Source organism: Lepidochelys kempii, chromosome 2 (assembly GCF_965140285.1).
Source record: "Lepidochelys kempii isolate rLepKem1 chromosome 2, rLepKem1.hap1, whole genome shotgun sequence".
In the NCBI taxonomy this organism is placed as follows: Eukaryota; Metazoa; Chordata; order Testudines; family Cheloniidae; genus Lepidochelys; species Lepidochelys kempii.
Genome location: NC_136381.1, coordinates 25,112,600 through 25,256,778, shown reverse-complemented (window position 1 = coordinate 25,256,778; position 144,179 = coordinate 25,112,600). Strand labels below are relative to the sequence as shown.

The 144,179-nt window shown below is 41.1% G+C and overlaps 2 protein-coding genes across 5 annotated transcripts; both read right to left on the bottom strand.

The window, feature by feature from the left end:
- Positions 1-30,054: 30,054 nt before the first annotated feature.
- LOC140905850 (uncharacterized) lies at positions 30,055-32,559 on the bottom strand. The gene is made up of 3 exons (XM_073329344.2): positions 32,310-32,559; positions 31,312-31,880; positions 30,055-30,646 (listed from the first exon to the last, which is right to left on the bottom strand). Exons 2-3 carry the CDS (start codon positions 31,508-31,510, stop codon positions 30,099-30,101), a joined length of 747 nt encoding a protein of 248 aa, XP_073185445.1. The 5' UTR covers positions 31,511-31,880; positions 32,310-32,559; the 3' UTR covers positions 30,055-30,098.
- A 102-nt stretch (positions 32,560-32,661) lies between these two features.
- Positions 32,662-139,918, bottom strand: ENPP2 (ectonucleotide pyrophosphatase/phosphodiesterase 2). 4 transcript variants are annotated; one of them, XM_073330258.2, is made up of 26 exons: positions 99,957-100,129; positions 99,554-99,656; positions 93,095-93,250; positions 90,820-90,945; positions 88,001-88,061; positions 86,268-86,365; positions 85,322-85,401; positions 84,159-84,278; positions 74,290-74,345; positions 68,668-68,733; positions 67,951-68,023; positions 62,798-62,950; positions 58,882-58,990; positions 56,945-57,070; positions 54,776-54,807; positions 53,839-53,966; positions 50,291-50,378; positions 50,063-50,150; positions 47,728-47,900; positions 47,376-47,424; positions 45,013-45,149; positions 44,352-44,487; positions 42,570-42,647; positions 39,228-39,360; positions 37,420-37,576; positions 32,662-33,245 (listed from the first exon to the last, which is right to left on the bottom strand). In XM_073330258.2, the coding sequence occupies exons 1-26, from the start codon at positions 99,987-99,989 to the stop codon at positions 33,075-33,077; spliced, it is 2,730 nt and encodes a 909-aa protein (XP_073186359.1). In that variant the 5' UTR covers positions 99,990-100,129; the 3' UTR covers positions 32,662-33,074. The 4 variants fall into 4 exon arrangements, with proteins under 4 accessions (XP_073186359.1, XP_073186357.1, XP_073186356.1 ...); XM_073330256.2 differs by lacking the exons at positions 62,798-62,950; positions 99,957-100,129 and adding an exon at positions 139,764-139,918; XM_073330255.2 differs by lacking the exon at positions 62,798-62,950 and having other exon boundaries at positions 99,957-100,125.
- Positions 139,919-144,179: the final 4,261 nt, after the last annotated feature.

The following is a 144,179-nucleotide window of genomic DNA, read 5'->3' as shown; positions in this document are numbered from 1 at the left end:
GTTGATTCCAAATTCACGAGTACTGCCCTATAGAAGTGCAGTCTGTATCCTAGTCCTTGTCACTGTATATTAAGTTCTTTCCCCACCCCGCTCACTGTTTTGCATTGTTCTTTGAAGTTCTGTGATGCCTTAAAAGTTCCAGGTCAAAGGGCTCGTCTAATCAGAGAGTTAGTGGGTAGCAAACGGGGGTGAAAATCTACAGCACTCTAGTATGCTGCCCACTAACTAGCCATGTGGACCGTGCTACTATACACTAAAAGGTTTCAGAGTAACAGCCATGTTAGTCTGTATTCGCAAAAAGAAAAGGAGTACTTGTGGCACCTTAGAGACTAACCAATCTATTTGAGCATAAGCTTTCCTGAGCTACAGCTCACTTCATCGGATGCATTTTCCACTGAATGCATCCAATGAAGTGAGCTGTAGCTCACGAAAGCTCATGCTCAAATAGATTGGTTACTCTCTAAGGTGCCACAAGTACTCCTTTTCTTTATACACTAAAAGTCGCCCAGTCTGCTTTGACCTACTGCTATTTAAAAACTGCAGTACACAAAGCACATGGCGGCAGGTGTGACACAGCCAGTTGGTACACACAGCAGGCTAAAATACTGTAGATTCACAACCTGTCTTGCCTCACATTCGCTCTACATAGACAAGCCCTAAAAGTCAATTGTATAGACATGGAACTTTTTCATAGACAAGGCTATGTTAGCATTATAATGGCAGCAAGGAGAACAAAACTCTGATCTCTTTAAATAAAAGCAGGGTTTAAAAATTAACTTATTTTAAGCTATATCAGTGGGCCTTCATTTTGGCTCAATCTTACAGCATTTAACAGACAGTGAAATGTAATTGTCATGTAATTGAAATTAGCAAGGAGCCCAAAACTTAGATTATAGTTCTGAACATTTCTGAACTGAGGAGAAGTTTGGAACTGGATTCAGTTCCAAATTTTGTGGTTTGGGCCATTTCTAGCAAAAGTCGTGTCAGATGATGCATATAAAATAAGCACCGACCTGGAATTCTGCCTGAAAGATTAATAACTTTTGGATAATACATACTTGAAAGTCTTTGAACAAACTTCCTAGAGCTGTATATCTTATACTGGCATTGTAAGCTCTTCAGAGCAAGAACCAGGTCTTTCTTATATGTTTGTGTACTGCCTATCATGATGGGGCTTGTGCTTCTAGCATCACTGCAATAGAGAGAATAAATAATATAGTTAATTATAAATAAACTAATAATAAAAATCAAATCTGATAAACGTTTTCACTCAAATACATGGAAAAACTCCGGTAATGGAGGAAAGGGGAATGTGTGGCACACTTTAGATGAGTCAAGGGTTACTGAAACTATCATGCTAGTTTTTTATCCAGAGTTTTAGGAATTTGGAAGATACAAAGCAATCCTAGAACACCTTGATCAATCAGTCCATCAGCCCTCCCAGAGAGAGCACCAATCACAACACATTATTCATGTTGTTCTAGCCAGTCCTTCAGCCACCAGCTGGACAGACTGCCAGTGGCACCGGACACCCAATCGGCATAGCGCACTGCAGTCCAGAACTCCTGAGTGATTTGCCAGCCTCAGCCTCCCAAGTAGCTGGGATTACAGGCACGCACCACCATGCCCAAGCAAGCCTAGATACTTTAACAAAAATATTTTGATTTCACCAACACCTATCCATCAGCTAACCAATGTAAATTCTAGTTTGGGCCAGTTTAAAGCTCGCCATGGTTCTGCACACAAAGATACTGTCCAGACCATACAAATGAAGAGTTACTACACTTCTAGAAGCCTGCTCCGATCTGCTGTCTGAAATAACATAATGGTCACGGCACATCACTCTTCTGGAACATCAGGAGAGTCTGACGTCAAGGTACGCGTAGTGCTTCTGGGCCTTTAATCAGAGAGCTGCTGGAATGCAGAGCTCTTCTGCTCATTTGATGATTGTTTACCTCATGACACAAGTCTGGGCTCTGTGTCATATCTGTCCTACAACTAACTAATGCAATGCATCCTCATATGGATTTCCACATAAGAATGTGGTTCCGAAGGACTGGACCACTCCCAGGCACTCTGTTATGGTACCCAGGAGAATTTATTCCTAGAAAAAGCTGTAGAAGAGGACAAAAATGCTCTTCTCATATGATGCACCCTATCTTTGGGTTTTATACTGCCAATCACTGTAATTTCAAAGCGCCTTGCATGTAAAAATCAATAGCAATAGTTAAGGCCCTAGTGAGCTTCATGGAGTCTCTGACTCTTCTCCCATTCTGAGGTAAACATACACTTTGGAATACATTTTTTTGGTCTGTGCTGTTGGTTGATTTGTTTATTAAAGGGTTTTTTATTGTTTGTTTTGTTTTTAACCTTTAACCCAAGTTTATACAAAACAAATGCACTTTAACATTCATACTCTTTAGCCTGCCTTACCCAAGAAGTCCTCCTCTTTAAGATAATTTCCCTAGCATAGTATTTACCTTAACTATACTCAAGAGAACAATTCAGTTTCCCAAAGACAACAGAGTTAATCTTACTTCTTTAGTCTTGACCCTTTTCAATCTAATTTCCCTCTTTCCTATGCTGCAGTAATTGTCACTCCAGCACGGGCTCTGAGAGAGCCCTGACTCAGATCACCTTTGTTGCACCACCTCATCCCCTACTCTCTAGTCTTGCAGGCCTGTCCAGTTACCATTTCATAAAGATGGATAGAGAAAATATTCTCCTCTAAGCTCCCTTCAGCTTGTGTTAGGAGCTCTCCTTTTGATTACCCTCTTTACAAGCTGAAAAGACAGGCCCCTAACCCCTGAGTAGTATTTGCTATTATTCTGTTATATTTTTATTTTTTAAATTCACAGGTAGAGGGAATTGTGGTAACTCAAGTAAAGCAACATGCTAAATACATTGGCTGTCCAGAAAAATGACGCTGTGGTTACAACTTTCAGTAAATCTCAGAACAAAACAGAACAGGCCCAGCAAAATCCACATTTAGTAAAAAGGGTCATATTGAAAATAAGGCAAATATTAATTGTGCTTTAGACTGGTTTCCACCATTCCAATTATATCCTTATTCTTAAGACACCAGCAGCCTTTGATGGAAGCATGTGGGGTATGTCTACACTGCAGCAGGAAGGTGAGATTCCTAGCACAGTTAGGCAGCCTTGCACTCAGGCTGTTTGAACAAGTGCACTACAAAATAGCAGTATGGACGTTGCGCATGGGCAGTGATTCATGCTACCTACCCACACTCACACCCAGGGGATTGGGTAGACTTGGACTTGGGTGACTAGCTTGAGCTGTGCCAGGGCATAACATCCACACTGCTATTTTTAACATTCTAGCTTGAGCACTACTAGTGTGAGTCTGCCTACCCATGCAAGGAATCACACCTCCCAGCTGCAGTGTAGACATACCTGTTACCCTGAGAGCCCCCAGTGCCCACTGGCAGAGGGCCCACTGTACAGTAACTTGTTTCAGGCCTACCACATTCACTGTCCCCAACACACTTTTGTCATAATATGTATCCAAAAAGTATCTTATAAGGTATTGTATGTAAACTGGTGATTTGCTGGTCAGGAATAGGTGTGATGTATGTGTGAGCTGCATATAAAGGGTTATGTATGAATACAGGAAATATGTTCTTTACGTGTATTTGGGAGGCAGAGCATAAATCAAGCCTGCCCTAGACAAAGGAATGTGTATTTACCTGTCTGCCTGGCTTGATTGCAGGCAGAGGACAATGAAAGTATATTTACATATAAGGTAAACAAAGCCATCAAGCTAACAAGTGATGGAGGAAACAGCTTAGTGAGCTCACCGGGGGACAGATCTACATTCCCCAGGAAGTCTTCCTGGATCCAGAGGCAAAGACAATGGGCTTTGGGAAATATAAGGGGAGCAAAAAGACATTCTAGTTATCCATCACTGGGGACGAAGGAAGGGCTTAGAATCATAGGAAAAAAATCATAGACTCTCAGGGTTGGAAGGGACCTCAGAAGGTCATCTAGTCCCTCTGCTCAAAGCAGGACCAATCCCCAATTTTTTCCCCAGATCCCTAAATGGCCCCCTCAAGGATTGAGCTCACAACTTTGGGTTTAGCAGGGCAATGCTCAAATCACTGAGCTATCCCTCCCCGCCCAGATTCTGTAAGTGAGAAAACTGTTTAGGCAAAGATAGAGCTTGCTAGAATTAAGTTAAGTTTTAGGCACTAGAAAGTATGTTATTTTTGTTTTGTTTGTAATCATCCCGGTCTCTTTTTCTCTTGCTTAGTATCACTTAAATCTCTGGTTTTTATTAACAAATTTGTTCTTAGTTTTACAATACTATCTTAGTTCATATTGAAGTAAATAGGGAATCATCTGCTAACCTAACAGGCTGGTGTGTGCACTGTCTCTTTATAGGCAGCAAACTTAATTTCTGTGAGTGTCACAGCAAGATGGACTGGACACTGCAAAGAGACATCTTTGGGGAACTCGGATTCACTGATTGTTACCCTGAAGGCAAGGTTTAGATTGGTAGAGGCTCTAAGCGTTTGCTGGTGAGGTGGACAGACTGGCGTGGCAGGGAGCTGGCACACAGTTTAAGCCCTAGCAAAGCACTCCCTTGCTGAGGCAGAGCAGTAACACAGTGGCTTACAGTTTTGGGTGTTCTCAGGAAAGCATCACAATACCCATGGATTAATGATGGGAGAGAAGGAATGTTGCACAGTGGTTAAAGCCTGGGACTGATAGTCAGTATCCTGAGTTATATTTCCAGGCCTGCTAATGAACCTGTGTGTGATGGTTGCTTAACTTCTCCGTGCCTTAATTTCCCCATCAAAGTGATAATTACCTACCTCTCAGTGGACTTGTAAAGCTAAATAAACATTTTAGGCTGAAATTTTCAAAGGAGCCTAAGCGAGCATCTTCTTTGAAAGTGTCAACCTCAAATGAAAGACACTGTACAAATGTTAATATTATGTCAGCGAACTAGAAGAGAGATCCTGGCAACAAAGTCAAAAAACAAACAAACAAAAAACACTGATTAAATTTGCCAAGGAGAAATGCACTGTTGACACCTAGCAGTACAAATAACATGTTTATGTACACAGCAGTGTCTTATCTCACTGCACTGCTTTTCCCTGATTCCAAACAAACTGGACTGCAGGGTAGTGCCCAGAATGGCAATGTAGTGCTAACGGATGTCTGTATCACAGCATTCTATCCTGTGAGGCATGACAGGGGTTAAATATATCCAGTGTAAAATCTGATGGTGGCTATTTAAGTGATCTCAGTGCACTGACATATTTAGGGGACTCCCTTAACATGCAATGAGAATAACACCCCCTCACTTATTTTAGGGCACGATAGGTCTGTGTTATTGACCAAGTGACTCAAGACCTTGGATGTGCCAGATAAACCAAGAATAGCAAATGAACAAATGTTTCTTACAAAGACATTACAAATAGCTAACCATACAAGTACAGAGCTCTCCGTACCACAATGGAGCTTTTCATGTGGGATTGTGATTCCAGCTCCTGATTGTCTTGCTCATACCTCCCATACAGTGTATTTTCCTTCAACATGTCTTGGGACTTGTTTACATATGAGCTTTCTGCTATGGCCAGTAACTAAAATTAAGACACAATTATATCTTGTAGCGCAGTGAGGAAATGCTGGGGGGTTAGTAGTAAATTTCACAATCAGTGATTCTCCTAGTTCTAATAAAATACTTCCACTGGGCTTCTTCATTTTGCCTGCTACTTTAACTAGTTATGGCTCTGAGCTGCTTCTCCAAAGTTCAGGGCTGTTGTGGATCCATGGTTTTGGCTCAGGTCCATTTCTCCTGCTAACACAAAAAGGGTGGAGCAGTGCAACCCAGAGATCTTTATCCACCAATAACTATGTTGAGTGGTGTCCTCTTCATTTCTTTTACACCTTTTGGAATCACTTGAATTCTCAGATTATGCTTTCAGTCTATCCACCTATTAAAAGATATGAGTCTTTGTATAACAGATAATTTTTTAAACCTGCTGTAATATACTTAACGGGTGCATGCGCACCCACATACAAACACTGAGTACCCTGGAAGCAGAACTCCTCAACTAAGTGTCATCTGTCCTTTACTGCCAGCAGATTCTCCTTCAACTTCAGTGGATCCTTTGGAGCTGGATAATCTAAGGTTTAGCCCACTGCCATTGTGAAGTTGTAAATAAGCATGGTGTGCAGCATAGTTACAACTATGAAGTGCCTAAGTGTCCATGCATTTATTACAATATGATCAGTGCAAGTAGACACATAGAAAGAACTGGAAGCGATTAAAAGGGATGAATGAACCTGTTCAGATAATGCAAAAACCACTCATCTCTGTCCTTAATACGCGTAGCCCAAAAGGAACGTATTTAAGGGTTAAACAATAAATACATTTTATATGACATTTAATTTTCACATTGTTTGACACTTCCTGAGTTGGGCTTAGTAGTGCTTTTCTTTGAGTATTTCTTTCCCTTTTGGAAGTGATAACTCTTTTACCAACATGCACATGGAACAATTAAGTGACTTGCCCAAGGGTCATGCAGTGAATCAGTGGCATAGCCAGAAACAGAATTTACAAGTCCACGTCCTTTCCTCCACACACCAGGCTCTACTCCTTGTACGTGTAGTATACTCTCTCACATATACCCACAGAGAAGAGGGAGCATAAAAAAGGAAAGAGAAAAATATCTGGAAAAAAAGATTACAGAAAGGAAGACATTGCATATCACTTACTAAAAGTCATTGGTTAAAGACAGACTACAGAAATTGTCCCCAGCCAAGTGCATGGAGACAAATTCATCCCTTATGCAGCTCCAATAGAGTCAATAAATTGAGTTCCTTGAGGGATGGTCTTGACCCACTAAATCCGATCCATTTTTGTCTGGTTTTAATGGAATCTTGCCTTATTATGGTCTATTTCTGTCCTATTTTGAGCATTACAACATTTCTGAAAGGACACTAGGGGAGAGGGAAGAGAGCTAGTAAGTATTCACATGAGACGGAGGAGTCATAGAAGTTTATTTTTTATACAAACTAATCCTCCCTGAGTTATGTAAACTTCCTTGACTTACACAAACACTCTGAAAGGCAAAGGTTTTCTGTCCTCAGTGAACTACTGACGTTAACACTTGTCTTTGCCCATACTGCCTGCTAACACTGTTACATGCTGCTCTCATACCATTAGTACAGGATCTCGTTCTCCATGATGGAGAAATGAATTTAAGGAAAGGTGACTAGTGAATAAACACATGGAAGGGCTGCACTTTTACAAGGTGAGAAATTGGGCTAAATTGAACCTTGTCCTGAAAAATTAATAGGATGGTCACCTAGGACTGTGACAGAATACACCCCTGTATTCACATCCAACACACTATTATAATAATCTATGCATAAGGTATGCCTTGTAAGGAAGGCATCATTTGAAAACTCAAAATTAGCTGGTCAGTATTGTCCTGTTAAAATATATATGGCAACATTGTATGTGAAGTTATAAGATTTCCCTGCATGATGTTATTAACACATGTTCCAAACCCCACAGCCCTGCCCGAGCAGAAGTTGGAAAACAGGTCTGTCCTAAACAAAGAAATGTGTGCTTGCCCGGCAAGTATCTCATGGCATCCGGGCTCCGCAGGCAAGGGCCGGATCCGGAGTGCTGCACCAACCAGTGCCTGGCTCTTTTGGACGAGAGACAAGAGCGCATCGGGGCACAGCTTGGACCTGTACCGAGCACCCAGTCATGCAGAGGCAGCCCTGCTTGGGGAGCAGGGCAGGGAGGGCTGCCAGGCAGCCAGCCAATGCCCCAGCTCCTACAGCATGGAGAGCCAGCGGCCTGAGCAGCTGCCACCAGTTTCAGATCCAGCGGCTCCTGGCAGGAGGTGACAGTTTTCAAACTGTGAGGTGCATTTTCCCTCTGTGCTAATTGGAAGGCAGAAATCTGAGGGAGGGGCACACGTGAACCCCCGCCGTGCACCGCTTGCTTGCCCCGGTCACTAAAATAACTAGTAATGGCTCTGAACATAAAGTTCTGTCTCCTACTGTCTCTCTCTTCCTGTTAATTTCTTTCTGAAGTTCTGACAATCCTTCATTTGCATTCAGCTCAGACTGGTGATAGGAAGCCCATTGTGAACAAGACAATGCTCAGTAAACAAACAGCTGGATAAACATCTCTCATCTGATAGAAAACGCTGGAAGACGAGGGGCTCTGCCCAGCGCTGGGGTAGACCAGCATTTGGGGAGGCCGGCAGCTCTGCCTTGTCCAGTGTTCAGGAAGGCCAGCAGCTCAGCCCGACTCTGGGTGCGGGGGCTGTCAGGGGTAAGGGGGGCCGGCCACTCATCCTGGTGCTCAGGGTGGCCCGCACCAGTGGCTCCGCCTGATGTGGCTGGGGTGGGCGGGCTGGGGCTCCTCCAGTCTCGGGGCCCCTCAGAGTCAGGGCTTCTCCTTTTACAGGGTGGGAGTGGGGTTTCAAGGCTCTGAGATATGGGGGGGGGGGGAGAAGGGGCGGGCCCAGCAGGCTAGCCTCCCCAAAGTGCACGTACATCCCTATTTATTTGAACTCTTGGATATACCTATATGTTGAATTGTTCAAAAATTAAAGCTAAGCTTTAATTCCATATTGTTCGTGAAATGTGCATTTTCTTCTACTTAGTATAACTTGAAGCATGATTTGAGAAAAGAAAAAGGAGTACTTGTGGCACCTTAGAGACTAACCAATTTATTTGAGCATGAGCTTTCGTGAGCTACAGCTCACATTGATGAAGTGAGCTGTAGCTCACGAAAGCTCATGCTCAAATAAATTGGTTAGTCTCTAAGGTGCCACAAGTACTCCTTTTCTTTTTGCAAAGACAGACTAACACGGCTGTTACTCTGAAACCTGTCATGATTTGAGAAAATATCTCTCGAGCTGTAGATACAGATAGGAAGCAATTGATACGGTTGTTTTCATCTTCTCTGCCATGTACATTATCAGTGGACACCTATGTAATTAGTCTTTTCATGTTATGAAGCGGTGTTCCAATGTATTTAATGGGCTTATCTGAACTCTCAGTATTAATGCATTGAAATATCATATGCGTGCAAGTTAAGGCCTCTATAGCATAATCACAGAATGCTTGGAGTTTCTACTGCTGAAATATGAATTATTGAAATATGAACATATGCTGATTTTACCAGAGAACTGATTCTTACACAGTTTTGCTGCATCTATTTGCACACAAGAGATCACAAAATGGGCTTTCAGTGCTAGTAGCAATGGTCCCTGGAATGCATCTTCCTTAATTCTGGTATCTAATGGCAACTTCTGGGGAAGAGGAAGGCGAACTGGTCAGAAAATGAGAATGTTTCAAAAATACTTATGTGAAAAATGTATTCCTTTTTCCCCTATCACAATATTTCAATTTATTTTTTTATCATATTGCCTCAGAGGTGGAGAGAGTGGAGGTGGGGGCACAAGTGAGTGGGACACCACATGCTTCCCTCCATACATTTTTAGGAAAAAATCATTTTGGGATAATCAGAATATTCCATTTCAATAAAATCCAAATGTTTCATTCTGATTTTGCCTTTGTTTTATAATGTAAAATATAAACATTAGATAAGAGTCCAGGATTGCCCTGAAAAAAAAAAGAAAAAGAAAAAGAAAAAAAAAAGAAAGCCCTGGCTGGGATGATTTAACTGGGAATTGGTCCTGCTTTGAGCAGGGGGTTGGACTAGATGACCTTCTGGGGTCCCTTCCAACCCTGATATTCTATGATTGTCACCGTCTGTCACTCCAAAGCCTATAAAGGCTCTTGAGTCAGTATAAAGCAGTGGTGAGCAACCTGCAGCCCATCAGGGTAATCGGCTGGCAGACCATGAGACAGTTTGTTCACACAGGGACATGCTGCCTGCCACTTCCCGCAGCTCCCGAAGGAACCCAAAAACTTCACACGTGTATACACACAGCACAACTGAAAGAGCGGTCTCTGGAGACAAGGGTGGGAACTAGGTAAGGCATGGCATAGGAGGTTGGCAAGGGAAAATGTTGGCCAAAAGCATTGGGGCAAATGCCTACCCTTATGAAAAATGACAACTGTCAACAAACAATGTAATTTTCAAACAGCAGCAACCTTTGGTCAATCCCTGCTAGAGTTGTATGCAATCCAGTGACTTAGGGCTGGTTTATGCTGGGGATGTAAATCACAGTTAATGGAAGCTTTGCCCATCTACACTAGGGGTTTGCACTGGTGGCTGGGTAACAAAGGCTGAAACTAGATAAAATCCACAGCGTAGACAAGAGCTTAGATGTGAAATTTGCTAGTTCCGTAGGCCATCCAAACCCCTTTTTGTTATTAACTTTATGATTCCACTTGGCTTATCTCACCCATCCATTGAGCAGCTACCAATTCTAGATGTACTTCAACAAATATTGAAGGCTTTCAAGTTAGCATTCTCTAATTTTTATTTCTATAACCTTATTTATCTTGCCTACATACTAACCTATAATCTCTCACATTCTCTCGCACACACAAACGCACGTGCACACACACACAGCTCCCAGTCTTCTGCTGTTTGTGATTTCAGACAGTTTTATTTATTGGAACAGGTTCAATGTGTTTCAGATAAACTATTTCAGCATATATATATATATATATATAATTAGAGCTAGCCAAGCCTAGCAAACCGAGCTGGGTGAAAATTTCTGGAGGTAACTTGTTTTCTTTGATGAACTATGATTTTGTTTGTTTGTTTGGTGACTGAAACAAAAGCACCAACAAACCAAAAAGGTCCAGCCATAAAGGAAGTTGAAGATTTGATGCTTGGCTGTTTTAGGTGTTTGTGTATTATCTCTGTAGGGGAAAACATTCAAATAGTTAAAGATATTTTACTCAAACTTTCTAAATCTCATTTAAATCTTGGGCTGAGACCAAGTATAAAAAATGTCAGCTTCAAAGGAGAATTTACCCAGGAAGTTGTGAGTCAGAACAAGAGTTATAAAAAAGGTTGGCAAGCAACTGTTACTACAATGAACTCTACTAAACAATGCTTATAAAGTCCAAATTCAGCATTGCAACGTAGGATAAATGGCTTTAGCAGCAGTGCTTCTATGGACATTGTGGACTTCTTACACCAGCAAACTGAAACTTTCATTGTAGGTTTTGAAAAAAAAAAATATCTAATCCCCAGGGATTACTAACGATTGTTAAACAAAGCAAAGCTAGTGCTTTTTGGAAGAAACAAACAGCAGTGCTTGAGATTTGTTGTGGTGACTCAAGCACTGATACTGATCAATGACATCCTCGAGGAGGAAAAATTAGAGTGCAAAATTACACACACCATTCAGTTTAGATTAACAGAACCCTATGCAAAAAGAAGAGAATATGCTTATGATGTTTTAAAAAGCTCTTTTATACACTTGCTGAGTTGGTTGTAAGGAGACCCACCTGATCTGGCTACTTTGGTGATTCAGCAAAGTAGCTCCACACCCTCTCACAAAATCCTTGAGCCTGATAACTGATGTATCAAACTATAATTGCTATGTGTGTGAAGTTATAAATAACTTTTGCTTAATTATAATCCATTTTTAGGTTGTGCTCTATAGACTGCTACAAATTTTCAAGGAGAGTTAAGTTTGAAGGCATGGTAGCTATCTGTTAGTTAGCTAGGGGGGAACCAAAAGACATAAGTCAAAATTTCAAATCAGTGAAATATTTAAAATGACCTATAACAAAACCAGTTTCACTAATTTTCTTCAAACTGCGCAGAAACATTTTCCTTGGCTTTCAGAATAAAATTAAGCAAGCTTCAGGTCATTCTGAAATTACAGGGTTTCACTGACCACTGCTCCACAGTCTACAATATCAAACATCCCTTATCAGTTGCTAAAATGCTCTGTTTTATCAGAATGGGAAGATAATATTTATGAAAAGCCCTTTAGCTGATGTTCAATTTGCGACTAGTTTCAGAGTAACAGCCGTGTTAGTCTGTATTCGCAAAAAGAAAAGGAGTACTTGTGGCACCTTAGAGATTAACCAATTTATTTGAGCATAAGCTTTCGTGAGCTACAGCTCAGTTCATCGGATGCATACTTTCCACAGTATGCATGCGTTGAAGTGAGCTGTAGCTCACGAAAGCTTATGCTCAAATATATTGGTTAGTCTCTAAGGTGCCACAAGTACTCCTTTTCAATTTGGGACTAATCATTCCATATTCACTGCTATTTTTCAGACCCGCTCACAAGTCCATAATTATTATTCCATTTCCTTCTGTACATTTTTCTTTTTCTTTTGTACTTTCAATAAATACAAAGCTCTACCACCAGACAATTAGACAAGAACAAAAAACCAAACAAAACATGCAGCATGGTACAAGGCCAAACCCACAAACACACAATTACTTTTCCAGCATGCAGAAATTATGTACAGAAACACAAAAGACAAATAATGTATGTATATTGTGTAGCTGACAGAAATAAAACCTATTTATAAAGATCAAAGGTTGTTTTCAACGGTATATTACTATTTCTGGAAAACCAATCTACATTATTTTTAGTACAGGTTAGGAACTGTGAGCAATGATTGAATTATTTGCCAAGAACATGGTTAGACAGAGAGACTTGGAAAACTGGAAACTGTGATTTCTTTCCAAAGGAAAAGTATATCATAGTCACAGCTGGCATCACTATATGGAGGACTTTGGGCTTCTAATACATTTTATGAGAAATAACACGTTTTAATATAGAGCAGCCTATTATTATCAGGTTAACAGGAGTTATTCTTTAATAGAGATTATCCAGGTCTATCTGAAATTTTAAGACACTGAGTTGCCTCTGAAATCCTAAAATTATTCTGAAAAATATTTATACTACAGCCTGTAAAACAGAATGCGCACACATTTTGAGGATACCTGCCTAATTATATCAATAGCCACCTCTGAACTGGGTGAAACTTTTTAGTGAATAGCCCAAAAATGCAGTTTTGGTCAGCCCAAAACTATTTTCTCAAATCTGATGCAAAGTCACTGAAAAGTTTCCACCAAAACCCTTTTTTTAATTAATTTTTTGGGCGGGGGAGGGAGGGTGTCATTCCTAAACCAGCTACTGGAGGAAGCAATGGTGCCCCCCCCCCCCCAATGTACAGCACAGAGCTGAACTTCAGTTTCCCACACTGCAGTTCAAATCCCTGCTCTACAGGAGGTAGAGGGGGAGGCCGGCGAACTGAACTCAGGTGCCTCACATCAAATCGGAGTACCCTAACCACTGGGCTATGGGATATCCTACCTGAAGTCTCTCAGTCTCTTCTGTTGAAACTGTTCCACTTTATATAAAATATTTGAATAGTCATTAGGCTTTGAAAGAGAAAGCAAAGAACAACTCTCCTCTCTAGACAGGTGGTTAAAGCATTTCACTGGCACAGAGGTGACTAGTTCACATATGTGCTCCAATGTCTATTTAAATTACTTATCTGCAGCGTAACATGATTATTACATTGATGGGTTTACTAGATTTGGACAGATTACATAACCAGGACGAACCCAACTCTTGCTGCTTTTGGGGCCCAAGGTAAGACCAATCTTGCTGTTCCCTCAATTCTATGGTTTCTCAATGACCTGGCAATGTTTCTCTGAAAAAGAAAGGACAAGCAGAGGGTCAAGGTTTAAGGGTGCAGTGTAAAACAAGGGGTGGAGGGAAAGAAAAGATTATAGTCCTTTCAAAAAAGAAATATTGCTTTTCATATTGGTGCCTAGGTATGCATAGGTAGATAAGATAATACAAAGAGAGGTATAACTCAAATGCCTAATACACAGCTAGGAGAAAAAGATTTTTCACTTAAAGATCCCCTAGTTTAACCCCTTCCACTAAGTGATATAAAAGCTCTTACTCAAGTTCTTTTGATCCACATCTCTAGAAAAATTCAGGAAAACAAGTATTGATATTTTAAAAGATGAAAAGCAAGCAGAAAATAGATGTTGGGACAAAAGGGGTTGGTTAGGTTTGAGCCAGGGGTTATAATTGGGAGTAACTGGATGAAAATGAGCAAAGGAAAATTTTGGGTGTATGGCAGGAAAAAAAATTCCTGACAATGAAATCTTTTAGGATGTGGAATGAGATTGCCAATGGGAATGGTGAAGCCCACCACTTGTTTCCTTTAAAATTAAGAAAATACTGTAAGGAATGTTAGCTGAGGAAGGGACAAGAATGACCTAATTAGTATATTCCATCAATAATTTCTGGTACTATGAAATAGACTGAAACTGTACGATGCCAAACTCACTTCTCTTTCCTGTGCTTTGTTGTGGTCTTCCAGAATAATACTTTATATTCCAAATATATGCAAAAAAACAACCTGGTCTATAGCTGCTATAAGTATAAAACATAGCATATATCTTTTCTTTTGCATCATTTGTTGACCACTGTTGAGTCAACAAAATGCTCTGAATCTGCTTGAAGGAAAGTATCTTTCATCCTTCACTGAAAAGGTCTATTGCTATAGCAGGTGGCAGCCAAAGGTGGCACTAGTTACTGATTAACTGGACTATAAGGTGGATAGAAAGCTGGCTAGATTGTCGGGCTCAACGGGTAGTGATCAATGGCTCCATGTCTAGTTGGAAGCTGGTATCAAGTGGAGTGCCCCAAGGGTCAGTCCTGGGGCTGGTTTTGTTCAATATCTTCATTAATGATCTGGAGGATGGTGTGGATTGCACCCTCAGCAAGTTTGCAGATGACACTAAACTGGGAGGAGAGGTAGGTACGCTGGAGGGTAGGGATAGGATACAGAGGGCCCTAGACAAATTGGAGGATTGGGCCAAAAGAAATCTGATGAGCTTCAACAAGGACAAGTGCAGAGTCCTGCACTTAGGACGGAAGAATCCCATGCACCGCTACAGACTAGGGACCGAATGGCTTGGCACCAGTTCTGCAGAAAAGGACCTAGGGGTTACAGTGGACGAGAAGCTGGATATGAGTCAACAGTGTGCCCTTGTTGCCAAGAAGGCCAATGGCATTTTGAGATAAGTAGGGGCATAGCGAGCAGATCGAGGGACGTGATCATTCCCCTCTATTCGACATTGGTGAGGCCTCATCTGGAGTACTGTGTCCAGTTTTGGGCCCCACACTACAAGAAGGATGTGGAAAAATTGGAAAGAGTCCAGCGGAGGGCAACAAAAATGATTAGGGGACTGGAACATATGAGTTATGAGGAGAGGCTGAGGGAACTGGGGATGTTTAGTCTACAGAAGAGAAGAATGGGGGGGGGATTTGATAGCTGCTTTCAACTACCTGAAAGGGGGTTCCAAAGAGGATGGCTCTAGACTGTTCTCAGTAATAGCAGATGACAGAACAAGGAGTAATGGTCTCAAGTTGCAGTGGGGGAGATTTAGGTTGGATATTAGGAAAAACTTTTTCACTAGGAGGGTGGTGAAACACTGGAATGCGTTACATGGGGAGGTGGTGGAATCTCCTTCCTTTGAGGTTTTAAGGTCAGGCTTGACAAAGCCCTGACTGGGATGATTTAATTGGGGATCGGTCCTGCTTTGAGCAGGGGGTTGGACTTTATGACCTCCTGAGGTCCCTTTCAACCCTGATATTCTATGATGGTAGCAACAGTGGCATCTCTATGGTCAAATATTCAAACTGATGACGTTAGGTGCCTAAATCCGTATGTAGCAAAGCACTTAAATACATTCTTAAATGCAAACACATTCTCAAGTCCCATTTAAGTCAGTAGCAATTAAACATGGTCCTAAAGTTAAGCATAAGCTTAAGTTAACTGTGATTTATCAATAGCCCTAACTCATGCAATTAACTCAAAAAAATTAATTGCAATTAAAAAAATTAATCCCGATTCATTGCAGTTTAAAGTTGCACTGTTAAACAATAGACTACCAATTGAAATGTATTAAATATTTTTGGATTTTTTTCCTACATTTTCAAATACTGTATATTGATTTCAATTATAACACAAAATACAAAGTTTAAAGTGCTCATTTTATATTTTATTGCAAATATTTGCACCGTAAAAAAACAAAACACAGTATTTTTTCAGTTCACCTCATACAAGTACTGTAGTGTAATCGCTATCATAAAAGCGCAACTTACAAATGTAGATTTTTTTTGTTACGTGACTGCACTCAAAAACAAAACAAAGTCCACTCAGTCCTACTTCTTGTTCAGCCAATCACTCAGACAAACAAGTTTGTTTACATTTTCCGGAGATAATGCTGCCCGCTTCTTATTTTCAATGTCATCTGAAAGGGAGATCAGACGTTCACATGGCACTTTTGTAGCTGGCATTGCAAGGCATTTACATGCCACATCTGCTAAAAAAAATTAATTTGCCCCTTCATGCTTTGACCACCATTCCAGAGGACATGCTTCCATGCTGATGATGCTTGTTAATTTTTTTTTTAAAGTGTTAATTATATTTGTGACTGAACCCCTTAGGGGAGAGTTGTATGTCTCCTGCTCAGTGTTTTACCTGCATCCCACCATACATTTCATGTTATAGAAGTCTCGGATGATGACCCAGCATGTTGTTCTTTTTAAGAACACCTTCACTGCAGATTTGACAAAATGCAAAGAAGGTACCAGTGTGAGATTCCTAAAGATAGCTACAACATTTGACCCAAGATTTAAGAATCTGAAGTGCCTTCCAAAATCTGATAGGGATAGGGTGTGGAGCATGCTTTCATAAGTCTTAAAAGAGCAACACTCAGATGTGGAAACTACAGAACCTGAACCACCAAAAAAGAAAATCAACCTTCTACTGGTGGCATCTGACTCAGATGATGAAAATAAACATGCGCTGGTCTGCACTGATTTGGATCATTATTGAGCAGAACCGATGCATGTCCTCTGGAATGGTTGTTGAAGCTTGAAGGGACATATGAATCTTTAACTTATTGGCACATAAATATCCTGCGACGCCGGCTACAATAGTGCCATGAGAATGCCTGTTCTCACTTTCAGGTGACATTGTAAATAAGAAGCGGGCAGCATTAACTCCTGCAAATGTAAGCAAACTTGTTTGTCTGAGTGACTGGCTGAACAAGAAGTAGGACTGAGTGGACTTGTAGGCTCTAAAGTTTTACATTGTTTTGTTTTTAAATGCCTTTTTTTGTACATAATTCTCCATTTGTAAGTTCAAATTTCATGATAAAGAGATTGCACTGCAGTACTTGTATTCAGTGAATTGAAAAATACTATATTTTTACAATGCAAATATTTATAATAAAAAATAAATATAAAGTGAGCACTGTACACTTTCTGTTCTGTGTTGTAATTGAAATCAATATATTTGAAAATGTGGAAAACATCCAAAAATGTGTATAAATAGTATTCTATTTTCTTTAACAGCACGATTAATCTCATGATTAAAAAAATTAATCACAATTAATCACTTGACAGCCCTAGCTTAAATGCTTTGCCTACTAGTGGACTGCTGCACTGGGGCCTAGATTTTCAGAGTTGCTAAGCAACAAACAAATCTCCTTGAAGTCAGTGAGAGCTGCATGTGTTCAGCACCCAAGTTTTAAAGTTATGACCTTATTGTAGACAAGGTGCTGTTTTTTTCACCATTGTGTTGTCTAGAGCTCCTCTGGGCACTTAGGTGACACGATGGTAAGAAAAGTAGACTGCCTTAGGAAAGAATTTACCCTGACATATTTGGGGATGGAGTAGCTGCTAGAGGGATGTAATTTTTTTTTTTTATTCCCGCTTTATTTGCTGTTTTTTTTTTTAATAGAATGGGAAATACAGGCTAATGTATGACACCTTTCTTTATAACTAGATTTATGGAAAGGTGCCCAGAGCATAAAACAGGCCTATTCATAAATCCAAATACATAACAAATACAGAAATAAAAAGCTTCAATTGTTTTCTGGGAATAAATTTGCAAAATTTTCTTTTTGTGATTTGAATCAATTTGCAAATGTTTTTAGGGTGAAATTCACACCAGGGCCAGGCAAGACCTACCTTCCTGCATATCACCTAGGGAACAAACAAGGCTCTACCATCCCTGTCTAGCCTGGACTGCTCTTTCCAAGAGCTAGGCAACATTTAATTGACATTCAAACTTATTTTGAGAGCTTAAGTGGTACCTAGCTCTCGTACTTACCCTCTGCAGAGCAAACATACATTTATATTGCGGTAACACCTCAAGATCACAGCCAAGTTCGAACCCATTGCGCTAGGTGCTGTACAGTCATATAATACAGCCCCTGAATAACTCACAAAATATTCAAGCAGGATTGCACATAGCCACAGAGTCCTAAGGTGCTTTCAAAAGTTAAAGGGGCAGGAGCACCCCAGCCAGCTCCATGAAAAGAAGACTGCATTGAGTGAGGTGGAAAGGTGCAGAAATGGTGAAAGATGGCTAGACAACCCCCAGACTATAAGATGACAAAATGGGAAAGGAAAGCTATAGTTAGGAGAAGAAAATCAGATGGGGTCATCTCCAAACCTTCACAAAAACTGCCAAAACATGTGGCTCTTTTTCTGGGCTGATTGAACCTCTCCTTAATTAATAGTATATGGGTAGATTTAAAACTAGATTAAAACTCCAGCTCTGCTGCTCTTGTGCACTCAAATCTCCCACTGACTTCAGTCAGTTTAGGTTGGGTTTTCTCTACACGTTTAGGCTAGACACAGGACTTGGGGTAACAGCTACAGGAATAAAGAAAAGGAGTACTTGTGGCACCTTAGAGACTAACCAATTTATTTGAGCATGAGCTTTCGTGAGCTACAGCAACATCTGATGAAGTGAGCTGTAGCTCACGAAAGCTCATGCTCAAATAAATTGGTTAGTCTCTAAGGTGCCACAAGTACTCCTTTTCTTTTTGCGAATACAGACTAACACGGCTGTTCCTCTGAAACCAGCTACAGGAATGTTTAATAATTATTTTGTCCACAGGAGGGCTCCCATGTTTCATGAATGCACCTAGAAATCCATTGAAAATAGTGAGAATAATTTATGGCAAAGGAAAGACTAGGGTGATAGAGTTGAAACAAAGTGCATCCTTTAGTTCAGGCTGAAGTCTCCATGCAGCCAAGAAGTTACATAAATTGGAAACATTATATATAAACACTTTTTCTTCTTCAACAAAACACCAAGAAAGAAAAGAACAAAGGTTTCCCTGGTTTCAGAGTAACAGCCATGTTAGTCTGTATTCGCAAAAAGAAAAGGAGTACTTGTGGCACCTTAGAGACTAACCAATTTATTTGAGCCTAAGCTTTCGTGAGCTACAGCTCACTTATGTCTCCATAAAAGGGGCACCTACTGAAATGTGTGATGTTAGCTTGTATGTTCTCCTGGGGGACCACCACTTCTTGACACACGCCCTCAGAGGACGTAAGAGCTCCATAGGCTTTTTGTTAGCTCATTCTCCAGGGGTGAATTTTAGATGTCCAACTCAGCTCCCATTGAAGTCAATGGAAAGACTCCCCCAGCCTCAATGAAAGTTGCATTGGGTCCAAGTTTCAGTATTTGAGAGGAAGGCTGGCTTCCCCTATCAATTCCAGTCCTGTATAAATAGAAGTGATCATGCTCTTTTTCTTACTTGGCTTTGAGTCACAGGGGAGGCAATACTCAATTTATTCTATTGAGGAGTTATGTTAAATCTGTATTTACCCAAGAGTTTGTATTAACCTGGTCTAACAGGTCAAGGCCTGCACTGAGAATTTCCATTTCATACTATAGATCATTGACCTAATAGACTTGATGACTTTAAGTGGTTCCAGGCAGACACCACCCACATGAAGTAGATTTAAACATCTTACAGACTCTTATGAAATTTTTCATTTACAAAAACTGGTCCTGTGTTCCTGGGGTGGAAATCAAAATTGTGTCTTTTTTTTTAAATGTCTTAATAAATTACAATTTACAAAAAGTAGTTTGTTGGAAGGCACCAAAAACCAGATTAGAGTTCATGAGTAACACTCTGAGAAAAGCTAGCATTAGATTCAGTATTTGCACAAAGAAAAGGAGGACTTGTGGCACCTTAGAGACTAAAATTTATTTGAGCATAAGCTTTCGTGAGCTTATGCTCAAATAAATTTGTTAGTCTCTAAGGTGCCACAAGTCCTCCTTTTCTTTGTGCGAATACTGACTAACATGGCTGCTACTCTGAAACCAGTATTTGCACAGTATCATTCTAAAACAAGCCAAAACAGACAACTTCTAAATTTTAAAAAGGTCTTAAAGCCACGAGGTACAGGAGAGCCCTGAAACTTGATTTTTGGTAGTATTATTTTGTTATTCCTTTGTAGCTATTCCTGGGTCGATCATCATAGAGCACTTCACAGCTATCAGTGATTTAAACCCCACAACACCCCCGTGAGTTAGCTCAGTATTATCCTCCCCATTTCTACACACGGAGAAACAAAGGCACAGAGCTATTTACTTGACATGCGCAAGGTCACCTAGGAAGACTGAGTTAGAGTGGAGAAAAGAACCAAGATCTCCTAAGTCCCAGTCCTGTGCCCTAATTATAAGGTCATAGTTCTGAGAGGTTGAAGGGCAGGACTTTTAATGGAAATTGAGGCAGATTCTCATTTGAGGTGGGTCAATAGGCATAGTTATTCACTGTTGGGAGTTTTACGCTACCCAGTGTAAATGCTGAAGTATATTACAATTTTAATTTGGGTTATCTTTCACACACATGGCTTCCCCACACACTTTGTAAAGTTTGATTACAGCTGAGCCACAATAGTGACATTACACTGTAGTTAAGGTTGGAACTAGCTGTCTCTTACAGGACCAATGGGAACTCCTTCCTGTCTCCCCACCCTCTTCAGTTGAAACCTTTCCAGAAAGCTGTTTCCTACCTAAATTTCATATGTAATTCTCTAACAAGGCTGTTACTCTGAAATCTGGTTAGTCTGTATTCGCAAAAAGAAAAGGAGTACTTGTGGCACCTTAGAGACTAACCAATTTATTTGAGCATGAGCTTTCGTGAGCTACAGCTCACTTCATCGGATGCATACCGTGGAAACTGCAGCAGACTTTATATACACACAGGGAATATGAAACAATACCTCCTCCCACCCCACTGTCCTGCTGGTAATAGCTTATCTAAAGTGATCATCAAGTTGGGCCATTTCCAGCACAAATGGAAATGCTGGAAGTGCTGGAAATGGCCCAACTTGATGATCACTTTAGATAAGCTATTACCAGCAGGACAGTGGGGTGGGAGGAGGTATTGTTTCATATTCCCTGTGTGTATATAAAGTCTGCTGCAGTTTCCACGGTATGCATCCGATGAAGTGAGCTGTAGCTCACGAAAGCTCATGCTCAAATAAATTGGTTAGTCTCTAAGGTGCCACAAGTACTCCTTTTCTCTAACCAGAGAAGAGGGCTTTTTTGGTATGGAAAGTCTGAGGTTAACCAGATCAGATGTCAAGGGTTTGACAGCTGAGAGCTCTCTCACCTTGCTGACATCATCTCTCAGAGCATGGTCTATGGTAGACAGTCTACTCCAAGAATTTGGTTTGGAGGATCTTATTGTTACATTGCCCTCAGTAACTACTGTACGATCATCCTCTCTAAACCAGTGCAATACAACTGTTTGTTATAGGACACTGAACCCTTGACTTCTCCATCAGAGCTTACAGTCTCAGGGCCAAATTCCGCTCTCACTTACTCCCATGTAATTGTGGTGTAACCCCATGTAACCCAGTGGAGTTATTCCTGATACATTACTGCAAGGAGTACCAGGATCAGGCCCTTAGACGGTGAACCCTGTTTTACTGTTTATGGTCATCTATATTTTTATTTTTAAACCCATGTCGAGTTCTTTAGAGTACAACCATATCCTTAAAAATATAAACAGAGAGCTCACTGGAGTGAAAAATGCTCATTAAGATGTTTCCTAAGAAGTCATGGACCTCTCTCGCTGGCTGCCCAAATGCCTCTCTCATATTTCTGCAGCTGACGCAAACCCCATCTCCCCCTAGCTGCCATCTTACAATGAGCTAGAGTCTAATGTACTTCCTCCACCCTGCACAGAAGTATTAAGAACCTCTACTGAATATATGGCTCTGTTCCTTCCTCACTCCAGAAACAGGCTTGATTTGCCCCTTTACCTCATTAATGCCACACAAAATAGCAAAGAGGCCAGGCTACCACATTGAAACATGCAGTGGCATGAAAGGAGCATGCATTGCATTGTCATTTATTGTTGATACAGTGAAAAGCTCCAGTAATTGGTGCAGTCTTTACAACACACCAATGAAGCCCATTATATGGGCAAAAGAAGGGACAGAGCTAAGGCTGCTTGCAAAATCTTAACTCTCAGTTTCCTGACTTTTACACTTGTCTTTACAGCTACATGTTTCTCATCACTTTTACACATTTAAAACCTTAGGGGTTCTCAGGACAAATTATTTGGTGGCCTCAGAGTGCGGCCACCAACTCTTGCTGGTGGCAGCTCTCTCACTTTTTCCTAAAACACTTTATTAGCTTTAGGAAAAACAAAAATATGCACATATACATGTCCAAATCATAGTAATTTATTGCTAGCTAGTAAGTCTGTTGTGAAAAGCGATATTTACAAACATACAGGTATCACATTTCACAGCAGACTTACTCAGCTGTGGTAAGCCTGGGGACAAATTAAGCCCCAGGATGGGGGTGGCGGGGGTCAGGGGAGGCAGTGGATAGCTGGGGGAGGTAGCAAGGAGCCAGAACCTGAAGCCCTGTAGCCAGGGCCCAGGGACGGAGCGCAAAGCTGCATGGGTGGACTCTGAGGCTGGAGCCTGAAGCCCCACAGCCAGAGCCTCCTGGCATGGCAGGGCCCCACCATCCCTGGGAAGGCAGAGAACTCACTGGCTGCCTGGTCCTCCCACATTGTGCCCCAGATGTCTCCAGAGCGGGGCAGGGCAACCAGGAGCAACAGGAAGCGGGGGGCACTGTTTTGCCCCCCATCACAGCCCAGGAGGCTGTGGCCACAAGAAGAGCCTCTGGTGGCTGCATGTGGCCATGGTGTCCGCATTTGAGAAACGCTATGAGTAGGCCAATTGTTAACCCTAATTTCACTTTTCAAATGTGGGTAGTTTCTAGACAAAATATGTTCTCCCCTGGAAAAAAATTTAAAGTTTTTTTTGTAAACCTGAGTTTCTCTTTCTCCCCTAAGTGGCCATGATCCTGGCTGCATAGCCCTGTCCTAGGAGTCAGATCTCTTTGGTAGAAAGTGGGGGCTAGCAATCTATCAGGGGAGGGCTCAAGCAGGCTAAGGTGGAAGGGGCGGGACCTGGGGCTAGTCTTCCCGAATGTGGGGGTTCACACACCGCCCGTGTCTCTCCTCTCCCTTTCATTCCAATTTTCTCCCCTCCACCTACCCTGTCAATCAAATCAGTCAGAACTAGATTCTCTCTCTTGTGCAGCAAACAGAACTGTTCATTAAATTTTACAGCTGTCCCAAAAACATAAGAATGGCCATATTGGATCAGACCAAAGCTTCATCTAGCCCAGTAGCCTGTCTTCCAACAGTGACCAATGCCAGGCACTGAAGAGGGAATGAACAGAACAGGTCACCATCAAGTGATCCATTCCCTGTCGCCCATTCCCAGCTTCTGACAAACCGTTCCAAGGTAAATTCTCATGAAGAACATTCCCCATTTTGGTCAACGCTTCCAACATTCTCTAGCAAGTTCCATGTGCAGGGTCAATCAATTACATCTTGAAAATTGACTATTAATATTAGTCCGATTTCTTCACCTGCTAAATTCCCTATGGCGAAATGTGCACAACAAATCCCAATGGCCTTTTGGCCAGCAGATTCAGAAAACAACGATAATGATGTTATGCTTCAAAATAACTAGGGCTGTCAATTAATCACAGTTAACGCCTGGGATTAAACTGAAAAAAAATTAATGTGGTAATTTTAATGCATTAATCACATACCTCTGGGCAGGGAGGGAGGCATCGGCGGTGGGGGGCAGGGCGGGGCAGGGGAGGTGCGCTGAAGCCTCAAAAGGGGAGAGCGGCTGAAGCCCCCAGCCCCGCACCCCAACTGGGGCTGAAGTCTGGAGCCCCTAGCCCCAAGCCTATATTTGAAAATCTGGAAAACCACCAGAATTTTTAAATAAATGGTATTCTACTATGTAACAGTGCAATTAAAACGGCGATTAATTTTTTTAATCTCACAATTAACCACGATTAATTTTTTTAAATCGCTTGACAGCCCTAAAAATAACTAATGCATGCACTACATTATGCAAGAGGAAAACTTTAAAAAGAGACTGTTCTTTGTGCACTGAGATTCAGTAAAATATTTAAACCGTTTACATCTCATTGGTTAAAACTTTTGACTTGTAAATGCAAAGAAACAAGTGGTTTTGTTTACCGCAGTTTACTGTGGTGGTGCTGCTTTTTATGTCAATATACATTTGGTAAATGTTAGCTTGTACTCTGTAGTGATGAGCTGTTTGCAGTAACCTTGGGAATACTGTCCTTATCTTGTATTTACACAACAAGTGCAAAGAAGAAACTAGATTAGGTTTTTTCCAGTGTTTAAAATACCTTTTCTCCTGTCTTGAATGAGGGCTGAACTTTACACACACCAAACACATATGGCCCCACTTTGAAGCTGCCAAGTTAATAGATCATCATCCATTTGCTGGAAGCTTTATTCTCACAATATATACTTTTCTTATCAGCACATATTCCATACATCAGAATGGGTGCATTAGCTGCATGGCATTCCATCCAGGGACAGACCAAAGTAAAATCCATGGATCTCGGCTAGGCTGGAGGCTACAGATTCACAGAGTTTGCATATAAAGATACCCAGAGGACCCCCACCACTACAAAATGCTGGCATCCAAACTGGAGCCTGGAGAGAGCATTGGCAGGGAGCAAGGATTGCCACTAACGCTTTGATTTGTTGTTTGGTTGGATTGGATACGGGCCCTACTGAGGCTTAATCCAGCACTAATTTACTGTACTCAATGTACTAAGCTTTTGCCTCTGGAATCCTGCATTTCAATTTAAGTCACATGAGGAATCTATTTTCCACTCTCAGCTTTCCACTTTGTAGAATTATACTACAGGATTTTCTCCACCTTGGCAACTCTGCCCTGGAGAGGTTTAGGATTGTGATGATCTGGGCATGAAAACAGGAGAGTGGTATTCTAGCCTCCTGCATAGAGCTATTCACAGCTCACTGCTGCTGTGTTGAATGCACAACCGTGAACAAATGACAGCCTCTTTGTGCCTCAGTTTCCCCATATGTACAACAGAGAATAGCTACCTTGCAGGAATAGGGTGAAAATTAATTCATGACTGTAAAAGCAACACAAGACCCCTAGATGAAATACGCTTTTCTAAGTGAAAACATTACCAGACTTTTGTAGATCAGAGGTACTTTAGCAGATGCAGTACCTGCCACAAACTACTTCTAGGTGCATTAAAATTCTCTAGTAGTCGCCCAAAATGTAGGAAAATGTGCAGCAGCTCAACTCTCTAGGAATGGGTACAATAGACGGGGTCTATGCAAAGTTCTTCAAGAAAGAGAAAGGGGGTTTCCCATTCAGTCTTGGAGTTGTGAGCAATATATCCAGGACCAAAGTAGCATCCTCCAACAGAGAATGGTCCACCTGAGCTGGGTGGTTTCTTCAGAGAAGATGGCAGTGCTTTCTTAAAAAGGTGAATTCAAAGCTAATTTAAAATTTAACAGTTCAAAGTGACATAATACAGGTGCACACCAACACCACAAATCCAGCTGTTCTAAACCAAGATCACTCACGAGTCAGGCCTTCCTCCCCTTTCCTTACAGTACAGATCCTGCCAACTCCTGAATTCAAGAGTCTGTGCTTATCCTGAAACAGCTGATGGCTGCAGGATATGAAATCAAGTGCTTTTTGAAGGATTTTACATGTCAAAAGCTGCATTCCATCTAAAGATACGCTGGCCCATTCCTTTGTAAATACATCATTGAGAGGTTGGGGACTATAAGGGGCTTGTTCTGTAATTGCCTGCAGCCATACAAGGAGGTTGATCTTGCAAACATTTATGCATGCAACTTCACTCTTGGGAATAGACCCATTATATGGTGTGGAGCTACTGATAACATTTCAATAGTCCCTTTCTCCCATATGGAGCCCAAAGCACTTTAGAATCTGCATATAATAGAGGTTTCAGAGTAACAGCCGTGTTAGTCTGTATTTGCAAAAAGAAAAGGAGTACTTGTGGCACCTTAGAGACTAACCAATTTATTTGAGCATAAGCTTTTGTGAGCTACTGTGAGCTGTAGCTCACGAAAGCTTATGCTCAAATAAATAGGTTAGTCTCTAAGGTGCCATAAGTACTCCTTTTTTCATATAATATAGGAAACTGTTCTCCCATTACTGAAATATGGGCAACACTGGGGTGAAATGCAGGACCAGTTTAGCAGTTTCCCAGGAAAATACTGACTGAAAATTTCACCGGGGGGTGGGGGGGATCAGAACATGTCATTTCATTAAGATAAAATGTTTTGTACTAACTTTACCACTTTGATTTATATTATACGAGTCCAACTGAAATGACTCAAAATTTTAAAGTCAAAGCAAAACAGTTTAACTTAACGAAGCAACACATTTTGACCATCCCAAACTGAAATCTCAGAATTTTCATTTTGCAGGAAATTTTGGCTTTGGCATGGAAAAATATGAGAATTTCTTGCAGAACTGACCAGCTCTACCACCACACAGGACATTTTATGCACCTGGATGGCAAACTCAGTGTTCATTTTCCTGATAGTGACCACTCTGTACACAACAAAAGCCATGGTAGTATCAGAAGTTTGGAAGTAACAACTTTGCATTTGTGGTGGAAAGGGAAGCGCAAGACACACAAGGTATTTTATGCATGTTTTCAAAATGGCCCAAAGGGAGTGGAAAGCAGGAGGGCTTTCCACTGGGTAGTAATAAATTGGCTGCTTTTCTTAAAAGAAGCAATAGGGAAATTAAAAGTTAGCTTTAAAATGTTTAGTCTTCCTCCAGCAGGATTCTGTTACCTTAGAGAGTTCTGTACTAAAAGTCTTATATTCACATAGCACAGTTCTCAAACTTTTGTACTGGTGACCCCTTTCACTTAGCAAGCCTGAGTGCAACCCCCCTTATTAATTAAAACCACTTAAATATATTTAACACCATTATAAATGCTGGATGCAAAGCGGGGTTTGGGGTGGAGGCTGACAACTCGCATGTAATAACCCCCGCATGTAATAACCTCCTGACCCCCTGAGGGGTCCCGACTCCCAGTTTGAGAACCCCTGACATAGAACCTTTCATCACAAAAGGAGTATTTTATATTCAGAAGTCACCACACCCATTACTCAAATGCAGCCAACATTTAACAGTTATACAACAGTTTAGGCAAGGTGTGAATATCCTTTCCTGCTGTCGACACAATGGAAGCTAAAGCACTGCATACTTTGACAATATGAAATGAGTTAAATTTCACATTTCTCTACACACTGATCTTTAAGCCACCATTGTTCAATGAAATTAAAATACAAGAGCAGGGACGCAGACAGTCATTTCTTTAACCGGTGCCTAAAGCAGAGTGTTTTTTAAGAGATCTAATACTCCATGGTTATATCTCAGTGTATTTTTCATTTGGAGGAAATGGAGAGAGATTAAGTCATTAAAAATTGACCTGAAGATCAAAACACACAGTACTGGTGGTCTTAGATTCAGTTTATATGAGTTCACAGGGACATTTTAACTGGAAACAGTTTTCAATCTAAAGGAAATACCCTTTGTAGGATGTGTAAGAAATTAAAGTTTGTGGTGGCAGAAAGCCCTGCCTGCAGCCTACAGAAAAATAAAATACTTCCAATGTTACCAGACAACCACAAGAGACAACTTTTATGTTGCAAGACTAGAACATTTCTCAAACAAAGCTATGTGAACTTATTTCTGTTCAATCATTAGAACTTCATCTGAAAGTCTCTCCTATTAAAATGCTAATGTTGTGTTCATTGATAAATTAAGCGGACTTTGGCATTTGTATTAGAATACCAAACCTGACTGTTGGATTATTCAAAAGTACTGAAAGTATTATCTTCATTTTAAAAAAAATAAATAAATGGAAATATTAACCGTAGGTTGTTTGAAAAAGAACAGTTTTGGTTTATCCCCACACTTGTATCCCAAGGTGCAGATTGCTACAATGAGGTCATAAAAAACCGGATTACCACCAAGAGAAATATGGCAAACCTCCATCGAGCCTGAAGTCCCACTCTGCCCTGAAGAACAACTTTCTAAGAACGGCAGCATAAGGTTCAGTCTGCATTGTTTATCATTAATCTCCAGATCAACTTTGCTCAAGCCACCCCCTTGTGGGCATGGCTACACTTGCAGACGTAGAGTGCTGTGAGTTAAACCCGCCTTCGGAGAGCGCAGTAGGGAAAGCGCTGCGGTCTGTCCACACTACCAGCTGCAAACGCACTGGCGTGGCCACATTTGCAGCGGCTTTGGGAGCGGTGCATTGTGGGCAGCTATCCCACAGAGCTCCTCTTCCCGTTCTGGCACTGTGGCTTGTGAGAAGGGGGCAGGGAGTGCGGGGCATTCTGGGTCCTGTCCCAACGCCTCATGCTGCATCGGTTTGCATCCCAGCATTCCCTTCACTTTTGTCCACATTTGGCGCCATCTTTCAACATTTTTTGTACTGTGTGCTCTGTCTTCTCTTTCGGTCTGCGGGAATGGAGCCCAGACTGCTGAGGAATATGCTGACGAGTCTCGCCAGCGCATCACGTTTGGCAGTCAAGTTATTCCTTAAGATCCAAAGTGACAGTGAGGACTCAGACGATGATATGGACTCGAGTAACGCAAACAACATGAGTTTGCTCGTGGCGTACACGGACATGCTCACCACCGTGGAAAGCCACTTCTGGGCTCGGGAAACAAGCACTGAGTGGTGGGATCACAGCGTCATGCAAGTCTGGGATGACTAGCAGTGGCTGCAGAACTTTCGGATGAGAAAAGCCACTTTCATGGGACTGTGTGAGGAGCTCGCCCCCAACCTGTGGTGCAAGGACACGAGATTAAGAGCTGCCCTGAGGGTGGAGAAGTGGGTGGCTATTGCAATCTGGAAGCTGGCAACTCCAGACAGCTACTGATTGGTCGCTAACCAGTTTGGAGTGGGGAAGTGGACCGTTGGAATCATGCTGATGCAAGTTTGCAGGGCCATTAATAGCATCCCGCTCAGAAGAATTGTGACTCCGGATAACGTGCATGACATTGTGGATGGCTTTGCACAAATGGGATTCCCTAACTGCAGAGGGGCGATAGATGGCACACATATTCCAATTCTGGCACCAGCCCACCTAGCCTCCAAGTATGTTAACTGGAAGAGGTATTTCTCTATGGGTCACCAGGTGCTTGTGGATCACCGTGGGTGTTTCATTGACATTAACGCAGGCTGGGCCAGAAAGGTACATGACACATGCATCTTTCGGAACGCTGGCCTGTTCAGAAAGCTGCAAGTCGGGACTTTTTTCCCCAGACCAGACCACCACCGTAGGGGAAGTCGAAATGCCCATTGTGATCCTTGGAAACCCCGCTTACCCTCTGGTGCCGTGGCTCATGAAACCCTACACAGGGAGCCTTGACAGCAGCAAGGAGCAGTTCAACAACAGGCTGAGCCGGTGCAGAATGACTGTGGAGTGCACTTTTGGACGTTCAAAGGGTTGCTGGCACTCTCTGTATGGGAAGCTGGACCTGGCTGATAACAGCATCCCCACAGTTATATCCGTGTGCTGTACCCTCCATAACATTTGTGAAGGGAAGGGTGAAAAATTCACTCAGGCATGGAACTCAGAAGTTCAACACCTGGAGGTTGAATTTGAACAGCCAGAGACCAGGGCTATTAGAGGGATGCCTTGAGGGAGCAATTTGAAGCTGAAAGCCAACAGTAATGTCTGGTGTGGTGCCCTGCACGGGAGTGAAGTGTGGTAGGAATCTGTGTTCGCTACGTATGATACACGGACTTGCAGGGCCTGTTGCTTTCCTGGGCTACGGTTATGCTATAAGAATGTTTTCAAAGCCAATAAATAAATTTATTGAAAAGAAACAACACAATTGCTTGGGAAACACAAAGGGCAAGGGGATGGGGTGGGGAACAGTACAATCACAGATTTGCGTATGTCCTGTCTGGAGTGCAGTGCAATGAGTGCTGCACTTCAGGATGGCTATACTGCATGGCGATGGGGGTTGAGTGCAGTGGGTAAGGGTTGTAGTTTTCAGGGCTGGGTGGTGAAGCTACAGGTGTTGGAGGCAGCTGGTGGCGGTAAGAACCCGGATGTTGGGGAAAGTGGGTTGGAGGTGACATGGGGGCACAAGAGTTTTGGGACAAGGGCTGCAGCAGGGGGCGGGCATGGTAGTGCTCTGCCTGCATGGCTACGAGCGCCTGGATCGAGTCCGCTTGGTGCTCCATGATTCTTATCAGCCGATCCGTGCTTTGCTGCCGGAGCACCGCGCTTTTGTGCCGGCGCTCCTCATTCCGCTGACGGATCCTCCTTTCGCTGTCCTGCCACTCCTGCACTTTTTGATTTTCATTAGCTGAATGCTCCATTACTTCATGCAGCACGTCCGCTTTGCTTTTACGTGGCCTCTCCCTGATTCTTTGCAGCCTCTTGGCCGTTGATAACCCAAACGGCTGAGATCTCAAGGTTGCATCTGTAAAGGCAAAATACAACACTTAACAGCGGCAGCATTGTTCACACCAGACAGAGCAATGACTCCGCCATAATCAAGGGAGAGCACAGTCTACACAATAGCATAATTTGCCCGTCCCAAAGCGAGCGCACATAATCCACGGGAGCCCCAAATGGTGAGTCAGCACAGGGTCAAGCGTGACTGATTGTTTCATGGCTGTACTGTCCTCTGGGTTTCTGTGCCTTGGGGAGAGCCAACAGCAGGAGGGGGCCCCATACTGAACACTGTCCCCACATATTCCACAGGAGTTCGTCCTAGAAATTATCTCACTGCTGAGGGTGACCAGGGAAGCAAAGGAGGGTCTTCTACTGCAATGCGGCTTCTGCCCTGGTCCATATGCAGCTTGCCTGTGTGCAGCAATGGTCCCCCCGCCCCTCACGGCACAGTGGCGCGGACAAGTTCGCCTTACTGGGATGAGGACAAAAGTGGCTCTCCCGAAAAGCCTACGCAAGCGCATTGCCCAAGTTCTGGATGAGGCCTTTGAAGAGATCACTGAGGCCAATTACCACGATGTGAGAGCGCACATCAACACCCTATTCCGCATCTAGGCATGCATGCAGCCCCAACCCTCCTCGGCCCAAGAGCCAGCACCAAATAACTTTCTTCCCAAAATAAAAGCCCCTTACCGGGAACCTCCTCTGGTGTTTGTCCTTCCCCAAGCACCGGCCACCACGACTGGCTACCTTCCTCCTGGCTTGAGAACAGCTCCTGGCTGCATGCATCTAGGGATTCCGGGGTGTCTTCCTCTGCCGGAGCACCCTCGCTCCCGCTTTGCTGCTGCTGCTCCTCCTTCTGCCTTGTTGAGCTGGGCTCTGAAGTGTCCATGGTGGTACTTGGAGTGGAGGTGGGGTTGCCCCCAAGTATCCCATCCAGCTCTTTGTAAAAATGGCAGGTAGCGGGGGCAGCACCGGAGCAGCTGTTTGCCTCTCAGGCTTTGCGGTAGGCATTCTGCAGCTCCTTCACTTTAACCCTGCACTGCAGAGCATCCTGGTCATGGCCCCTTTCCAGCATGGCCCTTGAGATCTGCCAGAAGATATCGTAATTCCTGCAGCTGGAATGCAGCTGGGACTGGACAGATTCCTCCCCCCAAACACTGATGAGGTCCAGCACCTTGCCATTGCTCCATACTAGGGATCACCTGGCACGTGGAGGCATGGTCACCTGGAAAGATTCACTGAGAGCATTCCACGCCTGGCTGAGCAAACAGAAAGGGGATTTTCAAAATTCCCAGAGAATTTAAAGGGCGGGTCTGACAGTTGGTCACCTGAGGGCAGGGCAGTAGAGTTCAAAGTGATGACCAGAGTGGCTAGAACAAGCATTGTCGGACACTTCTGGAGGCCAATCAGAGCACACTAACAGACCAGGACGTCCACACTGGCACCGTGGCACTCAAGTGGGAGCGCATCAAACGTTATTCCACTTGCCGAGGTGTGGTACCAGGAACGCTCTAGCCACAGAGTCAGAAATGCTTACTGGCCAGTATCGATTGCCTGGCCTACTACATATTCTGTCCTATGCACGTAGGCCTGGTCTACACTGGCAGGGGACAGGGGTGGGGTTTAAATTACGCAACTTCAGCTACGTTATTCATGTAGCTGAAGTCGACGTACTTAGATCTACTTACCATGGAGTCTTCACAGTGGTAGGTTGACTGCTGATGCTCCCCCGTCGACTCCACCTATTCTTCTTGCTCCAGTGGATTACTGGAGTCAATGGGAGAGCGCTCGGCAGTAAAGACACAATAAATCGACCCCCGCTGGATCGATTGCTCTGGAGGGAAGTGTAAACATGCCCTTAGAATCAGAAAGGGGCCCTAGATTCATAGTAACTTCAGACAGCAGAACCACACTTGCAAGCATGACAAATTGGCTCAAGCTCTGTCAGTAAGAAAGCCTAAAGCATTCAGCTTCCAGTGACTCAAATATCCTCTGAAAGGAAAGCAAAGACAGACATTAAAAAACTGAATGTGTGGTTTATTATATTTAAGATTCTTTTTGTCTAAAGGGTTTAAATACTTCTGTCACATAGTTAATAGTAAATTAATGTAATTTTACATGTTCAGTATTTTGATATACAGTACAGGACTACAAACGTGGCAAAGGAGCACTGGAAAATTAATATTTCCTCAATGCAAGTATCGATTCTACAGCACCACTTAAACACTGTGACTAAGAATGCAAGCTGCAGTATTACAAGCACCCTAAAAACCCCATACCTACATTAAACATTAGAGAAACAAAACAACTGACACAAGGGCTTAATATTTAAGATTTGATACAGGATTAAAATACTAATATTTTTAATGTCCCGGTTTCAAATTAATAAATATAAAAACAATATAAAAATATACACCAGTTGATAGAAGGATGCACTGAGTAAAATCAGAAAGTTAAATTTCGCTTTCAAATGTATGCAGGTATGTCTTTAGGGAGAGAATTTCTGTGTAGCTTCGGCTGGTCTTTCGGAAGAAGTCCAAGCTCGTAATTTGTTCAATGTCACGCACTCGTGCGGTGTGCATCTTCAGGAGATCTTCAACCCACTTGGATTCGTCCTCTGAGCTCTGAAATGAAAACAACTGGATTTAGTTTTAGCGCAGAATCTGTCCTACCTTTGAAAGTTACCTTTCCTAATTAGTTAGCTCCAATCAGACACATGATCTTCACATGCTCTTCCATTCAAAGTCAATTCATGGTAAATAAAGAATGCATGGAGGTATAGTTTTGGGTCAGGTCTTAATTTTAGGATTTGGATTCAAACGTTGCCAAACTTCAAAAAGAGTTGAAGTTACCTGAGAATGGCCCAATACATCAGGAGTCTTGCAAGAATAGTTGTAGATCTCCTGGTGGGACCAAATGATGGTGCTATTGGAAAATCTGTTGCTCACTCAATATTTCTGCCATTTTGTATCAAAATCTCACAAAAAGCAGCTTGCAACTTTGGCATAATATTATGTAAACGAGTTCTAGCCCTAGTTAGGCTTTAAACCTTTATCTCAAACTTTAGCCACAGCCTCATTCTGACCTGACCAGCATGTCCTTGCCTCATCTAATCACAATGCCTCACTACTATTTTAATCTTCCATAGATCCTCACTGTAAGAAGAATAGTGACAGCCATTCAGCAGCATCATCCTTGCACGTGACTAGCCCAACTTGCCCAAGACCAAGTTCTACACAAAAGTTTTTAGCTTCTGGTTTTGGTCCTGAGACTAATCTCTTCCTCATTAACTTGACAAAGTCCCCAAGTAAAAACAAACCTATGCCATTAAAAACTAATGTCTACTCTCCCCAGGAAACAGAGTTAGACGTGACCAAAAAAAAAAAAAATATCACAGATGCAATAGGTGAGGTTTGTGGGTCACTCTGTGAGAGCCAGTAAGTGAGGGAAGTGATTGTTTGCACAGCGTGGGAGTAAAGCACTCAATAATAAGTTAGAGTGTGATCTAAAGTACATCTCTGTGACCCAGTGCCAGTCTGTTTTGATCGGCTATATTTCTCAGAGACAAAACTATATCACCTTTAGCTCTATATGCCAATAGGAAACTAGCCAAAACAAGAAGTCTGCAAGACAAATCAAGATTTAGGGCCTTGGGGGACGGGGTGGAGTGGGGGCAGGGCCTGGGACAGAGCCAGGGGTCAAGCATCCCCTGGCACTTTGGAAAGTCAGCGCCTGTGTCTGCCTCTCAGTTTCTCCATTGGTGAAATGGAAATTCTACTACTGTATTATACATGGCTGCTGTGAGATTTAATTCATTACATTTTTGCAAGTCCCATCTAGAACCCAGGAACACAGAGATGTGAAAAAAGGAACGAGCAATGAAAAAAAGCGCTATTTTTTAAATCTCAGAAAAAAGTTTTGTAGAGGTTAAGGATAGTTCTTTTACCCCACACAGTTCACCCATCCCTACAGACGTGGAGGTTAGACACAGCCAGACACTCATTTGAATCAGATGGAATACCATGGTGCAAGAACAGAGCTGATATGGTGATCTCAGGATCAGCGCCATTTTGTCCAATTACATTTTTCTCTAGTTTATCAAGTGTTTTTTGGCCACGTGAAGATGGCAAATAGTCATAATTTACATAATGTTGTGCATGCACACAACTGTAAATATACACAGCACTGTAAGCATAGGGAGTGAATGGTGCACAGCAGATATCAAGGCTGATGAATTTATACTTTAAAGGCGTATGAAGATATATAAAATAAACTCAGCATCGTAAGTTTATACCTACTCCAAAAAGCGCACAGCATTTAAATATTGATAAGACACATTCCCATCCCAAAAAGTTTACAGTCTAAAAATAAAGCAATAAGTTCAAGAGAGAGAACACGGGAATTAGTGATAGGGAGAAGACTGCTCAGAGATTTGGGGTTTCAAGGAAGGAATTGAAGGAGTAGAGAAAAGGTGCTTGATGGATAACAGGAGGAACAGTGTTCCAGGCGTATTGTGGGTAGACTTGGAAAGTTTACTCCTACTTGTAGCTGGACCAGGAGCTCTGGCTTTGTGCACCAAGACAACATAAACACAACATGGCTCTGTGGATGAGGGGAAACCAGTGGACAAGATATACCTTGACTTTAGCAAAGCTTTTGATTTGGTCTCCTACAGTATTCTTGCCAGAAAGTTAAAAAAGTATGGATTGACTGAATGGACTATAAGGTGGATAGAAAGCGGTCTAGATCGTTGGGCTCAACGGGTAGTGATCAATGGCTCGATGTCTAGTTGGCAGCCGGTATCAAGTAGAGGGCCCCAGGGGTCGGTCCTGGGTCCGGTTTTGTTCAACATCTTCATTAATGATCTGGATGGTGGGATGGATTGCACTCTCAGCAAGTTCACGGATGACACTAAACTGGGGTGGGGGGGAAGAGGTGTATATGCTGGAGGGTAGGGACAGGTTCCAAAGTGACCTAGACAAATTGGAGGATTGGGCCAAAAGAAATCTGATGAGGTTCAACAAGGACAAGTGCAGAGTCCTGCATTTAGGACGGAAGAATCCCATGTACTGCCACAGGCTGGGGACCAACTGGCTAAGTGGCAGTTCTGCTGAAAAGGACCTGGGGATTATGGTGGACGAGAAGCTGGATATGAGTCAGCAGTTTGCCCTTGTTACCAAGAAGACTAACGGCATATTGGGCTGCATTAGTAGGAACGTTGCCAGCAGACTGAGGACAGTAATTATTCCCCTCTATCTGGCACCGTTGGGGCCACATCTGGAGTACTGCATACAGTTTTGGGTCCCGCACTACTGAAAGGATGTGGACAAATTGGCAGAGTCCAGCGGAAGGCAACAAAAATTATTACGGGGCTGGGGCACGTGACTTATGAGGAGAGGCTGAAGGAACTGAGCTTATTTAGTCTGCAGAAGAGTGAGGGGGGATTTGATAGCAGCCTTCAACTACCTGAAGGGGGGGTTCCAAAGAGGATGGAGCTCGGCTGTTCTCAGTGGTGGCAGACGACAGAACAAAAAGTAATGGTCTCAAGTTGCAGTGGGAGAGGTCTAGATTGGATATTAGGAAACACTATTTCACAAGGAGGGTGGTGAAGCACTGGAATGGGTTACCTAGGGAGGTGGCGGAAACTCCATCTTAGAAGTTTTTAAGGCCCGGCTTGACAAAGCCTTGGCTAGGATGATTTGGTGAGGTTGGTCCTGCTTTGAGCAGGGGGTTGGACTAGATGACTTCCTGAGGTCTCTTCCAACCCTAGTCTTCTATGATTCTATAAACATTCTGATTCAGGAAACAGACTCCTGACAACCTATAGAGAATAGCCCACGAGGAAAGATTTCTCAGAGACAGAGGAAGTTCAGGCAGAAGTCCAAAAACAGTTGTCTAGGTTACTTGCAGGTCACACAGAATGCAGTATTCCATTGCTTTGTTTTATGCACTCGCTCACCTGATGTTTGGAGCATGTATAAACATTCAGACGTTAAAATTTAAAAGCCCTATATGAACTGGGTCCATTGTACTTTACCAAACTTCTGCAACTATGAACAGTCTTACCACAGATCTAAAAGAGCAAGAGTCTTTTGGCCCCAAGAAAATGCAGGAACAGAACAGGTAGAGCACCTCTTTGCTTCTGCAATCCCAGATAAACACAAAACCCCCAAATGGTGTTCTATTTTTAAGTTGTATGAGGCATCTAGAGCGCCATGGCAGGCAGACACTGTAAAGATTCAGCTCTAGCTGCATCTCACAATGGATTCCCCCCCACCCACCACCACGAAAACATTCAGTTGTCTGCCACCACGTAACACATTCTGGCCTGTATATTGAACTTTTCCTGCTGCACAGCTCCAAGGTGACCTCATTAGGAGTTCTGCCATGTATTATGACCCTAGAAGTTATTTGCTCTGCTGCAAAATCATTGCATCTCCATACTCCATGTAACCATTTTCACATGTTTAAACACAAAACATATTTTAGGGGTTATTTTTTCTTAAAGATAGTGAGCGGTAATAGTTCCGCACCTTCTTTTGTTATGTCATGGGGGAGGATCAATATAGCCCAATGATTAGCATAGGGGTCTCAGACTAGAAGCAGGAATCCTGAGTTCTGTTCCAGCTCTGCCACCAATTCCGTGTTTGACTACAGGCAAGACATTCTGGTTTAAGTTCTCAAAAGTGTTCAATAATCATTTTTTTTTTAAAAAGTCACTGAATGGGATTTTACCCATGGCTATGTCTATACATACTAGTTATGGAAACTAATGTAGCAGAGCCTATTTGAACTTACATTACAGCTCTCATCATTGTCAGGCCGGTGCGGAAGTATGTATGAAAGGACGGATAGTGGCCCATCGCATTTATCAGCAGGCTGAGTGAAATCTAAACAGCTAGTTATGATACTGTAGTAATGAGTTGGAACTGGAACTGAACTGCCTTCCACATACCTAGGAAGAAAATGCAAACAAACATTTAGCAAAATCTGCCAGATGAACTCCTAAATAAGATATTCCTTGTGAAGTGCTATTTGTACGTAGTGTTGTCAGAGTACTCATATCCACCTTCACAGACAGGTGTCCTCTTCAGTTAGAATGTGAGTAAATGTAGGTATAGAGGTCACTAGGAGGCTCCAAGTTGAAACATTCTAAAATTAATTCCTACTTGTTGCCCACCAACCCTATTTAAAGGGCTTCATTACAGACCAGAAACCAAGCAAAGAACATTGGGGTCCAGAGTCTGGATTCTTGCATCAGCCAGGAGAATTCATTCAGCATACAGGAAATCTTCAAGTCAGCATAGCAGCTCTACGTCCATTTCCCCTTCTTTTCTCAGGCCCTGGGATGACGGGTGTGGCTAGAATGCCTCTGCACTCTGGAATGGACCCCAAATGGTTGTTCCTGGAATGGCCCCACTGGAGTTGTCAGCCATTGATAAGTTATTCATACATTTTATTGCCAGAAGTGGTTGTGACATGGCCCACAGAGAGGTTTCATCTCTGCCATTCAATCAATTTAGAGCTATTGTTTCTGGCTATCTGCAGACTCAGGAAAGCAGACAGGCTACACATTTACAAGATTTTCTTTGCAACCTTGAGGGCTCTACAAACTTTTTTAAAATGAATGCTGAGATTCTAGTGTAATAACATGACTCCAGGAGCTGGGGCTTTAGACATGGGCCTATAATGGCTATGTCTTACTCTACCCCTGCTTCTACATAACAGACCATAAAATTTCACTCATTAATTCCCATATGAATTCCAATGGTATCTGACTGAATTAGATTATCCCTCTTAGAAAAATATCCAAGTCTTTAGGTTGCTCTAATTTACAGTGGGAACTGGAGTGGTCCACAGAAGGTCCCAAAAACCTAAGGTCTACAAAGATGGCAAAACAGCCCACTTTAACTTTCTCTCTTTCTTCACCCTAAACTATAGTAAGTGCAGCTCAGACTGTGGCTCTAGAAGCTTTCTTGATGTAGTCACCATCATAAAATGAACTAAGTAGTTAGTTACTGTATAGTTAAAGCACCACAGATATGACAAGCAGATGTAAAGATTCTAGAATATACCTTCTGATGTGGTATTTCAAGATTATTGGTAGGAAAGCATTGTTCAACATGAATTAACAAAAGACTTGAGTATTTAAATCCATAGCCCTATTGTCCTTAGCACTGCATTGCAAGCTATGTAAGCAGAATGTGCCCCACACTTACAAGTAAAAGTATTGGAAAATACTGCAGTTAGTGAGGTTCCCATCAAAGGAAGGATGAATGAACACTACAAGGTCAAGGTAGGGAATTCTCTGGTGATCGGTAGTTCCATTGTTGTTCTCTAGAACGGAACAAATTGCTTTTTTTATCCCCACCCATAAGGGCATTTAGTCCTGAGAATACTTCCTTTAACAAGATATGCGAGAGTCAAGAAACTTATGCTTACCAGATCATAAACTAACCAGCAGTTTTATTGACTTCAAAGAACTTGATTCTTGGCTTTACAAGTTAGCACCTTGTACCTCGAGCCCAAATACCAGCTAATTGGGAAATACTGTATTTTTAGATAGTCATTAAGAACAGTTAATGCATTTAAATATAAACTCTTACTGTTTTATCTTTTCTGGTGTGTCATGTAAACCATCATAGTCATAATCGAAGATTGGTCCACTTATGACATTTACTCCATTTCGTTCAGTTGCATACCTCTTCACCAAAACCCTTTGAAAATAATTCCATACCTCTGTGCAAAGACACAAGATTACCTTTAGTGACCAAAACAATGCTTAGATAGGAGTTTCTAGATATGCTTTATGTGCAAGGATAAAAATCCAAACAGTTCATTCATATTATGCATGCAGCTATCCGAGGCATTATTGTAGTATCATAGAATCATAGGACTGGAAGAGACCTTGAGAGGTCATATAGTCCTGTCCCCTGCACATGTGGCAGAACCAAGTATTATTTAGATCAGGGGTAGTCAATAGGTGGACTGGAGCCAAATCCAAACCACCAGATGCTTTTAAATGGACCCCAAAATCTTTTTATTTACTTCGTATCATCATTATCGTTAGTTTATTATTATTTTCTCAGAAGTCTGGACCTTGACTATACCTTGACCAAAAAATTTGGACTTTGACCACCCTTCCTGCAGTTTAAGCCATTGCTTCTTGTTCTATCCTCAGAGGTTAAGGAGAACAATTTCCCCCCCTCCTACTTGTGACATTTTATGTACTTGAAAACTGTTATGTCCCCTCTCAATCTTCTCTTCTCCAGACTAAACAAACCCATTTTTTCCAATCTTCCCTCATAGGTCATGTTTTCTAGACCTTTAATCATTTTTTTCCCCTCTTCTCTGGACTTTCTCCAATTTGTCCACATCTTTCCTGAAATGCCCAGAACTGGATGCAATACTTTAGTTGAGGCCTAATCAGTGTGGAGTAGAGTGGAAGAATTACGTCTCATGTCTTACTTACAACATTCCTGCTAATACATCCCAGAATGAAGTTTGCTTTTTTTGCAATGGTGTTACACTGTTCACACATATTTAGCTTGTGATCCACTATGACCCCCAGATCCCTTTCCGCAGTACTCCTTCCTCGGCAGTCACTTCCCATTTTGTATGTGTGCAACTGAGTTTTTCCTTCCTTTGTGGAGTATTTTGCATTTGTCCCTATTGAATTTCATCCTATTTACTTCAGACCATTTCTCCAGTTTGTGCAAATCATTTTGAATTTTAATCCTTATTCTCCCAAGCACTTGGAGCCCCTCCCAGCTTGGTATCGTCTGCAGACTCTATAAGTGTATTCCTTATGTCATTATCTAAATCATTGATGAAAATATTGAACAGAACCAGACCCAGAACTGATCCCTGCAGGACCCCACTTGATATGCCCCGCTTCCCGCTTGACTGTGAACCACCAATAACTATTCTCTTGGAACAGTTTTCCAACCAGTTATGCACCCACCTTATAGTAGCTCCATCTAGGTTTCATTTCCCTAGTTTGTTTATCAGAAAGTCATGCAAGACAGTTTTAGAAGTCTTACTACAGATTTATTGTAGCTTCACTGAGGCTTTGTCTACACCACACAGCTTTTAGCTACATGGCTGGGTCACCACAGCCATGCCACTAAAAGTCATGCTGGGTAGCTGCTGGTTGTCAGCTCTCCTGCTGACAAAAAACTTCCACCCCCAACGAGCGGCATTTGTGTTGTTGGCAGGAAAGCGCTCCTGCCGACAATGCGTTCTTTACACTGGCACTTGTCGTGGCAAAACTTTTATCTCTTGGGGTCGGGGGCGGATTAACACCTCTGAAAGATGAAAATTTTTGTTGTTCAATTGCCAGTGTAGACATAGCCTCAGTTTCGCTAGATCAGTGATACTCAGACTGAGGCTCGCGAGCTGCAAGTGGATATTTAATGTGTCTCCTGCAGCTCTTTGCAGCACATGATATTACAACACTGTGTGATTTAACTAGTAACCAATCTAAGTTATTAACCAATCAGGCTGCTTTCACCATGTTGTTAACCAACTGTTGATAAAAACAACGCGGTGGCTCTTTTGGGTAACGCTGATCACTAATTTGGCTCCCGAACCACTGAGTCTGAGTATCACTGCTCTAGATGAAGCCTACTAGATTTCTCTGTGCTTTATTAATCTTTTTCTAATGAGTGATAAAGGAAATGCACAGTATCATTCTAAGGCTGACATTGCAAAAGATCTTCTACAGAGAGCTTGCTGTTTCTTCTCTAGCAGTAGAACTGAGTATTCACATACACACTTTCAATGTCCTTGGCTCTTCATAAGCACAAAGTCTCAGTGCTGCTATGATTAATTGAATAGCAAAACCTCTAATCTCTAAAGAAGGTCAAATCTAAAACAGCATGAAAAGCACATTCCTTTCAGTGAGATTCCCTCAGATATTAATTGTCTAATTTCTGGAACTAGGTGGACTCTGCAATGACTTAGTTATATTGTAACATATTATGGAACAGCTGTGTCTTCTGAAGGATGTAGATAGATTGTCATATCGGACAAGATATCAATACACTTCCTCCTTTAACCTATAAGCATCTTCATTTATAAAAGATGGGACACGCACAGAGCTCCTCAAACATCCTCCACTTTCCCATTACACATTTTAAAATCCTCTGTATGGGGACCTTCTCCCTCTGTACCGCACGTGCATACTTCAAATACTACAGAAATCATGACTACCATCAACCCCTCCACTGGCGAACCCTGTGAGTTGTTGGGGACTCCAACACCAAGTTAAAATAAAAAAAGACCACCACAATATGAGCAATTTATGGTTGTTTGGTCCTATGATTATGTTCCTGGAAATAGCATTTTTATAAATCATGACTTCAGAGTGAGTAATCAGTAATGATTTTCCACTGTTTGGTCAGGTAACTCATTCTGCCACCTTTGCTCAAGCTCCTTATGTAGATCACCACTTGTTTCTACCCACAGGCTTGCTAAATCCCTCCTTTGGTTTGAAAACCATCCCAGAGTTTTGAGGTTTAGCCAAACCTCTCTGGTCTAGAATTTGGATTGGAAATCTCACAAGAGCTGCTTCTTGAGCCTCTTCCAAGACTTTCTGCTTCCAGCCAAGCCAGAAATGCCACCAGAATAGTCTGATAGTTTGCTGCCTCCCACCAAAACTAGGAAGCAAAGCGGCACACAAACAAAAGAAAAGTTAATGGGTTTCAGTTAGATTTAGGTCAGTTCACTTTTTGTTTAGATGCATTTAGCCCCATCTGTGATAAATCCATTTGGTCCACCTGTATTCCTATACATGTATTCAGAGAAGCCAGGTGAAAGTTATTCACTAAACCTCTAAATCAGTTCATTCCATAGTTCAGCAGCAAAACCATTTTTGAAAGATATCTATACCACTTAGCTAAGTGGTGTGTGGAATCAGCTGTAACCCACAAGAGTGTTATACTTACTTTTGAAGGCAGGATACATTGGAATGATATTTGTTATTAGAAAGGCATCATATTTAGCTTCTGCAGAGGAACTTAGTTCTGAAAGTCATAGAACAAGAGGTGTTAACATGAAAGTTCCTAGTGAAAATCTCAGAGACTCAAGAAAAATAAATTAAACAATTGCAGGCAGTAATCAAAAGAAAGATGATCTTCTAAATGAGACTCTGGATTAAATTAAAACAAAATTTCTTATTACTTTGCATGACAGATGGACTCAGAACAGAGGGGTTTTGTCCATGTTTCAATCTTCCACCAGCTAAATTTGTTTCTATTTTTGTACATTCTCATGTGGTGTGATAATTGTGCTGTATTGTTTTGCAACTTTTTTTTTTTTTTTTTTTTTTAAAAGGCTCACACTTCAAGGCGGAATAGAGTCTGTTCAGAAAAATCAAGAAATGATCCATCTCCCTACTGCCTTTAGTTCTGTTACATACATACTCCTTTTAAAAACCATTTCAACCCTTCCTTTAATAAGTCAGAGGGGAGGAAGTCATCCCCCAAGGCTGCAACCGTCTGCTCAGACATTAATTCCAAATGGCATAGCCATCCATTCCCCAGAGACTGAAGAGGTGGAAAGCAAGTCAGCCAGCAGAGCCTAAGATAATCATTTGTACAATATGCATGAAAAATTCTTGATCTCTCTTTACAGACAGAGAAATCCATTCTCATTAAGTTTTCAGACTAAACAATTTTGGTTGTGACATGTAGTAATAGTTTGTTAAAGATTATGACAAAGAAATTCAGACACTAGGTGTGTTTCTCTAGGATTTTGAATTGAATACTGCTGGCCAGATGCTCTGCTGGTGTATATTGGCATAGGTACATTGACTTAAAGAGGAGTGAAGCCAAATTTTGCCAGCTGAGGCTCTCTGCCTTCATCATTACTGCATACACAATAAATACCAGGTTTCAAACTATTCAACCAGTATTTGATGGCACAAAATGGCTCTTTTGTGATCATCTTATTTCATATCCATGGATTTTAAGTCCAGAAGGGATCACTGATCTATGGCCTGGGTTAGGCATAAGATCAGCTTATAGAATTCCAGCCTGTAATTTCTACATCAAGCTCAGTTTCTAAGAAATGCTGTAGCTTATATAAAAGTAAGACATCCAGACTTGACTTGAAGATTGAAAAAGATGGAAAAATCTACCATATTGGTAAGCTGTTCTAATGGTTAATTACTCTCATTGTTAAATATTTATATCTTATTTCCAGTTTTGAATTGGTCAAGTTTCAAATTTAACTTTCAATCACTGAGGTCTTGTTTTGTCTTTGTTTGCTAGACAAAAGAGCACTTCTCTATTTCCAGATATCTTCTTCCCATGCAAGTAGTTCTGGACTGATCAAATCACCTCTTATCCTTCTTTTTGATAATAAAGAGATTGATTGACAGCTGAATGGATATTTGAGTTACTGAACTTTTCAGAAGCAGAGAGAGAACTGAAATTCATACAGTAGTCAAAATCATGTACAATTAAAATGGAGTTACATTTAGCTGATAACAGTTCCATTGGGTTACTACGATCTCTCCACAAGAAATAATTGTTAATACTGAGGCTATCAAATATCTGTTCTGTGACACCTAAAACCCCTCAACCCCTACAGATCTTGTGCCTTCTTTTTCCTAGGAAAAAGTTTCCCTAACTGATAAGAAGAAGCTCAAAAATCTCTATGGAACCAAAAGTAACTGCATACAGAATATCTCCTTTATATTCTACAGACATCCTATTTAAACTTACGAGGAGGAAAAAGAAATCCATAAGTCATTTGTTTATCTGCTCTGTAGGCTGAACAGCTCTGACTGTTTCCTGGAGAAATGCGCAGATCAAGCCTCACGCAGTTAGAGAGATGCTCAGGGACACCAGATACCTCTGCCTGCATTGAAAGGCATACATGGAATCAACTGTAAATATCATTCCAGGAAAAGTAGTCAGAAACAAGAGAGTGTGACTTGTTTAGGCCTAACATCAATAAAGAACGTTATGTGAAGCATAATGATTTCAAATAGTCAACAGGTAAGATGAAGGATCCTCTAGAATATAAAATATATCCATCAACCTTTATAGTAAAAACCTGTTCCATGAGACAGTCTACTTCAGCAATCTATTAGTAGGAATTCCCATTGGAAACAACTTGATAAACTAGAGGATTAAACTAGACATTCTGTTGCAGAAAAACAAATCCTGGGTTAAGTGTTGGGGTTTTTTTTAAACTAATAAGCAAAGCAGCATATGGTCCTTAAAATTCCATTTTTCATGGAGAGTGGAAGTGCTCTTTATAATGGAAATCTATGTTATTCCAAGTAGGAAATTCCCTGAAGGAAAGGGAATTTTAAGACTCCAGGAAAACAGGTAGTAGTAATCTTGTATGTCATTTTTCAAAAACAAAGATAAATCTGACCTGTTTTGAAATCGTGTATGATGTCCAGAGAGGCATCAGGAATGTTTCACTGTAACCACTTTCAAAGTCTTGGTGATGTAAGATATTGTATTTGGTACGATAAAGTACTGCAGGACGTCCGTACAGGAGGTGTTTCTCTAGAAATTGAAAGAAGTTACATTAACTTATATGTAACACCTAAGAAGAAAAAACCCAGCCAGAATCAATGTGTCCAACACATGTCCATTTAAAAGGCAAATCCCCTGTGTAGCACCCAGTCTAAATAACTGAGCTGACTGCTACAGAAATACAGTAGTTTAGACTTAAAAGGATAAAAAGAGAAATTCTTCCCATCTCATCCCATCCATCCCCCAAACACAGAACAGCAGAACTGCTCAGATTCAGAATAGCCGTGGGGTGAGTGCCTCAGCAGAGGAACTACCAGACCTGCAGCTCCATTCTGGTCTGCTCACATGCAAGTAGCCTCCAAGAAGCTGGTCTCCCCTGTGTAGAAAACCATGCCCCCTCTAAACAGCAGTGGTGAAACTTGACAAGAATGTCAATTTTAGCCAGCAGCTATGAGTCCAGGGAGCCTATTTCTTTTTGGAAACAACCTGTGCCAGTGTTTCTGAAGTGATTTTTTAAAGAAGAGGGAAGTGGATTTGCAGTTTGAGAGAAATGCATCCGATGAAGTGAGCTGTAGCTCACGAAAGCTTATGCTCAAATAAATTGGTTAGTCTCTAAGGTGCCACAAGTACTCCTTTTCTTTTTGAGGATACAGACAACTTAAATCTGATGACTGAAATTGACACAGGTGCTACAGTAGCTAAATTTCTGAAGACATGTACAAGAATAAATGTATTCATAGTTTACTAAGAAAAACTGATAAAATGTTGAAAAAAGTTATAATCAAAACAAGATCAAGGTTTCAGGATGCCTGCAAGTACAGTGGTACTTGTTTGCTGTTACCATTAATTGGTACAAAATGAAGTATTCCTTCAGTAATTAGCAGAAATTGGTTTAAGACAAAGTTGTAGTAGCATGCCTCCCATGCTCTATTGTTAGATTCCATAGTGAAAAGAAAAATTTAATTCTGTTTTTGATGTGGACATTGGTTTAGTGATAGGTATAACAGCAGAATTATAGGTAGTTAAAAATGCCAGACCAAAATTTCATCAGGTGCTTTATGATGATAACCTGTAGAAAAGCAATTAAACTTGCAGAAGCAAGGAATAATTTTACCCGTTTGTATTACTAGAATTAAGGAAACGGAAACATCTATGAAAGCTACACACACACACACACACACACACACACCCAAAAAAATCACCGTAAATGCCTGACTAGAAGTAGCTCAGGATCCAATTCCAAAAAACTACAAGATTTGCTAAAGTAGCAGGGAGAATTTACGAAGTTTGGTCCAGCTCAAGCTAACACACACACGGCTAATGGAATTTAGCAAGATTCTAAAAGGAAATTGGACATTTATATTGATAAGAATATTCAGAGCTATTATAGGTTAATGTTAAAACAAGTTTTGGCAAGGAATACAAAACAACAGGCTTCAAATTGAGCCAATCTATATTAAGGATTAGGATGCCATTATCCTACATCTGTCTAACATGGAGTTTCTTGCATCTTCTTCTGACCACTATCAGAAACAGAATGCTGGACTAATGGACTTTAGGTCTGATTTAGGAACTGCCAGACTATGCTTCTAAAATCTACACAGACACTACAAGTGCATGAGTTTACTGTATTTTATAAATTCCCATTAGCTACATAGGGCCAGATTCTCTCACCCTCCTTCACACTGACTAGTACCTTACTCCTCAAGAATCCCCACTTAAACATTTGTAAGCGTGACGCCTTGATCCAGCAAAGCACGTGCTTAAGTTTAAACATGCAAATAGGCCCATGGGATCCTTATATAAGGTCAGGGTTTATGTTAGCAAACTTGGTACAGAGGGAGGTTGCAATGGCAAAGAGTAGCCGCAGTCTCCTTCCCAGAGGAACAGAACAGTCCAAAGGGTGGATGTGACCAAGGATGCATTGGGCAGGTAAAGCTGCCTTGTCCTGGTAGAAATGCTAAGGGAAAAATCAGATGGCAGCCACCCACTTTGCCCCTGCACCATCAAGAGTGAATCTAGCCCACAGGCTTACATCTTAGGTAAACTCATGTGCTATTTGGTAGAGTTGTACGAAAAGTTGGTTTACTGTCCAATGTAGTGTAATTAAACCAAAATATTATTTTTCCATTAAAGCACCAATACAAATATAAAGAAAAACATTCATATATTTAGTTTGAATGTTGATTTTAAATTTAGTAAACAGTCACTGAAAATGAAGAAAAATAAATGTTTTATTAACCACCATGTCCTTACCTTCTGTTCCTCTGACATGAAATCGCTTATTGAGTTCGTCCAACTTGTTCTTTATAAAAAAAAATTTAAATGAAAAAAAGATTAGCAGCTGAACCGTAAGAGCATTCTCTGACAGCTCATGTTAATTATTTATTTAGCAAAGTAATACTAACACTCTAACACCCTGACTGTGAAGGACACATTACACTAAACATTCCAAAGGGTATGAAAGATCCTTAACGGCAAGAAGGATCAAAGGGATACTTAAACATTAGAGCCTTCTCTTAAAGTGAGAAGATGCAATATATCCCTAAGCTGCAGTACAAGACAATTATCCTTAATGACACCAGTATGAATAAATCCATGAGTCTACCTTGTCATCGCATGTACAGCCCAAATCAAATTCAGATGCAGAAAATGCAGCTACAGGATAGAGCGGCCTTGCAACTTCATCTGGCATGGTCGGTTTATATGCATTGTTCCTCAGCAAGTGATTTAAACTTCCATGGGTTCCATTGTTAGGAGCAGGCTTTAATCCAAGCAGATCTGACAAGACATCAAACACAGAACCAGGGTTCTAAAACTGTAAAGGTACTCCAGTGTATACATCAGTACACAGTGCCCATTTCCTACATGGCTAGAAACAAGACACCAACTACTTTACACCCATGAAGTAGAGAGAGTTACTTTTAACTTAACCAAAGAACAATACTAAGCCTTGGTCCACATCAGAGAAGCCTGCTTTGCTATTAGTGTTGAAAATTCCCATGATAGGAACAATAAGGTTTAGTCTCGTAGCTAGGTGGAGAAACTACTACTACACCACATTACCACCACCGTAACTCCTAGGGTACGTTTACACGGGGGGCAGGGAAAACACCTGCAGCAGCGAGTCTCGGAGCCCAGGTCAACGGGGCCCACACTAAGGGGCTAAGAACACTCACCTGGGGAGGTGGGAGGGGTCAGAGCCCAAGCAGGAAAAGCTACATTGCTATATTTAGCCCTATAGCGCCAGCCCTGCAAGCGGATCCGAGCTCTGAGACGTGCTGCCGTTGGGTATTGCAGGTTGCATAGTAGATGTACCCCCAGAGGCTCCAATCAGGATCAATGCCTCAGAGGGCAAACCTGCAGCATACTTGGTTAAAACCGGATGGTGCTATCAGTCTTAAAATACTGTGATGCAGCAAGGCCAGAGGGCAACAGGAGGGTGACAGAGGAGATATGCAAGCCCCAGGATGATGAGAGCCTTATTCCCTGTAGAGGGAAGAGAGGTTGCTATAGATTCATTAGAGCACCTGAAGCCAATTAGCGCACCTGATAAAACCCCCCTGCCTCAATCAGACAGTTGAAGCAGAGTGGTTTGGTGTTGGAGCAGAGAGCAGTGTGGAGGGAAGCAGAGGAGAGTTTGGAGAAGTGCTGTGGCAGGCCAGAAGACCAAGACCCTAGGTAAAGGGAGACAAGCTTGTGCAGAGCAGAGGGACTCCACAGACAAGGGGTTGGGAGAAATCTGGCCCAAGCAGAGAGGGAGGGCAGGAAGCCCCACAAGCTGAAGGGCTGGAGAGGGAAGTAGCCCAGGGGAAGGAATTGCTAATTCAAGTGGCTTGCCGCTATCCCGAGGGCTGCTGGGCTGGGACCCGGAGTAGAGGGCAGGCGGGCCCAGGTCCCTCCCTCTCCACTCCTTCTCTGGGATACTAGTGGGACAGTTAATACTCCAATTCAGGGGTGAGAAACGGCGCCCTGAACTCCCCCCACCCAAGAAGAGAAAATGCGGGACTCATCATAGGAGTGCCAGCAATTTGCCACAGTACTAAAAATCAAACTGATATAGAGCATTTAACAACCCCAGGAAAACTTTTTTTTTTTAAATCTTTCATCCAGAATTTCCTGGTACTGTACAAACATTAAACAAGCCACATAATACCACTGACAGACAGGAAAGTTCAATACTGCACACATTTGGAGAAGAGCGAACAGACACAATGTTATTGTGATTTGCACAAAGGCACATGGTGTTAATGATGGTAGTTCTGTTCCAGTGTGATCTTTAGACTGGTTCAGATCTGAAAGGAAGCATGGTCTACTGGTTAAAGCAGGAGACAAAGTAAAAAATTATCTTGGGTCATTTCCACCTCTGCTATTGACTTCTGAGACCTCAAGACCAATTACTTAAGGGAGACACATTAGCCTCCCCATCTATAAATGGGAATAATTATATATTAACACAGGTGTGTTTCATGTTTATAAATGAATATGTGCATATCATAAAAATTATATTCATGCATGGCCATATCTAGCTTCTCTACTTCATTGCTGCAGTAAGAGTTCTGAAAACAAATATCACCAACAAAAGGCACAGTAGTGGCAAAATAATGTCTGAGCTGCCACACATGAGATGCGGGGGCAGAAGCTCTCTCTGGACACAAGTCTCGCTCCCAGGGCTAATAGAGAATGGACAGACTAGATTGTAGCCCTCTATATTTGATATCCGAGGAGCTGCCAGCAGAAATATACGTGAATGCACTTTACTGGCCAACTGTTGGAGACGAACAAAGATAGGCCTCTGTGCAGTCTGTCCTTCCATCCAAAGGGCAAGTGACAGTGCAGTGCTAGGGGAGAAGGTAGTGGCCCAGAACACAAGCATAAACTGTGCCTACACCAACCTCTGAAAACTTTGTTGGCAAAAGTAGTTTAGAAATGGAGTAGCTTACCACACATAATGTTGTAAAGTTCAATATTTTCAAATGGAGGTACTTTGGTCTTGTGTTTGAATGAGGGACCATAGCCTACAAAGACAGTCTTCAAAGAAGAGAGAAACATGGTAAAAGAATAAGTTTGCTTTAACTCTTAAAAAAAATTTCCAAGACTTCAAGTTTCTCCCTCCAACACACACACACACCCAATTACCCTCCCAAAAAGGATTAGTTTGCTGCTTATACCTGCATACTATTGATCTTGTTGTCATATCCATGATCACCATGGAAGAAGCATTTTCCTGATAGTTTCTTATAAACATCCATGGATTTCCTACATTGAAATGTAAAATCATAAGAATTATTGCTGACCTGACAATGTGGTTTCAGAAGATTAAAATTTAGGCTGCGATTTTCAAAAGGAGTTGCAGGGAGGTAGAGCTTAACTCCCTTTGAATGTCATGGGGATTTGGGCACCTAACTTCTACAGGTTCCTTTGAAAATTCCAGTCTTAAAAACACAAAAACAGCGACGTCGTCTCTCAATTATACAGAAACTTTGCCCTAAACGATCCTAGAGCAGTTCACAACCCTACACCAGAGTGAATGCGCCACTCTGATGCACCAGCAGCACGCACTACTTGGGACAAGAAGTGAATACCATACCCAAATGAAACTCTAGGGGGAAGTTAGGTAGGCAGTTCTCCAAAGGGGCAAAAGGGGTTATAATTTTGAAATGTATTAAAATCTTAAATGGGAGTTCATTTCTCTCTTTCCCAGTGATGCTCCATCAGCATTAAATATATTCTACCAAGGAAGCGATGGATTTGGACAAGCACATGGGTCCTGCCATTACTCTCAAAGTCTTAAAACTGAATTTTGCTCAGTATTTTAATAGATGTATTGTGACATCAGTTCTTTTCAGAAATCCCCATTGACAACTATAAGCGTTTCTGCTTAAACGGATGGCGCAATACAACTTAATGCTATGCCATTATTTAAGAGATTGAAAAACTTGAGACATTACCTGCCTGAGATGTACTTGAAAAGACACCAATGCATATGGAATAACTAGCACCATCTATTGTGAGCCTTTGGATAACTTGCCATTCCCAGGTAGAAGCCCTTCCCCACTGGGGACTCCCATAGATTGAAGCTGTTTAGGATCATGTTGCCCTAAATCAGTAGCATTCTAACAGATGCTTCTTAGAAAGTCAGAAAGCACCTTTGTAATAAATTACAATGCTATTGAGTCCTTTTCACCTTCTTGCCTACCACAAGATGAAAGAGTAAAGGAGAAACAGACCTGGAGAGAAAATGGGAGAAACTCAGAAGGAACAGAAACATACAAAGAAAATAAGTGGTAATCAGAAATATAATGACTAGCTTTGTTACACACTAAGGTTTATCAGCATCATCACAGGGGCTGCCTAGCAGTCCAGTGGGCTGCCATCCTAAAAGTCAGTTTGTACACCCGTTAGAGGATATTCTCTCAGAGATTTGGCTTTTGTCCTCAAAACTGGAAGTGACGTAATCAGACCTGTAACTATTACAGAAAGAGTCTTTTCCTGGCCATGACTATAACATGAATTACAGTTACATTAACAGAAGAGGGGATGCACTCATTAAAAAGGTAGCTCTTAAGAGCAGTAGCAAATAATGCTGCCAAAAGGAAGTTTGAACTGAGATAGAAGGGGAAAAAATCTTGAGTAAAATATTCCTTTTACCTCTCCTCCCCATCCTATATCTAGAGCTGTTTCGGAATCTTGCAACTATTTTTGGCGGGGGGGGGGGGGGGGGGGGGGCGGGGGAGGAATGTCAGAATATGATGATTGGTATAAACCAAAAATTTTTGTGCGAACATACCAGTTTTGACAAACAACTTTTGTTGGGAAAGGTTTCACAGGTCAAAATCAGAGAGACACATTGACCGCAGAATAGCCAAGAGCCTAGTGGTTATGGCACTCAACTGGGACGTGGAAGACCCTGGTTCAAGTCCCTAGTCTGAATTATAAAAAACCTGGTAAGGAGGTCATGGGTTCATCCTAATGTGGAATAAGAAAAATTCTATACTCCAAGTTTCACAGAACACGAAAACTGCTTCCTGTCTAATTATGTTGGATCATATTAAAGAAGTTCTGCATTAAAATCACAAATGAGTTTGATTCCCCATAGTTTAAATTTTAGGGTATTACTAATTAAGAGGTCTCTTGGTTTTTGGTACTGTTTCTCTCCCTCTACGTGTGAAACTTGCAAGCTGCTAATTGTGTTAGTACATTCTAAGACAGAGTCTGTTCTCAAAGCAATTCTTTGTAACAACAACTACTCACAGAGAGAGAGACTCAAAGCAATATTCTGTAACAACAGAAACAGCACCCAGAGACTCCCTGCCCTTTTGTTGTATTCATCTCGCTTCGTTAACAATTGTGATTAAAATAGAGATAAAGGATGTATGTGGATGGATGCTTGGTGTGGATAATAACTGAATGATCAGGGAGCTGCCAGCCTAAGAATGCAGTGTCCATCGGCTGAAGAAGGCGTCAAGTGGAAATAATCAGAGGATCCCCAGAGGGCAGACTGGAATCCACCCAACAGCCTCAAGAATGGGAGAACCAAAGAACAAGATAACATCTGGCAGCACGGAGCCGTCAGGAATGTGCCATCTGCTAATTGATTCAGCAACAGCATGATGAAGCAATTCCCATAGACTGGCATAGGAAGAAATTCCTATAAAAATGGACTCTGGAAAGTGAGAACTTTGGGGTCTGATTCTGCAAACCAACTTCCAGAAGCATCAGATGAGCATCTGACGAGGCCCTGCTCCCTCCTCATGTCCAGGCCACCTGGCCAGTGGCTTGGCATGAGCAACTCTAAGGCTGGTAACTATGATAAACAACCTTGCAGAACCTGTGTGTGTGTGTTTGTATGAATGAATGTGTGAATAAATATGAGATTGAATGGAATGTTATAGCTATAACTAACTGCTTACTATGATTCTTTCTGTATTCACAATAAATGTGATATTTTGCCTTTTCCCCTTTAATAAGGTCCTGCTGGTTTTTATTTTATTGGTATAAAAGCTCTACATGTATCAATAAAAACTGTTAAGATGGTAGGTTTAAAACCAGAATTTAATTCTTTGAAATTTGAGAACCATCATCAGAAATTGTAGAAAGAACACTTGTGACCTTGCCTACTGGAGTTACATCCACTCTGAAAAAGCAGTTGGAATTTCCCATTCAATGATTTAGTAGAAAGATCTTTGCATAAATACAGGAAGATAAGCACAAGTGTCAAAGACACTTATTAGACAGTCACGGTGGGTATCCTGGGACAGACACAGCCGCAACTATACTGCAAGCAAAGACACTTATGACACACTGTTTGACTGGCAGCAACATAGTCAAAAGAGCACTACCAATTCTTAAAGACCCTCACAAGAGGTGGCAAGAATATAAATCTGTCCTGTTCTCTACCAAAAATACACTGACTCAGCTTTATGAATAAAGGACTGGCTGTACTCGATTGAATATATCATTTTATCAACAGATCAAAAGGAAAAAACAAGATATTTTAAACACAAAAGGATGTTAACACTAGAAAAAGATTCCTCCTTTTCTATTGTCTTTAAAAGCAAAGTAATGGTATAAACTGCCTGCCTCTCTAAATAGGATTAATTTTTTGCCTGGCTAATTGCTAAATATCTTAAGAATATTCAAAACTGCCAGTAACTAAGCTAGAGAAGGCAGAAGAGACCAAAAAAGCACCGCACTCCACACACACACTACAATTTACCTTGCCACATGCCATCTTCTGTCCACCAATAAGTGAATATCCTCAATTCTTCTGTTGTAAGCATAGTGCAAACGCTTGGGAAGGTGTTGTTTCAAATAAGGTTTAAAGTGCTGGTCTGGCTTTCTACACTGAAACACAATTGTAAGAAGCTATGTTGTTTCAAGTCATCATCACTAGTGTGGCTTCAACCATAAGATCTGCTTGATTTCAGGAGTTCAAGGTTATGTATAGTAGACATATATCCCAGATCTTGCACAACACACTACAGGACCATATTTGTATAAATAGTGCACTGATACACTTCCCTACAGACAAGTGAGTTTTGAATTATGTTCTATGCACATCTGACATCTTTGTTCTCGCTACAGAGTGTTCTTCAAAGCAGTTTGCGAAACTCCACCACATTTTCCTCAGTGATATGCAAAAGGGTTCATATCTGACCAAAGCTTAATTTCAGAAGACTCCTGAATAGATAGCCTTTCCAGAAATATATGTAAAGCAGTTTGGCTTCTACATTTGATAAATCAGTATATATTTAATGGGAATTTCATAAAAACAAGGTTAAGGTTAAGGAATATCAAATGGATTTTTTCTGCATCTTCCAAGTACTACTAAAATGTTTACTCATAAAAAGGTTACTTTCCATTTCTGAAGGAAGGAATAAATCGGCTCAATTCAGGGACTCAAGACCATCAGGAAGATTCTGGCTGTGTACTACCCAAAAGGGTTATAAAAGCTACTACAGCAGCAAACAGGGGATCTCATGACAAACATTAATCCCTACACATGAAGGGCCTTATTTACCACTCTATCTTCAGCCTAATGCTGGTTTTCTGACTAAAGAGTGAGCACAAAATGATGAATAAAGCCCCAAATTAACATGTGAAATGAACAATATACTGTAGACAGATATAATATGCCAGTGCTAAATACTCACTGTGAGGTTGGCAACAATTACTTTAGGGTCATCTGTTAAAAGAGAGACACAAAGACATAAAACAGTCATCTGTTTATTGGAGTTACAAAGTAAGCACTCTTTTCAGGAGTCCAGGCTCCTTTTAAAAAGCTATCCTCTCTTAGCAAAAATGTGTTAGATAATGTGCAATATAGTACACCTTTAATGTGTTTTTCCTTAATTACCCAAATTTTTTATAGCAGCATTAATCAGTGTTTTACACTTTGGACCTGAAACTAAATACTCATAGAAAAAAATTTTAAACTAACATCTTGAAAAGCATCTATCTAATCTAACAAGTAGGTAGTCATATCTGAGAATTTGCAAAAAGCTTTCTGTAAGAGTATTTAAGTGCAAGAATAAGCATCTTTATAAGCAATAATTAATAAGAAAGCTGTGGTTCTTTTGGCTGCTTTAGCATTACACACAGCTGAATAAGTGACTAAATGAAGTAACTGAAAAAACATTCTGGGCAAGCCGTGGGACTTTACTCTATGCAAGCTGCACTACCACTTGGACAACCCACATTAAATTCTCAGTCTCACTTCTTACAGGGCCAGCTAACAGAATTTCTCAGCCCCTGGAGTAGAAAACAGAGTTGGAAGAAAATGAAGTACCTTGTCTCTCAACCATATTATTTTGGCTGCTTAAGGCATGATATTGATTGGCTTTGAAATGAGTCACATTCAGTCTCAGGTACAATTCACAGACACATACATTTCAAAGATGTAAGAATGAAGGTAGTGTTAAGGCATGAAATAGTGGAGGAGGGAGAAAGTAGTTAGGTAATTTGCCATTTAATGTTCTGTTCCAAATCCCGAGAATGCGTCTATTTATTTTGTGTTTGAATTGTCCATTTATAAGCAATTACAAACATTCGGGGAGAAGAGGATAGAAAGAGACCCATAGAGGAGATGAATGAATGCAAATGGAGGTGAAAAACAAAACAAAACCCAGAGGCACTGTGCCAGGGATTAGAGAGGACAACTTCTCTTTGGAAGTTCTGACCATGCCCCAATCAAAGGAAAAGAACTTGCTTAACATCAGGGAAACTGAAAGAATGATTTTTCCCATGCTATTTCACTTCTCTTTGCATAAGAGTAAAATATAGTGCATCTAATTATCTGTAGAACTTTAATATGGTAGTGCCTGATCCTACTCTGACTGAAAACTGCAGCAAAATTCACTGGAGTTAACAAAAAGGACAATGGAGGCTTTTTTAAAAGTTCTCAGTGGAAGATACACAAATATATTCACTCATCTAGGAGATAATAGGCATTGGAAGATCTTTTAAAAAAATTATAACTGGAAGTTTACTAATAGTTTTGGTAGACTCTGCAAAGAAAGAATTTAGTCTTTATGATAGCCCACCAAAATCACAACATAGTACATTCAAAAATAAAATGGTGAAATACTTTTAGCCTATGACGTGAATAAATTCATTGTTATGCTCTGAAAAACTTAAGATACACATCAGTGAAACACTGGTATTTGAAAACAGATCTTTACCCATGTCCCTTAGACAAACATCAGAATACATCTGTTCCTAGTTAAACCTTTAATCTAGGTATGGATTTTAACACGTACCCATTGTCTCTGATGTCCTTTTGTATTTTGTGATCTTGAAATATCTCAATCTGGTCTTTGCACAACCAGATACATCTTCAAGCAAATTTTCCCCAGACTGTTTCAAATGGTCTCATGTAGGGCTAACTTAGAACTCCAAGCAACTTCTTAAAAGCATGTTGCAAAAAACCCAGATTTTTCATATACTATCACTGAGCCCCATTTGCTCAAATTCACACTTCACCGTTTTCTCTTACCCACACTCTGCCTTAGCTGTACATGGCTGCCAAATATCTAAATATCTATCAGTTTTTTGGCCACAAAAATGGGAAAATGAATGGATTCATAATTAAGACTACCACTTGACCAGTCAATAGGCCCTAGTCAGTAGGCTATATTTAATAATTTTTTTTTTTAAAAACAACATTCTCACTTAGCATCCAATTCTGCAAGGTGATGAACTCCTTCAAGTCTCACTATCATTGATAATGGGACAACTTGTCTGGATGTGGTGTTCTACCTGAGTTAGAGTTGCAGAATCTTGGCCTCAGTATAGTATTTACGATACTTGTAAAATCAACTTACATTTCAGATTATTATTAGATCGAGGGCGAATGCGTCCTAAAGACCCAGGCACCAATACGATATCTTCTACATTAGTCAGATAGTTACTCAAAAATTCAGTTCTTTCACAAGTGGTGTCCTCCATTCCTGTGGAAGGGAAATAAGCCTCCTTTAGAAAAGCACTGTATCTTGAAACAAGCTTATTTCCTAAAACAGAGGAATCAATCTCTGGCTTCAGAGCAACGGTTCAAAAACAAATATTCCTTCTTCATATACCCATCCTATTCCTCTCTTCCTAGCAGGTAACCTACCTCAAGTTTATGGAAAGACTACACTGTCACGAATTAGTCATCAAGAGTGGTCACTGGAACTATTCCACCTGCCAAGGAACTGTCAGACACATGGACACCTTTGTTTGTTTTCAGCTTTCACCAACATCAAGTTCTTTTAGCTAATGTCTTCTCGATGGCAGCACTGATAATCACCAACATTAGATATTGTTTAATAACAGAATTATGGCTGGTGCTTGCACCTATGTGCACAACAGAAATGCCAGTGTCAGAGCAGCAATGCCAATCACTACATCCAGGGAGCGTACACTTGTTATACATCCTGTTTTAACTCCCAGAAGCACTAAGATCAGCTCCTAGTTTCAAAGTTATTTTTAAAATACAATTTAAAGAGAGGAGACAAACACACAAAGGTATTGTATCTTGGTGGTGTATTCTAAACCAACTGTAGGTAGAGTGAACAAAGTTGTTACCATCAGAGTTATTTTGTGGCCAATGAGAAGTGTATTGGTGGTCTCAATCTAATTCGTAGTGAGTAAAACTCAGAAGCCTGTAGACAAGGAGTAACTATGTTTGCAAAATAAACTCTCCCCAGAACCCCAGCAGTCATCCCCTCCACATCAGGGAGGAGACATAACTGGTAGAGAAACCTGTAGCACAGTGCTGTACCTGTTTTGTGGACAGAGAGTGAACTTTACTGTCCAGGCCTGTTAATCTGGCACTTCACTCACACACAAAAATCTTATCTGAATAGCATGGTATCCCATAGCAAATCATGACTCATTTAGTGTACTATTACTCTAATTAAAGACCTTTAGTAACCTCTCTGAAATGTTATGCCAAGAACAGTTCTACCTCAAAAACATACCCAAATTTGATCTCAATTTTCCTTCTTTCGCCTATAGTATTTTCACTGGAGTTTCTCTCTTTACTAGGAATTCTTACAGTGAAGTTTTCCCTAATTTCCAGGTGACAGAGACCTTTCAAGTCATGATTTTCCATTTTTTTTATCATTCTGCCCATTTTTGCCACTTATTCTCTCCCCGATCCAATATCTCTTGTGGGCATTTCTCCTTCCTCCATAACTCTTCAAAGCTGGGCCCAGTCCCTCATAACTATCCCAACTTTGTTCCTCTGTATGTGACCAGCTGCACTCCTAATTGCCATGGAAACTTACTGTTCCAAAATTCTACTCCTACAGTCATTAAAAAGGGGATGAGGCTTCTACACCATTTCTTTTCCAGTTAACCTACTTTTAATAAATAAAAACAAAACGAGAGACATGGGGACAGACTGCAGCTGTTCACACTTGCTAGGGAGCAGGTAGGAGATATTGTACATTATTTGTGTGTTACACCCCAAAATACAAACAGGCTTAATTCTGAATGAATGTGCAAATAGTTAACCAAATAGTTAAAATAAGAAGGAATTCCTCCACAAGGTAATCATCAGGCAAATTAAAAGTTGGGCTTACATTGTCAGTGTCCTGTGAATAAATATTTTTCCTTTTAAAAAGAATTTTTAAAAATAGGATGTTCATTTAGGCTCCGATCCAGTAAAGTATTTGTGGTGTGTATAACTTTAAGCACAGTGAAGCTCTGGAAATTGCTCAATCATCAGTTTCTATCCATATTTACATACTAAGAAAGGACAAGTAAGAGTTTTTACCATGGTCTCCAACAAAGATAACATTGACACATCGATGTAGTTTCAGCTGCTTCAGTCCATCCATTAATTGTCCTAAAGTCTTGTCAATATCCCTTAGGGGATTTATCATCTATACAAAGTTTGCAGAAAGAAAGGAAGTTAATCACCATTGCAATGCTCTCTCTTTCACTATAGGTGGAGCTTCCTCAGCAAAATTCTTGTAGGTTAACTTTCCAGATCAAAAGGCAGATCCTTGGCTGAGTAGTTATCACCCTGACCTAATCGTCATCTCCTTTCCTATGAGCTTGATTTGATTTCCTCGAGGGAAAGATACAAAAAAAGTCTTCTATTGGGATGTTGTTGGATGACTGCAAGAAATCATTGATCCTATTCCTACCCCTCCAACAGAACCCCTAAACATATGGTAAATGCAAAGATTTACTAAATTAGAAAAATGCATATGATTGGGGGAGATGCGGGGGGAGAGAACTCATTTAAATGCTGTTCTTCCAATGGACTTTAGCTTTTCAGTTTTTCCGAACACCAACTACGTAGTCGTGGTACATAGCTTCAATCTCAGTGTTCATATGAAAATCCCAAGCCATTGCGAAGGGTGCTCCAGGAGGTATCTGGTGCTAGAATGGCTGCCCTTAGCCTTCCATTATAAGTAGCAGGAAGAAAAGGCAGCTTCAGCTGAATATCCAAGGTCTCTAAAGGATCAAGTGACAATTCTGGCAAGATTTTGAAAAAGGATGCCCAGAGCTAAAATGGTATAAATATATTATTTTTTATTTTATAAAAAGGCAAAATTATGACAACATGCAGACAAGTTACAATTCTGAGCAGGAACAGAAGCGAATGCACTTTTTTCTTTTTTATTAGAAGATAAATACTTGGAATTTCCATACATTTTAGATAAAGGACAGTTTATTAAAAAGAGAGAGACAGACAACATTTCTGTTTGTCACAATATGCTCAATTTCTCATATGTGCATATTTAACTGGATCAGTTAAAACATTTGGAACAAAAAAACAATTCTCCTATAGGAAAACAGAATTTTGTCAAAATCTTGACTCGGAAAGGTAGATTTCAACCGTTTCCCAAGGGAAATTTCTGCTTACAAAAGTCAACCTGACCCTAATCTAAATGTTTTGCAAGCTCCCCTTCTGCCCAAACTGTCACCCACCTTGTGGAGTTGTAGATTCTGAAAATAATCAAGGTAAGACAGGAAATTACAACTCATACAAGGCACAATGGCGACTCTGCCACAGGGAGAAACAGCTGTGAATCACAGGAGATAGAATCCAGCTGGGGAGCAGGAAGAACCCAGAACTACAATTCCCATGAGACATTGTAGCAGCTCAGGCAGAGAGAAAAGATTCGGAAACTAAAAGCTCCTATTCAGGAAAATATGAACATTTAGTTTCAGTCAAAAATGATGAAACATTCTGAATGAACATTTTACAGAACTTTTCGTTCCATGAAAAATTGCACTATTTTGACTTTTTGTCCCAAACTGCGACAAAAGCCCACTGTTAAAAATCTCAGATTTTCCCCATGGATTGGAAAGTCCGTTTTTCAGTCAGCTCTAATTGTATCTCATGCATCACATAAGGAAATTAAGACTTTTCTTTCAGCCTCTAAATGGTAACTCTGCAGTTAGGAAAGCTGGGAACTGCAAATCCTCCTGGATTTCACATGAGGATTTTCTTGTGCAACAGGTTTATGCTGTTCTTAAAATAGAGCAATAGTATTTCCATATGTGATAAGGAACCACAAATCACAGTACTTTTCTAAAGTTCTATATCCACCAAATTTCAGCTGGGGATTTGCAAAGATGTTTTTGATACCATGAAAACAAACTAATTGAGTTTTAAACAAAAATAAAACAAAGCAAAACACACCACCCTTCTCTTCTCCCCCTCACACACACACACCCACCACAAAAAAACCCCACACTATTTCACATGATCAGAGCCAGAGAACCTCAATTTAGCTCCTTCACCCCCATTATTCTCACTGGGTTCTCATTTAAAAAGTTCTGTTTATTTCTGAAATGGAGTAAGGTCGATACTGAATGTCATTAATACGTTTACGTGAGGATACTCTACGTGGATGTGGGACTGCCCTGAGACCCATGTTCTTGTCCAGATGTAACCTCCAAGGAGTTATCAGTGAAATAATAAGTCTCATGTGTACCTTTGCTCAGATCACATGCTGATCTCCACTACCTCAGATCTTTGTCAAGTTGTATGGAAAGCTTTATTTTCCAAGACAGGTGTGGATATCTGAGATGCCACCGAAAGAAACAACTGACATTATTATAAGAGGATCAAGTATGAAACTGAGAAATGCAGACCAGTGTTACTAGATAGGTTTTAGCATGAGTTTTCCTTCTGAAGAAGAACTATTGTAACCTGATGCTGACGTATGAAGAGAAGAAAGGATTTAACTCCTAGTCTTGTGGTGCATCCCATTGCGGTCAATGGGCATAAACAAATACTGGCACTAAAGGGTTAATTTGCACTGGATGTGGATGATAATTTGTGCTAGAATAATCTGAGATTTTTGAAGGTTTAGTGAGAAATCCACAACTGGGTTTCCATGGAGATTTGCATGGATGGAAAAGCTTTGGATGAAATATTCATCCAGAGAAGAGAAGCCCCCCGGGTGGGTGGGGGGGGTGAGAGAAAGGGAGATGGATACATGTACTCTCACTATTAGCCCACCTAGAACATATTTTATGCCAAAAACAGTAGGACCTTGAATTAGCAAACTACTCTGAAAGGGGAACTCCTGTATAGTTTGTTTCATTCATGTAAACAGATAATCAGCCTTCCTCTTGAGTAGACTATCAATGCTCAAGGTATCGTGCGAAATGGCAGTTTTACTCTTGATGACTGATTCCTCCTCCCCCCCCCCCGCCCATTCCAGGAGGAGTCTCAGAATGCCTGATTAATTTCAGAACTATATTTTTTTTTTAAATCAAGAATTGAAAGCTACTGGGAAGAGTTTCTATTGCTCTTCTTTGAAAATACACTGTCAAGATTTTTGCTTGGATCCCACAGGAGATATTTTTAGGCCCCATGAACTGGGTTACAATTACTTTAAAATCCCTGAATGGAAGGGATGCTGAAGTGATCCACAGCCCTTCCCAAGTTGTCAATTAGTGGCAGGTGGAGAGATTTCATTTATTAAGGATCATCTTTCTCCTCTCTCTAAATCTTTTCCTGGGGAAGCAACCTCCAACTTTGACCTTTTTGAAGACAGAGACTTAAGTACCATCATAAGGCATTATCGCCAGACCCAAAATCATGGGTTCAAAAAAATCATGATTTACATGCCCTTCCTCCCGTCTCACCTCCCCCCAAAAGTCTCAAGATTTTTTAGCCAATGAGATATTTGTGTGTGCGCCATCTGGCTTTTGACCCTTCAGATTACACTCAGGTCAATTTTCAACTTTTCTCCAGTGCCATGAAGACTAGAAACTTGGTTTTATTTGAAAAGAAAAAAAAAAGAGAAAAGAAAAGAAAAAGAAAAAGATTCTCACATAATCACTTGATACCAGGAAATGGGGCTTAAAGAAGGACACCCAATGTTGTGAGACTCATGATGAAGTCTTATGGCTTGGTGTCGCTGATAAGATCTTCCCAGAGATTTGTTTCATGCTCCCTTCGTTTGATGGATTTTTAAAAGGTCCTAAAGAGGCTTTCCCTACAGTGAACAGAGTATAAAATAGGAAGAACATAGTTCCCAAAAGACTCAATATATCCTGGCTGCTTTGCCAGCAGTGATCTTTCAGTACAGTTATAGAAAGTCTGTCTCGGAATTCCCAAACTGAAATATGGAAGGGAGTCCAAGTTGCAAAAATTAAGCTACATAAGAGCCTCAAACTGACACTTCTGTCACAAAGTTTTGGAACACAGGTAAACTTACTTTGTTCCGACGGGATTCCGCAGAATACTGATCCACTCTATGTACTTTTCTTCTTTTCTTTGGAGATGCAACTCGTCTTTCCTGTCTCCTCTTAGGAGTAATTTTTCTCTTAGGTCTCTTAGGCGGAGTAAGAGGTGAGCCATAACTACTCTCCTGTACTGGCGGAGAGAGATGTCTGGACTCAGAGAAATCCTGACTCAGCTAGCATCAGATACTACAGTGACCTGCATCATCAAATTGAGGAGCATGAAGATCAATGCTTCTTCAATAATATAGGAGTTAGAAAGGGACAATTTAGAGGTCTCTCTACAGAGGAACTCACTAAATTGTACTTGAAAGTGGGATAGCAGTTACTCAAGCAACTAACATAAGAGCAAATGAAATTGGTATTTCAGGAGACGGTCAATCAGGCCAATTTTTATGAATACGTACTGTAGTGTTATGAGTATTTCTCTCCAAGTGTAATTCAATTCACAAAATATACAAATAAATACACAAAATATGTAACAGTATCAGCTTCACATTTCTAGTGGTGTAATTTTTTTTTTTTTGCAAATTCTTGTGTTTGGGGAATCTTAATGAAACATGGAACATTTGACTTGCCGGTTACCACTTCTGCTGGAAGCATCTGTGCACTACAAAGCCACCACACTGACAATCTTGGAAAAAGAGTGCAGGGTTGAACCAACATGGAGACTGCACCTTCTGAATAATCTAATAATTTGTTAAGGGCAGTGAGAGAGAAAATGGCATTGTTGCTGACTGCCCTGTACTAGTTGTATGGATAAATTGAGGACATCAGTCTCCAGAGCTGTCAATATGGCACCTTTTGTGAGCAATACATTATCTATTAAAATAAGTCACTTGAAATGGGTTTATTCGTTTTTGTGTATGAATGATACAGAAGAAGGGACTGGAAGGGCCCAGTGTTCCTTTTTCCAATAAGCCCCACTTTAAAGATACGCAGGGTTGCCAAGCACAGCTCTCAATTTTGGCCTGTTCTGCACCTGAGAGGTGCTAAGCACCAACACCTTCCATTAATTTTCATGGGAGTTGTGGATTCTCAGCACCGCTTAGGACCATCTGTGAACAGTGTGAGAGGACACCTACAGGGAGATAATACAGCTAAGTCAGCAGGTAGGAGAAAATGGAACCTGCTATATGGGCTTGAGGAAAGTCAGTGATTTATAATCATATTTACTTCTGTCTACTTAGCCAGTTTCTCTGTTGTTCAGTCACAGAGCTGTATGAATGGAGGGGAAAGAAAAAACAAACAAACAAAAAAGTGTTACCATCTGCCATGCTGTTTCATTGCTTCCAAGGCAAGCAGCTGGAAAGGAGATTCTAGTCCAGTCTCATTCGTCTCTCTCCAGAAAGGCATTTTAATAAAGCAGCACCAGAGTTTTCTTTTTAAAATGTTTCAAGCTTTGTGCAATCCTGATGAGAGGAGCAGCAGGGAAAGGAAGGATTCTCATTTTACACTGTCCCTGAATAAACTCAGCCAGAGCTTGACAGTGCCAGACACACACTGGCCAGTGCAAGAAACCTAGATATTTTGAACACTTAGAAGAGCTGTCTCAAGACAGCATGTTAGAGGAGCAGCAGGAACAGAGTTTAGGCATGACAGGTTTTGATCTATTTAGAGCACTTACAGCAGTATGTATATTTATATACTTTTTAAATATATTTTTTTTCTTTCAAAGTTAGCCAGAAATAAAAGCCAAGTTCTTGTTAACCAGCCAAACCTTAGCCTCACTTGAAAAGATTCAGAATAGGGTTATTTCTCTTTTGGGGAGTAAGGGGCCCCTCAGGAAGGAGATGAACAAATCCATCCCCCCTTTCTAGACATAACAAAAGGTGGGAACTAGCCAGCCAAAGCTCTGCCTCTCGACCCAGAAGGACAACCCATCAGTGTCACTGCAGAAGCACAGAAGGGAAAAGAAAAAACAGAATTGCGGAAATAACCAAGGGCAGGCACACATTTTAAATTTCCCATCAATACATTCCGAAAATAAAGTGAAGCTTTATAACCATCTTCCTAGTTCAAAAGAGCTGTTTGTGAAGGTCTCATTAAAAACAACGTTACACTGAAACACCTAATAAATAAAACATACTGCAAGTTATTGTAGTCAACTTATTGGGCGAAATCCTGGTTCTGTTGGCTTCAATCAGTGGAACCAAAATTTCACCCATAAATTTTGAGTACTTCTCCTTTTTATTCCTAAATTTTAATGTACTGTGCCCTCAATGTATAGAGCATTGAGCACTTCCTGCAAGGTTTGAGCATCAACTGAAGTCCCTGGGAGTTAAAAATGAGCAGCACCAGGCAGGATCAAGTCTTTTTAAAATAAAAGACATCATAATTTTATAGCTAGTGAGTTAGTAAATTATGCTAAACATCCACTCGACATTGCAAGAGGTGTGTTGAATTCCCCACCCCCTCTCTCCATCTAGAGAAGTCAGCAGTGAAGCTGCTCCTGAACTTAGGGAGTATGAGGCAAGAAGAGTTTAATATAAGGAGATTTTCACTTAAAAAAAAAACAACACACCTCTTAAATATACTACACAATTTTCAAGAGCTTGCTTACAAGCTCCAGTGTGTTGCTCAGCTGCCACAGAGGAATAACTGGTCATAACCATTCCAAGTGTCTAAGTGCTGCCAGTCCTGTACAAAGAAAAATGATGTCCAGCTCCCATTACTAAGGAAGCAGCTTAGAGAGGTCCCACTGAGGGCTTCCTTCCCAGATGATTTATGAGATGTTCATAGCTCCCAGAAACTGGGGGGGGGGGGGGAGGCCGGAGGGGAAAGAGCATCAAGATAAACATAATACTTTCTAGCTCCTCCCTCCTGAAATCATGACCCTAGCAAGTCTTAGACAGCTGCACGTTTGTTTTTAAATCCACATTTACAAAATCATGTCTTCTTTGTAAATTTGGGAACAGAAATATGTTCATCCATTAAACAGCCTGTTCTCCATTCAATGAAAGTCAATTTGGTGTGAAGTTATTTAAAGCAGGGTGATTTAAGAGAGGTTTTTTCGTTAGTCGTATAATTCCAGGCTAGACTTTAGATAGCTATCCAGAAGAATTCTAAGATTATTTTTTTCCCATTTTCTAAAAAGACCCAATTAATGTCCTACATTGCATAGAGTAAGGGTTAGCTAGAAACTTGACCTCTGGGAAACATCTTAATCCCACAAGGTACTGAAAATCTCAACTCCCAGTGACTGAGCTAAGCACCTCATAGCATTAGACCCCAAGAGAACTTGTCCAAAGAGCCTATTTAGAGCTCATATTTGAAGAACATATGCAATTTCATCCTCAAATTTCACTTTACCTCAGTGAAAAGATACGAGAAAGTGTCTCTGTTCTGTAGAAAGCTACACTCTAAAGTTACTGTTTTCTTTTAGTTTGATGCACTATATTCAGTCCTATATTGTGTGTAATTACATAATTTGTTATAGGCAAAGGTACTATAAAACATCAATGGCAGTTCACCTGTATAAGAACCAGGCTTGAATTATTTCAGAACCTGCCAAGACTTAGTCCTAGTATTTCAAATAGCATAGCTACGTCACTTGACTGGAGGTCAGACTCCCATTCGCCCATTAATGCCAACCATGAGAAGACACAGACAGACAGTCAAACAGAACTCTTCCCTTTTTAGCAAGTATTTGACTTATAGATTTTAGACGGTAAGTTATTTGGACCAGAGAATCTTTATTCTACCTGGCACAGCACTGATGACAATGCTGGTGCATAGTGATTTATTAATAATGGCTCACTTTTAATCACATGCATATATTATTTCTTATGAATCTGTATCCAACTGTTCCAGCAGAGATATTGCCTTCATCTAAAGGCATGACTGATATTAGGGAAGGGAACACAGAGAGAAATTTTTCAGAGTTTAGAGATTTTTATGGAAAATTACTGAAGGAATAAATGAGAAGAGGTTAACACTTAAGTTGAAATGGAACCCTGGACATTCTAAAGTGTTTTAAAGGATAGTTTCCGAGTGCTCCCATCTCTAACAGGAATAGATACAAGGATTTTATGCAAACAGGTTGAGAGATTATACTGGACATATGCACCCCTTGAGTGCATTGTGAGACATAAGTTGCTGAAAGCACTTTGTTGGTAGCCACAAGAAGTGCAGGTACCTGAAATAGCTCCAAAATTTTAAGTGCTGTTGCTTTTATAAATGTTTCCTTTAAAAAGGAAGTGTATACGTTTAGTCTTAATTTTAAGAGTTTGATCTTTGCTTCCACAATTTGCACTGAATTCAGTGAGAGTTTTGCCTGAGTAAAGTGTCCAAGATGAACTGCCAAGTGTTTAAATATTTAGGTGTAGAATAAATATTGCCTCTCCACATCCCCAAGATAACACGCTCCTGTACAAGCTTTTGGGTGTTCTTGAAAGATGTAGTAATTTGGTAAGTAACCAGTGCAATTCATGTGAGTTCTGAACACTTTGTCACCACTCCTGAGCCCACACTGGTGGACAAAACAGAGGAGGGTGCTTTAAGCACCTCTGGGAAGTGATGGATTTTAAACTCCCTATCTCATGCTGTTAGGACTCCTACGTCCATTTCTGAGGGAACAGTACTGGCAGGGCTAACCAAACCGCTTGTTCATAGACCGAATATTGAAAACCACGGTTTTCCAACTCTAGAACAGACTATTATCCAGGCTCCTTCAGATTGTCAACTTTGAAAAAAAAATATTCACCCTCTCCTTTCCCCCAAGGAAACATACCAGAGAAACAAATATCCTTTTCTGCCTCTCTCATATAGGGTATATTTTTTTAAGAAGGGTAAATTGATTAAGGAGCACTAAATTGTCCTGTTATACCAGCTAATTTCACATCTGAAACCTTTGCCAGGCACATACCTACATCCATAATGTGAACTTTATACATATCACACAGAGGGCTTCTAGACCACAGGTACAGTTCTCTTAACGTCAGATGACCCTTGGTCATAAGTTCTTGTTTATTTTAGCCAATTGTCTTCCCTTTCTGACAGATAGGAAGAGCACTTCGAGATAAGAAAGCCGCCTCAGCTCAGGAGTAAAGTGTTAGCAAATATTCCATAGATGTCATGGTTGATCCTTGAGATGTGTAACTTTTACACAGGAAAAAGCTATACTAACCTCAGAGCCAAAAGGACCATATCTGTGACCAGCAGCATCTGGTTGTTCAGAGTAGAAAGCATAAACATAAGGCCTGAAAGAAAGATTTTGTTCAGAATAGTCTGCTTTCAACCACAAAAGAAGAAGAAATTGCCAGGTCATGCTAAGTCAGCCTTTCAAATATTGTTTGCCGTATGTAAAAAAAATTGTTGCTCAGTCAGATGTTTTCCAAAGTGTGATCAAGCAATTAGTTGCTCCAGAACTTCATTAGATAACAGAGCACACAGTCTGAGGACGCTCACTCTCCCTTCGTTCTGTATGAAGGAGAGATCATGATATCAGCTCACATGGGCTATGCAGCCTGCAGCATGTGAGAACTTGTGTAATAAAAAACACAATTAAGATCTTAACATTTTCCCAAGCTTCAGAGTGCAGCTTCTGCATTTACCACTGCCTAGAAGTTTATTAAGCCACATTAGATTAAGTAGCGTAAAACGGCCAACATTAATCCATGTAATTAAATGTTCCCCAATAATTAAAGGACATTTGCATCAGAGGTTTTTTGAGGAGGGTTGAAACACTGCTGGTTAAAAGCTAAGAGCATCAACGAATAGTGATACTGAATGCTGGCAAGAATAATTTTTAATACAAATATTCCAGCTGTTTCTGCATCTCCAGCTACTTTTAAAGAGAAGGCAAGTTGGAAGTTTACAAAAAAAGGAACACTACATGAATTACCTTTCATTGTCTGGTAGGGTTAGCCACTGCAGTATTGTTAATATTCTGCGTTCATGGGGGATGACACTAGACCACAAAAGAAAAATAGGTTTAGTTATTGTTGTATACAGAGAAGATAATCATTAGGTATCCTATGATCTGGACCTATCATGGACAAGCCAATCTTCTTTTTTTTGCTCATTAGAGTTCAAATTTCATTCCCATTTTGCAGCTCAAGTTATTGCTCATCTTCTGCAACCATGTATTATACTGAAAAGATAGTCTGATTAATCTCTCTCTCTCACATTTGAGCCACCACTCTCAAGGAAACAGTTCATTTTTCTACTATCCTATGTAGCAGTGGATAAGGACCCATTCCTGTAAACTTTTATTCATGTGAGCAGTCCTTGCTCATAACAATAGTTCTGCTGAAGTCAACAGTACTGCCAGCCTAAGTAAGGACTACTCACATTAGTAGCATTTACATGATCTGCTCCCACTACTACTGGGACTTTTCAGCTTGGAAAAGAGATGACTAAGGGGATATTATAAAATCATGACTGGTGTGGAGAAAGTAAACAAGGAAGTGTTATTTACTTCTTCTCAGAACACAAGAACTAGGGGTCACCAAATGAAATTAATAGGCAGCAGGTTTAAAAAAAAACAAACAAACAGAAGTATTTCTTCATACAACGCACAGTCAACCTATGGAACTCCTTGCCAGAGGATGTTGCGAAGGCCAAGACTATAACAGGGTTCAAAAAAGAACTAGATAAGTTCATGGAGGATAGGTCCATTAATGGCGATTAGCCAGGATGGGGAGGGATAGTATCCCTAGCCTCTGTTTGCCAGAAGCTGGGAATGGGCGACAGGGGATGGATCTCTTAGTGATTACCTGTTCTAGTCATTCCCTCTGGGGCACCTGGCATTGGCCACTGTTGGAAGACTGGATACTGGGCTAGATAGACCTTTGGTCTGACCCAGAGTGGCCACTCTTATGAAGTTATTAGAAAGGCTCACATTGACTTTGGTAGGAACTGAATCAGGTCTTAAATTGGTATAAACCAGTTTCTCTCACACAGATATGTAACCCCCTTGGGGTTCAGAGAGCATGGCCCTTTAAATCTTTTTCCTAAGGGGGAAGTGCTGATTGTTCCAGAAGGAGGAAGTGCTGTTGGGGGCAGGAGGAGCAGAGAGAGAGGGGAGTGTCAGTGTGTGGCTCTGGACAGAAAGGCTGCAGCAAGCAGGCCGTCACAGAGGGAAGCAGCCAAGAACCTGCATGAAGCCTGGGAAGAACAGAGCGGCCCATCGGGGACACCCCAGGACCGGAGCCAGGAGGAGCACGGTGCTGGGGAGGAATCAGCCGAGAAGGACAAACTGGAGCTGGACCCAGTATCACTGCTGCCCAGAGCTGCATGAGGCTGTGAGTACTGGGGCTTGTGACCTTGCATTGGGAATAAAGAGGGAGGCTGTTAGCTAGTTAAGTGGGGAGGTTGTCGCTCTGTGTGGCTTTGTAGAGAGCTCGGAGTGGTTTGTTGGGGAAAGTTTACTGGTGTTGAATATGACCAAGAGCACCCAAGACTCACCACTGGACTGGAACTTTGCCCAAGACTCTTGAACTCTGCGTGCAAACACATTGCTCGGTGTCTGCCCTTCCAGATTGTGGTACCACTGGGCCTATGGGGCCTTGTATTGAATGCAACCCTGTTTTATTGCTCCCCATATAATTCCCCCTGTTTCCCCCTGCCATCCCTCTGTGAATAAACATTTCCCTTTCCTATATTCATTGTACTCTTCTGGTGGGTGTGTGCGTTCACTCTGGGGGGTTTGGAACAGGTGCCCCTGGGGTGGAAAGGACTTTCCCTGCTGCATTCCTGCGCATGCCTTCTCTTGGCCAGAGTTGCCTGCAGAGCAGACTCCATCTTGGCCACGAGGGCGCTAAAATTACATATACATTTAGAATGCCAGTCATTCAATCAGCATCATGACGCTCAATTTTGAAACTCTTATTCTGCTAAAACCTCCTTAAGAATACTGAGACTTCCCAGTTGGGTGGTGAGACTAATATCTACAAGAAACAGAAGAAGAAGAAGAAGAATTTTTAAACAGAGTTGTTAATCTTTAAAAATGTCATCTTTCTGTGTTCAAGACAAAAAGCTATATGAAACTGGAGTTAAGACTGAGAACATACATTGGTAATTTAAGGGTATAAATTACATCCCTCCAATGTTTATCACAAAAACAAGCATTACAAATCTTAACTCTGAATTTCCTGGATTAAGTTTAAAAGAAATTCCAACATTCTAAAGTATGGAAATGCACAAGTCAGACACCCAAACAGCCTTAACTGTGCATGGTGTCACTACAGGACAATGATCACCCAACTATGGCTAGCGCATAATAGTTTAACTTAATCTGGAACCAGACACTAACTGTTAAAGCAGCATCTCTCTTTTTGGCTCATGGTTTCACTACATGGCTGTCCCCCTATGCTGTCAAAGTCCACCATAGGTGATGGAAGCCACTTTGAAAGTGGGCAGTTAATCATGGAATTCTCTGTAGTAAAATATTCACCAGCTTCTCCTGTACAAGTAAATTCCATTTACGAAGAATGGAGAGGGAAAAAAATTACCATTCATCCTAAAAAAATTATTCCTCAAAACATAGTGAGTTTAACTATATGGTAAGTTCGAAGAGTCTACATCACTCCATTATGTAAGTCATTTGGGAATAATAAAGGGTTTGCTAAATTTCTTAAGGGACATCTTACAAATTCTCAAACAACAACATTAATTCTGGGCCCAAAGTGCACGTGCTATAATTCTGGGGAGTATACACACTCTTCAGACATACAGTGGCTGAATCCCTACTTCCAGAATTATTTCAAGTTCGCATTTAACTATGAAACCACATAATAGATTCTAAATAATGTGAATTACTTAAAACCATTAGTCACCATGCCCAGCATGACTATGTAGTGGTAGCATATTTTCTTAACAGACAAGGAAAGTAAGTGAGGTCCCTTGCTCCTAAACCAGCAAGTTAGAACTCATGCAGATTAGGGGTGGGGGTATGGCAGTGGGAGCTTCTGTCTATCACAGACATTTTCATAGCGGTCACAGATCCACAGGATCTGTGATACACCCTAGCTTTTACACAGCCTCTTGAACCAAGGGGTCTCATTCTTTCTTAAGAGTAGGCTCTGCAGCCTCATCACCTCAGAGACTGAATCTCTAAGCTTCATGACTCCTGCTTCACACCAGGAGCTCTGCCCAACACCACCTGAGAGACTCCTAGGCCTGGTCTACACTGCAGGGGTGTGAAAAACACCCCCCCTCCGTGAGCGATGCAAGTTTCAGCGCTGTAAAGTGGCAGTGTAGACAGTGCTCCCAGCGCTGGTAGCTACTCCCCTCATGGGGGTGGTTTTTTTTAAAAGCACTGGGAGAGCTCTCTCCCAACGCTGGTGCTGCAACTACACAGCCAGGTACGGCAGCGCTTTGATGTTGGCAGGGAAGACATACCCCAGTCAGAAACTTTTACTCTCTTCAGGGACACAGGCACCTCAGCAAGTATTTGCAGTTACACCAGACAGCCTTTCCAAAACAAAGCAGGGTTTATGAGTCAACTGGAAGACAGCATTGGAAGTCCTTAACACAGAGAAGCAGAGTCCATCCAGCGACACCTGAGCAATCTGCGAGCCACGCTGCTATGGACTCCATTTCAATCTCTGTGTCCCTTTGTCTGTCCATAGTGACAGCAGTCCAGCCTTTCCCGAACATCAACTCTCCAGCCTGTCACCTCTCAGACCTTTGTTCTCGAGCTAGCCTCTGCTCAGCCTTCCTGCTGAGAGGTGGGGAGAAAGCCTCCTTCCTCTTTGTTATTGATTGCTAGGTGTCAATGTGCTGTCCACCAGGAGTTTCCATGGTCTTCCCAGATATTCCATTGACATCGGTTAGCCTCCACCAATCCTTTAATGACCCAGTAAGTCCACCCCAGACATCTAGGCAGCACACATACTTCATGCCTCCTGCACTGCCCCAAAAGCAGATTTAACCCGTTAGCCCCCACTGGGTAGCAATGCAAAGTACAGGGGGAAACTGAAGCACACACAGGATTCATAAAAAAAAAAAAAAAGATTACAGAAAATTCCCATTTCATCACAATAGCACATATCACTGTGATATTCAAGAGCATAATTCTGGTGGAAGGCTTTATCAAAAAAAAAAAAAAAAAGAAAAAGAAAAAGATCCATTTAATACTTTGAGCTAAACATACTCTGCTCTCTTCCAGCAAGGAGTTCCACAACAGGATCTCTGCTGCCAAAGTTTGTCAGAAGGAAGAAAATGGGGTGATCTCACTTCCCTCTAGTAATCTTTCAGAGCTCAGAAATGATACATATCCAGCCATTTTCAGATAGAAAGATGGCTGGCTGAATGCAGGATTAGGCAGTAAACCTCAGAATTGTCTTCTGGATTGGAGCAAGGGGAAGAGGGTATTCATCCAAAACATGGTCATTTTTAAAAGACAAATTGTTTCATTTGAGGGGGAAATGTCTGAATTCGTTAGGCTGCAACGCTGGCACATTTTCATCGTGCCAAATGCTGTAAGTGGCAGGAGGGCAGAAGAGGCTCCTATAAACACCCTCACATAGAATATCAGGGTTGCAAGGGACCTCAGGAGGTCATCTAGTCCAACTCCCTGCTCAGAGTAGGGCCAATCCCCAACTCAATCATCCCAGCCAGGGCTGTGTCAAGCCAGGCCTTAAAAACCTCTAAGATGGAGAGTCCACCACCTCCCTAGGGAACCCATTCCAGTGCTTCACCACCCTCCTAGTGAAATAGTGTTTCCCAATATCCAACCTAAACCTCCCCCACTGCAACTTGATCCCACTGCTTCTTGTTCTGACATCTGCCACCACTGAGAACAGCCAAGCTCCATCCTCTTTGGAACCCCCCCTTCAGGTAGTTGAAGGGTGCTATCAAATCCCCCCTCACTCTTCTCTTCTGCATCCAAGGGCTAAAAGAGTATGTTGCTGTTAAGGCCTGGTCTACACTTAAAAGTTAGGTTGCATAGCTATGACATTCAGGGGTCTGAAAGATGTACACAGCTGAGCCCTGTAGCTTTGCCAACTTAATACCTGGTGTAGACGCAGCGAGGTTGACAAGACTACTTCCCTTGAGCTAGCTATGGGAAACTGGAATTCCTACAGCAACAGAGGGGAAAAAACCAAACCAAAACAAAAAACACCACACAACAGGCATTTACAGAGATATAACTACAGTGCCGTAGCTGTACCACTGTAGCACCCATAGTCTAGACATGGCCTGAGACTAAGCTGCCAGATAACTTTTAGCTAAAGTTGAGCAATACAATTAACAACATAACCACACTTATTTTCCACTCAGGAGCCCTCCACAAAGAAGTCATCAGGCTCTGGACCAAGGTAAATGTCATATTGTAATATATTATTTAACAAAATTATAAAGAAACCACAGTGGGGGGTGGGAAATGGGGTGGGGTTTTAAGCTTTCTTTGGCTGGGAAGCTATTGAATGTTAGAGCCAGGGAAACTAATGAACATTTACTTACACCAAATTAAGTCTGAATTATTTGCAACAGGTCTTCAGAAATAAAGGTCACTTACACAGACCAGAAGAATGTCCCAGCTTTCACCCCTTGCTTGGTAGCAGTAATCCATATCTAATGAGGAAAATATAAAAGGATTATAATAGTACTCAAGTCTTGATTTAAAAAAAGAAAATTAAAGCAAACTTTTTCAAAACGTTTTCCAACTATAAACAAGGAAGTAAAGTGTAGCCTTTAGAATCCCATTTCAAATTTGAGCATTTGTAAGAAGACATGCTGTTCTATACAGATTTTGGGGAAGTGAATTATTCTTTAGTCAGCCATGTTGAGGTATGCAGTGTTGTAGCCAAGTGGTCCCAGGATATGAGAGAGAGAGGGAGAATTAGTAAGGTAATATCTTTTATTGGACCAACTTCTGTTGGAGAGAGAGAGAGAGAGAGACAGACTAGCTTTTGAGCTTACACAGAGCTCCTCTTCAGGTCTGGGAATTATGAAGAAGAGCTCTGTGTAAGCTCAAAAGCTGGTCTCTCTCTCCCCCTCACGTTGGTCCAATAAAAGATATTACCTCACCCACCTTGTCCTGCAGCCACGTGGAGGGTCATTTTATACTTTTCTTCCATTTCACCTTAAATCTCCATTACTCCTCTTTCACAGGAAGTGATGTAGCTGCGTGGCCTACATGAGGCACTTCTAGCCATCAAAGGACAGCAATATCCCATTTTGGCCTCTTTCTGATCAAAACTGGGAGAACACCAATTTAGCAAACAACTGTCAAAAATTTCAGAGGAGCAGCCATATTAGTCTGTATCCACAAAAAGAAAAGAAGTACTTGTGGCACTTGAGAGACTAACCAATTTATCTGAGCATAAGCTTTCGTGAGCTACAGCTCACTTCATCCAAAGTGAGCTGTAGCTCATGAAACCTTATGCTCAAATGAATTTGTTAGTCTCTATAGTGCCACAAGTCCTCCTTTTCTTTTTGTCAAAAATTTGTTACTCAAAACTAGAAGACATGCTTGGAAGATTTTCTTCAACAAAAACAAAAAAACCCACACACTTTGGCTGAACAAGAAATAAATAGCTTCCAGTGGTCACGTATTGGAAAATACCTCTTAACTTGGAACCTTCTGTGTCAATATATGTTCATCATCATCATCATCTTCTAGACAGCTGCCTGTGCATGAATTATTCCACAGCCACATCCTGAATTTTCTACACACATCTTACTTTAGTCTTAACTGAACTAATTTAATGAAGTGTTTAAGTGCTATGAAAATGGAGATTTTTATATTTGAGACTGTTAATAAACATTTAACCTAGGTATATTGTTCTCATTACACGATGATATTAATAAGCACCTTCACTCCTCCCTTCAATCCACTTTTCTCCCCTTGGAAAGCTCCATAGTTGATCTCTGCACCCTCAATGCCTCCAAACCTTATTTCTCAAGTTTTTCTTTCTTTCTTTTACTGTTTGTTTACAGTTGTTGGCCAGAAAATAAAGATCAATCAAGTCCTCCAACAGTAGCTAAAGCTATGTACCAATCCTAATTATGATTACTACTGAAATTAACCATGACCCCAATGAAGTGAGCTCTAGCTCACAAAAGCTTATGTTCAAGTAAATTTGTTAGTCTCTAAGGCACCACAAGTCCTCCTTTTCTTTTTGCAAATACAGACTAACACGGCTGCTACTCTGAAACCTGTCATATTTCTAGGTAGTGATTCTAAGCACATGCCCCAAGAGACACCCTCCTTCTGACCAAGCTAGTAAAATGGAAGTAGCTTTGACAGATTAATTATTAGGATTGGCACACATTGCCAAGGCATCCTGCGTATCAGCCGAGATGTTGATAGTTGGTTTTAATTCTGATCCTCTGCCCAGCCTCTTTACAAAAGTCCTGCTGAAAGGCATACACAGATCAGGGCATGTTCTGTGAACACCACAGTTTTGCTTGGAATAGGAGTCTCCATGCATAAAACCTGTCTACTTTTCAATGTTATGCTCACATGAAGCCTGCGTCTGAAAGCCCTCTGTGTGCGAAACGCCCACTGAAGTCCATGAAGACTTCTACATAGAACAGCCTTACTGGACTGAGTTTAAGATGTGACAGGAGACAGCCCAGTAGAGTTAAATCCTCTACATTATAACTGTTCTGTGAATAGATACAAGGGTAGCAGGAGCAGTGGCAGTACAAGCTTCCCGACACTGTACTCGAGCAACCTGTCCTGTCGCTGAGGAACTAGTTCTGCCTCCATGCCTACCTAACAGTGGTGAGACTGCAATTATATTAGTATTGGAACATGGACTCAGTAGACCTGAAATTAGTCCAACAACTCCTCAAACAATGAGCACTCAGAAGTCATTAAAGACTAACTACTCATACAGTCGATATTTGAACTGATGCCTTACGGAAAGGGAAGCGGGTGTCTGAATCAGTTTCTTATCCTTGGCAGACTACCATCATGATAAATTTAGCTCTATGCTACACGGACAATAAGATACTATAGGATCGTTTGAAAAACTACTTTGGTTTATTTTTGTAGAACTAAAAGGAAAAAAAAGTTTGCCGTAATGCAATTTCATGCCAAGATCCACAACAACAACAAAAAATTGGAAGCGATATTTCAGGGCATCTGAAGAGGAGACTGCAATGGTCATCCAGATGTAACATATAGATGCACAGTTTAACACCAAACCAAGTTTAGGATTACAAGAGACATATTAGACCGAATTCAGTACCCTAAAAGAGCAGGATATAATTGTCCCCCACCCCTACTCCTCCCAATGGATAACATAATATAATTAAATGGACACTACAAATGATTTTAGCCTAAATGCCAATTGTAGACAACAAAAATAAGGCTGACATCCTATCCCTCCCTCCAGAACAGCAAGAGTTGAGAACAAAGCATGCGGGTTATCTTTGAACATCCTCCCTCACTGGTTTGTGTCACAACTTTAAAGTTTTATATACCTCAAAGTCCCTGTACTGTACCTATAAATTTAAATGTATTTTACAATCCTCTGTGACGAGCATGTTTGTTCAGGTCAGTTATCCCGCAGTTTGCTGTGTTTGATTTTGCAAGGTCAGCATCATTTGTGAGTTTAAGTCATTTATTTGTTATACGTAAATACACCAGTTTTAGCTGCTAGTGGAAACTATATCATGTAACATGCATGTACCTTATATTACATCACACCACACCCTGTATCGCAAGCTATAGTAGGTCTATATTATTAAAGTACCCTACTAGCACAGAGGAGAGAGGAATAACATTTAAAACATTATCCAGCATTCCCTATTACTGTGTATCACAAGAATTAGAGTATGTTTAATTTCTACAGCGCAGAAAAGTCTGTTGTATTAAGGACCCAAAGATTCAGCTGTAGTGCAAAAGCCAGTACTCAAATCCAGCTTAAAAGAAACGATTTTGCATGTTTACAGGGTCATATATTAATGCCTTTAAACACCTCTGAATTACAGTATTACTCTATTCCTTTTATTAGTAGGTAGACACAAAGAAGTTAAGCGACTTGTTCAACGTTATACAGGACATCAGTGGCAGCACCCAGGAACAGAACTTAGGAGTCCTCAGAACCCCTAGTCTCCTGGTCAAACTGCTAGACAATACTGCCTTTGTGTATGTACATTACTACAAGGAAAATCAATTGGCATGGCTCCTGGACTAGATTGTGAAAGCCAGCAAAGTGCAACATCTATCTATTTTTAATCTTTTGTGGAAAAATAAGTTCCAAATCACTTCATAAAGCTTTCCCAGTATCTGTTGCATTATGAAAGTACGGGCAAAAGCACATCCTAGGCCAAGGCCAATATAAAGTAAATGCACTGCATTTTGGCTCTTGTGGGATCACTGTACAAACACTTCTTCTGCAAGCTGGCCAAGGAGGGAAATTCTGGTCAGAAGCAGAGGTACTATATACACCATCTGTGGTTGAGGAGAGGCAATGTCTGGGTGGGAAATCCCTTTCTCATTAAGAAATGGCCCCGGGGGGGGGGGGGGGATTGCACAGTAACTTACAGGGTTTCTGAGGTAAATCTGCATTCAAATTTGGTACAACTATGTAGAATTAAAACTAGAGCTGTTTCATGTGTATCCACTACCAAAAAGGTAAAATATACAGCAACCCCTTCCCTACCATGCACCTTTTATCTGACTGAGATAATTATGTGACTAAGTAGTTTAGCACAATTGCCCTCTGGCACAGTCAGACATTTTTGGTATCAGAAAGCTATTACCTAGTAATTGGCTGAGAGGGTCAGACACACAGGGTGGATTTGCCAATTTAAAGCCAAAAAAATTGCTTATGGAATGAAATTCTTATGGATATCCATTTTCTCCCTATTGACCATGAAGGATCAAGAAAATATCATTTTAAAACAATTGATAGGTTTTTACAATAGAAAGGCTGGATGCAGCTTCCTGCAGAGCCCCATCTCTCTCCTTTTAATCTCACCATTTTATCAATACTGTTCCTATGTTGGTTGCGAGAGACTATTTGAGTAAGCTATGAAGCTCCTTATTCCCTCAGGAAATATTCCAACTGCCTCCATGCTGCCAGTCCCTCCTAGCCTGAGCTTGATCCTTTAATAGCCAATGCAACATATTCCTATTAAACAGAGGCAAATCTGATTGGTTTCAAAAATAGAGATTGCTTAGATGTAGGACTTGTTTTTCCCCCTGAAACTGACATTTCTAAACTATGTAGTACTTGGACCTAATGTCTAGAGACTATAAACACAGCACTGAGACACAACATGTATTCCAGTGACTCATTAATATACAGCAGCTACAAGTAAGGTGGTGGTTTAGGAACATGATGTTCCTTTTGGAGCCTCAGCTGGCCAGCAGCACAGTTCAGTGCTTCTCACTAGGCCCTTCTGAACTCAAGTTCAAAAAAACCACCACACCCCCTAGAATTGTTAAATGCTTCCAGTCTCAATTTAAAGTGAAAGTAAAACTTAAAAAAAAAGCCAGCCAGCCATGACACAGGAGACAAATCCAGGCTAATGACCAGAAATGCTACAAAAGAGCCTATGTGTTGTACTGCAGTTTTTATACAGCCATGATTTAAAAGTTAGTGGACAAAAAGCTGGAAAAGTACAATGCCTTTTTTGGAAGAAAGTGTGGGCCTACTGATTCCTTCACTGTAGGATAAGTGGCATTCACCCATATGGGTTTACTCCTGAAAAACAGGAAGCTTAAAAACTTCTACAAATCAGATTTGGCATTGAATGAAGATTTTGAGCTTCATTAAAAAAAGATCAGTGCTGTACACTGAAAATAAAGCTTTTAAGAGTATAAGTCATCCAGAAGGGTTTATCCTCTAAGAGAGGCTCCAAAACTGGGAAATTTCTCTGGGACACTACAAAACCTTGCCATAGGTCCTGGAGATCCAACACACTTTGCATTTTTATTACCCATTTCTATTTGCCTTTTTAAACAACTTATTCCTGTAGTAGAAGCATTGGTTGAGGAGGGAAGGAAGGGGCTAGTCTACTGATAAGGCTAGAGTGTGATTTCCATGGTTCATAGAGCATATAAACTATTCTACACAAGAAAAATACACCATCTGATCAGTATTTTCAACAATGAATATGGCTTTGACTACTGGTTAAGAGACCTTTGAGATTTGTTCTTATGGTTAGACTAGAGGTCATAAAAAACACTGAGAAGGGAACTGCAAGCATCAAGAAACAGTTTTTTAGTGCCTCCTTTGAGACCACTGGCCCAGATGCCCATTATCTCTATGTGGATATCAGCTAAGGATAAGACATTTTATTTGCACATGGATGGTACCATGTGCCACTTTTTTAAATAAAGAATAGTAAAATCTTGTTTTCAGTACTCTGAGAACTAGGTTGTTGAATTCACATGATCAGGTTTTAAATGCTACTTATTGCACCCTGAAATATTTACAAAAACTAGCATAGGGTTTGTTTTTTTTTACTTGCCCTCAAGTTACCTTCCGATAAATACTCCCTTGGAAATATAAAATACAAGTTATCTGCCAAATCCCACTGATTTCACATGGTGATCTGTGTGTATTCTTATGAGATGCTGATCACTGAAGTGAACTTTTTAATTATAATTATTACACAATCATCCAAAGCCTGCACTGACCCAATTCTCTACCCTGCCTTTCCACCCAGGATAGGATATTTCTGAACCACACAATTCAAAACAATTCAAGTCACCCTGCCCCATAACGCCATACTGTAAAGCATGTAACCCTCAGGAAGCTTGCCCTGACACACACTTTACTTTATCTTATTCCTAATTTCACTGTGTCACCTTGACCAATTCAGCTCCCTCGTTGAGTTTTACATCCACCAGATAGTTAGAGAAAGCAATAGGCTAACTCTGGGTGGGAGCAGGACTAAGCTATAGAAAACTTTTTACTTATACAGAGTTGTAGAATAGCTTTCCTCAACAACACCTTTCGTTATTTGTAGTTTACTGGCTGCTCTCCAAATTTCCTTGAGTTTGCTAAAAAGATTAAACTCTGAGGTATCCAAAACTGTATTTGATATTCTTGTGACCTCACCAGTGGCAGACAGAAAGGGTCCCTTCCACCCTGCTTATGTACATGTAGTTTAAGAGCCGTTTGGGTTTTTTTGGCCATCTTATTTTCCACCCTCTCCACCAATGGGCCTCTGTCAGGGTTACTGCTTTCACAAGCCTCTCCTCCCTCATTGAGTTTCTGCGGTTAGGGGTTTTTCCTCCCTTATGTATTAACTTGCATTTTACCAGGTAGGGTTTCAATTTCTTATTTTAGTAATGCTTTTTTTCCTTAAACTTCTCTAGACCAATCACATTATTTCACAAAAAGAAAAGGAGGACTTGTGGCACCTTAGAGACTAACCAATTTATTTGAGCATAAGCTTTCGTGAGCTACAGCTCACTTCATCGGATGCATACCGTGGAAACTGCAGAAGACATTATATACACACACAGAGACCATGAAACAATACCTCCTCCCACCCCACTGTCCTGCTGGTAATAGCTTATCTAAAGTGATCATCAAGTTGGGCCATTTCCAGCACAAATCCAGGTTTTCTCACCCTCTGCCCCCCCCCCCCCAACTCACTCTCCTGCTGGTAATAGCCCATCCAAAGTGACCACTCTCTTCACAATGTGTATGATAATCAAGGTGGGCCATTTCCTGCACAAATCCAGGTTCTCTCACCCCCTCACCCCCCTCCAAAACCACACACACAAACTCACTCTCCTGCTGGTAATAGCTTATCCAAAGTGACCACTCTCCCTACACTTTATTTCAGTATCCTCAATAGTGTTTTCAGCTCCAACCAGTGCCATCTGAGAGCTTAACTCCGTCAGGACATTAATTGTTCCATAACTCCCCCATAATCATGTCACCACCATTTCTCATGGCCCTTAGTTTAGAGTCTTTAGCCACTTTTGATTGCCAGTGACAGTATTCTGGAACACACTTGTAAGAACTATCTGGTCTATATCCCACTCAACACAGCAGGTGATGTGGCATCTACAGTGCTAAGTCAATCTTCAGCACTTAAGTGGTCTTTCATATTCAAACACTGTATGAAGCCAGGCCCTGTCTTTTACATTCTTTCCATTTTGGAAAGAAAAAAAGTGGTGGCAAATATTTAGATTGCACCTAATTCTCATTGAATTTCAATGCAAAATAACTGCTTTGAGGTCCCTTTGAAAACTACAGCCTTGTAGCTGAAGAACTACTGGCCCAGGGTAAAGGTCCAAAGCTAGTTTAAAATTCAAGATCAGATGTTTTTCTTGGAAGATTATCTTGTTCAACTGGAGCATGAATTAATTCAGGGAAGTGTTATGGCTTGTGTTATGCAGGAGGTCAGAGTAGGTAGTGATCATAATTGTCCCCTTGGTCTTAAAAATAAATAAATAAAAAACTATGAAAGTTGTGTCATGTTACAAATCTTGTGTGTTAATATGTTCCATCAGTATCTCACACACACACAGTACCAGAAGTTGTGGGGGGAAGGAGGGGGTTTCCTGGTCCTGCTCACAGGCCAGAGGGCTCTGTAGAAAAGTGTGAAAGCATAGAATCATAGAATATCAGGGTTGGAAGGGACCCCAGAAGGTCATCTAGTCCAACCCCCTGCTTGAAGCCGGACCAATTCCTAGTTAAATCATCCCAGCCAGGGCTTTGTCAAGCCTGACCTTAAAAACCTCTAAGGAAGGAGATTCTACCACCTCCCTAGGTAACGCATTCCAGTGTTTCACCACCCTCTTAGTGAAAAAGTTTTTCCTAATATCCAATCTAAACCTCCCCCACTGCAACTTGAGACCATTACTCCTCGTTCTGTCATCTGCTACCATTGAGAACAGTCTAGAGCCATCCTCTTTGGAACCCCCTTTCAGGTAGTTGAAAGCAACTATCAAATCCCCCCTCATTCTTCTCTTCTGCAGGCTAAACAATCCCAGCTCCCTCAGCCTCTCCTCATAACTCATGTGTTCCAGTCCCCTAATCATTTTTGTTGCCCTTCGCTGGACTCTCTCCAATTTATCCACATCCTTCTTGAAGTGTGGGGCCCAAAACTGGACACAGTACTCCAGATGAGGCCTCACCAATGTCGAATAGAGGGGAACGATCACGTCCCTCGATCTGCTCGCTATGCCCCTACTTATACATCCCAAAATGCCATTGGCCTTCTTGGCAACAAGGGCACACTGCTGACTCATATCCAGCTTCTCGTCCACTGTCAGCCCTAGGTCCTTTTCCGCAGAACTGCTGCCTAGCCATTCGGTCCCTAGTCTGTAGCTGTGCATTGGGTTCTTCCGTCCTAAGTGCAGGACCCTGAACCTCATCAGATTTCTTTTGGCCCAATCCTCCAATTTGTCTAGGTCCTTCTGTATCCTATCCCTCCCCTCCAGCGTATCTACAACTCCTCCCAGTTTAGTATCATCCGCAAATTTGCTGAGAGTGCAATCCACACCATCCTCCAGCTCATTTATGAAGATATTGAACAAAACCGGCCCCAGCAAAGCCAGTCTGAAATAAAAGTTCATTTAAAACTAAGCAAGATGAGTTTTGTCTCACTGCCTTAGGGAGCAGCCTGTTCACACGCTCTCTCTGATTCTGGGGTCGTGTATTATTGTTCTGAATTCTAAGAAATAAAAGCAGCACAACCTTCCAGCAACAGTATATGTTTTTAATTTAATTTAATTTAATTCTGTGTGTGTATGTTTAGAACAGAACTAAAACCTGACAAACCTGTAATGTGCAAATTAAAGGGAAACGCTATAGAATCATAGAACTATATGGCTAGAGGGGACATCAAGAGATCTTCCAGTCCAGGGATACTCAGTTCTCAGAGGTTCAGGAGCAAAATTAGCAACCAACATTCCCAAAAGAGTCACAATAGTGTGAATTCATTGTTTCATTTACTATTTTACATACACAGAGAAAAATTATTGACCAAGTATTATTCTGGAACATAATACCCTGATTGGTGAATAATTAAAATCACAGTGTTTGAATATCACGTGCTGCAAAGAGCCACAGGAAACCCATTAAAAAGCCACATGTGGCTCACAAGCCTCAGTCTGAGTATCACTGTTTTAGTCCATTCCCCTCCACTGAGGCAGAATTACATATACTTTGGACATATGCCACACTCTGAAAATATACTGATTTGAGTTAAACTGTGCGGCCTAAAACAAGATATTTCTAACTACATCTAGTTCACAATTACCAACAAGAGCCATGTTGCATAATCAATGGTTTTACTATTCTGAAAAGCGAGAGCCAACTCAAAAGTTACATTAAAATGACAGAAGCTGGGCCAGATGTCAGGAGATTAGGTTCAAATTGTTCACAGATGTATTTTTATTGCTACTATTATTGGCTGTATTCCAAAGCACAGGAGAAAAAATGTCTGAAAACTTACTGGTTGACCTCCCCACCATCTGTGATTGAATTTCTCTCGCCCTCGAAGACTGAAGCTGGCATCAAATACAGGGTCATACATTGAATTGCCAACAATTCCATGTGATTCAGGATAGAGTCCCTTTGTGCAGAAGTAGATTAAATTAGTGAACCTTTAGTACACGTTAAAATGCAGTTCTGCACAGTTATCCACAAATACCACTAAATTCTTTAAGAATGGAAAACTGGGTATGCCTGTAAACTTCAACCGAATTAGAGATCTTAGTTTTAAGATTAAAAAAAATGTTTAGTGCTTTAGATATTCATTAAAGCAGTACGAGATCATTTGCATATCCTGATCTTGTCTTAAAGCATAGCTACTTCAGCAGTTAGCTACTTTAAAAGTGACAGAAAGTCCTTTTAAAGTAGTACTTTCAGTTCATCTTTGTAAAATATTCTGGTGACAGTAAATGGTGGCAATAATAATAAATAAATATAGCTAGCATTTACATTTCATCATGTTTTATCTTCGTATTGCTTCACAAGCGTAACTTAATCCTGAGCACTCCTGAGAGATGAGTAAGTATTATTCCTAGCATAAAAAAAAAAGGAGGAACTGAGGCAAGTCAACTAAGTGACTTGCATTCAAAGCCACAGTGGGAATTAATGTCAAAGTTGTCATTAGCACTCAGGAGTTCCTAGTTCATAGCCCTGCACTCACACCACGGCTAATATTGAATATGTGGGCCACATAATAAGCTGGTATAAATTGCATAGTTCCACTGACTTAATTTCAATGGGAAAAAAACCAAACCACAGATTTACATCAACTGAGGGTCTGTTCTTGTGACTTCAAATTTATTTCCGTAAGAACCGTAAGCTGTAGTTACAGAAAAGGAGTATGAATCACTTCAGTACAGTAGTGGAAAGGGTAAAAAAAAAAGCAGCAGGCTATAATAAATGCTTTGCATTTATACTGCACCCCCTTATCTAAGAATCTCAAAGTACTTTGATGCTTCCCCCACTCCATTTGAAAAAAAACAAAAAACCACAACTTAAGTACAAAAAGTGATTGACCACATTAACCAGTTTTCATTTAAAAATTCCTCCCTCACAATTCCCAAGTTTGTAAGTGATTTGCAAGTCCCTTTAATTATATTCAAGAAATCCTCCTCAAAGACTTACAGTAGCCAGGGTGTACAAGTTAGGGAAGGTTTTTGTAGGATATACAGGTCTCATATAGGGAGAATGTGTTCCACAAGATCCTGAAAGTACAACAGGAAATACAAGTGTTAAAAAATAGGACTGTCATACACTGAAGGCAGAAAGATAGGAAGACCTTTGCTTAATTAACAAATACCAAGAAACATGTTTGAACCAATTTAAATAAACACGACTCTATTGCTTAAGCATAGAGGCCAACACTGCTAAAGCACACGTATTAAATAGACACGCATGGCCTAAAATATGACAACACTTTTCCTCGTACAAAAAGATGGAGAAATAATTTGGCAATAGATGTATAAAACGAGGTAGATTTAAAAGAAAAAAATGCTTCCCTTTTAATTAGTACTTCAGATAATTTTCACTACAAGTTTGCCCATATTAGCAGTAAAATAACTCCAGAAAATTCATGCTAATTTCAGGTGACAAACACCTGTATTAATCAGTCTGAAACTATAATTCCAGAGTTGTCACAGGGAAATTTTCACCAGACTTCTCATTTGCGTACATTAGTGCCCACAGCTGCTGCTACACATGTTGAATTCAAGATTAGGTTTGCTTAGCAAAACAAACAAAAAAAACTGCACTTGTTCTGGGAGGCTCTCCCAAAAAAACAATGCACTTCTGCCATTCTTATGTTATTGTTCTGCATTGCTCCAGTCTGTCTCTTTCAGGCCTAATCAAACTGTATCATTTAAGCCAATGGGACTTTTGCCATTTGACTTCACTGGGAACAAGAACAGGCCTTTAGATTGTTAGGCCTTTGGGCCGGAAAGCCAGCTGTGTTTGATGCAGCTCTTCTACTGCATAGTACCTTGTTGGTTTATGGTGCTATACAAACAATGAAAACAATATAAGAACAAGAGATTGCCGTAGCAGTTTGTTCTAATAAAACAGATTTACTTACTTAGTTTTTCAATGTTGGGCATGACCTTACTCCCTTTCTTCATGTATGATGCACGAAAGCCATCGACAGAGAAGATGATCAAAGGAGGGCGAACAAAACTGAAACAAAGACTATGTTAACATATCCAGAGTTGAAAGGAGTATTTCGAAAACTATTTTGTATGCTCATTCAGTCAGACTAATGAGAGTTTAAACTACTACAACAGTTAGAAGTCTATAAATTTTAGAGCTGGTAGATCAGTATAGTTTAGTAATATTTATATTTCAGTAACACCCAGAAGCCCAGATCAGGATCACAATCCTATTGTACTGTTGCTATAAAGACCCATACAAAGACATGGTCCCTGTCCAGAAGAACTTATCATCCAGGAAGGCAAGTGATGTACACAGGGCTGGATAAGAGGAATACGGTCAAATACATACATTTTTACACATATATAATTGCAATAAAAAAAAAAAACCACACACATTCCACAAGCACAAATCTTTTCTGTTTTTGTGAAGAGCAAGGGTCACAAGAAGTTTAATGTCCACGCACAGTATGTGAGAGACTAGCTGCTCTAACACAGTAAAGGAGTACTCATTTTGTTATTTTTTCATAGAACAAAGAGCCACATTGCTCCTCTTGAGATGCAAACACAGCCAGAATGTAGAAGTTTCCCAAAGCTCATGCAGAGGCAGGGAAAGCAACTTCTTCAAACATGGGTGCCCAATATTAGGTATCCACAGTGAACTTATTCTTAGGCACCTAAAGTCTTAAGTACCCATAGCGCCCACTTAAGTCAATAGGAGCTGTAGATGCTCAGTATTTCTGTGAAAGAGTCCCCTTATTTAGGTATCTAAATTTAGATTTAGGCCTTGATTCAGCAAGTTACCTAAGTACATGCTTAAATTTTAAACATGTGAAAAGTCCAGGGGTGCCAGAACAGGGAGGTCAGGGGTCCATGACCCTCCCACTTTTACTGGCCATAAGAGCGAGCGACAGAAGGAGAGGGTAGAGCCTTAGGGAGAAGGGGCGGCATGAGGGTGGGGCCACAGTTCAGGTGCTGGTGGCCCCCCACACTTTTAGGGACTTTCCATCGCTCCTGAAACAGTCCCACTGGGTTCAATGAGACTACGCACATGCTTAAAAGTTATTCACATGCTGAAAGTGTCTTGCTGAATCATGGTCTAAATCAGTTAAGTTTCAGAATCTAAATCATAGGCGCAGGAACTAGGGGTGCAGGGGGTGCTGCAGATTTTACGCAAGGCCCCGTGCCACCGGGGTCCTGGCTGCTAGCCCCAGCCTCGGCCCCCTTACCTCTCTTCAAGTCCCCACTCCCAGAGCCATGGCCCTGCTCCTGCCCCAGCTCGGGGGGAGGGTCGTAGGTAAAATGTTTGGGGACCACAGCTTTACAGTTACCCTGACTTTCAGCACCCCCACTATCAAAAGCGTTCCAGTGCCACTGAATCTTATTTGTTTTTAAATACTGTATAAGACAGGTACCTTTGGATGCAATGTTTAAAGAAAATTGGCCTGAAGGCTGCTCACATCAGGTCGGATACTTATTGTCACAGGAGCCAATACTTATTGAAGTCAAAGGAAAGACTTCCACTAAATTAATTAGGGATTTGTTCAGGTGCATGATAAGTCAGTGAAATGGGCAACTTTATCAACCCATGGCCAGTGGCAATGACTTAGTCAGCTCTTTTAACAAATGTCTTCTGCACAACTTCAAAATAAAATGCGCTTACCCAGCTGGGCATTCAGGAGATTTTATTTCTTCACAGTCGTCATCCACCCAGTGAGTCTCTCCTACGTGGAAAGTAAGTCATCATTTTTTAGAATAATTGTCAATAGAGTTACAAATTGTACCAGACTACCAAAAAACCACTCACACAACAGGTCATACTGTCATACTTTGTGAGCAACATGTTTTTACACCCACTGCTCTCCTAGGCAGCAGTATGAATGTGCTGATTACCTGCCAATGTTCAATCAGACCAGCTAAAGTACAAATTAGCACCTGTTTAAAGCATGACTTCAAATCTGAGTAAAGGGATTTCTTCTTGATCCCATGAGAAAGTTTTCACACGGTTTGAACATTAGAAAGTTAGAGCACAAAAGCAGCAACTAGTATGAAAGTATAATGCTAACAAATTGTTAATTTCATAGCCTAGATGGAACTGAACCCCTTTCAGACACTTCGTTACTATAGTATTAGGTTGTATAGTCAATTATTTTCCACTACGTTTTTTGCTACTGTTCCCACTGCACGCTCAGACTTGGGACATTCTTCTGTCCTATGAAAGTACAAAGTCAGTCAGATCATCAGACACTGCTGCTTGCTTTATGACATTGGTGTTATTAAAAGGAATTGTACTTCCTCAAAAAAAAAAGCAGATGCATAGAATACAATTTTGAACAGCAGCAATCCCAGTTGGCCCTGATAAGGGAGAGCAAGAGAGACAGAGGGACTCAAGAAGAATGAGATCTTGGCATAAGCAAGAGATGTGAAGTATTTGTTTGAGTGGAACAAGAATTAGAGTGTCACATTTAATATGAAAAGACAAGTAAATTTGTAACCAATAATATGGAGATGCTGTTCTTATGTAAAGGTCAGTCCTGTAATGGTGCCCGGGTTACAGCAATCTTTTGTTATTGGCTGGCTAAATGATGACTGTGTTCTATGTACATTAAAACAAGGGATGGCTTTAACTACTGTACTTGCTCTCTCCTATCTTTCTAGGGAAAGGCACCTCAAAAGGCAGGAACTGGAAACTACACCTAGCATTTAACCACAATTAATCTGCAAGGGTTTCTTCAGAGTTGGGAAGAATGCAATCTGCTAAAACTTGCTGGAGGAGGCATATTTAGTTTTCCTTCCCCACTGCAGAACTGGAGATGAGGGAGTAGAGTCTGCACTCAGTTACGCTGGTATGTATCTGAACTATTCTCCTCACCTTCTAAACGTATGCAGTTGCTTGGCAGAAAGGAAGTGGGGAAGAAAATGAAGATTCCAAAGAAAAACCTTTGTGAAAGTGAGTCGTTGGGGAGGCTAACAATCAAGTGAGACTGATCAATAGGTAAAATAGGTAAATCCTATTGAATCATGGAGAAGTGTATTGAAGCAAGGCCAAATGGCCAGAAGATGCACTCAGGGGCTCGCTCACCTACACATCTACCAATGTGATATATGCCATCATATACCAGCAATGCCCCCCTAATATGTACATGAGCCAAACTAGATAGTCTCTACGCAAAAGAATAAATGGACACAAATCTGACATCAGGAATTATAACATTCAAAAACCAGTAGGAGAACACTTCAATCTCCCTGGTCACTCAACAACAGGGGCAAGAGGCAATTCTTCAACAACTTCAGAAACAGACTCCAACATGAAACTGCAGCACTGGAATTAATTTGCAAACTGGACATCATCAAATTAGGCCTGAATAAAGAGTGGGAGTTGTTGGGTCATTACAAAATCTAATTTCCCCTACTGTTACTCACACCTTCTTGTCAACTGTTTGAAACAAGTCGCTCTCATTACCACTGCAAAAGTGATTTTTCCTCTCTTGGTATCTTACTGTTAATTGAATTGTCTCATTAGACTGACCTCCCACTTGGTAAGGCAACTCCTATCTTTTCACGTGCTGTGAATTTATACCTGCTACTGTATTTTCCACTCCATGCATCTGATGAAGTGGGTTTTAGCCCACAAAAGCTTATGCCCAAATAAATTTTAGTCTCTAAGGTGCCACAAGGACTCCTCGTTATTTTTGCTGATAAAAACCAACACGGTTACCACTTGGAAACCTGTCAGATAGAAGAGGTGCACCTACATATGGCAGGACATGTTCCAATAGGATCAAGATTACTATGGAAATGAAACCTTTACGGCCCACTCACCACCCCACTGAGATAATGATTATTGAAGCTATTTCCATTAAAAAAAAGGAGTTAGCTGTAATTAAAGGGAACACAAAGATCTAATCCTGCACGTACCTACTCTATGTAACCGTGTGTCACCCTTCCCTTGCCCTCCCACCATGTGTCTGTTGCATCTTGTCTTACATCAAAACATAAGTGCTTCAGGACAGAGACTCTTATGGTTTGGGTTTTGTTGTAAACAGAACACCTAGCAAAGCTAAGCCCTGGTCCTTATTGAGACCACTAAATAGCACTGTATTCACTGTAATACAATCGAGCACATCTAAACTATTTTTTTTTTTTTGCTTTACAACACACTACAAAGGTTTTTTCGAATCCATCTCAGCATGCAGAATCCTTTCCTTCTCCACTCAGCCTGTCGGTATCACTTCCAACTGACAAAGCGTTCCCACCATCACCAAATCCGAAACACATTGCTTCCACAGAACTGACAGCACCTGTGAGCCATGGGCACAGGAAACTAGACCTGTCCCCCACACCCGCAAAAGAACAGAAAATGAAATGTGTATGATGTGGGGGAGGGGCAGGATGGAGGTGCTCTCACAAAAAAATACTTGGCATTACCCACAGGGCTGGCCTCTATCAGTTCAGGCTAGATAAAGGGACAGAAATATGTACCTTTGCATACAGCTTGATAATTAGTACAACAGTCTCCTCTGGTCAAGCAGTCTTCAGAGCAATGACAGGCATTCTCTTCATTCCTTGCCTCTCCACAGCGATCTTTGGTACATTCCCAGCCTCGTGCTAAAATATTCACACAGTAAGTGAAAACGTTAAAGAAGATATTTTTAAAAAGGGTCCCCGACACTCAGTTGAACATCCCAGTGAAGTTAGCCCAATCATTACAGTCGGCTTTGGAAATCTGCGATCTGCACAGTGTTTGAAATCGATGAGTTGACTATAAACAAGAGAAGACGCGAGTCACAGAGGGGTGTGAAGTTTTGCGTGCTTCCCCATTCACAAGCAGGGAGTTTTATCACTCTCTGATCCGGTCAGTTAAGCCATTTTCCAAACATAATACCAGCAAAAGTATCTCTAAAATATTGTTAAGGAATTTCTCTCCCCTTCCCCACTAACCCTCGAATGAGGGATATGGTGAGGGGTCTGGAGCACAAGTTACAAATATTAGCATGTTAAGGGCTATACTTAACATACCAAACACCACCACCCCCCTCGCCGCTGTTCCCCCCCACACTTAGCTTTAGGAATCCACTATATTCAGTGACCATTACGTAGATGGAGGGATGTAAAAGGGAGCAACATGACATGCAACGGGAGGTTTTACTCATGCCAAGCTCCTCAACACACGAAATACGAAGATGGAAGGAGCCCCTTTATCAAAGCTAATTGGGTGAGAGTCTGTGCTGCACCCTGAAGAGACAGAGCATAAAACCTGCTGCCCAGGGCAAGGTGGCTTATAAGTGACCCTTCCAATCCTGGAGAGGCCATCCACATAACTGACAGTCCTGAAGGCATGTCCAAGTTGGGCAGCACAGGCACCGACTCCGTGGGTGCTCCAAGGCTGGAGCACCCATGGGGAAAAAATGGTGAGTGCTGAGCACCCACCAGCAACCACCTTATGAGCTCCCCCCCCCCCCCAGCACCTCCTGCCCACTGGCAGGCCCCGTGGATCAGTGCCTCCTGCCCACCACAAACAGCCCAAGGCCAACACGCAGTTCCTGGAGCCCAGAACTATGCTCAATTTTCTAGACCATATCAACTCACTCTTTCCTGGATACCAAGCAGGTGAAGTTATACGGTGACCTATGGACGTCTGGGTAGGTCAGAATGTTCAGACCTGGTTCAGAGCTGTACGGAAGTGTCATTTTCATATAAATGAAATAAACTGGGGAAAGGGGGAGACATGATAATTTGTGCTGAAAATTGGGGATATTCCTTATCCCATTTGAAACACTAGTCATCTCTTTTGGCTGCTCTAATAAATGTGATTTTTCACCAAAGACTAAAGTAACAAGAAGGATTTCAAAGGCAGGAAGACTAAGCACCTATGTCAACCTAATCACTGTACCAATCCAGCTACATGTTTTTTGATACAGTGAATAACTGAAGTAAATACACAATATTTTAGGAAACAAAACAGTAGCTTTATGCTCTGCTGTAAGGAAGTGTAATTTCCAAAAGGCGTTAGTAGAGAGACAGCCTCTCTAAAAATTTCCACACCCATGTATCAAGTTAACAAAAAAGCCAACATGAACAGTGCCATATTTTCCACCCCCTAGTGTCCAATTAAATGAACTTGAAAGGTTCCATCAGTGGATTGTGTGCGCCCTGACATCTGGAAATAGGTGTCTGAAGTAATAGCAACCAGCACACTCCTTCACCTGCAATTCACTCCCTTGAGAGGGCCTGCACAACATCTATGCACCAGTTAAGCCCAAACAGCATCAGTGGGATTTAACCAGCGCATTAACCTGTGTGGACAACTGCACAGGCGTGAAACCCATAGTATGCAAATGAACATTAAATTCTGTTAGTATTCACCATTATTTGGGAGAAAGACAACATCTCACAGTTACCACAGTTATCTCCTGTTCTCACTAGAGGAGAAAACTTCAGTATCTCAGTGTGCATAGCTGTTCGTGTTTTTAATGTGGGGCACTGCGGTAATACGATTTACATTTTAGGTGGGATCTAACGTAAATAGAGGTGCAGGATGCTTCCTGAAAACCAAGGCAGAGGCAAAGGAAACACAGTAACTGGGGAAGATACAATAATTTGCTTACGGGTCCTTGTAAGCAAGCAAGGACTGCACAGTGAGAAAGGCTGAAGGTGTTCGAAGACGGGAGGAGTACAGCATGCCCTCACAGTTGTCGTTAGTCCATAGCCAGCTGTAAGCAGGGTGTACTGATACAGGGGAGTACAGCTCTCATACCTGTCTTTAAACATAGTTCATCAAAGTCAGAGCAGCAACTGTTGTAGCTCTTGCACAGGTTGTCACAACGGCAGCCCGGGGGCTCAGCTTCTTGAAGTTCAAAGCATCTGCTTTTGCAGGACCCAGAAGTACTGATCCAGGGGGAATCTGACAGGACTGCGTGGAATAAGAAACAGGGCAACATTTGTCAGGCCATCAATGGCTGGTGAGGGATTGCTCAAACTAGTGCTACTCTGAGTAATGAAACTTCAGCTGCCCTGTTACAGGAGACGAAGGGAAAGGAAGAGGAGCAGCACACTTGGTGTTGGCAGAAGCAAAAATCTAATTAACTCAAAAAAAAGGTTCCTCTTTTGAGGGGTGGGGGTAGAGGGTAAGCAGCATGCTGTGATAATGTCCTGCAAAGAACTGCGCCTGGCTTTAAGTCCATAATAATCAAGCAATCATTAGCAGAAATAAAGTCTTAGAGGCCCAGTTATGGGCGCTTCAAATCTTTCCCCAAAACAGGCCCTTGCAGTTAGAAACTGCATGACATTTTCATGCTCAACTGGGCAGTTAGCATGGAAAGGAACCGCAATTAGTCTACATGACAGTCAGCAGGATTCTGTTTACTGTACTGTAAGGTGCCAGATCAACACCACAGTGAAAGGAAACTGTATAATACTCAACAAATTGAATTAGTGGCCAATAAAGTGAGGAAATGCTTTTTGGTGGGCTTCTGTAGAACATTAAACTATAAAAACAAAACTTTCAGCAATAACACTGATTCAGAAACTGTAGACCATTCATAAAGCAAGAAACTGAGTCCATTAATAAAGCTAGTATTAGACAGCAATGATCCATTGGGGGTGGGGGGCAGGGAGTGGAAAGGAGACTACTCCCAAGTGAGACAAAAACTATACTCTTCCCACTAGGAGTATCTCCAAAAACACCAAAATATATTATGGGGAGGCTGTTTGTGACTCCATGGTTAAGGATGTTTTATGACATGGGCTAAAAATGGGGCATATATTCAAGTTTTTCTTCCTAAGTAGGTGTTTTCAGTGTGAAATTTCACAGTATGTTTTGAAACTTTTTATGTCTTTTGTTGAATTTTTAAATAGGAAGTATTTGAAACCAGTTAGGGGTTGAAGTTTGTCAGTAGCAATCAGACTATTAGTAGGGCATAAATCTTAAGTAGATCTGATTTAACAGGTACTTTTAGAAAATATTTTGGATTATGGCCATTTTCTGCTGCTGTTCTACATAACTGAAAGTTTTTCCATCAGCAGAATGCGGGGGAGAATAATCTCCGCCCAACAAAAATCATCATCCCAACACTCAGTTGTCGGAGCATATGGTAGGCATAGGTGCTGGAACTAAGGGTGCTCCTGCACCCCTGGCCTGAAGTGATTTCCATTATATACAAAGTTTACAGTTTGGTTCAATGCATCTCAGCAACCCCCCTCCCCTCCCACTATACAAATTGTTCCAATGCCCCTGAAGGTAGGAAGGATGGAAGGTACTCTAATGGGTTTCGAATGAGTTGCTTGGTAAAGGCAATGTGGGAAGACTGGTGAAGCTAAGGGACAGAGTTAAGGTTGTCGGGTATGGTAGTGTAAGGTATGTGCACATATGTGGGGCAAAAAGTAACATCAGATGGCTTAATATTTTTCTTTGCTATTGTAGTTTTTGAGTCAAGTAGGTAGTGTGTGAGAGAGAGAAATACTCTATGTAAGAGTGTGGGAGTATCCCTTCAGTTAGGAACTCCCTCAGCATTCCCTTGATGAAGCCATTTTAAAATTTTCAGTATTTTGGCCATTTAAAATGCCACAGGGCTAAAACTTTGTATACATGTTGCCAGCACAGATACATGAGTTTTTCCTTCAGTTATTGAAATCAGTCCTCCTGTTTGTTTCGCCAGTGGCCAGAACCAAAACCCTATGCTTTACATTTGTTTCTTCTTCCCAGAATCCTTAGTACAAAACCAGATGAATTTTGAAAGCTGTAGTTTTACCAAGAGTTTACTAACTGAGAATGACTAATTGCTTCTGGTGTCCAGAAAAATGAATGTTTTGAATCAACCCTTATTTTTCAGCTTTAAACAACATGGAAGCTTCTGTATTGCTCCAATCAAAGCCACAAATGATATATTAAAGCCTTATAACTCCACAATAGGCATTGATATGTAGAGCATATGAGATTCCCAGTTAATCCTGGTGTCCTTTTTTAATTATTTGTGCCCGATCTGCAGAAGTGCCAAGCACCAGCTTTTCTCACTGACGTCAGCGGAGGCTGTGGCTGCCCTGGGCTTATGAAAAACAATCAGATCCATCTGTTTTAAACCAGAGTATGTCTGTCAGCTCAAGTTTCCTACACAGACAGGACACTGGAACCTCTCTGAAGCTGTAAGAAGTTTTAAAAAAGTGTCATTACTGCACTAATCCTTTATTCCAGTAGGACAACTACACTTTAGAAGGGACACCTACTTCCAAACTCAAATTTATGTCCTTTCTGCACAGAATTGCCTCTCTCCCTTTCTTATATATTAAAACTCTCCCAATTTATGAGAGGACTTTTGAGATTGCTGTAAAATTTAACACATGAAGATTCGTTTCAATGAATATTAAGGGACTGATTTTCTGACAAGTCCAGCATTCATTTAGGTACTTAGAATGGACAGATTTTCAGAAATGGTCTGCTGCTACCAGTCCCATTATTCTCAACACCAGCTGCTAAGCACTTCTGAAAAGGAGTGCTGGACACTTAACCTCTCTTGCTTCTTTATCTTACATGCTGTATCTCTGGTTTTAAGACCCAAGCCCCAGATATGGCAAGTTTGAGTGTGAGAATCAAAGATGTTATTTCAGAATGCTTCATAATATTACCATTGCCCTATTCATTTCAGTTACTTTCAAGGGGGTCTTTGCATAGTAGGGAGACTACTCCCTAACACTGTTGAAAACCACACGCCAATGTGTATTTACAAAGGAAAATTTGGAGAGAGTCTTACTGCATGTTATATAAGCCACTGTCTGTCAGCAGTGTTTGAAGTAGTATCTCAATGACTTAGTGTTAGCTGTGGGGAAGAATAGTTTCCATTATCTTCCAGGTAGGAAATAATTCAGCTATATTTCTTTTGTTATTTTCCATGCATCTGACAACTATGGTACATGCCTTTACTACTCATGTGACAAACCAGATCTCAACTTAACTCAGACATTATATCAAGCTACTGTTAACGCATTGGTTATACCCATGGGTTGAGCTACTGTAAGACACTTTACATCATATCACCCACAGGACTCATTTTAACACCTGTAGCCACTGGATATCAATATTGTTCAATGGTCTGCGACAGCTGACCTTGCTTCTGAAGCTGAACCACAAACTTGCAGGTCACACACCCAGCTGTGGCCAGGGTACTGATGTGTGCAGAACTGTTTGAACAAGTATTGTCCGCTTTACAGGAGTTGCACTGCTGCTAACTAAGTAGCAGGTTTGAGTTGTCAGATGCTCCTGCATTGAATATGAAGTTATGAACTTTTCTGAAAATTCCTAGATTAGCAGGAACTTCTAAGCCAACAAGTCTGGATCCTGCTGGAGAAAGAGAGGACTGTGGCTACCTTTGAACTTCAGGAGTTTTTCCCCCTTTAACACTAGAGCTGCTTATACCTTTTTTTGTAACTTCAGTCTTTGCCAGTTAAGCTCAAACTATTGTTGTTCTTTAAAGGAGAGCTCTGGGTGAAGTGGTATACCACGAATAAGGGAAGAAATCGTATGGAGGCATGTTGCCTTTTGTTCATTATCATAAATGATTATGATAACACAGAGCCTGGAAATGCTATATCCACCTAGAAGAGTGCCATATCAAATTGGTTGGTTTGACTATATTGGATTATGCGGTCAAAATGCAGTCTATTTGCAATAGGCAGACTTCCAGTAGGACTTCCATCCTATGGCAACTACTCAGGCATGTTTGCATAATCCGTAGTAGAGACACTGCATGGTAAGAACTAGGCAATGGCTACACATACTTAGCAAGAAAAACAGGTATTTGAAGAGTTTTGGAGCAGCAGCAGCGTCACTGCCTATTATTTATACTATATTTTGCAAAGTGCCATTGAAATGGACAAGATTTCAATGCAAGAAAATTTAAAGTGCATCATAATTGTTCTGGTATAAGTACAATTCCATGATTAGTTGTATGCTTAAAAATGCACATGTGATTAGTATCCAGGCTCCCACATTCACAGATCTAGGAAACAGAATTTAGCTCCCATCCTGACAATAAGACCGTCCTGTTGCGCTTAAGTAACATGGTTCAAGAGGATATTATACTAAGGCTACACATTCTGAAACTACTTAACAACAGGTCTAGAAGACCTGTGCTCTACCTAAACTTAATAGGTCAAGTTAAGAAATGGTAGAATTAGTTATTAATTTCCCCTGTTTTGGGGGACTTAGGTCCTTAGATGTTATTTTAATTCAGCTATTTGTTGTGTACAAATACTGACAGCTTATTAAATATAAAAAAGTTCAGTTTAACATCTCGATGAATTCTTTAGCACTTACTCTACTTTGTCATTAGTATGTAATGGAGTTAAAGTCATGATAGTCTGGATTCATAAAGCAGTACTAGAATGACAAGGTTTGGAATTTGAAAGTGCCATAGTATACACCTTGTTAAGACAAGACACCACTCATTTATAACAATGAATGGTGAAAACATTTTTTTCCATCTTAGTTTTTCCAACAGCAATGTCAATCCTATAAGATTATGATGCAGACATCAAGGTACATGTAAATATATATGCCAAAACTCAGTGAAGTTGAAAGAAAACCTGCAGTAATCTTTTTAGCTTGGTATTTCATTGCTCTGGGTTTCTAAGCAGACTATTTCCATACGCAGTTTTCATTACTATTAATGGAAGTCATGTGATTGATAATTTCAAAGACATAAGTAGATTCCTTTGATTAGAGCATTTAAAATTTGTTACCAGTTAAAACAAGTTTACTCTTGTGCAGGGCAGTTTCCCCTCATAGAGGGCAACTGAGCAGTTCCATTTATTACATTTGTACATAGATTCTATTATCTCAGATTTTAGATCCTGTTTCCATTATAAATTAACTTTGATATATTGGAAGTAACTTGGTTGACATAAAAAACAAGAGAGGAAACCCTCATTTGCTGTCTCTTATTGCTATATTCCAGACAACTGGCTTTCCTTGTACTGGTCAAACCAAAACAAGTGACAATCTGTATGTGGAAACCAAGAAACACAGGTGTTACTATTACTGCTACAAACATATCAGGCATACTACCTTAACATCTGTGGAGAGACATGCTAAGAGAAAAGTAATAGGAGCCATTTATGTTTTTGCAGCAAAGTAGGAGGTGCTCTTCTTTACACAGGAAAAATCCAGAAGCAACATCCTTTTCAGTTACCTAAATGTCCTTACTCAGTCAGCCACACTGATAAATGCGTTGAGTAGACACCAATTCTGGGGAAGGTGAGGGGGAACCTAAAACTCCTTACTGGGAACACAACTTACTCAAGTCACTGTAAACAAGCAATTTCTTTATGAAAGTTCTCAAGCTATCATTATAGTTGGGTATTGTAAATGAATCCCTTTCATTTCAGTTATATTAACCAAGTCAAAGTCAATTACCACAAACGTTCTTTTTCATGCCAAAGGAAGGAACAGAGACATAAGTCAAGACTACTCCCCCCCACCCCTTCTTCAAAAAAAGACTCCTTTTCCATTGTATACATTTTTCCACTTGGAGAATGCCTCAGGAGACAAAATCCTATGTTTCCCAACAAAATATAAACAAAGGTCTCTGTTGTGGCATGTCCTTTCTCTTCTCCACCCAAAAGAGAAGGATGTGAAACTGAAGGGAAAAAAAAAATACATGACTGACAGCACATCTGCTTCATGCAGTTCTCAACATTAACACCTGCTGATCTCACCCCTTCCCTCCTCCAGTTAGTTGTCTGCTGTCTACTGTTCACAAATCAGAATGACTAGCAGATACAGAAATCTAAGAAGCTATTCTCAGTGACTCTAGACTTGAAATGACCCTGACCAAACAAATACTGCACAAATTTCTTCTCTAGCTAGTTGAATGAAAATTGTGCACTTGGGAATTACCAGATCAGGTTACATTTATTTTAATTTACTAACCTATTCGGTAGGATCAATGAGCAAAAAGGCAGGCACAGCATACAACAATCAATTGCAATATCAGACTAAGTTAACAACTCTAAAATAAGCCTAATTCTCCAGTCACATGCACACAGAGCAAAAGTTTAAGTAAACAGGTAACCTATAGGTGAGTCCCAAAGGTCAACACACTCAGGCTTGTTAACATATTCTTCACTATATCCCAGAACTAAAAGGAACAGAATGGGAGTGGTTTCCAACCATGGTATATAACATAAGGTTAGTGAGATGTACAGTTTATGTCATTTACTGTACCTGAGATCGTGCCCTCATCCCAGTCTTCAGATCTTCTGAATCGATTTGCTGTAAATCCTACACAGACGTTAACCCCAAAGGCAAAAGCAAATAAGGATATTACCTGCAAAAGTAAGAGAGCAAAATGATCAAACTAAGCAAAACAAGAATCCAAATTTAAGAGTATTGTGATTAAAAAAAAGGAGGGACCAGATATATTATTTGAGTTGCTAGTCACTACAGTTCCTATTACTGGAACAGTAAATGACAGTCACAATTTTAGAGTAATTAAAACCAGAAGGGAAATTATGAATAAAACATCTGATTTAAAAGCTCAAATGTTTCTTTTTGTAGGCGCTTTTTCAGGAGACACTGGTTATTCCTCCTTTCAAAACAAACATGTTCTTTTCCTTTCCTTCCCTACCTGATGTAACTGGAAACAGCTTGTCTTAGCCATACTAGAGAATTCTTGAAAAGCCTTCACAGTGTGCTCTCTTTTTCTTTATATTGAGTGCAGTGTTGTTTGCTCCGTGAGTTCAGTCTATTAGCTACAACTAATCCCACCTGGTGAGGTTGACAGGCTCATTTGATTTGTCCAGGGGTGATTTCATCATGTTTCACTCACAAATCGCAGCTCTGAGTGCAAGAAGCTTCAGGCATCATCCTTCTCTCTCCCCCTCCCCCACAAAATGCACACACACGCTTTTATGTGGTTTCCTCTGCCCAGGCAGGGTTTTCTCATGTTGCTGTGGCCAATACCAGTTCATGTTCGTTTTATTCTCCTCGCAAAAGTAACATGGTTAAAAGAGAAACCAATGCGTTTTTATCTTGCTAGGACTGAAAAACCTCTTGGGCTAGGGGAATGAAAAGCTCTGTTGCCATCTTCAAACATGAGAAAACTTGCAAGTGAGGATTTCAGTGTAAACTTTTAGAGAATAAAACAAAGGCACACACAACTGCGCTGATTTTGCGAAAGAGCCGCAAGGTTTGGGGTTTTTTTAACTGGTTTGATAAACTCAGTCACTGGTCTCACGCTTGGGAACTACGGTCTAAAGTCTCCAGAGGGTTCTCATGGCAGAATCTCCAGCACTGTAACGAATTCTAAGGTTACTTTTCCAGCCTTGGGATCCCTTGCATTGCTCCACAGAGGATTTATGTAACTGCTCGCACTTGCGTCCACGCATGTCGAAAACCCAACATAGCTCAAAGAACGTGAAATTTCAGCCTCTCTCCCTTCCTTATTTGCCTTTAAAAAAAAATCACACCATTCAGAGTGCAGCAGCGTTGATAAGCAGCTTGCTCTGCAAAGCGGACGATATCGGTGCACAGAATTATGGTTCACGCTGGTGGTTTAAACGTTATTTGCTAAGGCAAATTATTTACCAAGTTAGTTCACCACTTTTTTTTTTTAATCTGCTGAAAGCGTCTTTCACTGAACTGCTTACTAACAACTACACTGAAAGGGGCAGAGTCAAAATTTGTCAACCTAACCCCGGACTTTCCTAGCTTCCTGGAGGGACATCACATATTAGAGGGCACAAAGGAGTCCGGTAGGACTTTTTGTAAAAACCCAGGGGAAACACATACCCTATAGCACTTCCATTAGAAGCCGCGCTCAAGCGATAACCGCTCTCACTTCGTAGCCTCACCTTGCTAGGCAGGGCTAAAACCCACCCTTGTTTACTAGCCACACCTTATCGCACAGAAGCCGCCCTCGATTCTTTTGTCCTGCGGGTGTGAACAGAAAGTGGTCTCCCGGCGCAGCTGTGTCTTCGCCACGCAAACCACAGGGGGCGTAATCACGGGGAGCAGAAGCCAAAGCGGCTTCTGTTCTCAATGAAATTCTGCAGACGATGGGGGAAAAAAGACATGCCCGATTTCCTCCGCAGCCAAAGCGGAGCATGCGTGCTACCAGAGGGGATCTTGCTTGCCATGGGGTCGCTGAGTAGATAGGTCAAGAGTTGAGCCCGTATTTTCCCCTGCCCCAGTTTGGCTGGGTTGAAAAGGACGTGGATGGTCGGATCACAGACGGCATTGCGTGTTGAAGTCCACTTCTCCACCCAGGCTTGCACGGAGCCCTGCAGCCCGGTGCCTGTCAACGTTTTAAGAAGGGGGCTCCCGCACCAAAGCTTGCCCGTAGCCTGCGATAAACCCTGCGTGCGCGAAAGCTGTGTCATGTGCATGCCCTCACTCACACGGAGCCGTGGGGGAAGGACTCTTTTTGTTCATTTTCTTCCTCCCCGTTGAAACAAAAAGGCTTTCTGCGACCCAAACGGGGAGGCATCACCTCTTGGCAAAGCAACGTGTGTGAAGCTGCGCTTCAGCAGAAATGTTTCTATTTTGTTCCTGAAAATATATACTAAGTGGTTGAGCGAACAAGCCACGGGGTTCGGTTTGTGTAACTGGAAATGAGAGTGAGGGGGGTGGGGGTGAAGACCTAGTTACTTGCAAGGTGTCCTTTAAAGAAACCCCTCTACCATTTGATGCAATCTGTGGCAAATATATGCTCTTTGGAGGTCTATGTGCTGTTTGGAGGTATTTTCTGGGCACCCGGGATAAATGACATCTCTGGCTGGTGTGATTTAGCAATTAACCGAGAGAGAGTGAGCTACATTGGGACACTAGAAATCACACCAATTTAGTAGCGCTATTTTAGCAGGGAGCTCTTAACCAGGGACACCCCTCGATTATCTGTTGTATTCCTTCATTTTCTTTGTTGATAGCCACACATAGTTCCTGACATAGCTGCATAAACAACTGCAAGAGCTGAAGCCAGTACTCATGTGTGAGTGTTTACAGATTTTAAAGTTTTAAAGTGTTGCTAACTTGCTGCACTTAATTTCAGAATCTAAACCCATAACTGAAGGCAGAAAAACAGCTAGTCCTTTAATCTATTCACCACGTAGCAGCATTTTCAGAGGTACTTCCCTCATTTAACATCTTTAGCTCCTGTTGCAGTTTGACCTTGACACGAATTTGACAAAGTGGACCATACAAAAACACTTGGCACTTCTAAACCCCGTTGTACAATGTCATCCATGAACATATTTTGCTGTGTAACAATAGCAATGTATCATACAAATTATGAGAGAAAGCCAAAGTCATCACAGAGCACATTTGTAACAGACACTGCATGTCAAATATCAGGGTCGAACGTCAAAGTTAATGAAGTCCTTGGTCCAGTGGCCAGGACATGGGACTAGGATTCAGGATTCCTGATTTCTATTACCATCTCTGCCACTGACTCATTGGGTAAGTCAGAATCAGACGTCAAGAATTATAACATTCAAAAACCAGTCGGAGAACACTTCAATCTCTCTGGTCACTCGATTACGGACCTAAAAGTTGCAATTCTTCAACAAAAAAACTTCAAAAAGAGACTCCAAAGAGAGACTGCTGAATTGGAATTAATTTGCAAACTGGACACCATTAAATTAGGCTTGAATAAAGATTAGGAGTGGATGTGTCATTACACAAAGTAAAACTATTTCCCCAAGTTTATTTCCCCCCACCCCCGTTCCTCACATGTTCTTGTCAACTGCTGGAAATGGACCATCTTGATTATCATTACAAAAGGTTTTTTTTCTCTCCTGCTGGTAATAGCTCACCTTACCTGATCACTCTCCTTATAGTGTGCATGGTAACACCCATTGTTTCATGTTTTCTGTGTATATAAAATCTGTATTTTCCACTGCATGCATCTGATGAAGTGGGCCGTAGCCCATGGAAGCTTATGCTCAAATAAATTTGTTAGTCTCTAAAGTGCCACAAGTACTCCTGTTCTTTTTGCAGATACAGACTAACACGGCTGCTACTCTGAAACCAGTTTCTGATTGTGAGTGCCCAAGTTGAGACACCTTTGGCCTGTTTTCAGAGTAACAGCCGTGTTAGTCTGTATTCGCAAAAAGAAAAGGGGTACTTGTGGCACCTTAGAGACTAACCAATTTATTTGAGCATGAGCTTTCGTGAGCTACAGCTCACTTCATCGGATGCATACCGTGGAAACTGCAGCAGACTTTATATACACACAGAGAACATGAAACAATACCTCCTCCCACCCCACTGTCCTGCTGGTAATAGCTTATCTAAAGTGATCATCAAGTTGGGCCATTTCCAGCACAAATCCAGGTTTTCTCACCCTCCACCCAAAGAAAAGGAGTACTTGTGGCACCTTAGAGACTAACCAATTTATTTGAGCATGAGCTTTCGTGAGCTACAGCTCACTTCATCGGATGCATACCGTGGCCTGATTTTCCAAGGTGCTGAACACCTGCAGTTACTATTGACTTCTGCTGAAGTTGTAGATGGCTCAGTAGTTCTGAAAATCAGCTCCAATATGTCTGAAAACTGGAGACCCAGAAAACTGAAGTATCAAAAATCAGTGACCACATTTTTAAATATTGGATTGGGGGTTGGGGAATTTGAAACTTTGTGTCTTATGGACAGACCCTGAACTGGTTTAAATTAGCATAGTTCCACTGAAATCAATGGATCTGCACTGATTTACACTAGATGAGGATCTGGGCTTATGTTTCCTAGTTTGTAATGTGGGTATAATGATATTTACCATCCTTCATCATGTCCTTTAAGATCTATGGGTGATAAGCACTGTTTACTCCTGGGGGAATCATGTGCCACTGCGCAATGCAGAAATTAATGTTTGGGATGTATTGGCTGGGGGGGCATCGTGGCTGGGCTCTAAGGTGAAGGAGTTGTGGGTGTCTGGCCCCCCATCTGGGCTCTAATGGGGGGAGAGGGAGCAGAGAAACAGGAACTGAGTTTTCATAGGGGTTTCTTTAACTCTCTACTCCTGGGGAAATTTTGTGTGTGTCTGTATTTTGCTGACATACTTGTTGACAGGTACTTTGAAATAAATTACAAAAATAATTGAAACTGGTGTGATTAGGTAGTGTTATTTTGACAAATAACATTTTCAGAATTTTAAAATACTGTGTGCAGAATTTTTAATTGTTTGTCACAGAATTCCCCTACGAGAAACTCTAAAAGTGCTAATTTTATCGTTGATTATATTTCTTCTCTGATATTTGATAGATGTTTTCTAGTAGCTCTGAACTGACCACACATTCACACTGACAATCTGACAATCACTTTTTCTGTATTGAAGATTCTGCCTGAAAGCATCCTAGTAACACAGGAGGAATTCATTAACATGAACAAAACTACTAATCTTTATTTAAGCAGAACCTCACTGCAGGGATCTTCAGTAATTAATTGTCATTTTATGGGAACAGAAGAATGACTCCACCAAACAAAAAATAAACATTTTATTATTTAAAGAAAGAAAAAAGGCATAAGTAATGTATGAATAAGTTATTGTGTATGATTAGCATTATCTAATGGAAAGAAAAATACAGTGCAGAGGTCCAATGAAAGTCTTACAATTAAAATGAAATACACTTCAAATGAGGTGCATAAGAATCCACAGGAATTAATATTGCATTTATAAGCTACTCTTATTGTGTATTTGAGGTTGAAATATAAGGTCAGATGTAGCTGAATAAGCAAAAAGAAACATGCAGAATATAAACTTCAAGAATTTAGGACACTTAAGCACATGAGTAACTGTACTCATACATCTAGTCCCATTGAGTTCTACTCACATGAGTAAAGTTACTCACATGTTTCAGTATTTGCGGGATTGGGCCCTTAGCTTTTTCTGCTGTTTAACATACAGCCATGTTTCTGCTTAATGTATTACTCCCAGAATGCAAAGTATTAAATTAGCCCTGTGACACTGCACCCCATATTCTTCATAGCGATGTTATTATGATATGATTATGGCATTATTATGATGCATTTTCTAAAAGACGGGTCATGTGAGGTGTCATGGGAAAAGTTATGATTTGCTGAATATGATTATCCTATGTGTATGCATGTATCATTTTTGTATCTGAGGTTATGAATATTGATAGGTATCTGTATTTCAAATGTAGTCCAACTTGGGTGACACCCTTCCAGTCTAAATAGCTGGTTGAGAAGGGCCCATTCAGGGTAATGGGCCATTAGGGAAAACAATAGGCCTTAGGAGAAGCTTATCCCCCATCTGGTGAGCCTTCCTGTGGATGTTTCGGCCAGACTGTAAGTAATGGCTGCTATGACTCTGCAAGAGCATGTAACCAACCCACATGACTCTGGACTTCATTTTGGGGACCTGTATTTTTCCACAAACTGGGCTGGGAACTGTTTTTGGAACAAAGGATTTCCGCCATATGCTAAAGCTATATAAGGCAGGGAGTGACATCATCTGTTGTTCTTCACTCCCCATACAAGAGAACTCCTGGAAACACATAAGGAACAAAGACTGAACTGGGGAAAGTGCTGGACCCAAGGTAAAGGGATTTCTAGCCTGTGTATGGAAACCAGGGGATCCCAAGCTGCAAAGCAAGTGCACCTTGTGCCCTGACAATCTGCAAGACTGCTTGTATCATCAGTCAGGGTGAGAGATTGTTAATTCAAATCCTGTCCTTGTAGTATGGTAAACTTAGTTTGTGTTTTTGTTTATTTACTAGGTAATCTGCTTTGATCTGTTTGCTATCACTTATAATCATTTAAAATCTATCTTTTTTATAGTTAATAAACTTGTTTGTATTCTAACCTAAACCAGTGTGCCTTCAAGTGAAGTGTCTGGGGGGAAATCTCAGCTTGGTTACCACAAGTGTGCATATTCCTCTCCACACTGAGGAAGGGATGGCTATATTAATGAGCTTACACTATACAGATCCTGTGCAGTGCAAGATGATATAATTTTGGGTTTATACTCCAGAGGGGAGTACATGCCTGGGGAGCGGGGAAACTGGCTGGGGTCTGCTGTTTACACTCTGCCCAGTTGGGTGAGTGGTGCCACCTGCTGTCATGTTGGGTGAGGCTGATTGTGTCCCCAACTCAGTTGTGTACAGCTCCCAGACTGCACCCCAGGGGTGACAACCGTCACAAGCTCCTCGGTGGCACCTTAAATGAAACATTAACACTGTAATAATCCAGCAGAATGACTAGGATTTCTTTTCTACCATTCAACAGTATTACGATAAGAGATGCAATATGTAAGAACTTGTATAAGACACATTATTAATAAATACCATATCTTAACGACAGGAGAAAATCCTGTGAAACTAGGAAAGTTTGCTCTGAGTCACAGAGTAACAGTTGCCGGTATCTTAAATAAAAAAAAAAAACTTTGAGGGACAGCATCTCTAAATGTGTTTTATTTTGTGTTTTAATAAGTTGTTGTGACAGTGTCAGGGTGAGAATACTGGTGCAGTGGCCCTGAAACCATTACATATATGATGGCAACGGTGGGATCTATGTGGTAATATGTGAAGCTTGCAAAAGCACTTTAGCAAGCGTTTATGCTTTCGCTCTTTAAACTGAAAGCCAGGAGCAGATCTGTTAGTCTGGTTTGGGAAAAAGCTGGTGGGCAAACATGAATTACAAACAGCTCATAAAAGAGCAGCTTCTGAGCCTGTGTGCACAGCAAGGTCTGTGAGCTGCTGATCAGAAGAAACTGGAGATATTGCACACATATGCTATGAGGCTGAGGCACCTGCTCCAAACCAGGGGCAAGAAGGGGTCCCTTTTTCTCCTACAGGCAAGCAGCTGACCAAAGAGATGGTCCCATGGATAATCCAGTAGAGATAGTGGTGATGGTGAGAGGTCTAGAGCTATGGAGGTTGGAGTGGAAAAGCTGGTCGTGAAGGAGAGACAGATGAAGCTGGAGGCCAGATGTCGAAATGAGCAGGCAAAACTGGAGCGACAAAACAGAAGCTTGGTGACCAAGACAAATGCATCTGCCTTGAACAGGAGAAACGGGTCAAATCATTCCCATGGGACTGGGGAGGAAGTTCATAAGGGTGTGCCTGACAATGAGCTAGCAGGCTTGTTGGATCATATTAAAGAAGTTCTGTATTAAAATCACAAATGAGTTTGATTCCCCAAAGTTTAAATTCCAGGGTATTACTAATTAAGAGGTCTCTTGGTTTTTGGTACTGTTTCTCTCCCTCTATGTGTGAAACTTGCAAGCTGCTAATTGTGTTAGTACATTCTAAGACAGAGTCTGTTTTCAAAGCAATTCTTTGTAACAACAACTACTCACACAGAGAGAGACTCAAAGCAATACTCTGTAACAACAGAAACAGCACCCAGAGACTCCCCGCCCTTTTGTTGTATTCATCTCGCTTTGTTAACAATTGTGATTAAAATAGAGATAGAGGATGTATGTGGATGGATGCTTGGTGTGGATAATAACTGAATGATCAGGGAGGTGCCAGCCTAAGAATGCTGTGTCCATTGGCTGAAGAAGGCGTCAAGTGAAAATAACCAAAGGACCCCCAGAGGGCAGACTGGAATCCATCCAACAGACTCAAGGATGGGAGAACCAAAGAACAAGATAACATCTGGCAGCACAGAGCCGTCAGGAATGTGCCATCTGCTGATTGATTCAGGAACAGAATGATGAAGCAATTCCCATAGACTGGCATAGGAAGAAATTCCTATAAAATGGACTCTAGAAAGTGAGAACTTCATGGTCTGATTCTGCAAACCAACTTCCAGGAGCATCAGATGAGCATCTGACAAGGCCCTGCTCTCTCCTCATGTCCAGGCCACCTGGCCAGTGGCTTGGCATGAGCAACTCTAAGGCTGGTAACTATGATAACAACCTTGTGTGTGTGTTGCATCCGATGAAGTGAGCTGTAGCTCACGAAAGCTTATGCTCAAATAAATTGGTTAGTCTCTAAGGTGCCACAAGTCCTCCTTTTCTTTTTGCGAATACAGACTAACATGGCTGTTACTCTGAAACCTGTGTGTGTGTGTGTGTATGAATGTGTGAATAAATATGAAATTGAATGGAATGTTATAGCTATAACTAACTGCTTACTATGATTCTTTCTGTATTCACAATAACTGTGGCATTTTGCCTTTTCCCCTTTAATAAGATCCTACTGGTTTTTATTTTATTGGTATAACAGGCTAACAAATGTGGGTATGATGAATCCCATTGCTGTGCTTGTAGCCTGAGTCAACGTGGACACCAAAGAAGTTTCTAGGACTCTGAATGTGGGAAGTTATTTTTCTTGATGTGGTATTTTCTGTAATGATGTAAGAGGATTAAACCCAGAGGGCTTGGGTGCAAATCCACCATGGTCAGACGCAGTGGCCTGGAGCAGGGAGCAAACTACCCTCCCCGGGGATCCAGAGAAGCCTCCCCAGTGCCTCACACCAGTCCTAGAGGGTGGACAGGAAGCAGCGCTCTCTAGGAACTGTGACAGATGTGATCATCCAAAATCCTAGATGCATACACGAGAAATCAGATTCAACGAACAGCCCTTATTGACAAACTACATAAACTCAGTCCCAAAATTAGATCAGTTCTCTATTTCACGCCCCCTCAGAATCCTTGAGTGATCATTCAAGTGAGCCAACCAATGTACTCAGAAGGTCACCAGTTCCAAGCTCTGACGGACCAGTTACGGAAGCAAAATCCAGAGATAATGGCACCTCATTAAAAACACCCTGTTCCATTCCTCAGCTAACCAAACGTAGGTAATGTTAGCAAAACAACACAACTGAAGAGGTAACATACAGCAAGAAAAGCAGATTCTTGGGTAGCCAGGACCCTAACCATATTTATAGGGCTTCATTCATCAAAATCAACACCTTGGATAACACCTGAATAAGCCAGAGGCCCACAGACTCCCTTTCTCTCTCTCTCTCCATCTAATATTAGGGAGGTAGTTGGGGTAGTGGTTGTGACAGTATCAGATCTAGAAGAAGAGGATGGTGAGATGTCTAGAAACAGGTAGTGGCTGGGGTGTAAGCAAGCCAAGGGTTTGGCAGAAATTGGCTGGAATGAGAGAGTGGAGGCAGAAGGTGGATGCCAGCGGGCAAAGTAGTGAATGGGGTGGAAGTTTGCAGTGGGTTTTTTTCGTTTTGTTGTTTGGTTTTTGAGGGAGAATAGACAGATTTTATTTAATCAGGTTTACTATTTACAACTGAGATCACTTTCACATACTACTTTGCTACTCTACATGGCTACATTATTTCCAAACCACTTTAATATCTACAATATCACAGTGCACTCAACACATAAAACAGCTCTCCATAGAAAAAAGTGAAAATTAATTATAGAACAGTAGTGCTCCTGAAACGGCAGCTTTATTTTAAAACACTAAAGTTTGGAAGATTGGATCTCTAAATTTGAGAAGATCAAAGATACATGCTTGTGATTTTAAAATGATTTTGACTAGTAGTCATTTCATAGAATTTATCTTTAAAGCGTACTGGAATTCACCTATGTTTTTAAAAAACTGACACTGGCGAGAGGTAAGAATTAATATATTAGCTATCACAGATTAAATACAGCTGGCTTCCTTTGTACAACTTTAGCCCAAAAAGTTCCACATAGTGAAGATTTAAAGGATTCCATATATATGTAAGAATCAGTCAGTTAATGCTTAGAGGTAATCTACCAAATTAGGCACACTTCCTTTCATTTTCATGTCAGCCAAAGTAATCTTGATCGACAAATGGTTCTGAAGTTAGAAAGTTTCCTAGTATACGAAAACATACTTAGATCCATGAATAGCTGGCTGCAATAGTCAGTCACAGGTAAGTATGTGGGTATGTGCAAAGCCAAGTTGCTTTGCCCATCACCAGTGTACATTACAACTGTCCTCATCTGTGCAGGGTGTGTTTTAGCTCAGTCTACAGAGGCAGGAAAACTACTGCAGTAGACCAGGCGCATTCATCTTCCAAGTAAATAAGAGATTCAAGCTTTGGTTTGCATTATCTTCTACCCATAAGGTCTTCCAGTGGTAAGAGCAGGATCCCAGCTCCTCCTACACAACACTACACAGGCACACACAGCATGCCCAGCAGCTGAATGGCAGCAAATGCCAGTGTTGCCCAGATAACATATATCATGATTTCTTGTAGCTTCTTTACAAGTAGAGCCTCACACCTCTCTGAATAAATGTCCATTGGTGGGTCAAACTGCCAGTACAATTGGTGCTGGCCGTTTTGTAGCAGCTGAGGAGCACACTATAATTTTTAGTTTCTTTGAACCACTTAGTATTCTCCCAGCATGTGAAGGAGAGATAAGGACTGAGGGCAGAGTACAGGATGCATGAGGGGGTTTGGCTTTAGTCTGTGGTGAGCAGTCCGCTAGCAGGTAATACACCAGGATCCGTTGTGCGGCTTGTTTTCATACCTGCATAAGCTTCAGGAATTTACAAAGGGAGGCTAGGTCCTAACAGATCGTACAGGAATAGTGCATAAGAGCTGTTGCAGGCTGTGGACAGAGAGGAGTTTACACCTTTTCAACTCAGAAGGATAATGCTGTAGAATATAAATACAGCTAATTATATAATAATATGACCTATATACTTGATAGACTGGAGTAAAATGTTAGGGCATGTGAAGAACTTCAGTCAGCTCGTAAGCAGAACCATGAATACATTAAAAAAATAAAAGGAGTACTTGTGGTACCTTAGAGACTAACCAATTTATTTGAGCATGAGCTTTCGTGAGCTACAGCTCACTTCATCGGATGCATTCAGTGGAAACTGCAGCAGACATTATATACACACAGAGATCATGAAACAATACCTCCTCCCACCCCACTGTCCTGCTGGTAATAGCTTATCTAAAGTGATCATCAAGTTGGGCCATTTCCAGCACAAATCCAGGTTTTCTCACCCTCCACCCCCCCACACACAAACTCACTCTCCTGCTGGTAATAGCCCATCCAAAGTGACAACTCTCTTCACAATGTGTATGATAATCAAGGTGGGCCATTTCCTGCACAAATCCAGGTTCTCTCACCCCCTCTGTTACTCTGAAACCTGTCATTAAAAAAATACAAACTAATCATAATAAGGGCAAGAGTGAGACCTAAAGTTCTTATTGATATGTTAATAAGATGGGCTGGGCAGAGACAAAGAGAAGCCATTAGTGGAGATTGGGAATGTAATGTCACATCCCAGGATCATTAGAAATGGTATGACAATTAGAGAAACATCAGTGGTTATCTTTTATTCTTACATGCAACATTTTGTAAAAATTATATGTATTCTATTCTACATAGATTCCTATACTGGGTTCATCACCATAGCATCTGAGCGACTTTCAGAAATGTGTTAAGCAACATGATTAACATCTATCATATGTATATAAGAACATAAGAATTGCCCTCTTGGGTCAGACCAAAGTGTCTTGTCTTCCGACAGTGGCCAGTGTCAGGTGCCCCAGAGGGAATGAACAGAACAGGTAATCACCAAGTGATCCATCCCCTGTAGCTCATTCTCAGCTTCTGGCAAACAGAGGCTAGGGACACCATCCCTGCCCATCCTGGCTAATAGCCACTGATGGACCTATAGTTTGTTCTCTTGCCCTCTGTCCCCATGCTGGACACAGCAGAGGCAGGAGTTGAACTCTGTACCTTGGATAGCCTAGACAAAGACAAAAACTCTATGCCAGGAAGGCATTTCAACTAAATATTATATATATAATTTTACCATACATTAATAATGTTACTAATTTTTTCAATTATTTATGTTATCCTCAAGAAAAAAGATTTATAATTATTTTACCAAACCCTCTGTCAATTCATAGATATATTGATATTTTCCACTTAAATGTATCCTTTGAAAGAAAATATTTAGCGACCAAAATTAAGATAGCAATAATAATAAATACATAAAATCCTGAACAAACCGTGGGTGAAATCCTGGTTCCACCAAAGTCAATGGCAAAATTATCATGAATTTGACCCAACATGTTTGTTATGTGGCCAATATAAAGTTTATCTTGCCTATTCATTTCCTTGCTTTTAAGTGTTTGGGGTTTGTAATTGATACCATTGGTCAGCATCTTGCGTGGCACTTAGCAACCTTAAGTGGCCTTTAAAACGATTGTTTGCTTTTCAAAAATAGCCAAAGAAATGAATTACAGGAGCATACACTATTATAATGTACATGCCATTATGTATAGTACTAGTAGTTATCCCATGGGTGTAATTCGTAAAGTCATGTGTGTGAAAAAAGTAGGGCTGTAAAGCGATTAAAAAAACTAATCAAGATTAATCACATGATTAAACAATAATAGAATACCATTCATTTAAATATTTTTGTATGTTTTCTACATCTTCAAATATATTGATTTCAATTACAACACAGAATACAAAGTGTACAGTGCTCACTTTATATTATTTTTTATTACAAATATTTGCACTGTAAAAAAGAAACAAAAGAAATCGTATTTTTCAATTCACCTAGTACAAGTACTGTAGTGCAATTTCTTATCGTGCAAGTTGAACTTACAAATGTGGAATTATGTGCAAAAAATAGCTACATTCAAAAATAAAACAATGTAAAACTTTAGAGCCTACAAATCCAATCACTTCTTGTTCAGCCAATCGCTCAGACAAACAAGTTTGTTTACATTTGCAGGAGATAATGCTGCCCTCTTCTTGTTCACAATGTCATCTGAAAGTGAGAATAGGCATTCACATGGCATTGTTGTAGCCAGCGTCGCAAGATATTTATGTGCCAGATGCACTAAAGAGTCATATGTCCCTTCATGCTTCCACCACCATTCCAGAGTTGATAAAGGGTTCTGCTCGATAACCATCCAAAGCAGTGCAGACTGAAGCAAGTTCATTTTCATCATCTGAGTCTGATGCTACCAGCAGAAGGTTGATTTTCTTTTTTGGTGACTCAGATTCTGTAGTTTCTGCACTGGAGTCTTAACAATTTTCCACATCGGAGTGTTGCTCTTTTAAGACTTATGAAAGCATGCGCCACACCCTGTCCCTATCAGATTTTGGAAGGCACTTCAGATTCTTAAATCTTGGGTCAACTGCTGTAGCTATCTTTAGAAATCTCACACTGGTACCTTCTTTTTGTTTTGTCAAATGTGCAGTGAAAATGTTCTTAAAATGTACAACCATGTGCTGGGTCATCATCCAAGACTGCTATGACATGAGATATAAAGCGGGTAAAACAGAGTAGGAGACACACAATTCTCCCCCAAGGAGTTCACTCACAAATTTAATTAATGCATTTTTTTTTAAAGAGCATCATCAGCATGGAAGCATGTCCTCTGGAATGATGGCCAAAGTATGAAGGAGCATATTAATGTTTAGCATAGCTGGCACGTAAATACCTTACAATGCCGGTTACAAAAGTGCCATGCGAACGCCTGTTCTCACTTTCTGGTGACATTGTAAATCAGAAGCGGGCAGCATTATCTCCCGCAAATGTAAACAAACTTGTTTGTCTTAGCAATTGGCTGAACAAGAAGTAAGACTGAGTGGACTTGTAAGCTGTAAAGTTTTACATTGTTTTGTTTTTGAGTGCAGTTATGTAACAACAAAAATCTACATTTGTAAGATGCACTTACATGACAAAGAGATTGCACTATAGTACTTGTATGAGGTGAACTGAAAAATACTATTTTTGTTTGCCATTTTTACAGTGCAAATATTTGTAATAAAAAATAATAGTATAGAGTGAGCACTGTCAACTTTGTATACTGTGTTGTAATTGAAATCAATACATTTGAAAAGGTAGAAAAACATCCAAAAATATTTAATACATTTCAATTTGCATTCTATTGTTTAACAGTGCAATTAAAACTGTGATTAATCGTGAATAATTTTTTTGAGTTAATCGCATGAGTTAACTGCGATTAATCAACAGCCCTAGAAAAAAGCTGAAAATGGGGTCTCTTGTTTCTATGCCCTGTGTTGCAATGAGCAATGTGGCTGGTTGTACATGTTCCCCACAGTTTATGCACAGAGCTGCCTCCTGGCTGGAGGCACAACCTCCTCTTGGTTACCCCAAGTAGCTGTTTTTCCCACCATCCCACCACCATTCCAACATTCCATCTGGTTCTCACAGGGTCCTGGGATGACTGAACCTGGTGATATTCTAAACACAAAGAGCTCTCAGCCATGCTTGTAGCTGTTCCCATCATTTCACACTGACTCAACAGACATTCTACGCTTCAGAGTGATACACAGAGTGACAACCCTGGAAGGTTTGTGCTGATTTGTGCAGATGGTGAATGAGAGGCTATGTGTGGTAGGGGTTATTGCACATGCTAGTCTGTTCCTTGATTCCATTGCTGTTTTATTTCGGACCCTTTACTGTGGGCAGCATATGTTAATTGGATTTCAGGGCTTAAAGGGGTAAAATAATTTCACTCTTGTCAATTAAAATTTTTGACCATGCAGATGAAGTCAGAGTGCTGGTGGACAGTACACCAGGTAGGGACATTTTTTTTTTTTTTGGACACTTTACATAATTATTCAGCTTCAGATTAACATGAACGAAAGCAGGGCTTTGTGGGGGGGGATTTTGGGGGGATTTTGCTCTTCCAGAGGAGTTGCAGTTTGCAACAAGCTTCCCCGGATTATAGGTATTTTGGGACTCACCTTTGGCGATGATTCAGTAGCCGGGTTGAACTGGGTGAAGCAGTTCACCTCCTGCCAGGTTAAGGCGATGAAATGGCCTCTGATATTGGCAGAAAGAATGATGTTAATTAAAACATTTCTGCTTTGCTTTTGCATTTATGTGGTATCTGTGTATCCTCTCCCAGAAACTTGTTGGTCAAACTGCTAGGGTTATCTTTTTCAAATGAAACCTAATGAAGAGAAGTATAGTCTACTTGCCGGTTTAATAAGGGGTTTGGGGGATGGTCTACCCTGAAGCTTTCTTGATGGTCTTGGTTTTGTTTTTCAATTTTCATAGCGTTTGTATAGCTGGGATTACTGGGAAATGTCACAAGGGAAGAAATGGAGTAACTGGTGAGGAAAAGGGAATGCAATCCCTGAAAAGGTTTTTTTTATTTTCCTGCAACAGCCCGGCAGGCTCCCACTTACATGAAACTTGCTTTAAGATGCATTTGCCAATGACAAATTCAGGCAATGGCGTGCCAGCACGGTGGCTCACAGTTTGAAAGAGAGCTGTTCCAGAGGGTGCTTAAGGAATATTTAGCAATACTCACTTGCCCAAAAGATTATCTCAGTGGGGCATTGTTGTTCCTTTGAAATAACAGAGTTCCCTTCTGGTACAGGGATATGCGGCGGCAGGTATCTCATGGTAAATTCTTATGTGAGCGATAACCAAGAGGGACACACCTAGAAGATAAAGGCTGTCTCTGGGAAGCCCACTCCGGAACAGAGGCAACAATGGAACACTTATTATTCTGTTCCTCTAATGTCTGTATTTGGGATTTGTTGGCTTCGGAACTCAGAGTCCCTGTGGACATCAGGGGACTCAGCATCCACTTCAATAAGAAGTGAGAGATATTTGCTGCATATTTCCTTTGAGACTGTGGCAGTTAATAACATAGTACTTTTATCTCCCCCCTTCCCCCATGGCAGTGTGAGTATATTCAGCCTCTGTTCAAGCACAGAACGACACACCTGTAATTATTCAGATTGTGGTTATCTGTGCAATTGTTCAGTCTCTGGCAATGATGGAGAAAAAAACGACTGAGTTCAGCAGAATGGTGGGGGGCATGGGGGAGCCAATGGTAACGGATTGATCTTCTAGTTGATCTTCTAGTTTTCAGGACTAAGTCTGAGGCGGAGATGGTTTCTTTTTGTGTCTGTGACTTGTTCTGATTGTGACTGTAACTTTTGGTTTTTGTTTTGAAGATTTTATTCAACAACCATGAACTGAAAGAAAGAGTGGGTGAAGGGTGCTGCCTGGGTGGTCTTGAGACACCCGGGTGGGTGTTTGTGCAGCTACATATATGGTGCTGGTGTAGTTGGGTGGGTGGGTGCCTAGGGGGTACTGGGGCAGCTGAGTGTATCTGGCGGGAGGTTACTGCAGTTGGATGTGTAAGGGCAGGGAGTACTTGGGGATTGCTGGAGCTGTTAGGTGTGATGGGAGCTGCCTAGGAAGGTACTCTTCCCAACTTTTGTCCTGTCACTGCCTCCCTGTTCCCACCAGGCTGCTGCTCTGTGGTGGATGTAAACCACAGGACGAGGAGACAGGGAGATGATCTGGCTGCTTGTTTGTCAGGTTCTACAGTAGCCCCTGGTTAGCTGGAAGGAGCAACTGTAAGTCAATCCCTGTGGGCTGCTTATTGCCCAGCTGGGTCAATGAGAATCCAGCTGTGCTGCCGGCAGGTGTGATTTGGGGGCACCAAGCGTGAATGTAATTTGGCACTGTTGAGTATCACACTGTGTAACTAAAGGGACCTCAACCACATATTATGTATGACATGCTTAACCTTAGACAGTGTTCCTTGCCAGTAAACAAGATCTCAAGATTTATTTCATTTTTTAATGCAGAGCCAAAGAATTGTAAAAAAAAAAAAGTTGTCGAATTTTTGCTTTTTTAATATTCATTTCTCATAATGTTGTAGTTCCAGGCTTTATTGTACCAATATACATCTAACTTTTACAAAATGCTATTAGAACTCATTAAGAACATACTAACCATGAGATTTTTTGATGACTTTTCTTCTGTTGGCAATCTGGACAGCAAATCTAAATATCCAGTGGCAGTTTAGAACTTGTGGAGAAGTATTGACATCTGTTTCTATTTGTGACCAGTAGGTTTACATTTTAAAACCCTGTAGTGACAGCATAAGGGATGGGGGAGGAAGAAAAAAATTGACTTTGTCTCTGAAAATTATTTGAATCTACTCTGGGACCACACATACTAAAATACCTTAACGGTAATCATAGTCATATAGTTACTGAATGGTGTCACTACCAGGCAGAGTAAAGCTTGTTTGGGTACCTTACTAGTTAATTTAAATATAAACTTTTAATGGATTTTATGGCTAGCAAGTACAATTATGATCATTTTGTCTGACCTGCAGCATAACACAGGCTGTATAATTTCACCCAATAGTTCCTCCATCAAACCCATAACTTTTAGAAAGATATCCAATCTTGATCTCACTTCAAATGACAGAGAATTCAAATGATAGGTCAGCTGTTTAAATAGTTATTTCATTAACAAAACAAAACAAACAAAAATCCTTGTGCTTTTTTTCTAGTGTGAATTAATCTAAGTTTAGCCTCCAGTCATTGGACATTGTTATGCCTTGGACTGCTAAATTAAGAGCCCTCTATAATCAAAAGTCTTTCCCCCATACATGGTGTCAAGTACCAGGGGGTAGCCGTGTTAGTCTGTATCCACAGAAACAACAAGGAGTCCGGTGGCACTTTAAAGACTAACAATTTATTTGAGCATAAACTCAAATAAATCTGTTAGTCTCTAAGGTGCCACCAGACTCCTTGTTGTTTTTCCCCATACAGGCACTCATGGACCATGATCAAGTCACCTTTTAAGATTCTCTTTGTTAAGCTAAATAGATTGAGCTTCTTTAGTGTCTCACTGGCAAGGTAAAAAGAAAAGGAGTACTTGTGGCACCTTAGAGACTAACCAATTTATTTGAGCATAAGCTTTCGTGAGCTACAGCTCACTTCATCGTATCCGTACAGCGATGAAGTGAGCTGTAGCTCACGAAAGCTTATGCTCAAATAAATTGGTTAGTCTCTAAGGTGCCACAAGTACTCCTTTTCTTTTTGCGGATACAGACTAACATGGCTGCTACTCCAAAAACTATCAATTTTGTATAAAAAGCTTGTAGTTTTCTCCGTAATTCTTGTACGTAATTTCCAGTACTCCCGTTATGAAATATTCCATTTGACCCAGTCAAAGGCCTTGAACTCAGGCTCTGCACCTCTGAAGATTGACCCTAAGGCTTTTGACTGGGTCAAATGGAAATTTTTTTTAAAAAAAAGGTGCCTAAAAGCCAACTTTCCAACACTCTGATACTGGGGCTGGCCAGGAGCTAAGTGCTGCTATGGTTAGGGCCAGCGACCCAGGGAAGATCACCACGGTGCTTTGCGGTCTGTCCCTGTGATCTCCAGCTCTCATAATACCCCTCCTGCTACTTATGCCTGGGGAGATTCAATGAGTGGCTGTTGTCAAGCTCCTACCCTAACTTTAAACTGAGGATTCCTCCGTACTGAGGGAGTCCTCAAATGCCCATAAGGACGGACTTAAGATCCTTTTGCTGTACAGCGCAAAGGGGTTTTCCAGGATTGAGGGTCTGGCTCCTATCTATTTACATATAATGATACAACCTTTCAAAGCCTTTCCTGTGGGGTAAATTAATGTACTGCAATGGAACATAGTCACGTTGTGATGCAGCATCACAATGTGGTGATGTTACACTTACTGTGAAAACTGTTGTGGATCCCCTAACACCTGACCAAACATTACAGGGGCAAAACTCTGAATCCAGGCACTGGGAATTTTGCTTGCATGGAGACTAAAGACTCATGCCATTAATGTCCTGTAGACTCAGCCTAAAAAAGAAGGAAGTTTCCCATGAGATGTGCATGATCCTGTAGAAATCAGGACAGGTGGTGAATATAAAATCTCCTCTGCATTAAGGATTAGCCCCAATTTCAGCCACTGGTGTAGTTGCAAACCCCTAGTGCATACAAGGAAAGCTGTGATTTGCACCCAAAATGGCCAGTAAGGGAAAGTGACATCAGAAGGAACTGAAGTAACTCTTAACCCAACCGTACAGATTACATGTAGTACATAGCTATCATCATCAAAGTTGTTAACCAGCAATGAAACTTTTGTGGTCTTGGAGGAAGAAAAGATTAATAGGTTGCAGTGTGACTTTTTTTTTTTTTTCTAACCATGTTTAGTCAGCAGATGCATCTGTAAGATTCAGAAAAGCTTGAGCTCTCTCCTCAGTTTTGATGGGGCTGAGATAGATGCTTTCCCTCTAGCAGAAAATGTAGGTCTTTTTTCCACCCCCAGGACAGCATTCAAGGCAACAGTGGAAGCCAGATAGCCACATATTTGTTAAAATTTCTGAAAGCCTCAGCCAGATAGCTATCTAGCTTTGGAGCTTTGCCTTTAACCCCTCTCTCCACCACTCCGCCCACCCACCTCCTTTAGATTTGTAGCTGCTTCTCATATATCTTGTTTTTACTCTTTGCGTTCTATGCTTTCCATATCTCATCCTTTAATAACCTAGGGGGTCAAAGCCCTCACACACAGGTCTGTTTTGCACAGATTAGGCAACATAAAGCAGCCATAAAGCTGTTCAAGTGGGGCAACTGGGGTTTCCCTTTGTTTACAGCAGCTTGCATGAAGGAGGCATAGCGAGTGCTATACCACCTGTTCCTGACCCCTCTGGCTTAGGGGGTGTATTGGGAGAAAGAGAGGGTCTGGCACGGTATTTTGTGTTGGAATTACCTTAAAATATTGATTTATTTTAAGTATACTGGTCTATTATAGCTTGCAATATTAGGCAAAAGTTTGTTTAGTTTACCCAAATCTGTAATTTTCCTTATGTTTTGTTTTTAATCTTTAATGGGGCACCATTTAACTATATTTTCCTGGTGAATTTATACTACATATACTAGAAACTTACCAGACTTGATTTTCTTAAAAAAGCTTTATTTTAGGAATCACAGGGTTAGATTTTTTGTTTTTTTCCATTGACAAAAAATAAACACTTTACTCAAATTACTTTTTTCACTTCCAAGTGTAACAGAATAGATTTTTCTTAAACCTCTTATGCAACTATGACTTTTTTAAGTGTCTCACATATTTGGTCTCTTATCTTTCTCACACCAGCTGTTATGCTAATTGGCTTCTCCCTAATTATTGTTTTGGCTTCTTCCCAAAGGACACTCCCGCAGATATCCCCTTTATCATGTATTTCAAAATATAATAACAGGAATTTCCATAACACCAGAATTGACCAATAGTCCAGCCAGTTCCAGTATCTTCTCACTGGGAGAGGCCAATGGTAGATGTAACCGTGGAAAGGATAGAACTTTGCCAATAAAGAATGTACTTGCTCTTTACTATTCTATATGATTGGGCTAAATTTCTTCGTGAACACAGCTGGTCACTGCCAGAGGAAAAGACTTGATGTGAAGCAACCAAATATGAAACGATCATAGATAGTGAGGATTTACCACAAACTACTACAGAGGTATTTAATAATTCATTATAGTCTGCTTTCTTTCCTTGGTGCTGATCCTTTGCCCATTGAAGTCACTGACAAGGCTCCCATGGATTTCAAAGGTGCAGGATCAGAGCTTGAATGTAACCTAGTATCTTTTCTTATTTTTACTTTCAATTTCATTTTAAATGAGCTGCCAGCAATAAAACATAGAGTCCAAGATCAGTTCAGGCAGGGGGAGCCAATGGCAGAAAGTCTGCCTCCATGGGAAATGCACTAAATCAGTGTCGAGAAGGAGTGCAGACATGGGCAATGACAGTGAGTAGGGCATGGGAAAACTCTTCTGTGAAGAAAGACTGGGATTATTTGTCTCATAAAGACAACAAATAAGAAGGGATATGATGTTTTATAAAAAATGAATGGCATAGACGAGATAGATTAGAAATTCCTCTCTGCCCTGCCTCAGGATATAAGAACAAGGAGCCATGGAATATAATTGTGTGGTGGCAAATTCAAATGTGATAAAAGGATATACTTTCCACAAAACACAAATTACTGAAGCCAAGAGTTTAGTAGGATTCAAAAAGGATTAGACATTTATATGGATAATAAGAATACCTAGTTAGAACAACAAATCTTAAAAATAAACAAGAGTTTTGGGAGGGATATATAAACCCTGATGCTTCAGGCCCCAACCCACCATGTAGCTATTGGTGGGTGGGAAGAAACTTTCTTTTGGGGCAGGTCTTCCCATAATTCCCTACTGAAGGTTTTCTTGTACCTTCTCCTAAAGCATCTGATACCACCAACTGTCCATTATGGGTTACTGGACCCTTGTTCTGATCCAGAATGGCAATTCAAATATTCGTCAGCCTAAGTCCCACTGAGCCAGGAGCCCTGCCTGTGCGGACTCACTGCAGGAAGCACATGGTGTGGAAGGGGATGCTGAATGCTCCGAGGTCAGACTCAGGAAAGTTGAAGCTGTATAAGCTTCTTGCCCTAGAGACAGTCTGCTCAGAGAGAGGAGGCATGCTCCCCCAGAGTCCTGACTGGCTTCGTATGGAGTAGTTCCAGAGCATCGCCGAGCTCTCCTACATGTTGCAGGACAGACACTCTAATGCTGGCAAGCTCTCCAGCAATAGAGCTCTGTAAGGGTAAACCTGGGGTCATAAGCGACCTTCAGTTTGCCAGGTTTGGGGGTTAACCAAAGACTGGAAAGGTTCATAAAAAGGAAATTTCATAAAAAGGTTTGATCTCATTAGATTTCTGTCCCAATTTCAGACCAAAGAGGCATGGATATATCTGCCTGTGCCTCAGATGCAAACTCTTACTTTTGATTTGGAGGTATATGATCTGTCAGAAAGTATTAACACATTCTTAATGACAACACAAATCAGAGGGGACAACTGGGCAATGAGCAAGGGGGAAAGGGACCACTGTGTCAGTGTGAATACACAATAATTTCCTTCTCCCTGGAAAATCTGAGAATATAGCCTTTTAAATACAGCTGGGGAGATCTCTGTCTTAGAGGCAGGCAGAGTTACCTCAGCAGCTGGCTGATACTGTGGAATCCACTCCCAGAAGACTAGAATCACTGCAAATCTCACCACCTTCTGGTTGAAACTTGAAACCCATTTCTTTTACCCACAGTAGCAAACCAAACACCAATACACATCACAAAAATGAGCAAAAGCCAGTCTGACTGGGACTACAGGTGGATAGAGAGGAAGACAGAGATCCTTTATTGTGGTTATTTCTTGGACACGCCAATATCACATCGAGGAGCATGTTATAAAGGTTTCAGAGTAACAGCCATGTTAGTCTGTCTTTGAAAAAAGGAGTACTTGTGGCACCTTAGAGACTAACCAATTTATTTGAGCATGAGCTTTCGTGAGCTACAGCTCACTTCATTGGATGCAAGTGAGCTGTAGCTCACGAAAGCTCATGCTCAAATAAATTGGTTAGTCTCTAAGGTGCCACAAGTACTCCTTTTCTTTTTGCATGTTATAAAGGTGTCCCTGGGGAAATATATTTTCAGTTACACTTGGCATTTCAATAATGCTTCTGAAGTTAGTAATTTCTTTGCAGATGGAATTTTCTATGCCATTTTCCCTAAATAGGTGCTTTATTAAACTGCCACAGGACTTGTGGAATTGCAAAAATATCATTATTTAATCTATACCTTTGGCGCAACACATTTAGGGTGAAATTCACCCCTGTGCAGAGAACCAGTGCAAGACATGCACAGACTTAAGTTCTCAAAATAGAGGTGAATGAGACTTAAGTGCTACCCAGCTTTGTGCTGACCCTCTGTACTGGGGTGAATGTCACCTTACAGGACATTTTAATCTTGACACAACTTCCTCTTGCAAATGCCTTTTTAAAAGAAAACAAATTATTTAGTGCAGTCAGCAACCTGCAAATGGAACAGGTAAGAAACATTTAACACATTAATACTGTGAAATGTATTTAGGAAATAATTTAACTGCAACTGGTATTTCTGCAGCTATGACTGTTGGCAGTCATCTTGCTGAACGTGGCATCTATTCAATGTCCCTCCATAGTGTTCTTGGCCTCCCTGCTTAGGCTGCAAACCGGTGATGCTAATTGTGGACGTTATGATATGGGCAGCATACTCAGAAGTCACTAAAGAGCAAACAACCATCACCCACCTGGGCTGGAGGCAGATCAGTGTCCTGGGAATGAAACCCTCTGTGTCCAATTAAAAACTGCCCAAGCTTTGCTCCTTTAAATTAATAATGCTTATATATAAGCAATTATCCAGTAATACCAAGTATGACTACAAAGCTAAACACAGCAAAAATAAATAGCAATGATTGCTTCAAACTGTGATTCAGATATTAAATCACAGGCCCATTTCTAAATATAAGGCTTTGCTTGATAACTACAAATTATATCTGTTTTGGTACCCTTGGTGGGTCTGTACCGTCCTGCCAACATTTCATCATTCAATAATTCTTAGTATCATTCTTCATTACCACACTATAAATGCCTAGATAGAAAAGTAATATACCAATGATGTTCCATGGAAGAGAAGATCTATCCTCTGCGAAATATAAAATGTTAACACAGCACATGCTAAGTGGTCAATATTTCCAAATGTGAATCTGCTTCAGCATTCTTGAATAGTGAACCACAAAATCTAAAACCAGTTCCATGTTACTTTTTAATCATTTAAGAGAGATGAGCCCTTCATCAAACAGTGTGTACATTGAACTGTGTCACTGCTAATTTAGTCCAACGCCAGGCTTTTTCTGATTACACCAAAGCTCAGAGAAGGGAAATGTAAGAACAAAAGGGGGGGAGGGAACACACAACATCCTGTTGGAACAGTACTCACTGTTTTCTCAGGGAAAAACAAGTACACGCAATGTTTGGACAACAAAATGTGCTCTGTTGGTTGGTTGTTTTTTAAATCCTGTATCATAGTATACAACTGAATTATATTTCAAGTTCTGAAGAAGTGCAACAGGAAATAAAAATGGAGCACCTACAGAGTTAGCTATGTGACAGTGAAAAAGAAACACTAGAAAGCAAAAATACATGTGTTTTTATGTTAGTGAGGCTCTGGACTTTATTTACAAGTAAAGAACACTAGAATGTCTGTTTTAAATTAATCTTTGCCTGGCAATGTAAACCAGTGGGTAGAATGAAGATTGTAGTATTTCTAGGATTTAAATTTATGTTAGGGAACTCTGATCACTTCTAAATGCTCAGATCTGTTTACTATTTAAAGGTAATAAACATTGATATGCAAACTAGACACCATTAACTTGGGTTTGAATAGAGACTGGGAGTGGCTGGGCCATACAAACGGAGTTTACTAAAATAAGACTGGAGATCTACATTACACACTTCATCTCTTTACAAAGGAAAAAGGACTGTAAGCTGTCTAAAATCCTACCTGTCACATGAGCCCACAACACTGGTACCCCTAACTCACCCAGCAATATCATCAATCTATACAGCTATACACTGAGCGCGGCAGAAGAGTGTGTCCTATCTCGGGGACTCTCTTTCTGCCCTGCCACCCCCCCCAAACATGACACAGTTCTGTGATGATCTGGAAGCCTACTTTCTCCATCTCCGACTCAAAGAATACTTTCAAGATAACAATGAACAGCACACTGATACACAGATACCCTCCAACCAACAGCACAAGAAGAAGAACTCCACGTGGACTCCTCCTGAGGGTCGAAATGATAGTCTGGACCTATACATAGAATGCTTCCGCCAACGTGCACAGGCAGAAATTGTGGAAAAACAACATCGCTTGCCTCATAATCTAAGTCATGCAGAACGCAATGCCATCCACAACCTCAGAAACAACCCTGACATTATAATCAAAGAGGCTGATAAAGGAGCTGCTGTTGTCATCATGAACAGGTCTGACTACCAAAAGGAGGCTGCCAGACAACTCTCCAATACCAAATTCTATAGGCCACTCTCCTCAGATCCCACTGAGGAATACACTAAGAAACTGTACCATCTACTCAGGACACTCCGTACACTAACACAGGAACAAATCAACATACCCTTAGAGCCCCGACCAGGATTATTCTATCTACTACCCAAGATCCACAAACCCGGAAACCCTGGACGCCCCATCATCTCGGGCATTGGCACTCTCACTGAAGGACTGTCCAAATATGTGGACTCTCTACTCAGACCCTACGCCACTACCACTCCCAGCGATCTCCGTGACACCACCGATTTTCTGAGAAAACTACAATGCATTGGTGATCTTCCAGAAAACACCATCCTAGCCACCATGGATATAGAGGCTCTCTACACAAACATCCCACACACAGATGGAATACAAGCTGTCAGGAACAGTGTCCCTTATGATGCCACAGCACAACTGGTTGCTGAGCTCTGTAACTTTATCCTCACACACAATTATTTCAAATTTGGTGACAATATACACCTCCAAACCAGTGACACTGCTATGGGCACCCGCACGGCCCCACAATATGCCACCATTTTTATGGCTGACCTGGAACAACGCTTCCTCAGCTCTCGTCCACTCACGCCCCTTCTCTACCTACGTCACATTGAAGACATCTTCATCATCTGGACCCATGGGAAGGAAACCCTGGAAGAATTCCATCACAATTTCAACAGCTTTCACCCCACCATCAACCTCAGCCTGGACCAATCTACACGGGAGGTCCACTTCCTAGACACCACCTTGCAAATAAGTGACGGTCACGTTAACATCACCCTATACCGAAAACCCACCGACCGCTATGCCTACCGTCATGCCTCCAGCTTCCACCCCGGACACACCACACGATCCACTGTCTACAGCCAAGCGCTGAGGTACAACCGCATTTGCTTCACCCCTTAGACAGAGACCAATGCCTACAAGATCTTCACCAAGCATTCTCAAAACTATGATACCCACACGAGGAAATAAGGAAACAGATCAACAGAGCCAGATGTGTACCCAGAAGCCTCTTGCTGCAAGACAACCCCAAGAAAGAAACCAACAGAACTCTATCGGCCACCACATACAGTCCTCAGCTAAAACCTCTCCAACACATCATCAGTGATCTACAACCGATCCTGGACAACAATCCCTCACTTTCACAGGCCTTGGGAGGCAGGCCAGTCCTCGCCCACAGATAACCCACCAACCTGAAGCATATTCTCACCTGAAGCAACTCCACACCGCACCATAGTAACTCTAACTCAGGAACCAATCCTGCAACAAACCTTGATGCCAACTCTGCCCACATATCTACACCAGTGACACCATCACAGGACCTAACCAGATCGGCTACACCATCACCAGTTCATTCACATGCACGTCCACCAATGTAATATACGCCATCATGTGCCAGCAATGCCCCTCTGCTATGTACATCGGCCAAACTGGACCGTCCCTATGTAAAAGGATAAATGGACACAAATCAGATATTAGGAATGGCAATATATAAAAAACCTGTAGGAGAACACTTCAGCCTCGCTGGACATACAATAGCATCCTGCAGCAAAAAAACTTCAGGACCAGACTTCAGAGAGAAACTGCTGAGCTTCAGTTCATTTGCAAATTTGACACCATCAGCTCAGGATTAAACAAAGACTGTGAATGGCTAGCCAACTACAAAAGCAGTTTCTCCTCCCTTGGTGTTCACACCTCAACTGCTAGAAGAGGGCCTCATCCTCCCTGATTGAACTAACCTCGTTATCCCTAGCCTGATTCTTGCTTGCATATTTATACCTGCCTCTGGAAGTTTCCACTACATGCATCCGACAAAACGGGTATTCACCCACAAAAGCTCATGCTCCAATATGTCTGTTAGTCTATAAGGTGCCACAGGACTCTTTGCAGCTTTTACAGATCCGGACTAACACGGCTAGCCCTCTAATGCTGTACACATATTGAATCTATTTCCCCATGTTAAGTATCCTCACACCTTCTTGTCAATTGTCTAAATGGGCCATCTTGATTATCACTACAAAAGTTTTTTTCTTCTGCTGATAATAGCTCATCTTAATTAATTAGCTTCTTACAGTTTCTATGGCAACTTCCACCTTCTCTGTGTGTGTGTGTGTGTGTATATATATATATATATATATATATCTTCTTACTATATGTTCCATTCTATGCATCCGATGAAGTGGGCTGTAGCCCACAAAAGCTTATACTCTAATAAATTTGTTAGTCTCCAAGGTGCCACAAGTACTCCTGTTCTTTTTATTGATTTTAATGGTGTTTTGTTTCTCTACGTTCATTTTTTGTTATCAACCCTATAAGATTTTCAGAAATAATCTGTTCTTCAATTTTCATTATTGCTAGCTGCGATGCAAAGAAAATATTCTTATATTGCTCAGACTTTGCAGAAAACAATTATTCAATTGGTTCCCAGGAAATCCCTTTGAAACAGACAATAGCAACCCCTTACTCAGTTCAAAATTATATTTGCTTAGCCACTACATGTTTCTCAGTCATCTTCACATCTTTTTCCAGCCAGCACTCTATCCCAAGAGTACTCTCTCTTAGCTTTCTCTCAGGGTCATGCTACAAGTGCCTTTCTGGATGTCCTTGACTTTGTGCTCCAATTCTGGTGTTTCTGTCTGCTTCTCCCTCACACACATTCGCAACTCCATTAAAACAATAGCCAGCCTCCAGCATTGTCATTCAGCCTCAATGAAACTGCTACCCTGCACAGAACTCAGCTCCTGAACAGCCTTACATGTGGCCTGTGTTTTAGGTAATGGCTCCTATTGCTTCAGTTATTTTCCTCTAAAAGGAGCATAACTGCTTCTTACACTTATCCTGAATGAAGGACAGCTAGCATGCTCACTGCTTCAGCGAGGTTGCACCCCACCACCAGCATTATAAACTCCCAGCCCCCCCCCCAGCTCCGCCCATGCCCCTTGTCTCAGTGCAATCCAAAATGGTGATGCCGTGGGGAGATAGGTCTGGAAGGGACCTCCTGTTTCATCGAGTCTAGTCCCCTGCTATCACAGGCAACCTGTCTGAATAATCCCATTCATAAATTTATCAAGCTCCATCTTAAAATTAGTTCAGTTGTATGCCCCCACTACACCTATCAGAAGGTTGTTGCAGAACCCCACTCCTCTGATCATTGGAAAGCTCCTAATTTCCAGCCTAAATTTATTCATGGCTAGTTTATACTCATTTGTTCTAGTTCCAGCATTGTCCTTTAGATTAAATAGCTCTTCTCCCTCCCTTGTGTTTAACACCCTCCCCCCCCCTCACCCCAGCAAATGTGTTTATAGAGAGCAATCATATCCCCTCTGAACCTTCATTTTGCTAAACTAAATAAGCCAAGATCTTTTAGTCTCTTCTGGTAAAATAAGATCTCCATTCCCCATATCATCCTGGATGATCTTCTCTGCACCTGTTCCAAATTAAATACACCTTTCTTGGACATGGGTGACTGGAATTGTACCAGTGTTCTAGATGAGTTCTCACTAATGCCCTGTGCAATGGCATTAATATCTCTACTGGATATATCTAACTTGATAAGTCCTAGGTTCACATTTGTCTTTTTCACAGCCACATCCTATTGGTGGACTATAATCTTCCTATGATCAACTAATTCATTCAGGTTTTTCTCCTCCTCTGTTATTTCAAATTGATGGGCCCCATTTTAAAGCAGAAATACTTGTTATTAGTCCCTAGATACTTGTTATGCCCTATCTGACCCATCCCAAACAAGAAGAAAAAAATAATTTTAAATGACAAATGAAACAAGCTTAACTATTGACATCATGCTTTTCTCTCAGGACAAAACCCAGATGACACCTATGGGCACCTCCCACTGTTTTTTTCCTCCCCATATTTTATCTTTAAATTTCAAGCTTTCCTATAGAGACCAGAAACCTTCTATCATGGTATTTCTGTGAGGATGCTACATTCCAAGGTAGCTGCATTTGCCATGTGATTTTCCAGTCACACACTACTCTGATAGGAGTTCCCCTCTTTGGGAAGCTTTTAGCTGGTATGGAATCCATTGCTCCACATCCACAGTTCCAGCTAACCTAGTGAGGAGGACTTTAAACTAGGTTCACTGGGGGAAGGTGACCAAAGCCCTGAGGTAAGTGGGGAAGTGGGATACCGGGAGGAGGCACGAGCAGGAGCGCATGAGAGGGGAGGGCTCCTACCTCATACTGAGAAAGAGGGGTGATCAGCAGGTTACCTCAAGTGCCTATATACAAATGCACAAAGCCTGGGAAACAAGCAGGGAGAACTGGAAGTCCTGGCACAGTCAAGGAATTATGATGTGATTGGAATAACAGAGACTTGGTGGGATAACTCACCTGTTCAGGAAGGACAGGAAGGGCAGAAAAGGTGGGGGAGTTGCACTGTATGTAAGAGATCAGTATGACTGCTCAGAGCTCAAGTATGAAACTACAGAAAAACCTGAGAGTCTCTGGATTAAATTTAGAAGTGTGAGCAACAAGGGTGATGTCGTAGTTGGAGTCTACTATAGATCACCAGACCAGGGGGATGAGGTGGACGAGGCTTTCTTCCGGCAACTCGCAGAAGTTACTAGATCGCAGGCCCTGGTTCTAATGGGAGACTTCAATCACCCTGATATCTGCTGGGAGAGCAAATCAGCAGTGCACAGGCAATCCAGGAAGTTTTTGGAAAACGTAGGGGACAATTTCCTGGTGCAAGTGCTGGAGGAACCAACTAGGGGCAGAGCTCTTCTTGACCTGCTGCTCACAAACCGGGAAGAATTAGTAGGAGAAGCAAAAGTGGATGGGAACCTGGGAGGCAGTGACCATGAAATGGTTGAGTTCAGGATCCTAACACAAGGAAGAAAGGAGAGCAGCAGAATACAGACCCTGGATTTCAGAAAAGCAGACTTTGACTCCCTCAGGGAACTGATGGGCAGGATCCCCTGGGGAGAATAACATGAGGGGGAAAGGAGTCCAGGAGAGCTGGCTGTATTTTAAAGAATCCTTATCGAGGTTACAGGGACAAACCATCCCGATGTGTAGAAAGAATAGTAAATATGGCAGGCGACCAGCTTGGCTTAACAGTGAAATCCTTGTTGCTCTTAAATACATAAAAGAAGCTTACAAGAAGTGGAAGATTGGACAAATGACCAGGGATGAGTATAAAAATATCGCTCGGGCTTGCAGGAGTGAAATCAGGAAGGCCAAATCACACCTGGAGTTGCAGCTAGCAAGAGATGTTAACAGTAACAAGAAGGGTTTCTTCAGGTATGTTAGCAACAAGAAGAAAGTCAAGGGAAGTGTGGGCCCCTTACTGAATGAGGGAGGCAACCTAGTGACAGAGGATGTGGAAAAAGCTAATGTACTCAATGCTTTTTTTGCTTCTGTCTTCACGAACAAGGTCAGCTCCCAGACTGCTGCACTGGGCAGCACAGCATGGGGAGAAGGTGACCAGCCCTCTGTGGAGAAAGAAGTGGTTCGGGACTATTTAGAAAAGCTGGACGAGCACAAGTCCATGGGGCCAGATGCGTTGCATCTGAGAGTGCTAAAGGAGTTGGCGGATGTGATTGCAGAGCCATTGGCCATTATCCTTGAAAATGCATGGCGATCGGGAGAGGTCCCAGATGACTGGAAAAAGGCTAATGTAGTGCCCATCTTTAAAAAAGGGAAGAAGGAGGATCCTGGGAACTACAGGCCAGTCAGCCTCACCTCACTCCCTGGAAAAATCATGGAGCAGGTCCTCAAGGAATCAATTCTGAAGCACTTAGAGGAAAGTGATCAGGAACAGTCAGCATGGATTCACCAAGGGAAAGTCATGCCTGACTAATCTAATTGCCTTCTATGATGAGATAACTGGCTCTGTGGATGAAGGGAAAGCGGTGGACGTGTTGTTCCTTTAGCAAAGCTTTTGACACGGTCTCCCACAGTATTCTTGCCAGCAAGTTAAAGAAGTATGGGCTGGATGAATGGACTATAAGGTGGATAGAAAGCTGGCGAGATTGTCAGGCTCAACAGGTAGTGATCAATGGCTCCATGTCTAGTTGGCAGCCGGTATCAAGTGGAGTGCCCCAGGGGTCGGTCCTGGGGCCGGTTTTGTTCAATATCTTCATAAATGATCTGGAGGATGGTGTGGATTGCACCCTCAACAAGTTTTCAGAGGACACTAAACTGGGAGGAGTGGTAGATACGCTGGAGGGTAGGGATAGGATACAGAGGGACCTAGACAAATTGGAGGATTGGGCCAAAAGAAATCTGATGAGGTTCAAAAAGGACAAGTGCAGAGTCCTGCACTTAGGACAGAAGAATCCCATGCACCGCTACAGAGTACGGGCCGAATGGCTTGGCAGCAGTTCGGCAGAAAAGGACGTAGGGGTTACAGTGGACAAGAAGTTGGATATGAGTCAACAGTGTGCCCTTGTTGCCAAGAAGACCAGTGGCATTTTGGGATGTATAAGTAGGAGCATTGCCAGCAGATTGAGGGACGTGATCGTTCCCCTCTATTCGACATTGGTGAGGCCTCATCTGGAGTACTGTGTCCAGTTTTGGGCCCCACACTACAAGAAGGATGTGGAAAAATTGGAAAACGTCCAGCGGAGGGCAAGAAAAATGATTAGGGGACTGGAACACATGACTTCTGAGGAGAGGCTGAGGGAACTGGGATTGTTTAGTCTGTGAAAGAGAAGAATGAGGGGGGATCTGATAGCTGCTTTCAATTACCTGAAAGGGGGTTCCAAAGAGGATGGCTCTAGACTGTTCTCAGTGGTAGCAGATGACAGAACGAGGAGTAATGGTCTCAAGTTGCAATGGGGGAGGTTTAGGTTGGATATTAGGAAAAACCTTTTCATTAGGAGGGTGGTGAAACACTGGAATGCGTTACCTAGGGAGGTGGTGGAATCTCCTTCCTTTGAAGTTTTTAAGGTCAGGCTTGACAAAGCCCTGGCTGGGATGATTTAATTGGGGATTGGTCCTGCTTTGAGCAGGGGGTTGGACTAGATGACCTCCTGAGGTCCCTTCCAACCCTGATATTCTATGATTCTATGTACCAGGAACACTTGCACTTCTGCAAATTATAGGAAGAGACTGGGAGAGCCATCTCTTTCTGGGCTCACTCATTCCTTTGAATAACCAATTCCCTGCTCTCCTGCTTAGGACAATATTACCTTTTAGCCTCCTGAGACATTTCACTCCATATTCTTTATGAAAATATGCTTAGGATACGTATATGACATAACTGAGATGTACTTTATGCAAGATGGCTCATGTGAGATATCACTGGAAAGGTTTCAGAGTAACAGCCGTGTTAGTCTGTTTTTGCAAAAAGAAAAGGAGTACTTGTGGCACCTTAGAGACTAACCAATTTATTTGAGCATGAGCTTTCGTGAGCTACAGCTCACTTCATCGGATGCTGAGCTGTAGCTCACGAAAGCTCATGCTCAAATAAATTGGTTAGTCTCTAAGGTGCCACAAGTCCTCCTTTTCATTGGAAAGGTTATGATTTACTGAATGTAATTATCTAACTTGTATGCCTGTATCATTTCTGTATCTGAAGTTAGGAATATCAACTATGTATCTGTATTTGAACTATACTACTTTGGGTAACGCCCACCGACGCCCACTTCTTTCAGGTGATGTGATAATTTATCTCCAGCGAACTTAGACATTTGCTATAATGAGCCATCACCAGCTCAAGTCCTTTCTGTTCTTGTGTCAGTACTGCCCCAAAATCATAAGTACGACTATCTACATCCAATATCAAAAGAGGATTTTAAATGTGGGTAGGCTGAGACAAGAGTCTTCTTCAACTCTGAAAATGCTAAATCATGTTCTGCTAACACACTGAAATGGTTTCCCTCTTTCACGCAACCTATACAATGGTCCTGCAATATTGCAAAACCTACAAATAAACTTTCTATAACAGCAGCAGCATCCTATACAAGTCTGCAAATCTGTGAGTGTCTGGGGAGCTGGCCAATTCTTCACAGCCTCAATTTTTCTTTTTGTCAGGGGAAATTGCCCCTCACTTATGTGCCCCCAAGGTAGATTACCAGTTTTGGAAACAACTCCCATTTCTTTAGCATTGGTTTCAGGTTGGCTGTATTAAGCTTATCACACCTCATTTATAAATATGTCAGTTCCTGTTCACAGGTTTTACCATGGACCAAAATATCGCCTAGGTATAACAGGCTGAAAGTGGCATGTTTTATTAATTCTCCTCGTTAGCTTCTCAACTGTGGCTGATGCATTATGCAGGCTGAAAGTCATCACTTTAAATTGCCATAGGCCGTGTCCTGCTGGGAAAGCAGTCTTTTCCCCATCCTTTGGATCCACTTCCACTTGCCAATACCTACTTTTAAGACCCAATGTGGAAAACCAGATTGAACCAGCTACAACATCCATCGTATCATCTATTCATGGTAATGGATATGAATCCTTTAATGTGACTTCATTTACTTTTCTATAGTCCACACAGAATCTTGTGCTGCCATCTTTTTTCTTAACCAGAACTATGGGTAAGACTGGAGTGCTGGCTGAAGGCTCTATTATGCCTTCCTTATGCATTTCCTCAGTGGCCTATAAAGCTTCTTCCCTCTTTGCTACTGATAAACAGTGAGGTGGCTGTTTAATGGGTCAGTTTACCCAGGTATTAATCTTGTGCTGGACCAGGGCAGTACAACCTATATCTTTGTTGGACTGGTAGAACAACTCTGATTCCTAATCAGAAAGTCTCTTAGCCCGATCTGTTGCTCGTCATTTGATTGTACAGCACTGCACTGGAACAAGTCCAGTCAAGACTCTTGGGAGCTCACCTGCTCTCCTTTCCTGCTTTTAGTTTTCTTCTATTCCAGCATTTACTAGATCTGCCAGTTCACATTTTGCTGCTATGGTTCCCTTCTTTACTATTTGATGCTTGTCAGAAATATTCAGCAAATGAACATGGATCACTCCAAAAGGGAGTATTTCTTCACACAACACACAGTCAACCTGTGGAACTCTTGGCTAGGGGATGTTGTGAAGGCCAAGACTACAACAGGGTTCAAAAAAGAACTAGATAAATTCATGGAGGATGGGTCCATCAATGGCTATTAGCCAGGATAGGCAGGGATGGTGTCCCTAGCCTCTATTTGGCAGAAGCTGGGAATGGGCGACAGGGGATGGATCACTTGATGGTTACCTGTTCTGTTCATTCCCTCTGGGGCACCTGGCATTGTCCACTGCCGGAAGACAGGATACTGAGTAGATGGACCATTGGTCTGACCCAGTAGGCCATTCTTATGTTCTTGCTGCAAATTGCTACAAACTCTCAGTGTTTCTCCTTGGAAACTGGATCCCACTCCTGAAATCAGTGTTGTCCTTTAGACCCAAACAGCTAGCCAATATTTGAGGTCCTGCTGGTTGTTTCCATTAGGAGGAGATATTGATAATGGAGTCAGCTATTTCTTTGATGCAATCCTGCTTATTTACAAAAACTGTACAAAGTCCTGCTTACCTGAACACAGTAGAAATAAAACAACAGAAAGCAGTTTTTTTGTTGGATATTCCAAGCCTCTTTTTTCAGCATTCTACCCCAAAAGTTCTCTGTTTTAACTTTCTCTCAGTGTTATGCTACAAATGTTTCTTTAGCTGTCCTTGGCTTTTTGCTGCATTCTTTGTCTGTTTTTGTGGTGTTTCTGGCTGCTTCTCTCACATACATTCACAGAACCATAAAAATGTTTTCTGTGTGTTTGCATTCAGCACTCTGGTCACATAGCTCAGTTTCTGACCAGCCTTGCATGTGTCCTGTATTTTGGGTGGTGGCTACTATTGTTTTCAGCTATATTACTCTAAAAGGAGCTTAACTGCTTCTTGCATTTATCCTGAATGAAGTGTGGCTGTTACACCCACTAGCGTCAATGGAGTTTCATCCACCCCCGCATAACACTATATTTCTCCTAGAGCACTCCACAGGGTTTGCTATAAATGGGCAAGAACTGGTTGAAAAAATGGCAAATCTATTTGGCGAAAATTGTAAAGATTGATAATTTCCCCCAGTTTTATTTTTGGCCATTGATTTCCATCTTGGAGGAATACAAATAATCCAAGGAAGGTTTCTAGACTAGTCTTCAAATGCTGATGAAAATGTGTGCAATGACTTGTTTGTAACAGTAGCTACTGGAGTGAGTGAACACTAACCCCTTTCCATGTGTCAGGGCAGTAACTTTTTGTAATCACCATGTCTGGTGACTGGAACCAGGGAATAAAATTCAGTCTCTTATCAGCATACCTGTGTCACCCCTGTACTGCACTGTTCTTATTAAAATAATTATCAAGTGTGTGGATATACCTTGTGCTGTGCTTGGTTCTTCTCACAACAATGAGGTAACCAAATATTATTACAAGAAACTGTACTGTGATCTCTTTGACATTCCCAGTTTGGCTGGCTGGCTATTCCTATACTCTCGTTTATAGCATTAGCCACCTTTGAGGAAAAGGTGAATTCCTACACTATCAATGTGGTGCACACAGCTGTAACAGGATCACTGGCATTTTTAGGAGTCAGCCTGCCACTGACTATTAGGGACACAAATAGCGCGTGTGAGGGGAGATAAAATTATCCCCTCATTCCACTTGTCTTTTTTCCTCTTTTTTAAACTAGTAGTGGTGTCATGTGTGTCTCTGGCACAGCTACAAATAGCTACCCAATTCAGGAACTAGCTAACACCCCTGCTCATACAACTTTCCAAATTAAGGGGCATTCAACAGCATATAGAACATTTGAAAACGGAATTATTCTGATATTCCCGAGACTATGTCGCTTTTGCATTTTCATAACCAGGATTGTAGAGAGAGCAGCAAGTGTGTTGGTAGGAATTCACTGTCATGATGATGGTGGTAACAAAATCGGCGCAAATGTGGCCATGCAAAGTATTGTTCAGCTATGTTTGACTACACTGGGAGTGGGTATTAATAAAATTGAAAAGCTTTTCTCCAAAGCAATATATTGATGGATGATTAAAGATTTTGATTATAGTAATTTCTACTTCAATTTTTTCCTCTTTCTTTACCGTTATTTGTTGAGTCCTATCAATGTGATTAGCACGGTATCAAACCTGATCCCTACTTCAAGAACCTTACAAGTGAAATATGACGGTTTGGTGTAATTCTAAATAGATTACAGGGCGCTCCTTAAATCAAGGCACTGAAGCACAATGCATGGTATATCCACTGAGAGTTTTATTGATTCTGTCTGTCCTGCTATGCTATTTAGAAAGCACTGGCTAAACTCCAGTGCGTAACTTGTGCCAGGGCTTGCCAGGGCTGAGCCCAAGCACCTCTAGGCTTGGCAGTTCATAGGCCAGCACCTCTGGGCTTGCTGCATCAGCAAAAAAATTGCTTGAGCCCTGGCACCTCTTTCATTACAAATTAAGCACTGTGAAACTCCTCAGATCCTGCCCAAGCACTATACGGGGCTCACTATAAAATCCAGAACAGATTCTCTGAAAGCAACCTGTTCTTTGAGAATCTGGCTTTGCATGTTCAGCAATATCTCACATCCTGACTTGGAGCCAAATTCACATCCTAAACATTTTTACTGGGTAGCATGGACACAGAACCCTGCAAGAGTAGTGAGAATGTGGGCCTATGTTCAGACAAGCACAGCCACATACTCTGCCCCTTTGTAGGTTAGTCCTGCAATGCAAAGGAGTAATCTGTATGAGATGCTGGGAGATCAGGTTAGTATGTCTTTAAATATGTAGCCGGTGATGCTTGACTCGGGCCCCATCCTGGAATGCGTTTCATGGTTTATGCCTCTGTTCTACAAATTTTGTGGAGTCGGGCCTTTGCAGCAGGTGTCTATGTGCAACCAGAGGCCTAAATTTGGCCTTGGATACTAAAGCCTACATATTAAGACAGATATAATAGCCAGGACATTAGGTTTTGAAAAATGCCATGGGATCTTTAACTTCTAGCAGAAACGAGCAGACAAGACCTCAGATGAATTTGTCATTCAAAGACTGAGGTAGAAAGTAATCAGGTCCCTGAATAGTGTGAAACAGGAAATTGTAATAGTGGGGATGGGATATGACTGCAGCACAAGTAAGGATTTCAGCAGAAAAAGGGTCAAGAACAACTCTGGCAGTGTTCCAGAAATGATATGCAGACTTACACAGATGATGATATGGGAGGAAAAAATAAGGTTAAGTTCAAGGATGACTTCAAGATTTCTGCTCTTTGGAACAAAGTGAAGGTTTACATGAGGAGAGTGATAGCAAAGTCTGCAATGAGACTAAGAGCTTGTCTACTCTACCCACCAGATCGGAGGGCAGTGATCGATCCAGCAGGGGTCGATTTATCGCGTCTATACTAGACGCGATAAATCAACCACTGAGCACTCTCCCATTGACTCCGGTAGTCCACCAGAACAAGAAGAGCAAGCAGAGTCGATGGGAGAGTGTCAGCTGTTGACTTACCGCAGTGGAGACACCGTGGTAAGTAGATCTAAGTACGTCGACTTCAGCTATGCTATTCACATAGCTGAAGTTGCCTATCTTAGATTGATCCGATGTGATAGTGTAGATAAGCCCTAAGAGAACGTTCTACCTAGAAGGTGTTTGATGCATTCAGTAGTAGGAAGATCTGGGATAGCCAGGATCTGGCAGAATCAAAAGATACAAATATATTGGAGACAGAAGTATCCTAGAGTGAGTCCAGGCAGATGTAAAAATGTGTGTCATTCCATTTACTTCAGTGAATCATTAATTTGGTATATTATATCTAATGATTAAAGCAGAGACTGGGCATCAGGTCTGGATTCTTTTCGAAACCTGCCACCTACTGATTATGTGATCTTGGGCAAATCCCAATATCATTGTGCCTCATTCTATCCCTCTGTGAAAAATAGTACCTCTACCTCCACAGTCTTAATTAAATTAGTACTGGAGAATCAAATCTGACATTCTTGGACAAAATATGTTATATGAGTGCTCTTACTAACAGGTACAGCATTCAAGAATGACACTACTATAGTTTTATATATTTGCAGTCATTCAAACTTAGCTGGCATCCATTATGAATGTTTGGAAACCTGGTCACGGTATGACTTTACACTCTCATACTGTAACCATTGTGTTACAAAAGCTGCGTCCTCTGAAATGTACTAAATATTAGTACATCAGAGCAGTATTTTTGGGTCATTGTTTTCTTAGCATCCAATATAACTCTGGCCCCGCTCAGTTAGATGAAATTGCTGTCTGATGTAAGATGCTTCTAATCTCAATATAGGAATTTCTGTGGCTTTCTACATGTAGGTCAGTGCCACTAACTGTGAGCTCAGTCATGCTATTATGTTAGGGACAGTGCTCTGACCTTTTGTCACTATCTGCTGCTCTTTCCTTCCATACACCCAGTCGTCTCCCCCACATGCTATTCTCTCTCCCCAAACTCTGTTCCTCCTCACTCCACTCACACACACTATCCAGTCAATGTGTAAGGAAAATATTGCAATCCTAAATTTGCACAAGATTATTATACCTTAAACAGTGAGGGAAGAGAGATATTTGTGAAAGTTACAAAATAACCTTGACAGCATTCTGTTAACACAATTTTTTGAACAAAGGAAGCCAGTACTTTCTTTGCAACAGAAAGATATATATGTATTTAACTGTAACTGTTTTTTAAGCAGAGACATTAATGAAATGCTTCACCCCACAGAGCTCAGCTCAGTTTTTGTCTATCACTGATTTAATGGCAATGGCCATCATTCAGTTTAAATACACTTTGATTAGTAACTGAAAGGGTGTTTGTATAAATGATTAGTAATCAGATATCAGAAGGAAAAGATTTGTTTTGCAATCCAGAGGGACCCTATGTTTTATTTTGCAAAATTACCTTCCTCAAAAATGCCACCCTCAAAACAGTTCTATGGGGAACTACAAAGGAGGAGCTGTTTTGATCTTGCCTTATCATCTAGAGTAATCAACATTTCCCATTTGTAGAAGAGTGATGGGCAAAAAAATTTAACAGCTGCTTGAGGTTTTATCACTCTGGGGAAGGAAATTCACACATTTCCCCAGGAACAGCTTAGGTAGAGGTGTCTTTCATGGAAACATCATTTAGGCAGATTGGTTTAAGGAGGTCCATTATTTATACAAATTCAATACTCAACAGCTGTCTAATGTTGGTTAAATCAAAAGCCAAAATCTGTGTGTGTTTAACTCATAATTGGTTTATTTCCATAATATTGACATTATAGGGAAAAAGTTCATTTAAAACACAAGCCACTTTAATAGTGCTTGGACTGGATGCCAACTTTAACAATGCTATAAACTACAAAGATATGACAGGTTTCAGAGTAGCAGCGTGTTAGTCTGTATTCGCAAAAAGAAAAGGAGTACTTGTGGCACCTTAGAGACTAACCAATTTATTTGATCAAATAAATTGGTTAGTCGCTAAGGTGCCACAAGTACTTTTCTTTTTACAAAGATATGAAAAGGGAATTTATATTAAAAAGGATAGAACTGCCACTGCTATGTGTAATAGGATTAGTATAAGCTAATTACTCTTTCTGCATTAAATAATACTTCCTACCTAAGTTTCCATCTCAGGCATTTCATTACAATGTCTAAGTGTGGTATTTAAAACACCTGAAACTTGTCAGGTCAAAATCCCTGCTGTGTTAAATTTAAAAAACCTGTGTAATACTTCTATTTAGTCTCACTTTACCTGTAAATTTAGTTTAATAATACAACACTATTTTTAAGACGCTGTAACAATACTTGGAAAGAAAGAAAAAAGTATCCTACCGTACCAATTTGTATTTCTTATCCATGAGTTAATAGGAGTTTGGATCACTTTTCTTACAGTCACTGCAATAGCTCTTCCCTTGGAGTCAGACTGAGAGTGAAGAGTGAATTGTGAGAGGTGCAGTGATCCTGGCTTGTTTTGTTTGTCCACTGTATCGTTTGCTTTTGAGATTGATCCAATGCAGATGAAGTCAGGGTGCCAGCTGTCCTTGGAGGACAATGGCTCAATTGGAAGATGCCTTTGGAACAAAGGAGCTGCTTCCAGGATTGATTTTACATGCACACGTGACCTTTGCCTCAAATGACTCTATGGAAAGTGTCATCACCCTAAAGATCTGCTTTTAAATGAATCACTCTGATGCCCATGAGTAAGGCCTTTTAACCACATACACATTCAAGAGAGATCACTCTGTGTAGAGACAGCAATGTGATGCAAAGTTCTTTTTAAACATTTCACAGAATTAATTAATGGGTCTAATTATTTTAAGTCACTTTCAAGATCCTTGGCTAAATTCTCCAAACTTGGGTGCTTAAAGTCAGGCACCTAAATCCATATTTAGGTACCTAAATAAAGGTGCCCTGATTTTCAGAAACTCTGAACACTCTCAGTTCCTATTCATGTCAATAGGAACAGCAAATTTGCCACCCTTACTCAGGTGCATAAACATAGATTTAGGTGCCCAACTGTAAGCATCCAGATTTAAAAATTATGGCCCTTGGGGTTTTTTTTAATGACTTTATTGTACAGAATTTTATATTAATTCCTGCACTGCAAATGCATTTTTAAACAGATTCATTGTATGCAGGCATTCATTTAACTAGATTTCATAATATGAAGATTAATCAGGAAATGGACAAATCAGGAAATGGACAATAAGCATTGTCAATAAAAATGCACAATCTTTCAACTTTGAGAAGATATTGATATTTTGATATCCACATTTTTCCTATTTATGGAATATCTGTGGGAAAATGGTTTGTGAGCATATAATTAAAGATTGTGTTATAATGCATATGCTCAATGAGGGAGTCAAATTAAAGGTGCATGGGCAATCTTAATTCTGGCATTTCCAAACTTCTGAGGGCTTGACTTTGCAACTTCAATAATGTTCTTTTAACATAGTTTTTATGGGCATAATATAGATATATAAATCCAATTAAAATATTTTTGTATTTGAAAATTATTCTGCAGTGTCTACAACCTAAATATTTCAGCATGGTAAGAATTCATGGGAGCCATCAAGTGAAACAGAGGAGAAACAAATTAATTAGAACACTTTGCAATTACAGTACATAAGTGCTTTTCAGCCAGACAACTCAAAGTGCTTCACAAAGGTGGACAAACAATTTTAATCCTGTTTAACAGATTGAGGAAAATGAGGTACATAGAGGCCAGCCAACAAGTTAATTTCAGAGCCAGGAACACTACTCAGGGGATGATGGCTTATCTGCAACTATTCCCATTTTCAAATGGAAAGAAATGCAAAAAATAAACACCCAGGACCAGTACTGCAAAGTAAATTAGACTTTTAAATATTTCTTTAATAATATACTTATTAGCCAAGAACTTTGTTGTATTACAAATAATGTACACTTACCGTGACAGTGTCCCCGTTAAGCTTGAGCCACAGCCTATTGAAGTCAAAGGAAAGCCTAATTATTCTTTTCCTCCCACTACTAGAAGAAAGAAGGACTGAAACCAACACCTATGAGTTTCCCTCCCATCTAAATTAGAATCAAAATACTTTCCATTAAAATATGTAACAGTAACTATACATGCTGTGAATATGGGGATAAAAGACAACCCCAGTATTTCCTACTGCAGTCCAGACTTTAAGGGAGGATGGCAAAGCTCATGCTCAAATAAATTGGTTAGTCTCTAAGGTGCCACAAGTACTCCTTTTCTTTTTGCGAATACAGACTAACACGGCTGTTCCTCTGAAACCTGTAAATAGCATAGTTTCATAAAGGCCAGAAGAGACCATTGTGATCATCCAAGCTGACCTGCACGTAACACAAACCTTAGGACTTCTCTGAATTAACTGCTGTTCCAGGTTCAGCATCTGTGGTTGAACTAGGGCATATCGTTTGGAAAAACAGTCAATCTTGAGTTTAAAAGACTGAATGAAGATCTATGAGAACTGAGCAACTAAAAAAACCTATTGAATCAGCCTGACCATCGCCCCATCACATGGAGGATTGTTCTCTTGAACATCCGATGAAGTGAGCTGTAGCTCACGAAAGCGTATGCTCAAATAAATTTGTTAGTCTCTAAGGTGCCACAAGTACTCCTTTTCTTTTTGCGAATACAGACTAACATGGCTGTTACTCTGAAACCTCTCTTGAACTACATGTTCTAATGTTTTTTCCAATTTAGTTTTAAAAGTCCTAGGCAGTAAGCCTCTGCCACTTCCCTCGGGGACCATTGCACAGCATAAAACAGCTCACTGTCAGAACATTTTTTGCTTGATCCTGCTATTCAGCCTAAAGTTTCAAGCTCTTAATTTCATTACATGCCTCATAACTATGGCTCTTATCAGCACAGCATTTAACGCCATGTTAATGGGACTTGATTGTGTGCTTGAACTTAAGCACATGCCCAAATGCTTTGCTCAATCCAGAACTATATCTTCATATATCAACCTAAATTGTTTCTCTATATCCTGGGTATTTATATATCTCCAGCATTTGTAGACAGTCGCCATATCCCTCCCCAACAAAGTTACCTTTCACACTGGAGATAATTAGCTTTTTAAATGTTTCCTTATGTCAATATTTGTGCTAGCCTGACGTGTAAATAGCTTAGTGGATTTTTGTACATATTTTAATGACCTAGCATCTTGATCTCATAATTGTTTATTTCTGCTTCTTTGAGCAATATTCAATTAATATAAATCTTAGTTTCAACCCATTCTCATTTTATATAAGCTAATGCAACATATTTTATAAAGCAAAAGCCTGATTCTGCTCCAATTGAGGCAATCTCAAAGTACTTCAGTGGGAACAGGACTAGATCCCAGGTAGGATAGTGTTAAGTAGGCTTGCAATAAACACAGTTGAAAGAGATTTTATGAGAATGCTTTAACTTCCTGAGACACTTTTGAATTGGACAATTTATGGTTTAAAATGAATGTGTTACCTATCAAATTATGGTTTTTAACATTTGAAATGGAAAAAATAACTCTGTTTCCATTAAGGTACCTTAGAGCAGTGATTCTCAACCAGGGGTCCGGGGGCCCATAGGGGTCCGCAAGTAGGTTTCAGTGGGTCCGCCAAGCAGGGCCAGAATTAGACTCACTGGGGCCCAGGGCAGAAAGCCAAAGCACCACCACCTGGGGCTGACGCCCAGGGCCCTGAGCCCCGCCACCTGGGGCTGAAGCTGAAGCCTGAGCAATGTAGCTTTGCGGAGCCCCTGTGGGATGGGGCAACTACCCTGCTTGCTATCCCCTAATGCCGCTCTGGCTTTTGTAGGCAGAAAAGCAGTTGTTGTGGCACTGGTGGGCCGTGAAGTTTTTATTGCATGAGGGGGACGGGGCGGGGCGCTCAGAAAGAAACAGGTTGAGAACCCCTGCCTTAGATTAAAGCACAGGCAGGGGGTTATTCATTCATTTATTCTCTGCCTAGAAAGGATGCTTTCTTTTTATGCAATTAGCTGCAGAGCTAGTTTTTTGGGGTGCTGGGAGAAAAGTCTTGCTATATAACAGATTACTGAAATTATTTCATGTGTGAACATCATTAGGCTGGTGATATGTTAAACAGATGTGTTAGAGAGACAATCAAAAACAAAGTAGAGGTTCCAGAAAGTAATGTTAGATCCAAAGACTACAAATTATAGTCTTTACCCTGCAAACGGCTCCACCTCTGGGGAGTCCCACTGAAGTAGGTTGTGGACCCTTCAGGACAGGGACCATGACTTCATAGGTAGCAGGGCATGGATGTTATTGGAATCCTAATCACAACTACTCATAACGCAATCTCATTGCAGGATTCAGTATCTAAAAGATGTGATCCTGTGAGGTATTGAATTTTGAGGGCACCTGGCAGGATAGAGCCTGAGGCCCAGATCCTCAAACGTATGTATTGAAATCGATGGTTGTTAGGTACCTACATAATTTTGAGGATCTGCACCTGAGGGCTAAATTTTCAGAGATGCTGAGCAAAGTACTACAGTTCCAACTGGTCAATGACAGCTGCTGGTCCCCAGAGCCTCTGAAAAACAGGCCCTTAACCTCTTGATCTTGCAATGTCAGAGGGAGGTTTTGAGTACTTAAATCAGGTCACTTGTTAGATGCCTAAATATGGATTTCAGGACCTAACATGAAGCTTCTATTTTTGAAATCTTGTTTACATATGTCCCAATATGCTAGAAATTCAGAAATGGTTAACGTTGTTTATCTGGCCCCTTTTAATCCTTTTATTTC

Coding starts and splice junctions, on each gene's coding strand:
- LOC140905850 (XM_073329344.2), bottom strand. CDS start 31,510: ATGGACACTTCAGAGCCCAGCTCAACAAGGCAGAAGGAGGAGCAGCAG. Junction 30,647..31,311: donor AACACCAGAGGAGGTTCCCG/GTAAGGGGCTTT, acceptor TTGCCTTTACAG/ATGCAACCTTGAGATCTCAG.
- ENPP2 (XM_073330258.2), bottom strand. CDS start 99,989: ATGGCTAAGACAAGCTGTTTCCAGTTACATCAG. Junction 50,379..53,838: donor AGAAGATGGCATGTGGCAAG/GTAAATTGTAGT, acceptor ATTTCAATGTAG/GAAATCCATGGATGTTTATA. Junction 44,488..45,012: donor CATACACGATTTCAAAACAG/GTCAGATTTATC, acceptor CTTTCAATGCAG/GCAGAGGTATCTGGTGTCCC.